The sequence below is a fragment of the Salmo salar genome, chromosome ssa04 (genome assembly GCF_905237065.1).
Source record: "Salmo salar chromosome ssa04, Ssal_v3.1, whole genome shotgun sequence".
NCBI classification, from domain to species: domain Eukaryota; kingdom Metazoa; phylum Chordata; class Actinopteri; order Salmoniformes; family Salmonidae; genus Salmo; species Salmo salar.
Genome location: NC_059445.1, coordinates 36411364 through 36544827, shown reverse-complemented (window position 1 = coordinate 36544827; position 133464 = coordinate 36411364). Strand labels below are relative to the sequence as shown.

At 42.9% G+C, this 133464-nt stretch overlaps 2 protein-coding genes across 3 annotated transcripts; one reads left to right on the top strand and one right to left on the bottom strand.

The window, feature by feature from the left end:
* Positions 1–47037: 47037 nt before the first annotated feature.
* On the bottom strand, positions 47038–55988 carry LOC106602908 (stromal cell-derived factor 2). The gene is made up of 3 exons (XM_014195897.2): positions 55756–55988; positions 55285–55481; positions 47038–50707 (listed from the first exon to the last, which is right to left on the bottom strand). Exons 1-3 carry the CDS (start codon positions 55928–55930, stop codon positions 50405–50407), a joined length of 675 nt encoding a protein of 224 aa, XP_014051372.1. The 5' UTR covers positions 55931–55988; the 3' UTR covers positions 47038–50404.
* LOC106602907 (SPT6 homolog, histone chaperone and transcription elongation factor) lies at positions 53210–123360 on the top strand. Of its 2 annotated transcripts, none has more exons than XM_045716870.1 (38): positions 53210–53436; positions 57371–57478; positions 57671–57841; positions 59218–59291; positions 59576–59777; positions 59942–60023; positions 61894–62152; positions 62281–62382; positions 64910–65023; positions 65312–65401; positions 65612–65754; positions 69032–69183; positions 69429–69536; positions 71186–71315; positions 71434–71584; positions 77348–77502; positions 77710–77905; positions 78256–78396; positions 78571–78690; positions 79019–79095; positions 79250–79385; positions 79577–79714; positions 79963–80130; positions 80367–80494; positions 80696–80903; positions 85507–85654; positions 87215–87357; positions 87673–87813; positions 88020–88215; positions 88782–88927; positions 89061–89153; positions 92018–92131; positions 92394–92518; positions 103317–103429; positions 113946–114023; positions 115663–115850; positions 116124–116377; positions 122409–123360. In XM_045716870.1, the coding sequence occupies exons 2-38, from the start codon at positions 57382–57384 to the stop codon at positions 122596–122598; spliced, it is 5271 nt and encodes a 1756-aa protein (XP_045572826.1). In that variant the 5' UTR covers positions 53210–53436; positions 57371–57381; the 3' UTR covers positions 122599–123360. The 2 variants fall into 2 exon arrangements, with proteins under 2 accessions (XP_045572826.1, XP_045572825.1); XM_045716869.1 differs by lacking the exon at positions 53210–53436 and adding an exon at positions 56275–56413.
* The last annotated feature ends 10104 nt before the right edge of the window (positions 123361–133464 follow it).

Genomic DNA, 133464 nt, shown 5'->3' with positions numbered 1-133464 from the left:
ATAGAGACATTTCAAGTGTCATATTATGTATACATTAAATATAGTGTTGTAACGATGTGCAAATGGTTAAAGTACAAAAGGGAAAATAAATAAACATAAATATGGGTTGTATTTACAATGGTGTTTGTTCTTCACTTGTTGCCCTTTTCTTGTGGCAACAGGTCACAAATCTTGCTGCTGTGATGGCACATTGTGGTATTTCACCCAGTAGATATGGGAGTTTATTAAAATCGGGTTTGTTTTCGAATTCTTTGTGAATCTGTGTAATCTGAGGGAAATACGTGCCTCTAATATGGACATACATTTGGCAGGAGGTTAGGAAGTGTAGCTCGGTTTCCACTTAATTTTGTGGGCAGTGTGCACATAGCCTGTCTTCTCTTGAGAGCCATGTCTGTCTACAGCGGCCTTTCTCAATAGCAAGGCTATGCTCACTGAGTCTGTACATAGTCAAAGCTTTCCTTAAGTTTGGGTCAGTCACAGTGGTGAGGTATTCTGCCACTGTGTACTCTCTGTTTAGGGTCAAATAGCATTCTAGTTTGCTGTGTTTTTTTGTTAATTCTTTCCAATTTGTCAAGTAACTATTTTTTGGTTAGGTCTAATTGTGTTGCTGTCCTGGGGCTCTGTGGGGTCTGTTTGTGTTTGTGAACAGAGCCCCAGGACCAGCTTCCTTAGGAGACTCTTCTCCAGGTTCATCTCTCTGTAGGTGACTACTTTTTTATGGAAGGTTTGGGAATCGCTTCCTTTTAGGTGGTTGTAGAATTTAACAGCTCTTTTCTGGATTTTGATAATTAGCGGGTATCGGCCAAATTCTGCTCTGCATGCATTATTTGGTGTTTTACATTGTATACGGAGGATATTTTTGCAGAATTCTGCATGCAGAGTCTCAATTTGGTGTTGGTCCCATTTTGTGAATTCTTGGTTGGTGAGCGGACCCCAGACCTCACAACCATAAAAGGGCAATGGGTTCTACAACTGATTAAAATATTTTTAGCCAGATCCTAATTGGTATGTTGAATTTTATGTTCCTTTTGATGGCATAGAAGGCCTTTCTTGCCTTGTCTCTCAGATCGTTCACAGCTTTGTGGAAGTTACCTGTGGCGCTGATGTTTAGGCCAAGGCATGTATAATTTTTTGTGTACTCTATGGCGGTGTCTAGATGAAACTTGTATTTGTGGTCCTGGTGACTGGACCTTTTTTGGAACAACATTATTTCGGTCTTACTGAGATTTACTGTCAGGTCACAGGTCTGGCAGAATCTGTGCAGAAGATCTAGGTGCTGCAGTAGTCCCTCCTTGTTTGGTGGCAGAAGCACCAGATCTTCAGCAAAGAGTAGACATTTGACTTCAGATTCTTGTAGGGTGAGGCCGGGTGTTGCAGACTGTTCTAGTGCCCTTGCCAATTCGTTGATATATATGTTGAAGAGGGTGGGGCTTAAGCTGCATCGCTGTCTCACCCCACGGCCCTGTGGAAAGAAATGTGTGTTTTTTTGCCAATTGTAACCACAGACTTATTTGTGTACATGGATTTTATAATGTCATATGCTTTTCCCTCAACACCACTTTCCATTAATATGTATAGCAAATCTGGTCTGTCGTACAATAATTTGGTAAAAAGCCAATTTGACATTTGCTTAGTACATTTTTTTCACTGAGGAAATGTACGAGTCTGCTGTTAATGATAATGCAGAGGATTTTCCCATGGTTACTGTTGATGCATATCCCACAGTAGTTATTGGGGTCAAATTTGTCTCCACTTTTGTGGATTGGGGTGATCAGTCCTTGGTTCCAAATATTGAGGAAGATGCCAGAGCTAAGGATGATGTTAAAGAGTTTAAGTATTGCCAATTGGAATTTGTTGTCTGTATATTTTATCATTTCATTGAGGATACCGTCAACACCACAGACCTTTTTTGGGTTGGAGGGTTTATTTTGTCCTGTAGTTCATTCAAGGTAATTAGATAATCCAGTGGGTTCTGGTTGTCTTTAATCGTTTTTTCTAAGATTTGTATTTCATCATGTATATGTTTTTGCTGTTTGTTCTTCGTTATAGAGCCAAAAAGATTGGAGAAGGGGTTTACCCACACATCTCCATTTTGGATAGATAATTCTTCGTGTTGTTGTTTGTTTAGTGTTTTTCAATTTTCCCAGAGGTGGTTAGAGTCTATGGATTTTTCAATTACATTGAGCTGATTTCTGACGTGCTGGTCCTTCTTTTTCCGTGGTGTATTTCCGTATTGTTTTAGTGACTCACCATAGTGAAGGCGTAGGTTTTCTGTGTCTCTATGTTTTTGGTTGGACAGGTTTCTCAGTTTCTTTCTTAGGTTTTGCATTCTTCATCAAACCATTTGTCATTGTTGTTCATTGTCTTTGGTTTTCTGTTTGACATTTTTAGATTTGATAGTGAAGCTGAGAGGTGAAATAGAGTTGAAGTAGGAAATTTACATACACCTTAGCCAAATACATTTTAACTCAGTTTTTGGCAATTCCTGACATTTAATCCTAATAACAATTCCCTATCTTAGGTCAGTTAGGATCACCAATTTATTTTAAGGCTGTGAAATGTCAGAATAATAGTAGAGAGAATGATTTATTTCAGCTTTTATTTCTTTCATCACATTCCCAGTGGGTCAGAAGTTGTTTAAATTGTTTAACTTGGGTCCAAAAATTTTGCGTACAAAACAATTGAACCTTTCTATTCTCATAGCTTCTACAGATTGTAAATTAAAAATAAACATTTTTGCTAAAATAATTATTATATTATTGATTGATTGACTATGGCTTTTCAAATCACCCAGTATTGCTATCTGCAGCGTTATTTCTAGGCAAATGTTGCAATTCTTCAGCCATTCCTGGACCTGTGACCAAAAACGAGCTACATATGGACAGTACCCAAAATAAATGATCTAATGACTGCCTCCTCACAGCAGAATCTGCAGAGCTGGGAAGATTGTATCCCCCATATATATAACATTCTATTAGTTGCAAGAATTTTGTATAGTAATTTAAATTGAAAAATTCTAAGTTTTGAATCCGGCGTTGTTTTGCGTATCAATTCATAAACCATGTGCCATGGAATGGGCACATCGCAAATCTCTTCCCAACTATTTTGCTATTTATATATCACAGCTATCAGTTTTTTGGTCCTTAAATGAAATTGGTATATGTTTTTATTTATCACACTTTTCTTTAACCATTTATGTTCTTTAATACAGGGCCGAGATACAAGTTCCTTACTTTTTTCCCCTTCTACTTGCCTCTTCCATTTTTGTGGTAATGCTGCAATTAATTGGTTGTAATTTTGGGTAGAGCAGACATTTCCATATGTCTGTGTTAGCTGCATGTGTGACATCACTCCACCAGTCCTATTTATAATATAATTCACTAAAATTATACCTTTTTTAAACATTTCTTCGAAAAAATGTTATTTTTATCAATTAGTATATTTGAATTTAACCACAATATTTGTTCTGTCTTTTCTGAAATTGCAACCAACTTTCTAAGGCTTGTTTAAAAAATAAAGGTATTTTGGAGATTATTTCCTTTTCAAACAACTGGAAGTGGGCAGGTGTAATCTGACTAAAGGGAAAACAGCCCTTCTTGAACATAGGATGAGACATTTGTACCAATTTACTAGAAAACCAGTTTGGATTTAAATATAACTTTGGTATGACTGATGCCTTTAGTGAGAGGTCTAATGCTTTAATATTTAATCATTTCTGCCCTCCGAATTCATATTTGTTATATAAATAGGCCCTTTTAATTTTATCTGGCTTGCCGTTCCAAATAAAATTCAATATTTTTTGTTCATATTTAAAAAGCAGGTCACTAGGTGTAGGCAAAGCCATAAGCAAATAGGTGAACTGTTATATGATTAAAGAGTTAATGAGGGTGATTTTTCCACAAATAGACAGGTATTTTCCTTTCCATGGTAGCAAGATCTTATCTATTTTTGCTAACTTTCTATAAAAATGTATTGTATTGAGATCATTTCTTTGTTTTGGGATTTGTATACCGAGTATGTCCACATCTCCGTCAGATACTTTAATTGGTAAACTACATGGTAATGTAAAATTTGCATTTTTTTGTGATCCAATACGTAATATAGTACACTTATCATAATTTGGTTTTAATCCAGCGAGGATAGCAAAAGTATCTAGATCCTCTATGAGACCGTGGAGAGACTCTAATTGTGGTTTTAAAGGAAAACATGAATCATCGGCGTATAATGACACCTTGGTTTTTAAGCCACGGATTTCTAATCCCTTAATATTGTTTGATCTAATCTTAACAGCTAACATTTCAATGGCAATAATAAATAAATATGCCGATAGTGGACAACCTTGTTTTACTCCTCTAGATAGTTTAAAACTTTCTGAGATGTAGCCATTATTTACTATTTTACACCTAGGGTTACTATACATAACTTTAACCCATTTTATAAGAGATTCCCCAAAATTGAAATATTCTAGGCATTTATATATAAACTCCAGTCGTACTTTATCAAAAGCCTTTTCAAAATCAGCTATGAAAACCAGGCCTGATGTCCCCGATATTTCATAGTATTTTATTGTTTCCAGTACTTGTCTTATATTATCTCCAATGTATCGTCCATGTAAAAAACCTGTCTGATTAGGATGAATAATATCTGACAATCCATTCAATTAGTTTCAGATAGTGGAGATGGAGGAACCTGAAACGAAAACATATTCTTAAAGTACTTTACTTCCTCTTTCAAAATATCATTTTGTGAATCATGCGTGACTCCATTATTTGTAACAAGTTTTAATATTTTGTTTTGGTAGCATTTCTATATTGAAGATTGAAAAAGAATTTGGTGCATTTTTCCCCATATTCCATCCAGTTCGCTTTATTTTTATAATATATTACACTGGATCTTTCTTGAATAAGTTCCTCCATTTCTTGTTGTTTTTCCTCTAACTTATTCTGTGCCTCTATGTTACCATTTTTATTGCTATCTAACTGTACTGTTAGTCCTTCAATTTCCTTTGTTAATATGGACTCTTTTGATCTAAATTGCTTTTGTTTTATAGATGAGTACTGAATTGCATGGCCTCTAAAGGCACACTTAAAAGTGTCCTATACAATAAGGGGATCTGCTGTACCTTATGTTATGTCTGAAAAAGTCAGTTATAAATTCTTCTGTTCTAGTTCTAAACAATTTATCATCTAGTAGGCTTTGATTAAATTTCCAATATCCTCGCCCACGTGGAAATTCTGTAAGAGTAATATATATGCCAATTATGTGATGATCCGACCGAGTGTCTATATAGCTGTTCCATGATATTTGCATTGCTACTAAGTAAACCTCCAATTGGTCCCTACTATTCAAAAAGCCTTCCTCATCCCTAGTTGGGTTGTCATCCCAATGCCCGGCAGACCACCCCTGATCCCCCGTATCCCATAGCCCTGAACAGACTGGGATCCATCCTTCAAAAAGAGCACACTGTGCCATTTACCGAATTTAAGTAAATCAATTGCCAAATGCATTTCCATCGCCCTCACCTCGATTTGTATTATATTTGGTTGTGGATCATCCTCTATTGTATATAACATATTTTACTCCTTCGCAACAGTTGTGGGATACACACATACACCCACACACACACACTCAACCCTTTCCCCCACACAACCATAAGCTCACATTCTCAACAGTTGCACCACCCAGAGCCCAACTCAAGAAAGGTCTTGATTTACAAATGCATTTACAGTTGCAGCTGCATTAGAAGGCCTGCAAGACCGTGCAAAAAATGGGCAGAAATTGAGAGATTTTATTAACCATTGTCACATCCTAGATGATGGAGGTCAAATGTACACCTCTTCCCTGAAACCCCACAATACGGTCCCCCGTATTGACCATATTCCCAAGCATCTCCATGCAGTCAGACTTGCCACCAGGGTCACAATAATATACCCCCTCTCTGAATGTCTGAGTGTGACCCCCTCCCCATGGGTTACTGCTGCTAGTGTTGCCAGCACTGCCACTGCCTGGGTGGGGGCACCCCACCGGAATCCCCACCGGCTAGGTACAAGGTCGTCAAGGTTCTCATTAGCAGCTTTGAGAATTCCTTGTGTAGTATGCTCTCCCTTTAGGGGGCTTTGGCTTTGCAGGACCAACCCTGCCAAGCGGGCTCAGAATCTTGAGGGGGCAGTGCTGCTCTTGGTCTCTGACCGCATTTTGGCTGCATAGAGACCGCTTACAGCAGGCACATAAAACAGTTAGGGACTTCTCCTTAGTATCTGGGTCATTCAGGTGGGTGTCCAGGGTATAGGGTTGTTGACCGTACCATTAAATTAGGATCATAAATAAATAGATATAATTTATTTAAAAAATTTAGATCCCCATGATAGGACAATAAATAAATTAAAATGTCTAATTTATTTTAAAACTGTTCCACCATGATAGGACAATAAGTAAATAAATAGGACATAATTCATTATAAAAGTTTATCCATCATCTGAGCAACATTGAAAGCCCTCTCATACCCTGGCTCACAGCAATACATTGGTTCTGGGATATGCAACCATTTCATTACTCACTCACTCAACTTTCCCAATCATAACAAATAAAATAAAAAGATAAACACACACCGACCATCCACACATACTGTGCCTTCTGTTTACTTAGTTTTTATCTTCACCATGTTGAATTAGTGCTTGTGTGTTCCAATTAGTTATATGTGAAAATATATACTAAAGCTATTTTTTTATTGTATTGTTACAATCCATAACCAGGCTAGAATTGTGTTTCATTATTTTCCTCATCTATGAGAACGTTGTAATTTTTTTAAATAACCACGGAGTAGACTTTGTGTTTCTGAACAACTGGTTATCAATATATAGTTTATCAACGACGAGAGCTACTCGTTTCCCCTTTAATCTATTTTCTTTGAAAATTGGATACAGAACTTTACGCCGTTCTGCAATTTCCTTTGGAAACTGATCATTCATGCCAATTTTGCTCCCAGCAAGTCTTTTACCCAGGCTTTTAACCATTATTTTATCTTTAAATAAAGCAAATTTGGCAATGATTGGGCGTTCATACCTTTGGCCTCTCTGTCTGAAGCGGTGTACACGGTCAAGTTGGATTTTGTCGATAGCTTCGCGTGGGATTTGAAGCGCTGTAAGGAGGAACTCTCTAACTACAGATTCAGGAACTTCCCCTTCTTTCTGCTGGATACCTGTAAGTACCAAATTCTCTCTCATGGTTCTAGTTTGTATGTCCAGTAAGGCTTCTCTCAGAACGGTGTTCTCCTTTTTAATTTCATTCACTTCGGTTTCAATCTTGTTGACTGTCCCTCTTAGCTTGTGTGTTTCCTTCTCCAATGTCACAGCTTTTTCATCACTCATCTCAAGGCTTGCCTTCAACTCTTTTATATCCTTACTAACTAATTCAGGTATACCCAGTTTGTCATTTATTGATTTTAACAGATCGGTTTCGACCTTTACCATTCCCGGCGGTGAAAATATTAAATTGTCTGTGTGTGTAGAAGAGTCACGTTTTCGTTTTGAAATCGGCTCTCCTGTCTTACACTCCGTCATGTTTGGGTGTTGCTTGTTTTTGTAATATTTGTCGATAAATGTCTCTAGTCTTAAGATTTGTTTTGTGTTATTATCCAGATTGAAGGTTATCACCCACCAGATTGTGAAGTGCTAATATTTTAGTCTAACTTACCGATATTGAATATTATGTTTTTATCTTGAGGTGCTCTACATAACTTCGTTCAGTCCGCCATCTTCCTTCGATAGTGAAGGCTTTGTGTTCCATAAAGTGTCCAATGTTGTTGGTCGTGTGGTTTGGCCTCAGGCCAGTAAGTGTGAGCAGTGCCTGCTGAGCATCTTGTACATTCTATTGGTTTGGGCTAGTGTAAGAGTGGGGGTTGGGCCTGTTTGCCCGCTCACGGCCTGGGCGTATGTGTGACTTCCATGTTGAGGCTCTCTTTGTGGGGGTGTGGGGCATGGGGTGGGCAGGAGTGGCATAGGTCTGATCTGAGGGGGCCTAAATAGGGTGTGGGCATGGTTGACCTGGGGGGGTGTTGATTGGTTGGGGTGGGGGTGTGGATGTGGCTGGTGTTGTGGTCTGGATGTAGGCCCTCTAGGCCCTCCTATATGTGTAGGTCTGGGGTGGGGGGGTCAGGCAGGTCTGGGAGAGTGTCTCACTAGTCTGGGCAGGGTGTCTATTGATCTGTTGCTTCCTGTTTGAAGTGTTGGGGCTGCGTTTGAGAGCGATGTCGTTTAGGGTCCGGGGCGAAGGTGGGCACTGCTGCCTTGTATAGAATCTGGACCCCTACAAATCAGCCGGGCTAGACAATCTGGACCCTTTCTTTCTAAAATGATCTGCCGAAATTGTTGCAACCCGTATTGCTAGCCTGTTCAACCTCTCTTTCGTGTCGTCTGAGATTCCCAATGATTGGAAAGCAGCTGCGGTCCACCCCCTCTTCAAAGGGGGGGACACTCTTGACCCAAACTGCTACAGACCTATATCTATCCTACCCTGCCTCTCTAAAGTCTTCAAAGCCAAGTCAACAAACAGATTACCGACCATTTCGAATCCCACTGCAACTTCTCCACTATGCAATCTGGTTTCAGAGCTGGTCATGGGTGCACCTCAGCCACGCTCAAGGTCCTAAACGATATCTTAACCGCCATTGATAAGAAAGAATACTGTGCAGCCGTATTCATTGACATGGCCAAGGCTTTCGACTCTGTCAATCACCACATCCTCATCGGCGGACTCAACAGCCTTGGTTTCTCAAATGATTGCCTCACCTGGATCACCAACTACTTCTCTGATAGAGTTCAGTGTGTCAAATCGGAGGGCCTGTAGTCCGGGCCTCTGGCAGTCTCTATGGGGGTGCCCCAGGGTTCAATTCTTGGGCCGTCTCTTTTCTCTGTATACATCAATGATGTCGCTCTTGCTGCTTGTGAGTCTCTGATCCACCTCTATGCAGGCGACACCATTCTGTATACTTCTGGCCCTTCTTTGGACGTTCCGCTAGCGGAACGCCTCACCAATATCCAATGGTATATAGTGGCGCAAATTACAAATACCTCAAAAATGCAAAAACTTCAATTTTTCAAACATATGACTATTTTACACCATTTTAAAGACAAGGCTCTCCTTTATCTAACCACATTGTCCGATTTCAAAAAGGCTTTACAACGAAAGCAAAACATTAGATTATGTCAGGAGAGTACCCTCCCAAAAATAATCACACCGCCATTTTCAAAGCAAGCATATATGTCACAAAAACCAAAACCACAGCTAAATGCAGCACTAACCTTTGATGATCTTCATCAGATGACACTCCTAGGACATTATGTTATACAATACATGCATGTTTTGTTCAATCAAGTTCATATTTCTATCAAAAACCAGCTTTTTACATTAGCATGTGACGTTCAGAACTAGCATACCCACCGAAAACCTCCGGTGAATTTACTAAATTACTCACGATAAACGTTGACAAAAAACATAATTATAGATACAGAACTCCTTTATGCAATCGCGGTGTCCGATTTTAAAATAGCTTTTCGGTGAAAGCACATTTTGCAATATTCTGAGTAGATAGCCCGGCCATCATGGCTAGCTGTTTTGACACCCACCAAGTTTGGCACTCACCAAACTCAGATTTACTATAAGAAAAATTGGATTACCTTTGCTGTTCATCGTCAGAATGCACTCCCAGGACTTCTACTTCAACAACCAATGTTGTTGTTTTGGTTCCAAATAATCCATAGTTATATCCAAATAGCTCCGTTTTGTTCGTGCGTTCAAGACACTATCCGAAGGGTGACGCGCCGGCGCATTTCGTGACAAAAATATTCAAAATATTCCATTACCGTACTTCAAAGCATGTCAAACGCTGTTTAAAATCCATTTTTATGCGATTTTTTCGTAGAATAGCGATAATATTCCAACCGGGAGACGTTGTATCCGTTCAAACACTGAAAGTAAAACATGGAGTCATCACATGCACGCGCACGCCAGTGCCATTGTTCTCAGAAGGACCACTCTCCAAAACCTCTGCTGTTTTTCGCCCAGAGACTGCAGCGCTATCATTCAACGTTCTGGCGCCTTCCTAGAGCCAATGAAAGCCTTAGAAAATGTCACGTTACAGCAGAGATCCTGTATTTTCGATAAAGAGGCTATAGAAGCACAAGAAATGGTCAGACAGGGCACTTCCCATATAGAATCTTCTCAGGTTTTGGCCTGCCATATGAGTTCTGTTATACTCACAGACACCATTCAAACAGTTTTAGAAACCTTAGGGTGTTTTCTATCCAAATCTACTAATTATATGCATATTCTAGTTTCTGGGCAGTAGTAATAACCAGATTAAATCGGGTACGTTTTTTATCTGGCTGTGAAAATACTGCCCCCTATCCCTAACAGGTTGACTACCCTCCAGAGGAGCTTCAATGCCATACAACTCTCCTTCCGTGGCCTCCAACTGCTCTTAAATACAAGTAAAACTAAATGCATGCTCTTCAACCGATCGCTGCCTGCACCTGCCCGCCCATCCAGCATCACTACTCTGGACGGTTCTGACTTAGAAAATGTGGATAACTACAAATACCTAGGTGTCTGGTTAGACTGTAAACTCTCCTTCCAGACTCACATCAAACATCTCCAATCCAAAGTTAAATCTAGAATTGGCTTCCTATTTCGCAACAAGGGATCTTTCACTCATGCTGCCAAACATACCCTCGTAAAACTGACCATCCTACCGATCCTCGACTTTGGCGATGTAATTTACATAATAGCCTCCAATACCCTACTCAATAAATTGGATGCAGTCTATCACAGTGTCATCCGTTTTGTCACCAAATCCCCATATACTACCCACCACTGCGACCTGTACCCTCTCGTTGGCTGGCCCTCACTTCATACTCGTCGCCAAACCCACTGGCTCCAGGTCATCTACAAGACCCTGCTAGGTAAAGTTCCCCCTTATCTCAGCTCACTGGTCACCATAGCAGCACCCACCTGTAGCACGCGCTCCAGCAGGTATATCTCTCTGGTCACCCCCAAAGCCAATTCCTCCTTCGGCTGCCTCTCCTTCCAGTTCTCTGCTGCCAATGACTGGAACGAACTACAAAAATCTTTAAAACTGGAAACACTTATCTCTCTCACTAGCTTTAAGCACCAGCTGTCAGAGCAGCTCACAGATTACTGCACCTGTACATAGCCCATCTATAATTTAGCCCAAACAACTACCTCTTCCCCTACTGTATTTATTTATTTATTTTGCTCCTTTGCACCCCATTATTTCTATTTCTACTTTGCACTTTCTTCCACTGAAAATCTACCATTCCAGTGTTTTACTTGCTATATTGCATTTACTTCGCCACCATGGCCTTTTTTGCCTTTACCTCCCTTATCTCACCTCATTTGCTCACTTTGTACATAGACTGTATTTTCTACTATACTATTGACTGTATGTTTGTTTTACTCCATGTGTAACTCTGTGTTGTTGTATGTGTCAAACTGCTTGCTTTATCTTGGCCAGGTCGCACTTGTAAATGAGAACTTGTTCTCAACTGGCCTACCTGGTGAAATAAAGGTGAAATAAAAAAATAGGTGGACCCGGTCGTAGAGGCTGTTCAAGTCCAGGGTGGAGTGGTGGGCCAGGAACATATTTGGTTTTAAGGCACAGTCATGGGAAATACTTGCATTTACCCACTGCTTGGTGGAAGTCTTTTTGTGATAGCTGGGTGGAGATAACCACTTATGCGTTGGGGAAAGTAGAAGAAGCTTTTTCAATCAATCCCTTGAGTGCTGTGGCCACCCTTTCCTGCTGTGCTCTCAGGTCGTTTGTTCCTGTGTGTATTATTATATGGCTGGGTGACCCTAGTTGGTCCTCAGACAGAAGGTCTAGGGAGCGCTGGGCGTTTGGACACCAGAGTCCGTGTTTGGGAAAAAGTGTTTTTTCCTTTTATATATTTCCCTTTTATATATCTGTGTCTGTGTATATCCTCAGTGGGTGTGGGGGGGGGGGGTTGTCAGGAGGGCTATCAGGGTAGCTGACAGGGGGGGTGTTCAGAGGGGGTGAGATCCCCTGGGCTTGGGATTCTTAATTTGTCTCTCCCGCTGTGATTTCGACGCTATGGTCAGGGTCTGAGACTTTTTTCGGGAGCTGAGGTGGGCTGATCTGCTGGCTTTTCTGTGGGAGTGGCCACCTCTCTAGTAGGTTGTTCTCTGTTACACACCATCCCCCTCACCCTCTCCTCCAGCACTCTGATCCTCTCCTCTAGTGCTCTGTTCTTCTCCTGCTCGTGCTCTTTCTCCTGTTGATGTTGTCTCACTACAGTCCAGAGTGCAGATATGTCTCTCTTCACCTCCAGGGGGCGATAATAGAGGGGAGGTACGTGTTGCGATGTTGGCTCCCTCTGCTGGGAATACACGAGCTGGGCACCCCAACACAGATGGCTCCAAGTGGAGGTAATTAGGGGAATGTGCCAACCAGCCATGGAGATCACATAAAAGGAGCGCTGTGGCATGGACAGGGAGAGACCGACACAGAGCCAAAGCTGAAAAAAAGGACCAAGCCAAACCTACGTGATTTTCTTTGTTATGTTTATTTTATGGCCTAGTAAAGTCGTGTTTGCTGACTAAAACCTCCCAGTCTCTGTGTTAATCTCTGCACGCTCAACCCAACACCCCACGGTTTACCACATATGGTGGAGAATGCAGACAACTCAGTAGCTTTGGGTGCCGTGGGGTCGAGCGTATGGAGATTACCATGGAGGAGCTTGTGGCTCAGTTTATCCACAGCCAGCAGAAGCAACAGGCTCTCCAGGAGCAAGCACTGGAAGATCAGCGCCAACAAAACCTCAGACTGGTAGCGGAGGTAGCCCAGTTGATGGCTGGGATGGCTCAGGAGTCTGGCACGAATCAGTTCCTGGTTAAGTTAAAGGAGGAAGGTGACGTGGAGACATATTTGTGCACCTTCAAGAGGACGGTGCAGAGGGAAGGATGGCCCAAGCCAAAGTGGGCCAGCCTGTTGGCACCCTACCTCTCTGGGAAGGCCTACTTTGACTTGAATGCCGACCAGGCCGTGAATTATGAGGGACTCAAACATGAAATCCTGAGCCGTTATGGGTTCAGCCTCACACGCCATGCACAACTGGTCCACAACTGGGCCTTTGACTCCACCCTGTCAGATGAGTGACCTGGTGCACCTGACCAGGGGCTGGCTACTGACTGATGTACCGTCCTCCCGATGTTTGACAAGGTCATCCTGGATCGCTACCTTCGGGCCCTGCCATACAAGATGAAGAAGACGGTGAGCATGCAGAACCCCTAGAGCCTGGAGGAATTGCTGACCACTGTGCAAACTCACCAGAACACCCAGGACCTGCTGAGAGGGGCCCGGGCGGAGAAAGGGGACCCGGCGAGGGGAAGAACTGCACAGAGAGAAGCGAGGGGCTGAAGGGGGCCCGGACGGAACCAGCCAAGGCCGTGAAGCAGGAGGGTGATCCAAACCGATGACATCGGCCACTGCTGGCCCTAGATCAGAGGTGCTGCTATGAGTACGGTGAGCCCGGACACCTCGCGTGGAGCTGTCCCGGCCGGGAGGAGGCCATGCCATCCACAACCCCAGCTCTGGGATTACCCAGATGGCGAATTATGTCACCTCCTGTTGGGCGCACACCGAGACAGCCCCTCTGACGTTTCCTGTATGAATCGATGGCATAGGCACCAGCGCTCTGCTGGACTCTGGCAGCATGGTGACCCTGGTCCACCCACAGTGGCTCACACAAGAGGGCAAAGATGAACCGGGGGACAAGGAGGTGACAGTGTCCTGTGTTCACGGGGACACAAAGAGGTACCCAACTGTGTCGGTGAGGATAACCACCCCAGATGCGAGTGGGGGCTGTTCTTAACCTGCCCGTGTCCGTTCTCCTCGGTCGAGATTGCCCTCTCTTCCAGGCACTGTGGAGGAGGGACCTGGGGAGGCATGCACGCGAGGTAGGAAGGAGAGGAAAAGGACGGGGGTCTGTGCAACCCACCCCCCACTGCGAGAGGTGTCCACTGGGCCCGAGTTGGACCCGGAGGAGGGAGACGACCCCACTCCGGAAAGCGAGCCACCATGCGAGGAAGACCTCAGGCTCCCCTTTATGGAGGTGGAGGCACCAGACGGACTTCCCAACACGGGAATCCTCATGGGTCAGTTCGGGATGGCCCAGTTAGAAGACCCCAATCTCCAGAATGCGAGGGGCCAGGTGATTACGGTTGATGGCGTGCTGTTACCTGGGGTAAGTGAGTGGCGCTACCCTCACTTCGCCATCAAGAATAATTTATTGTATCAGGTAGTAAAGCACAATGGGGAGACAAAGGACTTGTTACTCATACCCAGCCAGTATGTTAGGACTGTCTTGCAGCTTGCCCACACCCACCTGCTTGGGACACACCTGGGGATGAAGAAAACCAGGGAGCGGATCAGGAACCGGTTCCACTGGCCCGGAGTCAAGTGCACCGTGGTGGACTACCGCCGTAGTTTCCCGGAGTGCCAGATCACAGCTCCGAGGGTACATTATAGAAACCCTTTGATTCCCTTGCCAGTTATAGGTGTGCCCTTTGAGCAGGTGGTGATGGATCTGGTGGGGCTATTGGTGAAGACCACGAGGGGACACCCCAAATACAACCTGGTAATCATGGATTACGCCACCCGGTATCCTGACGCAATCCCGTTACGCATGGCGGCAGTGAAAGGTATCGCACGGGAGCTCTTCCATTTATTCTGCCGGGTGGGTATTCCACGGGAAATCCTGATGGACCAGGGCACCGCATTCATGTCTCGTGTGATGAAAGATGTCTGCAATCTACTACAAATCAAACCAGTGTGTACCATCCACAAACGGACGGGCTAGTCAAACGCTTCAATAAGACCCTAAAGCAGATGCTGAAGAAGGCCATCGAGAGAGACGGGAGGAACTGGGACCAGCTGCTAGCCCACCTGATGTTCTCAGTGCGCGAGGTACCCCAAGCGTCCACTGGGTTCTCCCCCTTTGAGGTCCTGTATGGCCGTCGGCCCCACGGACTGCTGGATCTAGCCAAGGAGGTCTGGGAGGAGCAGCCGACCACCCCCCCATCACAGCGTAGTAGAACATGAGTAGGAGATGAGGGAGAGGATGACGGCGATTTTGCCGGTGGTGAGAGAGTACATGGCCCAGGCGCAACACGCCCAGGAGCGTGTCTACAACCGGGGGACCCAATCACGATAGTTCCACCCAGGTGAGAAGGTCTTGGTGTTGATCCCGACAACGGAGAGTAAATTCCCGACTACGTGGCATGGGCCCTACGACATCGTAGAGGGTAAGCAACGTCAATTACAAGGTCCTCCAACCGGGGCGGAGAAAACCCCTCCAGCTTTACCATGTGAACTTGCTGAAGAAATGGCACACACGAGAGGCGCTGTGCGCAACGTGGACCTGGCCATGTCGAAGTTGCAATGGGGAAAGACCACAGCCCAACCCAATGACAAGAGCTCAGAGTTGGACCAGCAGAATATGGCCGTGCCGGGGCACATGGATCTCGTGGAACATCATATCCACACGTCCGGGAGAAAGTGTGTAAATGGCCATACCGGATATCAGAAGCCCGGAGTGTGGCGGTCCAGCAGGAGGTAATGACAATGCTAGAGATGGGGGTACTAGAGGAGTCCCACAGTGAGTGGTCTTGCCCTATAGTGCTGGTGCAGAAACCTGACGGAACCGTCCGCTTCTGCAATGACTTCCGGGGCCTGAGCGAGGTCAGTAAGTCTGACGCCTACCCCATTCCCTGGGTGGACGAACTGATCGACTGCTTGGGGATGGCGAGATATGTCAGCACCTTTGGACCTGACGAAGGGGTACTGGCAGGTGCCTCTGGCAGCGGCCTCCCGGGAGAAGACGGCCTTCTCCACCCCAGGGGGACTATACCACTACCGGGTTCTTCCTTTCGGGCTCCATGGGGCACCAGCGAGCTTTCAACGAATCATGGACCGCGTCCAGCGGCCACACAGTGAGTACGCGGCTGCTTACTTGAATGACATAATTGTGCACAGTGACAGTTGGGAGTCCCATCTCTGTAGGTTACAGGCAGTGGTGGATGCGCTAAGGGATGCTGGTCTGACCGCGAACCCCCACAAGTGTAAGCTGGGCTACGCCGAGGTGGAGTACCTGATCGGATACTCCACCAGGTGGAGTATCAGATCAGGCGGGGAAATGTGAAGCCCCAAGAGAAAAAAATCTTTGCCATTAGGGAATGGCTGGTCCCCCGAACCAGGAGGCAGGTGAAGTCATTCCTGGGGTTAGCAGGCTACTACAGTTGATTTGTATCTAACTTTGCCGCAATAGCTTCTCCCCTCACAGACCTAATGAAGGCATGACTACCCCAGACGGTGCGATGGACAGAGGACACAGAGGCGGCATTCCAGGCCCTGAAGGATGCAAAATGTTCGCACCCGGTACTCGTCACCCCGGACTTCTCAAAAAACCTCCTGGTCCAGACAGACACGTCTGACACGGGTAGGGGCCGTCTTGTCCCAAGAGCAGGAAGGCGAGGAGCACCCAATCAAGTATGTCCGCAGGAAGCTCCTCCCGAGGGAGAAGTACTCGATTGTCGAGAAGGAGTGCCTCGCCGTAAAGTGGGCACTGGACACCCTCAAGTATTACCTCCTCGGGAGGAAGTTCACCTGACCATGCCCCCCTTGTGTAGATGGCAAGAGGTAAGGACACAAATGACCGTGTCACCCGCTGGTTCCTGTCCTTACAACGATTCTCTTTCTGTCATCCACAGGTCAGGGTCCCAGCACGGCAATGTGGATGCCGTCTCCAGAGGGATGCAAACCTAGCCCTGAGCATACCTCCCTCCCGGTCAGGGCTAAGGGGGGGGGTATCCCGGGATGTCTACCCCGGGGGGCGGTAATAGAGGGGAGGTACATGCTGCAACATTGGCTCCCTCTGCTGGGAGTACACGAGCTGGGCACCCCGACATGGATGGTAATTAGGGGAAAGTGCCAACCAGCCGTGGAGGCCACATAAAAGGAGCACTGTGGCACACCGCGGGAGAGGATCGGGAGAGACCGACACAGAGCCAAAGCTGAGAAGAAGGACCAAGCCAAACCTACGTGATTTTCTTTTATGTTTATTTTATGGCCTAGTAAAGTCGTGTTTGCTGACTAAAACCTCCCGGTCTCTGTATTAATCTCTGCACGCTCAACCCAACACCCCACGGTTTACCACACATTCCAGGTAATTCCATCCAAAATCAGGTTGTAGGTTTGTAGTTTTGATTTTGAGTGAAGGTGTCACGCGGAATGACGCTGGAGAGACAAAGAAGGTACGGGGAGTAAAACATTTAATTATAATGGACAGAGACGAGACAAGCACAGCGTCAGCAAACAGAAACTAAGACAAAAAACAATCAACGCAGCAGCGGGGAACAGAGCTGGGGAACTGACAAATATAGGGGAGGAAATAAACAGGAGATCAGGTGAGTCCAATAACGCTGATGCGAGTGATGAGGGAAGGCAGGTGTGCATGATAGATGGCAGGAGTGTGTGATGCAGGGTAATCTGGCGCACTCAGGCGCCAGGGGAAGGGAAGAGCAGGAGCAGACGTGAGAGTACCCCTCCCTCTTGGGATGCCACCCAGCGAACCGGCCGAGACATGGGCACTAGGCAAGCCAGTTGGGGCGTGAAAGCCCGGCGAACCGGCAGGAGCGTGCGAGCCTGGCGAGCCGGCCGAAGCATGGGAGCCTGACGATCCGGCTGTTTCAAGACGCCTGTCGGTCCCGCTGAGGAAGCCCGAAGATCCAGCGGAGCGTGACGTGGAATGGAAACCTGCCGAGCCAACCGAGGCAACGAAACCTCTCGAGCCAGCCAGGGCGTGAAAGCACGACGGGCTGGCTGAGGTACCCCCGATTCCATCGGCGGCGGAATCCACCCCGACGTCACGAACAAAACAACCAACAAAAAAAACTTTCCTGGACCAGTTTGGCGCACAAAAACTGACGATCCGGCTGAGGCCCGACATGGGATGGGCACCATCCAAGCCAACCGGGCGCAAGGAAACCCCTCGAACCAGCTAGGGCATGGAAGCCCGACGAGCTGGCTAGGCACATCGGTGGCGACCCAGAGCCGCTGCCACCATTCCAACCGGAAGGCCAGTACTCCCCGATGCTTTGTATGTTGGCTGCTGCATTCTGTCACGCGGAATGACGCTGGAGAGACGAAGCAGGTACGGGGAGTAAAACATTTAATTATAACGGACAGAGACGAGACAAGCACAACGTCAGCAAACAGAAACTAAGTCAAAAAACAATCAACGCAGCAACGGGGAACAGAGCTGGGGAACTGACAAATATAGGGGAGGAAATAAAAAGGAGATAAGTGAGTCCAGGTGAGTCCAATCACGCTGATGCGAGTGACGAGGGAAGGCAGGTGTGCATGATAGATGGCATAGTTTTTTTCAAGCATACGGACGTGAGATGAGTTATTAATTGTGCGAATCAATGAGTCCCCTGCCCCAAGTTGTGCGGCCGGGTGCCTATTAGGCTTATGGCTTTAATATTTTTTGTTTAAGTCAAATGATTTCTCACCTTTTCTCATGTTGATTATTATTTCAGCTATGCTACCCATTGTAAATGATCAATACATTTCTGATCAATAGATACAATTCTGAACATAGTCATTTATAATGCTAATGCAGAGGCACTAATAAATTGTCCAGTACACTTATTGTATGCTGTTTGAATGTACATTATTTTATGTCTATGCTTCTAAGGTGACTAAGAGGCTTTACTAATTCTTGTGAAGAAGTGTATCAGTGAACTGGATTCTGTAATTAGTTACTTAACCATAGAAATGCAATTGTGTATTGCTGCTGTTTGTCAGATATCCAACCGTCACCTCTGTTGACCATGAGAGCATTTTGCAGGGAAAATGGGTTGAGGCATACTATTTAGGCTCGGAAGGACGTGGTCCATTGTTTACCTTGTCATCAATGACATGGGGCCCATTGTTACTTGGCAACGACCACAAGGGCGTTTCAAATAGCTGTCAGTCAAGGTGAGCTCATGAATATAAGCTCCCAGCCCACTCAGCCTGTTCTTTCAGGCTTCCTGATAGTTAGAGATGAAAGAAGGTACAGTTTCTTAAATTCTTCTAAATATTATGGGTGATGCTTTGGTCATTCAAATCCTAGTTAGGGAGGGGGCAATGAGGAGAGAGGATAGGAAGGGTTGAGGGAGTGAGCAGGAGGAGATGGGTTCAGGGAGAGAGCAGGAGGAGAGTTCGGGTTGAGGGAGAGAGCATGATGGGTAGGAAGATGGTAACCTCTGGTTAAGCTTCCAATTGTAGTTGTTGTTTCTTCTCTCCCTCCCTTATCCTCTTCACTCTTTCCATGTTTCTCACATCCTCTTATCTCCTCTATTGCTCTTCCCTTTAAAATCTCCTCTCAGACCCTCCCCCTCTGCTCTCCTCCTCTCACTTACTGCAATCTCTTAATCTCTCTCTCTATCCTTTCCCTTGCTCAAACTGTCTGACTGTGGCAGACTAACAGTTCTCCTCTCCTTCATGCATTTCCTTCTGTCCTCCATTCTCTCATTATCTCCTTATTTCCTCTTCTTGCTCTCAAATTCAATATGCTTTAATGGCATGAATAACAAGGTCAATGTTGCCAAAGCAAAGTGATACACACAATTCTGAAAAAAAGTGACAACAATAAAACAGTAGCTATAATACAAAAAATATATATCAAATAAAACAAATACATATCTTACACAAAAATGTTATATATATATATGTTAACGTTCAGAATGTAATTCCTGAAACAATAAATTATTGGTGGAATTTATATTGTTTATATAGCTACTATTGTTATAATACATAATAAATAGTACATTTTATGTTTCCTCCCTTAACTTGTGGCAGGCTGTGAGAAATTGTGCTGCCATGTTTTAAAAATATATATGTAATTACCAATTTTAACACATTTATTTTCATTGTACATTGATTTAATAACATTGTAGGTTTTTCCTCTAATTCCACTTTGGATGAGTTTGATAAAGAGTCCTTTATGCCAGATGGAATCGAAAGCCTTTTTGAAGTCAGTAAAGCAGGCAAATATAAGGGTGTGGAGGGTGTAGATGTGATCAGAGGTTCTTTGTTTTGGTAGGAAGACAATTTGACAAGGACTTAAAACACTGTTTTTGTTAAGGAAGGTCTGTATGCTCTTATTAATTATGCTGTAGAAAACCTTCCCTAGATTACTGGTCACTCAGATCTCCCTGTTAATTATTATGATCAAATTTAGCTCCACTTTTGAATATGGGCATTTTTATGCTTTTATTTCATATTTCTGGAAAGTATCCTACATTCAGCACTAGGTTGAAGAGTATGGCTTCCTGCAGCTTAGGGCTGCTTTTATTTAGCATATCAGTGCAGATACTGGCTGGCCCACAGCCTTTATCGCACTTCAGGGCTTTGATTTTCTGTTTCAGCTCAGTTATAGTGATATAGCCAATGGATCTTGTTGGTCTGTTGTTGTTTCTAAGTTTTGTAATTTATAAACTAATTTGTCTCAGTTAATTTCTGGTATTCTGGATTTTCATACAGTTTTTCAAAGTAGTTTTTCCAGGTGTTGCCATTTCGCATGGGAATGTTTTTCTTGTTATGTGAGGCATTAAGTTTTCCCCATAATTCCGAAAATGAGTTTTGGTTTATTGACTCTTCAATTTCTTCAAGCTTTTTATATTGTTTTTGGGCCTGGTGATATTTTAGATGTCCATCCAGAGGGGTATCCCAGAAAGCTGGATTAGTGACTTAGCGAGATCTGTCAAACCAGAACTTGTGCAAACTCAGACTTTCTGGCTCCAGAAAGAGAGCTTGAAAGACAGCCTGATCAGAATCCATAGCAAAGAATGCTCTGTAGCAAACCTACTACCTTCTAGTTTAACTTGATCTTAGCCTGTCCTGGTGAATAAAAACAGGACTTCTCTGCCAATCAGATTCTTGTTTGTTACTATGGCCTGTCCCTTCTTGGAAAATCCACTTAACATTGGAGCCTGCATTGTTCGCCGTGCTTTACAAAGGGAACAATTTAATGGACCTTGAATACATCTATTAGATAATTCAGAATAATGTGGGGTTTTTTGCACATTCACTCATACAGTGCATTCGGAAAGTATTCAGACCTCTTGACTTTTTTCACATTTTGTTACGTTACAGCCTTATTCAAAAATGGTTTTAAAAATAATAATACATCTCATCCATCTACACACAATATGATGACATGATGACAAAGCAAAAACATATTCTTTTTTGCACATTTTTGCAAAACAGCAACTGAAGTATCACATTTACATAAGTATTCAGACACTTTACTCAGTACTATATTTAAGTTTACAGCCTTGAGTCTTCTTGGGTATGACGCTACAAGCTTGGCACACCTGTATTTGGGAAGTTTCTCCCATTCTTCTCTGCAGATCCTCTCAAGCTTTGTCAGGTTGGATGGGGAGCGTCGGTTCACAGCTATTTTAAGGTCTCTCCAGAGAAGTTCTATCGGGTTCAAGTCCGGGCTCTGCCGGGCCTCTCAAGGACATTCAGAGACTTCTCTCCAAGCCACTCCTGTGTTGTCTTGGCTGTGTGCTTAGGGTCCTTGTCCTGTTGGAATGTGAACCTTTGCACCGGTCTGAGGTCCTGAGCACTCTGGAGCAGGTTTTCATCTCTCTGTACTTTGCTCTGTTAATCTTTTTCTCGATCCTGACTAGTCTCCCAGTCACTGCCGCTGAAAAACAACCCCACAGCATGATGCTGCCACCACCATGCTTCACTGTAGGGATGGTGCCTGGTTTCCTCCAGACGTGACGCTTGGCATTCAGGCCAAAGAGTTCAATCTTGGTTTCATCAAACCAGATAATCTTGTTTCTCATGGTCTGAGAGTCCTTTACGTGCCTTATGGCAAACTCCAAGCAGGCTGACATGTGCCTTTTAATGAGGAGTGGCTTCTGTCTGGCCACTCTACCATAAAGGCCTGATTGGTGGAGTGCTGCAGATGGTTGTCCTTCTGGAAGGTTCTTGGGGACCTTCAATGCTGCATAATCTTTTTGGTACCCTTCCCCAGATCTGTGCCTCGACACAATCCTGTGTCTGAGCTTTACGGACAATTCCTTTAAACTCATGGCTTGGTTTTTGCTTTGACATGCACTGTCAACTGTGGGACCAAAAATAAACAGGTGTGTGCCTTTCCAAATCATGTCCAATCAATTGAATTTACCACAGTTGTAGAAACATCTCAAGGATGATCAATGGAAACAAGATGCTCCTAAGCTCAATTTTGAGTCTCAAAGTAAAGGGTCTGAATACTTATGTAAAAAAGCATTTCTGTTTTTAAATTAGCTAAAAAATCTAAATACCTGTTTTCGCTTTGTCATTATTGGGGTATTGTGTAAAATAATTTAATCCGTTTCAGAATAAGGCTGTAACGTAACATGTGAAAAAGGGGAAGGTGTCTGAATAGTTTCCGAATGCACCGTATGTCCTGATTACATTTACATTGAAAAATGTTGTCATTTAGCAGATGCTCTTATCCAAAGCAACTTACAGTTAGTGCATTCTTCTTAAAAACTTCTTAGTGCTAGGCGTCCCGCTAGCGGGACAACTTCTGGTGAAACTGGAGGGCGCGCAATTCAAATAAATAATCATAAAAATAATGGATATTAAACATTTAGGTAGATACAAGTGTCTTATATCGGTTGAAAGCTTAAATTCTTGTTAATCTAACTGCACTGTCCGATATACAATAGCCCTTATAGCGAAAGCAATTGTTTGAGGACGGCACCGCACATCAAAATATTTTTCCACCAGCACAAGTTTCATAAATTCACAAATAGCGATTAAAAATTCACTTACTTTTTGAAAATCTTCCTCTGATTTGTCATCCAATGGGTCCCAGCTATAACATGTAGTGTCGTTTTGGTAGATTAAATCCTTCTTTATATCCCAAAAAGTCAGTTTAGTTGGCGTCATCTTTTTGAGTAATCCACTCGTTCAAGGTGCAGAGAAAGGAATCCAAAAATCTACCGCTAAACTTTAAAACAAGTCAAAATACATTTCTATTGACTCCTCAGATAACCTAAAATGTAATAAAACTATAATATTTTATACGGAAAGAAGTATGTTCAATAGGAAACCGATATTAGCAGGTGCGTCTTGTCTTCATCGTGCGCCCAAACACGAATTTCCAAGACTGTGTTCTTGTACTAAAACTGTTCTTTCTCATTCGTTTTGGAAGAAACAAGCCTGAAACCTTGAACATAGAGTGCTGACACCCTGTGGAAGCCATAGGAATTGCATACTGGGATCTAGATTTCATTATTTCCCTGTACTTTTCATTGTAAGAGCATGGGCTCTCAAAAAAAAGGATTTTCTCCAACCATATCTTTTGTGTTATAGTCTCCTACATTATTTAAAAATTTCTACAAACGTCAAAGTGTTTTCTTTCCAATGATACCAATTATATGCATATCCTGGCTTCAGGGCCTGAACAACAGGCAGTTTACATTAGGCACGTCAGTCATGCGGAAATTGAGAAAAAAGGACACTAGCCCTAACAAGTTTTAAGATAGCTAGGTGGGACAACCACATATCACAGGCATAGCAAGTACATTTTTCCTCAATAATGCAGCTGTCAGTAGAGTCAGAGCTGGGGGGAGAAGTTCTGGTTCAGGTTTTGTGTTGTATATTTTTTGGGGGGTGGGGGTGTCAAGGTGAGGAAGATAATTATTTAAGACACTGTTTCAAGAGGTAGAAAGCGTTATGTTTGGGGAGAATCCAACAAAATACATTACTGAGTACCACTCTTTATATTTTCAAGCATAGTGGTGGCTACATCATGTTATGGGTATACGTATAATCGGGAAGGACTATAAGTGTTTTAGGATAAAAAATAAACTGTATAGAGCTTAGTACAGGCAATATCCTAGAGGAAAACCAGGTTCAGTCTGCTTTCCATCAGACACTGGGTGATAAATTCACCGTTCAGCAGGACAATAACCTAAAACACAAGGCCAAATCTAGACTGGAGTTGCTTATGAAAATGGCTGTCTAGCAATGATCAACAACCAACTTGACAGAGGTTGAAGAATTTTTAAAAGAATAATGTGCAAATATTGTACAATCCAGGTGTGTTAAGCTCTTATCCAGAAGGACTCACAGCTGTAATCGCTGCCAACGTGTATTGACTCAGGGGTGTGAATACTTATGTAAATGAGATTTCTGTATTTCATTTTCAGAAACATGTTTTGGCTTTGTCATCATGGGGTATTTTGAGTAGATGGGTGAGAAAAAAATATTTTTATACCATTTTGAATTCAGGTTGTAACACAACAAAATGTGGAATAAATCAAGGGGTATGAATACTTTCTGAAGGCAGTGTACATATCAGTGGAGTCTGCTGAGGGGAGGACGGCTCATAATAATGAATTGAACGGTGCAAATGGAATGGCATCAAACACATGGGATATACACTGCTCAAAAAAATAAAGGGAACACTTAAACAACACATCCTAGATCTGAATGAAAGAAATAATCTTATTAAATACTTTTTTCTTTACATAGTTGAATGTGATGACAACAAAATCACACAAAAATAATCAATGGAAATCCAATTTATCAACCCATGGAGGTCTGGATATGGAGTCACACTCAAAATTAAAGTGGAAAACCACACTACAGGCTGATCCAACTTTGATGTAATGTCCTTAAAACAAGTCAAAATGAGGCTCAGTAGTGTGTGTGGCCTCCACGTGCCTGTATGACCTCCCTACAACGCCTGGGCATGCTCCTGATGAGGTGGCGGATGGTCTCCTGAGGGATCTCCTCCCAGACCTGGACTAAAGCATCCGCCAACTCCTGGACAGTCTGTGGTGCAACGTGGCGTTGGTGGATGGAGCGAGACATGATGTCCCAGATGTGCTCAATTGGATTCAGGTCTGGGGAACGGGCGGGCCAGTCCATAGCATCAATGCCTTCCTCTTTCAGGAACTGCTGACACACTCCAGCCACATGAGGTCTAGCATTGTCTTGCATTAGGAGGAACCCAGGGCCAACCGCACCAGCATATGGTCTCACAAGGGGTCTGAGGATCTCATCTCGGTACCTAATGGCAGTCAGGCTACCTCTGGCGAGCACATGGAGGGCTGTGCGGCCCCCCAAAGAAATGCCACCCCACACCATGACTGACCCACCGCCAAACCGGTCATGCTGGAGGATGTTGCAGGTAGCAGAACGTTCTCCACGGCGTCTCCAGACTTTGTCACGTCTGTCACATGTGCTCAGTGTGAACCTGCTTTCATCTGTGAAGAGCACAGGGCGCCAGTGGCGAATTTGCCAATCTTGGTGTTCTCTAGCAAATGCCAAACGTCCTGCACGGTGTTGGGCTGTAAGCACAACCCCCACCTGTGGACGTCGGGCCCTCATACCACCCTCATGGAGTCTGTTTCTGACCGTTTGAGCAGACACATGCACATTTGTGGCCTGCTGGAGGTCATTTTGCAGGTCTCTGGCAGTGCTCCTCCTGCTCCTCCTTGCACAAAGGCGGAGGTAGCGGCCCTGCTGCTGGGTTGTTGCCCTCCTACGGCCTCCTCCACGTCTCCTGATGTACTGGCCTGTCTCCTGGTAGCGCCTCCATGCTCTGGACACTACGCTGACAGACACAGCAAATCTTCTTGCCACAGCTCGCATTGATGTGCCATCCTGGATGAGCTGCACTACCTGAGCCACTTGTGTGGGTTGTAGACTCCGTCTCATGCTACCACTAGAGTGAAAGCACCGCCAGCATTCAAAAGTGACCAAAACATCAGCCAGGAAGCATAGGAACTGAGAAGTGGTCTGTGGTCTCCACCTGCAGAACCACTCCTTTATTGGGGGTGTCTTGCTAATTGCCTATAATTTCCACCTGTTGTCTATTCCATTTACACAACAGCATGTGAAATGTATTGTCAACCAGTGTTGCTTCCTAAGTGGACAGTTTGATTTCACAGAAGTGTGATTGACTTGGAGTTACATTGTGTTGTTTAAGTGTTCCCTTTATTTTTTTGAGCAGTATATTTGATACCATTCCACTTATTCCACTCCAGCCATTACCACAAGCCCATCCTCCCCAATTAAGGTGCCACCAACCTCCTGTGGTACATATAGGTAGGGCTAAAGTGACTAGGCAACAGGATAGATAATAGAGAGAAACAACATTGTATGTGGTGAATGTCAAATTGTGTGAGTGTGCGTATTTAGTGTGTGTATGTGTCTGTGTGTTGGGGAGTCATTGTAAGGCAGATTTCAGTGTGTGCATAGAGTCAGTGCAGGAGAGTTAGTGCAAAAAAGTAGATGTGTGTGTTGGGATGTCAGTGTAAGTATGTATGAGTGTGTGGGTAGAGTCCAGTGTGAATGCATAGAGTCAGTGCAAGATAATTAGTGCAAAAAAGTGTGAATGCAGGTAGTGAGGGTAACCATTTGATTAGGTTTTTAGCTGTCTTGTTTAGCAGTCATATGGCTTGGGGGTAGAAGCTGTTCAGGGTCCTGTTGGTTCCAGACTTGGTAAACTGGTACCGCTTGCCACGTGGTAGCAAAGATAAGTCTATGGCTTGGGTGACTGGAGGCTTTTTTTAAAATTGGGCCTTCCTCTGGAACCGCCTAGTATAGAGGCCCGGGATGGCAGGGAGCGCGGCCCTAGTGATGTACTGGGCAGTACTCATCACCCTCTGTAGTGCCTTGCGGTCGTGTGCCTTGCAGATGCCGTACCAAGCTGTGATGCAGCAAGTCAAGATGCTCTCAATGTTGAAGCCGTTGAACGTTTTCAGGATATGAGGGCCCATGCCAAGGGGAACAGGCCCTGTCGTGCCCTCTTCACAACCGTGTGGGTGTGTGTGGACCATGTTAATTCCTTAGGGATGTGGACACCGAGGAACTTGAAGCACACTGCCAGGTCTCTAACCTCCTCCCTATAGGCTGCCTCATCGTCGTCGGTGATAAGTCCTACCACCATTGTGTCGTCAGCAAACTTAACTATGGTGTTAGAGTAGTGCACGACCACGCAGTCGTGGGTTAACAGGGAGTACGGGAGGTGACTAAGCACACACCCCTGAGGTGCCCGCGTGTTGATGGTTAGCGGGGCGGATGTTTTGTTGCCTACAGATGTCGGCTCTTAACTTGATCACTCTTTTCTCACAGAGAATTTTCCCTTTTGCATCAGGTAATTCAAATGAGTCTCGTGATTCCTTAAAGATTAGCAGATTTCATTTTCTCCATGCATGGACAGTCGAGTCATTGGGATCAGGCTCGCTATCAAATAATATTCTCTCTCGCTCGCTAAAATGCAAGGCCTAAGTCCCATTACCACAACATTAAAATGTACAGAAATCTGAAATGCAGCCCTACACAACAACTACCCTCATTTGATATAGCTTAATAACACAAGATAGATATTGGTCTCCACTAGGCTACGACATTGAAGTGTAAAGTGTATCCTAAGATTACGAATGAGCTGTCAAAATGGAGTGACATTTTTTTTTTGTCAATATGTATTGTGTGTAGATTGATGGAAAAAAAACAATTTCATCCATTTTAGAATACAGCTGTAAAGTAACAAAGTGTGAAAAAAGTAAAGGGGTCTGAATTCTTTCTGAATGCACTGTATATAGTGTATCCTGAAAGACTATGTGTAAGGGCTGTCGTCGGAAGAAGACCAAGGTGCAGCGGAGTTAGTGTTCATCATTAGAATTTGAATAGAACAACGTGAACACTATACAAACATAGAAAAGGGAACATAGAACACCCACCCAATGTAACACCCTGGCCTAACCAAAATAAAGAACAAAAACCCCTCTATGGCCAGGGCATTACAGTACCCCCCCCAAGGTGCGGACTCCGGCCACAAAACCTGACACTGAAGGGGAGGGTCCGGGTGGGCCTTCTTACGGCGGCGGCTCAGGTGCGGGACGTGGCCTCTGTTCCACCCTTGGCGTCGCCCTCTTAGGTGGCGCACCTGGCCTCGCCGAAGGTCTGGCGGGCGACCCTGACTGCGCCCGGCTGGCGGGTGGCGATGGCTGCGCCCGGCTGGCGGGCGGCGATGGCTGCGCCCGGCTGGCGGGCAGTGATGACTGCGCCCGGCTGGCGGGCGGCGATGGCTGCGCCTGGCTGGCGGGCGACCCTGGCGGCTCCGGCGGCACTGACCCAGGATTCACCAGGCTGGGGAGATATGAAGGAGGCCTGGCCCTGGGCGCATGCACAGGACGCACCAGTCTGGCGGGAGGCTCTGGCGGCTCCGGGCTGGCGGGCGGCTCTGGCGGCTCTGGCCCAGGATTCACCAGGCTGGGGAGACATGAAGGAGGCCTGGCCCTGGGCACAGGCACAGGACTCACCAGGCTGGGGAGACATGAAAGAGGCCTGTTCCTAGGCGTAGGCACAGGACTCACCGGGCTGGCGGGCGGCTCTGACTGCTCTGGACAGGCGGGCGGCTCTGGCGGCTCCAGACTGGCGGGCAGCTCTGGCTGCTCCGGACTGGCGGGCAGCTCTGGCGGCTCCGGACTGGTGAGACCCACTGGAGGCCTAGTCCTGGGAGGTGGCACAGGATGGACCAGGATGGGGAGACCCACTGGAGACCTGGTCCGTGGAGCAGGCACAGGACTGACCAGGATGGGGAGACCCACTGGAGGCCTGGTCCTGGGAGGTGGCACAGGATGGACTAGCATGGGGAGACCCACTGGAGGCCTGGTCCAAGGAGGAGGCACAGGATAAACCGGGCTGTGGGGGAGCACTGGAGTTCTGGTACGGACGCTCTTTACCCACACTCCAGGCTGAATGCCCACTTTGGCCCGGCACGGGCGGAGAGCAGGCATTGGGCGAACTGGACCCTCCCAGCGCTCTGGAGACACAGTGCGCAACGCCAGCGCAGGATAACCTGGACCGAGGAGGCGCACTGGAGACCAGACGCGCTGAGCTGGCACCATCCGCCCTGGCTCGATGCCTGCACTCGCATGGCACTTGCGGGGAGCTGGTATGTAGCGCACCGGGCTTTGAACGCGCACTGGGGACACCGTGTGCTCCACAGCATAACACAGTGTCTTACCAGTACCACGCTGCTTCCGGTAAGCACGGGAAGTTGGCTCAGGTCTACCGCCTGACTCCGCCAATCTCCCCGTGTGCCCCCCCAAAACATTTTTGGGGGGCTGCCTCCTGTGTCCGTTGCGCTCCCTTTCCTCATACCAGCGCCTCTCAGCTCTCGCCGCCTCGATCTCCCACTGCGGGCGGCGATAATCCCCAGCTTGAGCCCATGGTCCTTTCCCGTCCAGGATTTCCTCCCAAGTCCACGACTCCAGATAGCTTTTCTCCTGGTGCCTCTCCTTGTGCTGCTCCTTCCTCCGCTGCTTGGTCCGTTGTTGGTGGGTAATTCTGTAAGGGCTGTCGTCGGAAAAAGACCAAGGTGCAGCGGAGTTAGTGTTCATCATTAGAATTTTGAATAGAACAACGTGAACACTATACAAAAATAGGAAAAGGGAACATAGAACACCCACCCAATGTAACACCCTGGCCTAACCAAAATAAAGAACAAAAACCCCTCTATGGCCAGGGCATTACAGTACCCCCCCCCCCAAGGTGCGGACTCCGGCCACAAAACCTGACACTGAAGGGGAGGGTCCGGGTGGGCCTTCTTACGGCGGCGGCTCAGGTGCGGGACGTGGCCTCTGTTCCACCCTTGGCGTCGCCCTCTTAGGTGGCGCACCTGGCCTCGCCCGAAGGTCTGGCGGGCGACCCTGACTGCGCCCGGCTGGCGGGTGGCGATAGCTGCGCCCGGCTGGCGAGGCGGCGATGGCTGCGCCCGGCTGGCGGGCAGTGATGACTGCGCCCGGCTGGCGGGCGGCGATGGCTGCGCCTGGCTGGCGGGCGACCCTGGCGGCTCCGGCGGCACTGACCCAGGATTCACCAGGCTGGGGAGATATGAAGGAGGCCTGGCCCTGGGCGCATGCACAGGACGCACCAGTCTGGCGGGAGGCTCTGGCGGCTCCGGGCTGGCGGGCGGCTCTGGCGGCTCTGGCCCAGGATTCACCAGGCTGGGGAGACATGAAGGAGGCCTGGCCCTGGGCACAGGCACAGGACTCACCAGGCTGGGGAGACATGAAAGAGGCCTGTTCCTAGGCGTAGGCACAGGACTTTCCTCCAGTGTGAATGCTGGCACACATTTTATAGTTAGACTATTTTGTAAGGGCTGTCTGAAGAGAGAGTAGACCAAGGTGCAGCGGAGTTAGTGTTCATCATTGAATATTTAATAAAGAAAGAACACTATACAAACAAAACAAGAAAACCGACAGCCAAACAGTCCTGTCAGGTGCAAAACACTAACAGAAACAATTACCCACAAAACCCAAAGGAAAAACATGCTCCTTATGTGTGACTCCAAATCAGCAACAACGAACTTCAGCTGTGCCTGATTGGGAGCCACACACGGCCCAAAACAAAGAAATACAAAAACATAGAAAAAGGAACATAGAACGCCCACCCAATGTAACACCCTGGCCTAACCAAAATAAAGAACAAAAACCCCTCTCTATGGCCAGGGCGTTACATATTTATAATTTGCAGAGATGGGTAGAGTACTGAAAATCTGTACTTAAGTAAAAGTACTTTTACTTTAAGTTTAATTTACTCCAGAAAAAGTAAAAGCCCTCTTAAGAAACTACTACCGAAAACGACTACCGTAATTTCTGGACGATTAAGCGCACCTGAATATAAGCCGCACCCACTGAATTTAAAAATATATATTATTTTCAACATAAATAAGCTGCACATGTCTATAAGCCGCAGGTGCCTACCGGTACATTGAAACAAATGAACTTTACACAGGCTTTAACGAAACACGGCTTGTAACAAAAATAAATAGGCTTTAACGAAACACGGCTTGTAACAAAAATAAATAGGCTTTAACAAACAGGGCTTGTAACAAAAAAAAATAAAACATTTGCAGTAAGCTTTAGTTGTCTTTTTGCACTGAGTCAATTCCTCACGCTGCTGTTTCCAACGTCTTATCATCGACTCATTAAGACCAAGATCCCGTGCAGCAGCTCTATTTCCTTTTCCAACAGCCAGATCAATCGCCTTCAACTTGAAAGCTGCATCATATGCATTTCTCCATGTCTTTGCCATGATGAGGGTGACAAAATGACTACCGTAATCAGAATGATGGGAAGTTTGAGAGCGCTCGATTTAATCTAAACAGTAAACAAAAAAGTTGTTTGACCTTAACCCGTTCGGCAATTTCATTGGTCTAATGAAAGCTTCATGCCGCCAAAAAACTGAGCACGTCACAGAATGTGTTTTTTTGGAGAGAAAAAAATTGAAAGCGGGAAAAATCCATATATAAGCCGCGTCATTGTTTAAGCCGCGAGGTTCAAAGCCTGGGAAAAAAAGTTGCGGCTTATAGTCCGGAATTTACGGTAGTTACAAATGTAGTTTGGTAATTTTTTACACCTTATGGTCAACAGTGACAGCAAACAAAAGAGACAACAACTTAGTGCAATTGATTTGACATGAATTTATTACTTAAGCCTGCCAGCACCATCTTACTGATGTCCTCCAGCGCAGGTAGTCTCCAATGAAGACTAACATCAAAGTCTGTAGGCTGTACAGTTTCAATTACAGTCTTATTCAAAGTTGACTTAATATCTATCAATGTGCTCAATTTCACAAAAAGATAAATGGGACTCAATTACCTCGACTAACCGGTGTCCCCGCACATTGACTCTGTACCGGTACCCCCTGTATATAGCCTCCACATTGACTCTGTACCGGTACCCCGTGTATATAGCCTCGCTATTGTTATTTTGCTGTTGCTGTTTAATTATTTGTTACTTTTATTTTCTATTTTTTACTTATCTCTTTTTTACTGAACACTTATTTTTCTTTAAACTTCTTAAAGCATTGTTGTTTAAGGGCTTGTAAGTAAGCGTTTCACTGTAAGGTTTACACCTCTTGTATTCGACATGTGACAAATACGATTTGATTTGTATTTGAGACACTGGAATAATTTTACAATTTCAATAGCATTAATGAAAAAAAATCACAACATCATTTCAAGTACATATGGTAAATGCGTACTAAAAAGAAAGGAGAGGTTTGCATACTAGTAACATGATTGATAGTGACATTTCGATATTGATTGCCGTTTGACTGTTGTATCACTTACCTGGTCCTCTATGATATTTCATTCTGAATGAAAAATGAAACAACACACTTGGTATAAAACGTTGAGAGCCAATGAACCTAAGAGTTTTGATGAAAGCTATTTTGAATATATTTTCATTGATCAAGGCTTCATGAAATGTTCATTCAGACATAAAGGGGAACCAAGAGTGTCGAGTACATGTAAAAAAATATTTTTTTTATTAACTGATACGTAAAACGACGCCGGATTCAAATAAAATTATTATACAGAATTCTTGCAACCAACAGAATGGTATTTATATGGGGGATACAACCTTCTCAGCTCTGCAGATTTTGCTGCAAAGAGGCAGAATCATTAGATCATTTGTTTTGGTACTGTCCATATGTAGCTTGTTTTTGTTCTGACCTCGCCTTCCAGATGGTAGCGAGGTGAACAGGCAGTGGCTCGGGTGGTTGTTGTCCTTGATGATCTTTTTGGCCTTCCTGTAACATCAGGTGCTGTAGGTGTCCTGGATGGCAGACAGCACCACCCTCTGGAGAGCCCTACGGTTATGGGCGGTGCAGTTGCCGTACCAGGCGGTGATGCAGCCCGACAGGAAAAGTTTGTGAGGGTTTTAGATGACAAGCCGAAAATTCTTCAGCCTCCTGAGGTTGAAGAGGTGCTGTTGCTCCTTCTTCACCACACTGTCTGTGTGGGTGGACCATTTCAGTTTGTCCGTGATGTGTACGCCGAGGAACTTTACTTTCCAACTTCTCCACTGCTGTCCCATCGATGTGGATAGGGGGTGCTCCTTCTGCTGTTACCTGAAGTCCACGATCATTTCCTTTGTTTTGTTGATGTTGAGTGAGAGGTTGTTTTCCTGACACCACACTCCGAGTGCCCTCACCTCCTCATTATAGGCTGTCTCGTCGTGGTTGGTAATCAAGCTAACTACTGTTGTGTTGTCTGTAAACTTGAGGATTGAGTTGGAGGCATGCATGGCCACACAGTCATGGGTGAGCAAGGAGTACAGGAGGGTCTGAGCACACACCATTGTGGGGCCCCAGTGTTGAGGATCAGCGAAGTGGAGATGTTGTTTCCTACCTTCACCACCTGGGGGCGGCCAGTCAGGATGTCCAGGATCCAATTGCACAGGGCGGGATTGAGACCCAGGGCCTCAAGCTTAATGATGAGCTTGGAAGGTACTATGGTGTTAAATGCTGAGCTGTAACCAATGAACAGAATTCTTACATAGGTATTCCTCTTGTCCAGGTGGGATAGGGCAGTGTGCAGTGTTATGGTAATTGCATCGTCTGTGGACCTATTGGGGTGGAATGCAAATTGAAGTGGGTCTAGGTTGACAGGTAAGGTGAAGGTGATATGATCAGAACTTTTGTGAAACATCACAGCACAGTTGAAAAATATATGGCAAATAGAAATCCAAAATTTATGGTGTTAAGTGTCTCCCCCTCTTCAAAGGGGAGACACTCTAGACCCAAACTGCTACAGACCTATATCTATCCTACCCTGCCTTTCTAAGGTCTTCGAAAGCCAAGTTAACAAACAGATTACCGACCATTTCAAATCCCACCGTACCTTCTCCGCTATGCAATCTGGTTTCAGAGCTGGTCATGGGTGCACCTCAGCCACGCTCAAGGTCCTAAATGATATCATAACCGCCATCGATAAGAGACATTACTGTGCAGCCGTATTCATCGACCTGGCCAAGGCTTTCGACTGTCAATCACCACATTCTTATTGGTAGACTCAACTGCCTTGGTTTCTCAAATGATTGCCTCGCCTGGTTCACCAACTACTTCTCTGATAGAGTTCAGAGTGTCAAATCGGAGGGCCTGTTGTCCGGACCTCTGGCAGTCTCTATGGGGGTGCCACAGGGTTCAATTCTCAGGCCGACTCTCTTCTCTGTATACATCAATGATGTCGCTCTTGCTGCTGGTGATTCTCTGATCCACCTCTGCACAGACGACACCATTCTGTATACTTTTGGCCCTTCTTTAGACACTGTGTTAACTACCCTCCAGACGAGCTTCAATGCCATACAACTCTCCTTCCGTGGCCTCCAACTGCTCTTAAATGCAAGTAAAACTAAACGCATGCTCTTCAATCGTTCGCTGCCCGCACCTGTCCGCCCGTCCAGCATCACTACTCTGGACGGCTCTGACTTAGAAAATGTGGACAACTACAAATACCTAGGTGTCTGGTTAGACTGGAAACTCTCTTTCCAGGCTCACATTAAGCATCTCCAATCCAAAATTAAATCTAGAATCGGCTTCCTATTTCGCAACAAAGGATCCTTCACTCATACTGCCAAACATACCTTCGTAAAACTGACCATCCTACCGATCCTCGACTTCAGCGATGTCATTTATAAAATTGCCTCCAACACTCTACTCAACAAATTGGATGCAGTCTATCACAGTGCCATCCGTTTTGTCACCAAAGCCCCATATACTACCCACCACTGCGACTTATACGCTCTCGTTGGCTGGCCCTCGCTTCATACTCGTCGCCAAACCCACTGACTCCAGGTCATCTACAAGTCTCTGCTAGGTAAAGCCCCGCCTTATCTCAGCTCACTGGTCACCATAGCAGCACCCACTCGTAGCACACGCTCCAGCAGGTATATCTCACTGGTCACCCCCAAAGCCAATTCCTCCTTTGGCTGCCTTTCCTTACAGTTCTCTGCTGCCAATGACTGGAACGAACTGCAAAAATCACTGAAGCTGGAGACTCATATCTCCCTCACTAGCTTTAAGTACCAGCTGTCAGAGCAGCTCACAGATCACTGCACCTGTACATAGCCCATCTGTAAACAGCCCATCCAACTACCTCATCCCCATACTGTATTTATTTATTTATCTTGCTCCTTTGCACCCCAGTATCTCTACTTGCACATTCATCTTCTGTACATCTACTATTCCAGTGTTTAGTTGCTATATTGTAATTACTTCACCACCATGGCCTATTTATTGCCTTAACTGCCTTATCTTACCTCATTTGCACTCACTGTATATAGACTTTTTGTTTTCTTTTTTTCTACTGTATTATTGACTGTATGTTTTGTTTATTCCATATGTAACTCTGCGTTGCTGTATGTGTCGAACTGCTATGCTTTATCTTGGCCAGGTCACAGTTGCAAATGAGATCTTGTTCTCAACTAGCCTACCTGGTTAAATAAAGGTGAAATAAAAAATCCAAATAAAGAGATAGATGGGAGAGGTTGAATGGAGCTGAAGGTTGGGACTAATAACGACTAGATCACTAATGTAAAACGTATTGTGCCTGTAAAACGTATATAGGTGAAGAACTTTTTTGAAAGAGCACAGTTTGAAATATATGGCAAATAGAAATCAAACCGGATGGACATCATAAACATATGGGAGAGGTTGAGGGTAGAGGAAGGACAAGAGTTAAAAACAAACAAAATAAAACTATTGTAAAATAGACTGTGTCCATAAAATGTATATAGTATGTATAAGCTGGAAATAAAGGCCTAAAAAGTATGTGAACCCTTTGGAATTACCTGGATTTCTGCATAAATTGGTCATCAACTTTGATCTGATCTTCACAACAATAGGTCACAACGATGGGCAAACACATTGTGCTTAAACTAATAACACACAAATTATTGTATTTTTCTTGTCTATATTGATTAACATTCACAGTGAAGGTTGGAAAATGACTTCTCCAAAAGCTTATCGGAGTCAGGAGTCAGCTAACCTAGAGTCCAATCAATGAGACGGGATTGGAGATGTTGGTTAGAGCTGCCCTGCCCTATAAAAAACACTCACAACATTTGAGTTTGCTATTCACAAGAAGCATTGCCTGATGTGAACCATGCCTCAAACAAAAGAGATCTCAGAAGACCTAAACTTAAGAATTGTTGACTTGCATAAAGATGGAAAGGGTTACAAAAGTATCTCTAAAGCCAGTCCACGGTACGACAAATTGTCTATAAATGGAGAAAGTTCAGCACTGTTGCTACACTCCCTAGGAGTGGCCGTCCTGAAAAGATGATTGCAAGAGCACAGCGCAGAATGCTCAATGAGGTTAAGAAGAATTCAAGAGTGTCAGTTAAAGACTTACAGAAATCTCTGAAACATGCTAACATCTCTGTTGACAAGTCTACGATACGTAAAACACTAAACAAGAATGGTGTTCATAGGAGGACACCATGGAAGAAGCCACTGCTGTCCAAAAAAAACATTGCTGCACGTCTGAAGTTCGCAAAAGAGCACCTGGATGTTCCACATCGCTACTGACAAAATATTCTGTAGACAGATTAAACTAAAGTTGAGTTGTTTGGAAGGAAGGAACACACAACACTGTGTGGAGAAACAAAGGCACAGCACACCAACATCAAAACTTCATCCCAACTGTAAAGTATGGTGGAGGGATAATCATGGTTTGGGGCTGCTTTGCTGCGTTAGTGCCTGGACAGCTTGCTATCATCGACTGAAAAATGAATTCCCAAGTTTATCAAGACATTTTTCAGGAGAATGTAAGGCTATCTGTCCGTGAATTGAAGCTCAACAGAAGTTGGGTGATGCAACAGGACTTCTGAAACTCGTCAGTCTATTCTTGTTCTGAGAAATGAAGGCTATTCCATGCGAGAAATTGCCAAGAAACTGCAGATCTCATACAATGCTGTGTACTACTCCCTTCACAAAACAGCGCAAACTGGCTCTAATCAAACTAGAAAGAGGAGTGGGTGGCCCCGGTGCACAACTGAGCAAGAGAACAAGTACATTAGAGTGTCTAGTTTGAGAAACAAACACCTCACAAGTCCTCAACTGGCAGCTTCGTTAAATAGCACCCGCAATACACCAGTCTCAACGTCAACAGTGAAGAGGAGACTCCGGGATGCTGGCCTTCTAGGCAGAGTTCCTCTGTCCAGTGTGTATGTTGTTTTGCCCAACTTAATATTTTATTTTTATTGGCCAGTCTGAGATATGGCTTTTTCTTTGCAACTCTGCCTAGAAGGCCAGCATCCCGGAGTCGCCTCTTCACTGTTGACGTTGAGAACATATTCCAGTCTGTCCTGTAGCTTAGCATCCACTTCATCGGACCAATACTGTATTGAGTGTGTCACTGGTACTTCCTGTTTGAGTTTTTGCTTCTAAGCAGGAGGATAGAGTTATGGTCTGATTTGCCAAAGGGAAGGTGAGGGAGGGCCTTGTATACGTTTCTGTAATGGGAGTAAAGGTGATCTAGAGTTTTGTCGCCTCTAGTTGCACAGGTGTCATGCTGCTAAAAATGAGGTAAAACGGATTTCCATTTCCCTGCATTAAAATCACCAGCCACGAGAAACACCGCCTCTGGATGTACATTTTCTTGTTTGCTTATGGCCCTACACAGCTTGTTGAGTGCGGTCTTTGTGCCAGCATCGGATTGTGGTGGTAAATAGATAGCTCCGAAAAATATAGATGAAAACTCTCTTGGTTAATGGTATGGTCTGCAGCTTATTATGAGCTATTCTAACTCAAGCGAGCAAAAACTTGAGACTTCCTTAACATTAGAGATCGTGCACCAGCTGTTGTTAACAAACAGACACAAGCTCCTCCCTTCGTCTTACTTGAGTCTGCCGTCCGGATAGAATAACCAGCGAGATGTATATTATCCATGTCCTCTTTCAGCGACGACTCTGAGAAACATAGAATATTCTAGTTTTCAGTTCCCGTTGAAAGGATAGTCTCGAACGGCGCTCATCCAGTTTGTTCTCCAGTGACTGTATGTTCGGCAATAGAACCAAGGGCAAAGGCAGTTTATTTGCTCATCAACATAGTCTCGTCAAGTACCATTTCTAGACATAATCAAAAATGAGTCTCAACTTACTGTTAATTAGGATAGTACACTACACAACGTGCAATTTTGAAATATGGTAGTGCATTAGCAGTTTCCATATTGTTAAGACAGTCACTCAATTAGCCAATGTCAGCTAATATTTTATAGATTGCTAGGTAAGTTAGTCTAGCCAGCTTTCTAAACCTTGTAGCAGTCATGGCTGAATTATTGACCTGGCACGCAAGGCTAGTGCCCAGGGGCCCTGACCTCCAGGGGGCCCCCATTGATTTTGTTAGTTACTCTCACTCAGATATCATATGAACATGGCATAAGTCATGGCAAAATGTGTAGAATTGCAAAAAAGTAGCATTCAAAATATCTCCATCCTATGGCTAAATGTGTAGAACTTCAGTAAATTAGCTTTAAAACTGCAATATTTTCTCTCCATACCATGGTAAAATATGTATAATTGCAGAATAATTGCTTTAAACTGCAACATTTTATCTACGCCCCATGGAAAAAGATGTAGAATTGCAGGACATTAACTTTAATTAAAGCTGCACATTTCTCTCTCGGCCGCCAAGAGACGGGCCACTAACATGTTTTGTCCACGAGGTGTACAACCAAATCTTGCTTAGGGCCCCAAAAATGATAGAAACTTTATTTGACGAGATTGTGATGTTAGGGGAGGGGGGGCATATTATCCTCCGATGTAGTAAGCGACTTTTCTTATACTTATTTATTCTCTTTTTTCTCCTCTTCTGTACTCTCCTCTTCTGTCCTCTCCTCCTCTCTCGTTCAGTCCATCCTAAGAAGAAGAACAGACAGACGTGCGTGAGGAAGAGTCTGATCTGTGCCTTCGCCATGGCCTTCATTATCAGCGTCATGCTCATCGCGGCCAATCAGATGCTGCGGAACGGCATGGAGTAGCCAATCACAATGTGAGCTTGGAGAGTGGGCGGAACAGTTATATAACCTCACTTCCTCTCTCTGCAGTAAAAAAAAAAAGGAAGACAGACCAGCCAGAACCCAAACACATCTGTGAAGGACAACTATATGTTCTTTTAAATAAAGTTTGTTTTGATTTATATCGTGAACCGTAAACAGACAAGATGGTGCAAGGCCTGAACGACAACAAAGTAAAACGAAAAGCCTTTTTTTTTTCAAGTCACTAGGAGGACCTGATTAACATAGATAGACTGGAAGGGATGCAAAGCAATCGTTTTATATTTTGTGGGGATTATTCCTTTCATTTCTGTATCAGAGAAGGCCAGCAATCTATTCAATATGCAGCAGGTGCTTTGAGACATTCCTGAACTTTCTGGAGTTCATATTATTTCAGGAAGGCAATATCTGAGGATACTGATACTGTACTACTGTTTAATGTTTTAAACTGTATATAAACATGTTAATCTGTTCATTTTTTTAAAATTATTGTACTATCTTATATTGAGATTGTATATCTACTCAGTCACTCACCTGTGGACATTCTACACATTTATTTTTACACTGTAACAGAGGTTGTTTGCAACTTAAGGACAGACTTGTGTTAGCTCCCAGAGCAAACACCTAGGCTTTAGCTCGGCTGACTACCATAGTCTTCAGTAAAATAGTCAACCTTCTACTGTACACCTGACATTCACTCCCTCACAATGTTCTTACAATATTGTCGACTGTCTATTTGTCTGTATACACTGCATGTGACTCTGTGGATATTCAAATGCACTGTATGTATGTACAGCATTTACCATATGTCGTGTCATTCTACGTGTCCATAGGACAGTGTGCTGTGTGTGTGTGCTAGACTGTCTATGCTTGGTCAAGGTTGCTGTCTGGTGGCTAAGGAGAGAACTTCACCCAAATGCTTGGAATTTGAACCACAGATAATACAGTTGTGGTCTAAAATGTCTTTGACCAGGCCAATTAAGATTGCTTTTCATTCCAGAAGGTTTTGGGGTTTTTCCCTTTTGCCCTCGTTCACTCCCCTTCACAAATCTGCTAGGACTAGATGGATGAAAGCATATGGTGGAAACTCCAACACCTATCCAACCTGAAGGCTTGGTGGAGCTTTTTCTTTACACCTACTGTACCAATCCAGGGCCGATTTTCATGAAGCATCTCAGAGTAGGAGTGCTGAACCATTACCACCTAGCGGATTCATGTCATTTACACTGCTGGTCATAAGACTCACAAAGCGTCTGAGTAGTGCTAAGAAGATACATTTTACTCCTACACTTATGGGTGAAAATAAAAGCTATGCGTGAAGCCTCTTTAGTCATTAGAGTCCCGCCTAGTTGACAGATATTTAGGAGACCTCATGAGCTGTCCTAACCAGTTGAGGTACCAGCGGGTGCCTTGAAAAGACAAAATGCAGCGAGTCAGTGGTTCCTGCACCACATGCAATTGCTTTGGAGTTGTTAAATAAATGTTTTGATATTTAATGTATATATGATCAATCCATAAATAATCTAGACCTACATGCAACAGTATTTCTTGCGATTTTGACAATGATTTCTCCTTGGCCTATTTAACATGATATGCCTAAATACTTATGACAGGGGTATTCAACTCTATCCCTACAAGGTCTGGAGCCTACTAGTTTTCTGTTCTACCTGATAATGAATTTTACCCACTAAATCAGTCCCTGATTAGAGGGGAACAATGAAAAAAAGCAGTGGAACTGGCTTTGAGGTCCAGAGTTGAGTTTGAGGGCACTAGGCTATCAAATAAAACATTTTATTTTGATTATTTAATTACCTATATCATGTTACTTCATGTTATCCCTTTGGAGCACAATTTCACATTCTTAAAAAAGATGCCCACATTGGGCATTCCTATAAATTGGGCAATTGAAGGCATCTAGGGCTTATGTTAACTTTGATTGTGTTCAATGAAACTGATAGACATTTTCATTGACATTTGCAACAATGTCAATGAGAGTCATCACTATCGTTCCTTTGCGGTACCTCAAACTGTCGTCAAACTGTGTTGATTTTACTCCCGGCTCAGAGTTTGACTGGGCAGTTTCTTAAAGGTCGACTTTGGGCAAAAACACAAAAATAACAGCTTTAAACTGTATAACTGATCAATGCACCATCATACCAGGTCATTTAATGCTTAAAAACAAAATGATTAATAAAATATTTGGCTACAGAAAGAAGTGCCATTTCTTATCGATCTCTACAGCTTCCGTCCAAAAACAAATCCTTTGAAATTATGTCATCACATACTGGAGGAGTTACTGACTGGCGATAGTGGCAAGCTTAGCTAACGAAGTAACTTCGTCAGTCGCATGACCAGAATGACACATCGATGAACCGCCAAAGGCACACCCCATTTCTGAAAGGGGCGGCGCTGGACTGTAACTCGTGCCCAAAATCGACCTTTAACATTATCGTAAACCCTAAACAGAGCTGGGAGTTTTTGTTGTTGGGTTAAACAGGTTTTAACAAGATTCCTTTGACCTTTTTCTGAGATGCTTTGTGGATACGGGCCCTGGGGACATATGTATCAAGCAGCTCAGAGTAGTGCTGATCAAGAATCAGTTTTGTCTTTTACATCACAATGAATAGAAAGATTACATGGACAGGATGGAGCTAATCCTAGATCAGTACTCATATTCTGCTACGCTTGATACATACAGCCTCTAAAATCCACATACTGTACACACTGTAACGTGTTCAAGAGACAGAGTAGTTTACAGAGGTCGTTCATCGTTAATGTTTTCACTTTCAAAATCACATGTGCAGGCTACTATAATGTATTTATATTCTTGGTCATGTAATGTAGCTCATCACACACAAAAACCCCCTCGCTGTCTCAGATATTTTAATATATATATATGCGATTGGTCCATCAGTTTATTATAAAGCCATTATGGTCCCTGACACCAGCATCTAATCGTAATGTGTATCTAGATTAGTCATAGTTTGTGAGGTTACAGCCTTATTCTATAATGTATTAAATTGTTATTTTTCCTCATCAATCTACACACAAAACCCCATAATGACAAAGCAAAAACAGGTTTTTTTTAAAACCCGCTGAAATATTACATTTACATAAGTATTCAGACCCTTTACTCAGTACTTTGTTGAAGCACCTTTGGCAGCGATTACAGCCTCGAGCCTTCTTGTTTATGACGCTACAACCTTGGCACACCTGCATTTGAGGAGTTTGTCCCCTCTCAAGCTCAGTCAGGTTGGATGGGGAGCTTTGCTGCACAGCTATTTTCTGGACTCTCCAGAGATGTTCTATCAGGTTCAAGTCCGAGGTCTGGCTGGGCCACTCAAGGACATTCAGAGACCTGTCCCGAAGCCACTCCTGCATTGTCTTGACTGTGTGCTTAGGGTTGTTGTCCTATTGGAAGGTGAACCTGTATGTCAACTGTATGTCAATCAAATGTATTTATAAAACCCTTTTTACATCAGCAAATGTCACAAGGTGCTATACAGAAACCCAGCCTAAAACCCCAAACAACAAGCAATGCAGGTGTCTAGGCATCAGGATATATGATAAACAGAGTAGCAGCAGCGTATATGATGATTGTGTGTGTGTGTGTGTGTGTGTGTGTGTGTGTGTGTGTGTGTGTGTGTGTGTGTGTGTGTGTGTGTGTGTGTGTGTGTGTGTGTGTGTGTGTGTGTGTGTGTGTGTGTGTGTGTGTGTGTGTGTGTGTGTGTGTGTGTGTGTGTGTGTGTGTGTGTGTGTGTGTGTGTGTGTTGGAGTTTGAGTGAGTGTGCATAGTGTCAGTGCAAAAAAATACATATAAGGGTAAATGCAATAGTCAGTGTTGCCGTTTTGTTAGCTATTTAGCAGTCTTATCGCTTGGGGATAGAAGCTGGGGACATACTCGAGGTTGTAATCGCGGCCAAGGTGCTTCAACAAAGTACTGAGTAAAGGGTCTGAATACTTATGTAAATGTGATATTTCAGTTCTATTTTTAATACATTTACAAAAATGTCAACAAAAAAAACGGTTTTGCTCTGTCATTATGGGGTATTGTTTGTATTTTAATCAGTTTTAGAATAAGGCTGTAACGTAACAAAATGTGGAAAAAGTCAAGGGGTCTGAATACTTTCCGAATGCACTGTATCTATGCCTACCACTCAAGTATCCCTGCACATTGTAAATATGGTATTGACACTGACCCTGGAACTGACTCTGTATATACAGTAGCTTACTTACTTTCTTGTGTTCTTCTTATTTCTATTTGTTGTGTGTTTTTGTCCTACTTTACTATATTTTATAATACTACTGATATTGATTACTGCATTGTTGGGAAAGAGCTTGCAAGTAAGGCATTTCACTGTACTTGTGCACATGACAAAACTTGTTATAAAGACTACTTAGAGACATTTCTATCTCCAGCACCACCCCAACATCTACAAAAAAAGAAAGATGGAGATAAGTGTTCCTCTATTTATTTATTTTACTACAAAACATAGAAACCTTTTTCACATATGTTGGGGTGTGGCTGGAGATTATGAATATGAAGTAGAAAAATGTTGTCATTTCCCTTTAAGACTGTCATATGCATGACAAAACACAATACCTTAGTTACAAGAGAGATGTATTGAAAAATGCAATACAAATATAACTGTTCAAAATATTCAAGTCGGCCCATGTCATTCTTGAATGGAGTTTGAATGTCTGTCTAATTTAGAAACACCTCGTGGTTAACCTCTAAAAGTGACAACTTTAGGTATAAAAAAAAACCTGCGTTGAATAACACATTCATAAATGGCCAAAAAGACAGTCGAAAATAAATCATGAGGAATTAGGTTTTGCAGTGCTTGTCCTATATCTTTGTCGGTATAATAAAGCTCAGGAAATACTTTCTTTTTTTTATACATATTGAACCCTTATTTTTGTTGGCAGAAAACTTCCTCCTTACTTTCATTCATTTGTATGAGTCCCGTGACTCTTGTGGAGGTCGTAGAGCAAAACGGAGAACAACATTGTGTTCATGAGAGTCTCATCTTTCCATAGGGTGGTGATATTAGTTTGTAGGCCGTTTAGACGTTTTCGTTAGAAGGCCGATTTTTGGGATGTCTCATAGTCTGACAAACACCGCTGTAGCTTGGCCACCTTCCACCGCAGTTGCGGAAGGCCAACATAGGCAGATGCCCATGCAAAAAAAAAACATATCTCTAGCTTAAACTGACATATTAATTGGTGGGCAATTGTGCGCCGCCTCAAGGGTCTCCCGGTCATGGCCGGCTGTGACACAGCCTGGGATCAACCCAGGTCTGTAGTGACGCCTCAAGCACTGAGATGCAGTGACTTAGACTGCTGCGCCACTCGGGAGGCCTAAACTGACATATTTTGATGGGGATTTTTTTATTATGTTACTCTTAAGGATTAAAAAACATGTACAGTGAGGGAAAAAAGTATTTGATCCCCCTGCTGATTTTGTATGTTTGCCCACTGACAAAGAAATGATCAGTCTATAATTTTAATGGTAGGTTTATTTGAACAGTGAGAGACAGAATAACAACAAAAAAATCCAGAAAAACGCATGTCAAAAATGTTATAAATTGATTAGCATTTTAATGAGGGAAATAAGTATTTGACCCCTCTGCAAAACATGACTTAGTACTTGGTGGCAAAACCCTTGTTGGCAATCACAGAGGTCAGACGTTCTTGTAGTTGGCCACCAGGTTTGCACACATTTCAGGAGGGATTGTGTGCCACTCCTCTTTGCAGATCTTCTCTTGAGTACTTCTTTATGTTACTGAGTTCTACAGTACATTATCAAAAGTATGTGGACCCCTCCTCGTCAAACATCTCATACCAAAATCATTGGCATTAATATGGAGTTGGTCCCAGCATTCCAATTCATCCCAAATGTGTTCAATGTGGTTGAGGTCAGGGCTCTGTGCAGGCCAGTCAAGTTCTTCCACACCAATCTCGACAAACCATTTCTTTACGGACCTCGCTTTGTGCATGGGGGCACTGTCATGCTGAAACAGGAAAGGGCCTTCCCCAAATCGTCTGTCATTGTATGCTGTAGCGTTAAGATTTCCATTCACTGGAACTAAGGGGCCTAGCCCAAACCATGAAAAACAGCCCCAGACCATTATTCCTCCTTCACCAAACTTTACAGTTGGCACTATGCATTCGGGCAGGTAGCGTTCAACTGGCATCCGCCAAACTCAGATTCGTCCGTCGAACTGCCAGACGGTGAAGCGTGATTCATCACTCCAGAGAACGCGTTTCTACTGCTCCAGAGTCCAATGGCGCTCGGCATTCCACATGCTGATCTTAGGCTTGTTGATATACATATTATTCTGTTTAAGATAATGACTAAAGTATTCCACCCTGAAACCATATAATTGTATGAAATGTGTTAGAGTCATAATCCAATAATGTGTGTGACTAGGCCATTGTGTTACTATTTTGCAATATGAGCTGGGTATAGTTGAGACATTCAAGGACAACTGAACTGTCAACTTGTGATAACGGTGAAACTAATAACTGGAAAGAGGCCTCCCCACCCTAGGGAGGAGAAAAACTGTTAGAAATGGCTAGGCTTGGAGAAGATGATGAAACATGTTGCAGAAGGGTGATAAATAATGTATGTGAACTTTGGAAAAATACAGCCCACCTAAAGAGAGGTGGAGTTTCTACTGATGTGAGTTCATTTGTGTGTGTGTGTGCTATAAAAAGATTGTGTTCTCATTTTGAAGACAGAGCGCTCTCTGAATAAAGTGTTGATCTATTGCAGACTGGGACTTTGTCTAATTCTTCATTAACCAGAGCCTTACAACCTCTGGGAATTGGTCAAAGCTATAAAATAGTTCAGTTAGAACATTGGGATAAAAATTCTCGTGACGCTTGTGTCCGGCTGCTTGGCCATGGAAACCCATTCATGAAGCTCCTGACGAACAGTTATTGTGCCGACGTTGCTCCCAGAGGCAGATGATTATTATATATTCAAAAGTATGTGGACATAATGGGGGAGGGAGGCACACGGAGGGTTGTCAATATCGCTGGCACAGAATTGGCAATTGCAGTGGTGGAAGGGGGTGAGCACTCGGTGATCCCATTCTGTGAGCTTGTGTGGCCTACCACTTCGTGGCTGAGCTGTTGTTGCTCCTAGATGTTTCCACTTCACAATAACAGCACTTACAGTTGACCGGGGCAGCTCTAGCATGGCAGAAATATGACAAATTGACTCATTGGTAAGGCGGCATCCTATGACGGTGCCATGTTGTCATTCTCCTGCCAATGTTTGTCTATGGAGATTACATGGCTGTGTACTAAATTTTATACACCTGTCAGCAATGGGTGTGGCTGAAATAGCCAAATCCACTAATTTGAAGGGGTGTCCACATACTTTTGTAAATATAGTGCATGTCAAGTTTGAGTTCTGTGTCCCCTGTGCAGTATCAGTGGGCTAAGAAGCACCTCTACCCGTTAGCCAGCCTGTGTGAAGAGAATATTCCACTGGAACGGTGAGGACTACTAGCACTGTCAGTCCGGGACAATAAGTTCTAATCTTTCACTCAAAACTGTATGCACATTCAATACTGCCCTACCGAGCAAAAAGGCAGGAACCGCTCATTTGGTCGAAAATGAGTTAGTCATTTTTGCTAAATTAAATACATGCTTAATCATGTGGACAAGTAACCTGTCTCTATTGTATTGTGTTATGGAGAGAATAGGGGTCATGTTAGCAGTAACTGCATAAAGTTACTGTGAAACCATTTTTCTCAGTTCCAGGCTATGAGCAGTTACTGCCTTTTTGCTTGGTAGGGCAGAATAGTCGGTCACTCTTTATGCCAAGTTGCTCCAATACATTGTTGTTAAACAGTTGTGTAATTATCTGTAGCTACACAGTTACAGCTCTCACAATCTCAATGGAATAGTAGTGTTGTTTATTTTACATGTCTCTATGCAGAGCCATTGATAAAATGGGTCGAAATCTGAAGAGAAACCTTTAAGACCTTTCCTGACTTTTCTTTACAAACGAGTCACATCATCAACCAGAGGCAAGACAGAGGACACACACACACAGAGGACATAACACTGGTTTGCACAAAACATCAATTTAATTGAGGTATCTATTGTGTTTCATCATGTACAAATCTCCTGAAAACAATTGGCTGTTGGGATGAACACTCAGACAGCTGACGGTTCCTACAAAGTTCTCTATGTCAGACAACTCCTTGGACACGGACAGCAGGGCTGGGGTCAATTCCAATACAATTCTTTAAGTTCTAGAAGTTGAATTGAGAAATTCCATTGTAGAATAGGAAAAAGTGCCTTTTGTTTTCACTTTAATTCAGAATTCCAGTTCACATACTGAACTGACAGAATGCAATTGTCCTCAATGGCTGACTGAGATAATACTATAGTGCACACAGAAAGCTGATACACTTTATGTTTCAACTTAGTCAATGGAAGAGAGATGTAATACTGTACTGAATTAAACTGGAATCGAAAGTGCCAACAACAAAAAAATTGCTTGTTTGTCGTAAAGAAGAGAAGGGGTGTTGTAACGGTTGTAACCGTCTGCTATTAAATGTTTTATTTAAAACAGAAAAGTGCTCCTTCCTCTTTAATGATACTCTTATATGAATAGTACGAGAAACTATATCATGTTATAAAGGCACCGTAACAAGCCTGTTTTTCCATCTACAATCAGACTAAAAACAAGGCTTGTTCTTCAAATAAACATGGGCTTTAGTTAGAACTGTTCCATTTATACACAAATAGTTTGGACTTGTAATCAACACAAACCTGCAAATTTTATATGACATTAAATTTGTCAGAGGAGCAATAAAGTAATTTATACTCTATTCCTTTCTACTTTTTAACACATCATGGGAAGCACACAGTCTTTGAGACAGTAGGGTGGTTCCACGTGTGGGAGCGGGAAATATTTTTTTGCATCTCAGATTGTTCTGGCAATTCTCACATAAATTCAGGAAGGAAATACATGTTTAAAATCATTTTGACATGTATCACAAATCATTTTGAGAAAATAATGATGGAAGGGCCATTTTATTCCCTTTTAAAAAAAAGATCCCTCCAGTAAGACCCTATGATCGTGAACTGTACAGACATCTTGGTGTCATACTCCTTATAGTGTGCTCTAAAATATGGAGTATGTCTATAATCTGAACAATAAAAGGACTCGTTTTTGTTCTGGTGGCTTTGGGCAGTATTTCTGGGGTCTGACATTCATTTTGCTGTCTATGTTGAAGTGACATGTTGGGAGGTGTGGGAAGAGAGCCTTCACTACATCCTGTTGCAGCCTTTTGGTTGGTTTAGTGCACGTGTCAAACTCATTCCACGGAGGGCTGATTGTCTGGGTTTTTTCTCCTCCCTTGTACTTGATTGATGAATTAAGCTCCCTAATTAGTAAAGAACTCCCCTCACCTGGTTATCAAGGTCTTAATTGAAAGGAAAAACCAAGAACCCGCTGACACTAGGCCTTCCATAGATTGAGTTTGACACCCCTGGTTTAGTGTATCAGAATAGTCTGTTCCCAGCTGTTGATCTGTGATCGACAGATCAAAGAGCAGGAGAAGTCATGTGACAGATTTGTTTTGATTGGTCAGGAACAGTTTTGATGTTGTCCTGGCGACCCCTAGATCAGATAACATCCACTGTGGCACTTATGCCGGACTGTGTCCTCAAAACAGAGGGAGGAGAAACAGGTAGGCAGACAAGTATAGAGGTGGGTAAAATAGATCCTGGGTGAAGTAGACACTGGTCCTGGGTTAGTTTAGCATTTCCTCAACTAATGGTGAAGGTCAAAATTTAAGGAGGGCAAGCTGATCATAGATCCATACCTAGGGGCAACTTCACCCCAGAGCGGGAAAATAGAAAGGGGGCAAAGAAGGCAGGTAGTGAAAACCTCAAGCGAGTCTGGAGAGGCCAAAGTAGTGTAGATCAGAACTCTGGGTGGGAGAGAGAGTGGGCGAGAGAGAGAGAGAGAAAAGGAAGTAAATGCTATAGAGCAGTGTTTCTTAATCCTGGTCCTATGGACCCTAAGGGGTGAACATTTTTGTTTTGCCCTAGCACTACCAGCACTCTAGACTAACTTTTTCAATTGATGGCACCAGCACATGATTTGGTCAAACCAATTTTTCAAAAAAAGAATTGGTAGCGACCTGACCTGTGTTCCATAATGTACCTGCATTCCATACAGAACCAGGCTAATAATGACTGGTCATCTTTTAAATTAGCATGCCATTGCAGGGCTTGACATTCAGGTAAATTTGCCAGTGGCACACCAGGCCAGTGCCAACTGAAAGCTACTAACCTGAATGGAAAAGAATACTGGCCCGAGAGAGCGGATGATGCGCACATCATTGGAATGTTCTTTAATTTGCGGGCTGAGCAAGTAGCCTATAATGACCTACCCTCCATACACAAATAAGTACATTTTAACTTGACAATATCAAATTACATTGATTGTTTAGAGAGAAAGAAAATCTACCTTTGCGCAATCTCAAAAAGGGTGTTATTGTTCGCTATGTTAAACAGTCACACTACAGTTGTAAGGCCTATAAAAATCTGTTTTATCTTTTGGTAAATTCTGTTTTCCCGATTTTATTTTCCAGGTTTTCGAGTTCTCCTATTTTTTTTTATTATTATTATTTTATTTTTTTCTTCAGGTTCACACTCAAAAATCACACCTTTTTTATTTTATTTTATATGTTGGGATGTTACAAGTCCACAACAATGCTTAAACCCCTTTTGAGGTCTGGGTGTAGTTGCCCTAATTAAACTGCACACCTAGCAAGAGACCCTTGTGTTTGGCTAGCAGTGTTTTTGTACTGTACAGTGTAGGCTACATGTGATGGCAGTCCATTTGCAAAACAAATGCCCCATGATTGAATCAAATCATCATGATATCATTCTGCCAGGTAGGCTTCATTTGCAGTAATTTAATTGGGAAGGTTTTTTGTGAAAGCCTTTAGAAATGTTCATTCAAACTGCGCATCATGACTGAATTGCGCATCGCAAAGATTCAATCAAGACTTCGGACTAAACTTTTTGAATACCTGGTCTGCATACCCATTGTTGCATACACATCGCTGTTTGAATAATTCTTGATAATAATAAAAAAAAGCTAATTGTGAACCAAAAACTAACGTGACCAGACCAAAAAATATATAAAATCACTGGCACCCTAACGATCAATTAAAATTGGTGTCACAGTACCAAGTCAAAGGGTTGCAAATGCGAGTGTTGCGTTTTGAGCCCCAACTACACAGCTGACTCAAATGATCAAGTCATCATCAAGCTTTGATGATTTTAAAAATCAGGTGTGTAGTGCTAAGGCAAAAACATACAGCTTTTGGGTCCCCAGGAACAGGATTAAGAAACACTGACTAGTTCGTTAGCTAAGCGATAGCTGGGTCAGGTAACAGGTTGATTGAGAATTAGAACTCTGTGTGTAGAGGATGGCTGTAGTCCATGTTCCCTAGTGGGCTTTCACTGGGCTTCATAAACACCCCCTCCATGGCCCTCCACAGGCTGTGCTGGCTGGAGCCCGTCATAGCGTGCACCTCCCTCTGCCCGTGGATGGGCCGGCCGTACTGCTCCCCCGTAACAGATAGCAACGTATCAGTGGAGGCATGCTGGAAGCGGACGGCCTCCTCACGCTCCCATACCAACCCTCCGCACTGCACCATCCACTCATCCAGGTGGTCCCCCTCTCCCTCCTCACCAAACGCACTCACCTCCTGAGACGGGAGAGAGCGAGAGAGCGTGTCAGAGAAAGCATTATCAACAACAATCATACAATGTTATCTTCTTGGTATTGTAGTTGGTGATTGAGGGGGGAAGACAGAGCAGGGGCTCAAACCAGTTACAGGTTGAAGACAGTAAACCCACACTAGAGGTCGACCGATTAATCGGAATTGCCGATTAATTAGGGCCGATTTCAAGTTTTCATAACAATCGGTAATTGGTATTTTTGGCCACCTATTTGCAGATTTTTTTTTTTTACACCTTTATTTAACTAGGCAAGTCAGATTAAGAACACATTCTTATTTACAATGACGGCCTAGAAACGGGGGTTAACTGCCTTGTTCAGGGGGGATTTGTTTTTGCAACCTTCGGTTACTAGTCCAACGCTCTAACCACCTGCCTTACATTGCACTCCACAAGGATTAACAGGCTGACTACCTGTAACGCGAGGGTAGCAAGAAGCAAAGGTAAGTTGCTAGCTAGCATTAGACTTATAAAAAACTATCAATCTTAACATAATCACTAGTTAACTACACATGGTTGATGATATTACTAGTTTATCTAACGTGTCCTGCGTTGCATATGATCGATGCGGTGCCTGTTCATTTTCATTGAATCACAGCCTACTTCGACAAACGGGTGTTGATTTAACAAAAGCATTTGCGAAAAAAGTACTGTCGTTGCACCAATGTACCTAACCATAAACATCAACGCCTAACAGGAATATTTAGACTTAGTCACCCGTTAGATAAAATACGGAACGGTTCCGTATGTCACTGAAAGAAAAAAACTTTTGTTTTCGAGATGATAGTTTCCAGATTCGACCATATTAATGACCTAAGGCTCGTATTTCTGTGTGTTTATTATATTATAATTAAGTCTATGATTTGAAAGAGCTGACTGAGCGGTGGTAGGCAGCAGCAGGCTCGTAAGCATTCATTCAAACAGCCCTTCAAGCATTGGGCTGTTTATGACTTCAACCTGGGTGGGTATAATTTGTGGAACGTTCCAACAGGAATCGATTCCAAAAACTTCGTAAATAACAAGGTTTCCAAAAAACAACGCTTACAAAGTTGTATAGCGGCAGAATAAGATACCGGGTAGGGAGTGGTCTATTTCATTGCGTTTTTCACTCATCACGTTTATTCCGAAAAATGTCTGTCCTCACATGTCTGTTTGCCTATGGACAAACATTAAGAATAAGCTACGTGGTGAGTTGATGCCTATTCGGCAGCTAGTTAGCTAGGTTTGTATGCGTTGCTACTTTGTATGCGTTGTTGGTTGGCAACCTTTTACTTTACGTTTTTTGGAACAGATTCCTGTTGGAACGTTCCACAAATTATACCCACCCCTTCAAGCCTATCAACGCCCAAGATGAGGCTGGTGTAACCGATGTGAAATGGCTAGCTAGTTAGCCGGGTGCACGCTAATAGCGTTTCAAACGTCACTCGCTCTGAGACTTGGAGTAGTTTTTTCCCTTCCTCTGCATGGGTAACGCTGCTTCGAGGGTGGCTGTTGTCGATGTGTTCCTGGTTTGAGCCCAGGTAGGAGCGAGGAGAGGGACGGAAACTATACTGTTACACTGGCAATACTAAAGTGCCTATAAGAACATCCAATAGTCAAAGGTATATGAAATACAAATCGTATAGAGAGAAATAGTCCTATAATTCCTATAATAATATAATAACTACAACCTAAAACTTCTTACCTGGGAATATTGAAGACTCATGTTAAAAGGAACCACTAGCTTTCATATGTTCCCATGTTCTGAGCAAGACACTTAAACATTAGCTTTCTTACATGGCACATATTGTACTTTTACTTCCTTCTCCAACACTTTGTTTTGCATTATTTAAACCAAATTGAACATGTTTCATTATTTATTTGAGGCTAAATAGATTTTATTGACGTATTATATTAAGTTAAAATAAGTGTTCATTCAGTATTGTTGTAATTGTCATTATAAAAAAAATAATAATAATTGGCCGATTAATCGGTATCGGGTTTTTGGTCCTCCAATAATCGGTATCGGCGTTGAAAAATCATAATCGGTCGGCCCCTATACCACACCACCTCCTGTGCCATTAAAGGGGAATTTCACAGCTGCTCTATTTCACTATATACAGTATGTCCGTTAATATGTTATGAACATATCATGTACGATAAGACACTGTCTGCAATCTTAAGGTCCTTAACTGAAGTGTCTGTTTTAAAATTAGAATACTGGAAGAGATGAGACCTGCACACTGTCAGAGAATTGAATAAATCATGGGGAACATGACGTTTTAATAAACATCTTTATTTTGCATTCAAGCCTCAGACTGTTACATTATTTTGACAGTGTGCAGGTCTGCATCTCTTCCATGAACATTTCATGTTCCATGAAAATTTAGAATTTCTTCACTACACACATAGGAGCGTTTCTGCATCTCAGCTGTAGAAACGGGCCAGCTACAGTTCCTGGTTGTAAGCAAACCACAATATCCAGAATTCATAGCGATTTCATGGCCGCCCATAGATGTTTACGCAATTGATGTGAGAAATATCAAAATGTCTGTTTTGTAGCCAGCAATTTCGGCCAGGGGATTTCAAAACGGAACTGAAGAATCAACTGATGGGGTTGCCATGTTGTTGAACGTTGAAAATGTTCTTTATTCCATGGATTTTCCCCTTCACTTCAAAGAGGAAGGCATCTGAACAGCGCAGCAGAAGAGAGGACATGGTAACTAACGTTACCTAGCTAACTACATTTGTTTATCTAAACCAAAATCTAGCTAGCTTTCTTAATACACTGGCTAGACATTCCAAAGCATATACATGTAATTAGCTAGCTACTATCTGGCGAAGTGATTTGTAACTTTGCAAGCTAACATTAGCTTCGTTTGGTTACGTTAGCTAGCTAGCTTACTACCGCAGAGGCTAACGTGACAATGTGTTATCTTTAGATTCCTATCCCATCAACATCTTCAGAGGCATCATCAAGCTCAGCAGCAGGAACTAGTGTAACTCGCCTAAAATCATTCTAAAATCGTTCCATGATGAGCAAATAAATATACTGGAGCTAGGCATAATCATGGTCCGTGTCTTGTCATAGTTGGCTCCAACTTCTAGTCTAGTTCTCTCTGTATTACAGAGGCTTAGTTGACTGTTCATGCAAGTCTTGACGTCTACATTGGCGAAGGGAGGTATCAGTAAGGAGGGGATGGTGTGGGTGACTGTTCGGTGTGCGTATTGTGTTTAGGTTAGTATGCATGATCTTTTGAAAAATCCCCAATACACTAAACTGTCTACAAGACAAGTGCTCCTCAAACTTTTCATACCCTTGCAGTCAGTTCTTTCGCATGGGGTAGAGGGGCTGTTAGTGTACTCTTCTAGCCTATTCACTCTATTGGCAGTGCTTGTCTACTCAAGAGCACCACTAAGTGCTCATACACAACAATACAAGACTGTTTGCAAGTCAAACCTCCCTCAAACTTTTCACATCTTTGCTAGCAGCCCATCTCAATGCCCCAATATTGTGTAACAAAACATACATAAGTTTGGGGGTAGATAAGCTTTAATATTGCAGATAGATTGATGGAAGTCAATGTATCTCTCAACTATTAAATAACATATGGAATCATGTAGTAACCAGGCCAGGTAATCTGATGCAGCATTCCATCACTCTACTTCTTGGTCAAATAGCCCTTACATGGCCTGGAGGTGTGTTAGGTCATTGTCCTGTTGAAAAACAAATGATAGTCCCACTAAGCCCAAACCAGATGGGATGGCGTATCGCTGCAGAATGCTGTGGTAGCCAAGCTGGTTATGTGTACCTTGAATTCTAAATAAATCACAGACAGTGTCACCAGCAAAGCATCATCACATCTCCTCCTCCATGCTTCACGGTGGGAACCACACATGTGGAGATCCGTTCACCTAATCTGCATCTCACAAAGACACGGCGGTTGGAACAAAATATCTGGAATTTGGACTCAGACTAAAGGACAGATTTCCACTGGTCTAATGTCCATTGCTCATGTTTCTTGGCCCAAGCCAGTCTAAAATGCAACAAGTTCAATGATTTTACTGATTTACAGTTCATATAAGGAAATCAATAAATTGAAATAAATTCATTAGGCCCAAATCTATGGATTAACACTAGTAGCAATGTAACCCCACTCCAGGGGAAACACTGGTGATCAATTTTGCCATTTCTTTTAGAAACAGTCATAGCCCAGCTCCAATATCTCCAGGCGGGGTTGTAATGCTCGTTCATGAAAACATGTTTATATGTTGCATGTGACAGTTAGATAAATCCCAATAATTTGTTGCGCATACAAATCCTAGAATCTCCACATACGCCAAAATTGAGTGAGAAATATGTGCACGGTTGATAAATGAGGCCCCAGACCTCTTGGCTGAAGCCGTAATACACTTATCTCCATACAGGGAGCCAGGTTTTCAGAACAAAATAAACAAGTATTGACATAGGCTTTGTCCCAAATGACAGCCTATTCCCTGGGCCCTGGTAAAAATGGTGCCCTAAATTGAGAACTATTTAGGACGCAGACATGATGTTTCCCCTGACCTGGTTGGAGGACAGCGGAGAAGTGAAGTAGTGGCTGTGCAGGTTGCGTCCGGTGTTGAGGTGGGTGAGGCGGATGGTCTGACCACACTTAACAGGAGTCCCCCGGTGACATAGGGTTCCGCTGGTGCCCCGTACACTCCAGTAACTGTTGCTGTCCTCCACTGTGGTCACCCCTGTCACTGACTGCTGCCCGCTACCTGGCAGGGGACAGAGAAGTGAATACAGACAGAAATCAATACACAGACCATCATTTATCACTACACACAGACAGACAGACAGACAGAAAACAATACACAAAGTCAGGCAAACAGACACATAAAAAAGTACATTTAAGAACACCAGTCAGTAACCTTAAGTGAACACACTCAAAAACAAGGAGGGACGGAGAGAGATAATCTAATCAAGCCATCCTGATGTTTCCATTTTCTCTGGCCAAGCCAGCTAGCAGCTAGCTGGAATGTATTGACTCACCAGAGCCGTAGCGCACGTCGTGAGAGTGCAGTCTGACATTGTGCTTCACATTTAACAGCTTCACAACCGAGCCGCAAGTCACAAAGCTAAGTTCCGTTGCGAGCGATAGCCCAAATAAACACGATAATAGGAAAAAGCTCAATAAAAAGTGCGTTGGGCCAGTGCGTTTATCCATCACAGCTCTCCGCTGCCACTAAAATCAGCGACTGATATTAGTTTATCCTACGTCATCGAAATGGTACAGTGGGAAAGAAGAGAGAATCTACCTTTGCGCCTGCTGCTGGCGCGGAGTAGTTATTGCAGATTCGCGACATTACTGAGAAGCGATGGGACTTTTGAAGGTTTTGTTAGAGTTGAGTATTTCTCCGTCTTTTTCGTTTCTTATCGTTGGAAACAGTACTTTTAGTTCGTTCTTTTACTTCAATCGCTGCAGAACGTAGTCGCAGGACTTTGACGTTCCACCATTGTCCACCAGAGGGAGGGGGTGAGATCCACGAGCTAAAAACCGCTTCTGTGACACAGCAGCGGGACGTCGGAAGTTTCCTCAACACCGGAACTCATCAGCCATTTGTGTTATTAGAAGCTGCATGAAAAGATAGCATACCAACACATTCTTCTACGTTTCAAGGATTTAAATAAAATCTCGTCGCAGGGAGAAGTAAGTTATTTTAACAAAGGAGTTTGGTGAGCAGTGAAATAATCCCGCGCCAAAAACATTGGAACAATCTAGTCGTGACTCGACTGATTGTCCCCCTGGCTAGTTAGCTAACATATTGCTATTGTTAGCTAGCTTACTGCGAAGTGCAGCTAGCCTATGGGGCCTTGTTGTCTCCCAGTACCGTGATTTATCAACAAAACAGATTTCTAGCTGAAGTCAAGGGTAAATAATTCACAATTCATGGTTCATTATCAACGTGTATTGTGAAAATCGCCACATGGCTAGGGACGTAACAAATGCAGGTTGTGTGCTAGCTAGCCATTTAGGAAGTTCAAAACTAAGAAAAGGCATAGATGGCTATGTCTTTCCAGCAAGAGCATTATATACAACTGTAGGGGAAGTTGGCTAGAAACCCAAGCATCACAGAGCAATAGTGGTTCCCTATCTAACGTTAGTTAGGTAACGTTAGCGAAGTGTACTGTTTGCATTTTCTGTTCATAGCTGTTTTGTTGTCTTTTGTGCGCGACACGTCAATCATCTGTAGTCTAGCGGAACATTATGTTCCAGATTCACGCAACTCGTTCTGTTAAGCAATTCATCCACGAGTCTCTCTTCTGGACATTGTTCCGTGGGATTCAGTGCCATGCAAGTGACCATGTATTCTCGAGTTTTCCTGGTTTGGTGCAACTCTGAGACCAATATTCTCTGATGATACAAATTCTCTCTAGCGCAGTGGTTCCCACCCACTTGGCCTATCCACAGGGAGGTACTTGAGATGAATCATGAGACCATAGGCCTACTGGTAAAATGCACACTAGGTTGTACTCCAGGCAGAGCAAAATTCAGTTGGTGGTACAGCAACCAAAAAAGGTTGCGAGCCACTGCTCTACCACTCGTCTTGTGTTCACCTGTAGTGTGTGTCTTGTGTTAACCTGTAGTGTGTGTGTGTCTGTCCAGGCCTTGCAGACATGTCTGACTTCATCGACAGCGAGGCTGAGGAGTCAGAGGAGGAATTTGAGGAGAAAGACCTGAAGCCCAAAAAGACCCAGGTGTTTATGGATGATGGTGAGCTTGAGCAGATGATTACAATTTACTGATTTCTTATGTAATCATCAGAAGATGTGTAAGTATGACAAGTTAATGTCTGTCAGCCGGGCAATTCTTCTGTCATGTCTTCATCCGTCAGTTCTTGTGTGTGTTTTTATGAGAAAATGTGTTTGCGTGTGTGTTTAACACTTCCTCCTCCTCCCCGAACAGAGGAAGAGGAGGAAGAGTTAAACACAGAGGACCAGGATGAGCACGGGAACCTGAGGGGGCTCATCGATGATGATGTGGATGAAGATGAAGAAGCGGAAGAAAAGAAGAGCGGAGGAGCGGGAAGCGGCAGCGACTCAGAGGATGAAGTCAGACACAGGCGCAAGAAACGCAGTGAGTTTGGGCTTCGGGGGCCTCATTTATAAACGTTGCGTACATTGCACTCTAAATGTCTGCGTGCGCCATTTCTGAAAAGACTGCGCACGTACAAAAAGATTGACATTCATAAACTTGGCGCAAGCCATACAAACGCATGTTTCCAGGTTATAAGTCAGACCCGTCCTGAAACTGCACGGATGAACAAGCATTAAATCTCTGCCTGTAAAACGCCCATCATTCACCTTTTATGGTGACAATAACAGCCTTATTTGCTATACTTTGTATACTTGAATTTTCTTTCAACTACAGTATGCCTACACACAGTGGTAGCCTGAACACTGTATATTATTAACCGTGCTCCCTTTCGGATGCATAGATCAAAATATTTGAAATATTAGCCTATCTAATATGCCCAATTAAATGCGCATGGTAATTTGTTGTAAGCTAAAGCTTCTTTTGCAATATGAACCAATCGTGGCCAGAAATGGTGGTGAGGAATTTATTCTGCAATGGTTAGGAAAATATGTATTATAAATGAAATATTGTTTACTTGATGCATTTGAAATTACAGTAGGCTATTCAGACGTACAGTAGCCTACAAAAACATAAATGGAAAAGCTGGACCGTCTTTTGTACCGTTAAACTGCGCTCAGGGTCAGATTGCATAGAGCAAAATACTTGAAAGAGTTGATCTATTTACTACTGTAAAGTGGGTCCAATTAAATGAGATGGGATGTTATAGGGCCTATAGGCTACTTCGCGAGTACTTAAGCATCACAGTCAGAAAAGGTGAGGAATTTATTCTGCAATGGTTATGAAAATAAGATAAATAGGAATCTTTTCCCTATGTCTAATTATTTGACATTCAAAAAATAAAACGCATACATTTTTTTTTTTTTTGCTCCTCGCAAATGGCTGCATTCTTGTTAAGGTTTTCCTGTGTTTTTTTATGAATAATCTTTTCATCGTATCCCTCATTTGCACAATATATTTACTTGCCAGTTTGCAATTCAGTATTTCAACCACTAGCAGATGTGCGTACATGGTCTAAAGTTTACTGGGTGGTAAGCACATTCTCATGTAATTTTTTATAAATGCCAACTTTTGTGTAAAAACTGGTGCAAGCACATTTTGGGTATATTTTGTACGTATGCACGGTTTATAATTGAGGCCACTGGGCTGTTTAAGAGTTTCATTCCAAAAGGTTGTTCACTCCCTTCCACTTTGTGGATCTGATAGTCTTGTCTCTTGATAAATGGAAGCTAATTTCTGCTCTCTCTTGCCTCCCCCCCCCACCTCCCTCTCCTTTTTTCCCTCCCTCCCTCCCTCCCTCCCTCCCTCCCAACCTTTTTCTGCCCCTCTCCTCCCTCTTTCTCCTTCCCTCCCTCCAGACTATGATGACTACCTGGATGATGATGACCTGGACCTCATTGAGGAGAACTTGGGGGTCAAAGTCAAGAGGAGGGTAAGCAGACACATCCTCTCTGGTGTGCTTTCAATCGGGAATCTAAGCCTATGTTAATAAAGTCGCTGATCTAGGATCATATCCACCCTGTCTATATAGTCATATCATTAGATCATATTAATTATTATCTAGAAGGAAAAACTGATCCTATAGCAGATCTCCTACTCAGAGATGCTTTGTTATTAAAATGACTCACGATTACACATTAGTAGTGGCACACATTCAATTATCATATGAACGCATGTACCCCGGTTAAAAGCTCTCTCCCTCTGTGGCCCTGACAGAAGAAGAAGTATGACCGCGTGAAGCTGATGGATGATGATGAAGATGACGAAAAGGACCAGATAGCAGACGAGATCTTCCACGGAGGAGACGACGACGGAGAGGGGGAGCTGGAGGAAGGAGAGACCGTCGACCCGCCCCTCCGTCGCCATGGTGAACGCCACGATGAAGAAGAGGAGGAAGAGGAAGGAGAGGAGGAGTCAGGTACTTGTGATAATGCTAATAATGTTACAGCTTTAAGTGTTTTTGAGAAACTAAAAGCTCTATATAGGCAAATGTAAACATATTACAGGAAAGGGAATTATACATACTTTTTGCTGAATACTTCCTGGTTCTGTAACTCACACCGATTTCAATAATTTCCTCAGATATTGACGACTTTATTGTGGACGACGATGGCCAGCCCATCACAAAGAAGAGAGGCAAAAAGTTCTCAGGATACACGGACGCGTGAGTGTTCACACACACCTCCTCAGTCAACTAGACAGAACGGTATGATGCCATTTGACCTAGTTCTTTCCTTCCCGCATACAGTGCCTTCGGAAAGTATTCAGACCCCTTGATTTTTTTCCACTTTTGTTACGTTACAGACTTATTTTAAAATGGATTAAATAAATAAAAATCCTCAGCAATCTAAACACAGTACCCCATAATGACAAAGCGAAATAAGGTTTTTTGAAATTTGTTCAAAGTTCTTAAAAATAAAAAAATACAGAAAATCCTTATTTACATAGGTATTCAGACCCTTTGCTGTGAGACTTGATATTGAGCTCTTGATTGAACATTATTTGGAAAGGCACACACCTGTCTATGTAAGGTCCCACAGTTGACAGTGCATGTCAGAGCAAAGACCAAGCCATGAAGTCAAAGGAATTGTCTATAGAGCTCCGAGACAGGATTGTGTCAAGGCACAGATCTGGGGAAGGGTACAAAACATTTCTGCAGCATTGAAGGTCCCCAAGAACCAAGTTGCCTCCATTCTTAAATGGAAGAAGTTTGGAACCACCAAGACTCTTTGTAGAACTGTTCACCCGGCCAAAGTGACCAATCGGGGAAGAAGGGCCTTGGACAGGGAGGTGACCAAGAACCCGATGGTCACTCTGACAGCTCTAGAGTTCCTCTGTGGAGATGGGATAACCTTCCAGAAGGACAGCCATCTCTGCAGCACTCTACAAATCAGGCCTTTGTGGTAGTGGGCAGACTGAAGCCACTCCTCGGCGAAAGGCACTTGACAGCCTGCTTGGAGTTTGCCAAAAGGCACCTGAAGGACTCTCAGACCATGAGAAACAAGATTCTCTGGTCTGGTGAAACCAAGATTGAACTCTTGGCCTGAATGCCAAGCGTCATGTCTGGAGGAAACCTAGCACCATCCCTATGGTGAAGCATGGTGGTAGCAGCATCATGCTGTGGGGATGCGGCAGGGACTGGGAGACTAGTCAGGATCGAGGGAAAGATGAACAAAGCAAAGTACAGAGAGATCATTGATGAAAACCTGCTCCAGAGCGCTCAAGACCTCAGACTGTGGCTAAGGTTTACATTCCAACAGGACAACGACCCTAAGCACACAGCCAAGACAGTGCAGCAGTGGCTTCGGGACAAGTTTCTGAATGTCCTTGAGTGGCCCAGCCAGAGCCCGGACTTGAACCCGATCGAACATCTCTGGACACCTGGAAATAGATGTGCAGCAACACTCCCCATCCAACCTGACAAAGCTTGAGAGGATATGCAGAGAAGAGTGGGAGAAACTCCCTAAATACAAGTGTGCCAAGCTTGTAGTGTCATACCCAAGAAGACTCCAGGCTGGAATCGCTGCCAAAGGTGCTTCAGCAAAGTACTGACTGAAGGAACTGAATACTTATTTAAATGTGATATTTCAGTTTTGTATTTTTTGTACATTTTGCAAGAATTTATAAAAACCTGTTTTTGCTTTGTCATGGGGTTTTGTGTGTAGATTGAGCGAGGGGGGAAAAAAACTATTTAATCCATTTTAGAATAAGGCTGTAACGTAGCAAAATGTGGAAGAAACGTCAAGGGGTCTTTCCGAAGGCGTTGTACATAGAAAGTGCAGAACAAACATTGAGAGTAGAGTCTATTTAAAACTTACCTGTTCAAAGCAACTATGATCCATTTATCTATTTTAATTACGTACATTGGTTTATGAAGCAGCTCTTCAACATGCCTACCAAGATATGCACCTATGTATGAACTTATGTATGAAGTGATCAAATAATACAAAATGGAATCTCACCCCCTCCCTCACTCCTCCACACCCCATCCGTCTCTCTTCCTCATTCCTCTTTCCTCTTCTCCCCGTCTAAAGAGCCCTCCAGGAGGCTCAGGAGATCTTCGGCGGTGACTTTGACTTTGCAGAGTTTGATGCTGACGGAGCATATGACCAGGGTGAGGGAGAGGAGGAGGACCAGGATGAAGAGGGATGGGACCGGCCCAAGAAGCAGACGAAGAGGAGAGTGGGGAGGAAGAGCATCTTCGAGATCTATGAGCCCAGCGAGCTGGAGAGTAGTCACATGACAGACCAGGACAACGAGATCCGCTCCACAGACATGCCAGAGAGGTTCCAGGTAAGGGGGGGGTTTGTGTGTGTGTTTCTTTGTCTGTTTCACCCTCCTTGTGTCCTTGAATATAGTTGTGCCATCTCAATCAAGCTCTGTGTGTGTGTCTCACCCTCTCTCTGTGTTCTGTTTTGTAGCTGCGCTCCATCCCAGTGAAGCCTGCTGAGGATAATGAGTTAGAGGAAGAGGCAGAGTGGATCTACAGAAATGCCTTCTCAACCCCCACCATCTCCATGCAGGTAGGAGCCTCTGACCATACTGCACATTCACTTCATACATACTACATACTGACTACATACTCACACACTATCTTAGCCCACCCCCACCATCTCCATACCGGTAGGAACCTCTGACCTTACTATAAAGCCCTAACTTACGATATGATATATCCAGGGCTCCAGAATAACATTTTCTCCTGGTGGCGCTGGTGCAACTACGTTTTTCAGTTGGTAGCACCAGGCCATGATTTGGTCACACTAGAGCTGTGGCGGTCACACAATTTCGTCAGCCGGTGATTGTCAAGCAAATAACTGTCGGTCTCACGGTAGTTGACCGTTAATTAACATAAACACATTTAGCATCTCCTGTCTTCCACGCATGCTGACCTTTGGAACATCTATATTTAAAAAAAAAATAAAAAAAAAAAACGTTTAATAAATCCATGTAATATAGCCTACATCTTCACAATAAATCCATTATTTATTTTAGACAGGTCTAAAGAAGCATGATATGAAGAAAATGTAGTCTATTTCAGAAGAACAGAATGGCATACTCTTGAGTTGTCCTGATCAGGCTATGCCAAATGACTGTGGGTTACACGAGTTCATTTTAGCAGACAAGATTTGCTTAGAATTCCGTGGCATTATTTTATAGTAATGAACAATACAATTGAACAAAGCTGAATAAAATCAAAAGGATATTTTCTGAAACGATTTGAGGGAGTGCGCACATGGCTATTCTTTGTTTAACAGCGTTTAACAAAGAACTAGGTATTCCTATATGCTTAATTTAGAGTTATTAATGTAACTTTAGTTGTTTTACAAAAGTTGGGCCATATGTTTTGATTTTTAATACATTGTAAGGCTGCATGATGCGAAGCAGTTGCTTTAAAGGCATGAGCTCTGCTTTGTTTATTGCGCAGGCTGTACACACTACATCAGTCACTCATTATCAAGTCAAATTGTGAATGCCAACAATTTCACGGTGGCATATTGTCACCCATCAGACTATTCTTGATTTCATCTTGTCTTTACATATACTAAATAATGTGACATTTTATTTAGAATGGACCTTTATCATGCACCTGTATCGAAACAGAGGCAGCGGGAAAAAATACATGTCATCTATGCACTTAAATAGCGAAAGGAGGATGCTTTTCCCTTTGGTTTATTTTCATGCCAGCCAGGTAGGCTATACTCCTGTTGTAAATATAATCAATGTGCTTCATATTAAGTTGAGAAATAAATATAGTAGGCCTAGCCTGTGGAAAGCTGATCGTCCTCTTTTTAGTCGAGGCCGTCACTCTATTTTCTTGCTCAATTGCATTGCCTGTTGAAATGTTGCATAACATGAGCTCATGAGCTCTCATGAAGTGTTTGATTTAGATTTTTGAAGACATTTGCATTGATGTGATTAGAGGGACAATAGAGTGCTGAGTACCAGGCAGTTATCAAGTTTGGTAGGCTACTAATGACAATCAGCAGCATCAGAGCTTGGAGAAGCCTAATTACCGTGACTAAACGGTTACGTGGAAGTTTAATACCTTCATGACTTGGGACTGCTGGTGTGGCAGTAGTACGGTCACCGCAACAGTCCTAGGTCACACCAATTTCTTTCTGCGGTGTCACGTAATTTACATTTTTTTAAATCTTATAAAGTATTTCACAATGCTTTAAAATTATTATTTTTTTTTTTTCAATTAAGATGAATTGGCCTGCATCTTTATGTGCACTAATATCATAGGCAAATTTATTTGGGACCATCTGAGTAACTCAAAACACATTAGCAAGATAAATATACTACCCAACTGCTAGTAGCCATGTATTAATTTAACAGTAAATGTAATGTCCAAAAGAAAGCGTACCCCGCTCCTCATCTCAAAGCCATCTCAAATCTCAGTTGTAGGTTATAATAGTTGCTATTGAGCTCAAAGTTGACAACATATACCTAAAGAAAGCTGAGAACATCCTCTATTCAACTGTGACAACAGGATAGTTGCGTTCTCCCCGCAATTGGATTTGAAAATATTATACAATCAGAACGCATGTTTTCTCCCGGAGCATTTTTTTGGGGGGGACACCGCAACAGACCCCAGCGAAACAGGTACATGGGTAGGCAGACACTTTCATCACAGAAATCGTGAGGATAATGTACTTTACTGTTTGACCAAATCATGGGTTTAGCCTCCTAAAAAAATAGGACATTTTTAGTGAGGTGACCATGTAGAATGTGCAGCTCGCACCGATGCGACTAATTAAAAATGTAACTCACACAGCTAAGTCAAATGTCACAAAATACGACTAAATGGTCGCAGTCTGAAACTCTGGATATATCCATGTCATTCATCCTACAACCACCACATACCTTACAGACAACTCAGACACCCAACACAGCAATAATTCACTAAATACCCCACTTCATTCTCCTCATCCAATACCCCACTATCTTCATACACATGAACAGCCCAGCCCATTCCTTACTGTCTCGGCCGACTCCATACTCTTCTTTCTTTGTTAAAAAACAATCAACTGTTTTCTGGGTGTTCAGGAGAGTACAGACTACCTGGACAGAGGGACCACCACAAACTTCAGCAGGAAAGGCCCCAGCACCATCGCTAAGATCAAGGAGGCCCTCAACTTCATGAGGAACCAGCACTTTGAGGTACACCACCCGATTACATGTGCGTGAGTGTGTAGTGGCTGAGTGTGTAAGGTGTCCGCATACAAAGGTTTGGTTTGCTCCTAGCAGATCTTGGCTAGGCGACGCAAACGTCTGCTCGCGTATTCCCTTAAAAGACCTTTGCTTGAAAAACAAGCAATATTACTGTTTGTCCCTCTTGAGACGCCGTAGCAACAACATAGCCAATAGTCCGAATTAATCTGTAAATCAAGCTTTACAGTGGTGTCTGTCTCATGTTCTCGCCCACTTTACATTCTTTGTTTCCTCCAGGTTCCGTTCATCGCGTTCTACAGGAAGGAGTACGTGGAACCGGAGCTCAACATCAACGACCTGTGGAAGGTCTGGCAATGGGACGAGAAGGTAAAGGATGACCTCATCACAACCTTTGGCATCTAACATGACTTTGAGGTTCACACCCCAGCCCCACACACTTTTGCGTATACCAGCAGTTGGTCACCTTAGCTTAGATTATGTTACAACTGTAATCCAATAGAAAGAATGTTGTTTGTTATTGACTCACTTCCTGTGTCTTGACCCCTGACCTGTACCCCCTGACCTCTGGGACCCCAGTGGTGCCAGCTGAAGAGCAGGAAACAGAACCTGACACGACTGTTCCGGAGGATGCAGTCACACCAGTATGAACAGATCTCTGCCGACCCTGACAAACCCCTAGCTGATGGCATCAGACCCCTGGACACGGCTGATATGGAGAGGTACGTACAGCCAACCATAGGGTCAGAGGAGGTATGGACTGTGTCTGAATGGGCATCCTATTCCCTATCTTAGGGGTTGGCAACAGGCGGCCCGCAGGCCAGGTCTCAATTAGAGCCCGACTGATATGGGATTTTTGATCCGATTCCTATTTCAGAGTGAAAATATTGACCGATAACTGATATACAGTACCAGTCAAATGTTTGGACACACCTACTCATTCAAGAGTTTTTCTTTATTTTTACTATTTTCTACATTGTAGAATATGAAATAACACATATGGAATCATGTAGTAACCAAAAGGGTTAAACAAATCAAACATATATTTGATATTTGAGATTCTTCGAAGTAGCCACCCTTTGCATTGATGACAGCTTTGCACACTCTTGGCGTTCTCTCAACCAGCTTCATGAGGAATGCTTTTCCAACAATCTTGAAGGAGTTCCCACATATGCTGAGTACTTGTTGGCTGCTTTTCCGTCACTCTGCGGTCCAACTCACCCCAAACCATCTCAATTGGGTTGATGTCAGCTGATTGTGTAGGCCAGGTCATCTGATGCAGCACTCTATCACTCTCCTTGGTCAAATAGCCCTTACACAGCCTGGAGATGTGTTTTGGGTCATTGACCTGATGAAACCAAATAATTGTCCCACTAAGCGTTAACCAGATGGGATGGCGCATCGCTGCAGAATGTAGACAAATAATATATCTGCACATTATGAATGAAAACATATGATTTATGGAAGTGGATAATTCAATAATAACAGTAGGCAAAAACAACAAAATGCAGATTGCAGAATAATTATAAATTGTTAAGCAAGCTTTGAATTTGTGTCCTAAAAGGTTAGGAGCATCACATAAAATCTATGGTAGCACCAGAAAGAGAATATTTTTTTATGGAAAAATTGTTACTTTTGTGAAAGGAGGATAAACTGCATGGATTCCAGCCAAAACAATAGCCTAGGCTTGAGCTGCCTCACTGAGGCTACGCTTTGCCGCTCTGCCTCTCGCTTCAAGTGTATCCTCGGTGAACGATCCTTGCTATCCAGGATCCTTGGGACCTCCCTACCCTCCATTGAAGTTGAAATGTTAAATGGTTATGTTAAGTTTCGGGTTAGGTAAGGGTTATGGGTAGTGGTTAGGGTTTAGGGACATCCCAAGGGTCCCGTATAGCACTAACCCTCAAGTACTCTCACACAGTTAGTTGAGTACTCGTACTGGAAATGAGGGTGGCGAAATGTGAATTTGGACCAGTCCCTGACAAGTAACAACCCATACATTAAAACTACCAAAAACTGCTTTGTAACCTGCTGTTATTTTTTGTGTCTCTGAATACATTGGAATGACCGCTTGAGGAATTCCCTTTGCAAAGAGCAAATATAACACCAGATTTCGCAGGCTTCTCTAAAGGGCTGTAACGTTAACGTTACCACAGAGTTGATCGTTCTTAGCGTGGCACTTGCTTCACATTTGAGCATAGCATCCATTGTTTGTCACGACAACCAAAACCCTACCACGTAACAGTATAGGTCCAGTGTGCATTTTTGGCACTTTATTGAGCTGGCACTCACCGTAGAGGCAGTAACAGTTCACAGTATTTCACTCTCCTCTCTAACTGGTGTAGTTGCTTTGGGTGATTGTGTCCAATCTTGCTGTAGCATGCCAAGGCAAGATAGGCTAATGGAAAGAGCGCCATCTTCAGCACAAATAATGAAATGCCCCCCCATGAAGAACAGCTTTTTTCCCCCCCGGTTTTTTGGTGGATTAAACGCTGATACAAATACATCCGAAAAGGCCAGTATCGTCCGATAATATCAGCCAACCGATAAATCAGTCGGGCTCTATTCTCAATGTAATCAAGGTATGATATTATTGTTATTTTAAAATCAAATCAATTTTTGGGCTTAGATGTGGTCACTTTGCAATGTACAAATGATGATAACGTTTTTCCGGACCGCCGACTATTCACGCCGACCCGCGGCTGGATCTAGTTGCCTACCCCTGCCTTATATAGGGTACTACCTTTGACCAGAATTTGTCTTAACACAGGGCCATAGGGGAACACTGTGGTATGAGGGGGGTCGGTGTGACCTGTGTCAACAGGTCACACTGATATAGTCGATGATTGACAAGCTCTGTCCTGCACATTGTGTAAACTTGAAGCGACAGGTGTAAAAGGACCGATAAGGGATATTGTAGAAATAGAAGTTCAGCAATCAGTGCTTTTAAAAAAAAACAAGATTGTGTGTTGTAATGCACTAGGGGCCAGTTTCCCAGACACACAAAGCCTAGAGAATCCCCCCCCAAAATTCTGTGCCTGGTATTCTGACTTGACATATTAATAACCAGATATTGAAACAGTTTATGAAAATACAGAATAATGTATTGAATATGTTGTGTGTATAATCCCATGTCCTTCGGTGCTGTGATGTAGCCTGTAAAGCGAGGAAGGTGTATGTTAGCACGTGGGCAAATCCTGTTATTTACGCTTTCCATGCATGTATTTTTGTGCGTTTAATTTACCTTACAAAGTGCACATTGTAATGGTATTATTTAGATCACTATTTGTACAGGAGTATATGTCACAAACCTCCCTATTAATCCCCGTTATTGATGAGATAAAATGTTACCTCTGCTGCTTCGGGAGTTTTGGCAAACCAGGTCTGCAGTCTGAAGCTTTTATGTTACCCCAATCTATTATAGGCTTTTTTTCATGGGCTAATTGTTACCTAAAGCTAGTTAGTTGAGTTATATCTTATGGTGCGTTTAATGCCTGTATTTCAACCTGTTAATTGTTGATACAGTCCGAGGTGAGCCCTGATGGAATTTAATTTAATCCATGCCATTCCTTTCTTGGCCGGGTTGCGGCCTGTTGTGTATTGAGTTTAACCTTTATTTGATTTATTTTCAGTTTACCCCAAGTTTGTTTCCTGTTCTGGCCATCGTCATGTTTATTTTGTTTGTACATTGCTGTACATAGTATACAACAGTTTTGGTGCCTCTTCTGCACTAATAAAAGCCACCCCTGGGCACTGCACTGGGTCCATTTGTCTGCCTCCTAACTGAAACCTCCACCACTAGGGCAGTTTCCCATACACCTAGTTTGTGTCCAGGAAGCTGGACCAAGATTTCCCATTACATGATTGTCAAAGTTCAGAAGTCTCATATCCCCATGTCTTCATAAAAGAAAGGACCAATTTAGTAAAGTCCAGCTAGTGTAACTGTTGCCCTCTCCCCTCCTCTTTTCTCATTTCCTCACCTCTTCTCCCCTCCTGTAGACTGAAAGACGTCCAGTCCATAGATGAGCTGAGTGATGTGTACAGCCACTTCCTGCTGTACTACGGCAGAGACATCCCCAAGATGCAAAACACAGCCAAGGCCGCCAATAAGAAGAAGAAGCTGAGGAAGATCAAGGAGGTTAACGAGGACGGTAGGAAAACGTCATTTCTTGGGCTTATTGTTAAATTTTTTACTGAAAGCTGTTATAGTAAATAACTACATTGTTACCCAGAAATGATTTGATAAGGAGATCGAAGCAGCTGCAATGAGGGTGGCATTGTTGCATGTGAAGTAAAATAACGGCACCTTTTGAACAACCATGCTTTGTCTTTTTTTTAAAATATGTTTAGCACCCTCCACACTGTGTGACATCATGTCTCTTCCCTGTCCATTCAGGTGAGGAGGAAGAGGTGGAGGTGGAGGAGGAGGAAGAGCAGAAGGGGCCAGACCTGAAGCTGGCATCTCGTAGAGACATGTACAGCATCTGTCAGAGCGCAGGGCTCGGTAAGTCACCTCTGCTGGTCTCTAATATGGTGTCTTTATCCCTACTTAATGGACATATGCTTGACTTCGTTGTGCGTGTGGTGGATGCAAGGGCCTTGACATGTGAAATGTAAACCAGGTATGTAAACCAGGTATGCGCACATGCAGTACCCTGCTCTGCCTCAAGACATTACTTCTGCCAATCTGTCCTTTTCGTATTCAGCGTAGACTGATGTTTTAAAATTAGGGCTGTCAAAGTTAATGCGTTAATAACGCATTCATGCGTTACATTTTGAATGCCTTTTGAACACATGCCCTGCACCGCGCAGTCTCCAAAGGTCCTTCACAGTGTCCTTACACAACAGCGGGTTCGACAATGCCCTAGCCAAATGGCAATTTTTTTTGGCACTTTCAATAACAGCCCACCGAAACAACAACCACTGAGAGATGCTTTGGCCCAACAGAAAACGAACATCACCATGCCAACCACAGCTGACCTGGAGAAACTGCAGAATCTGGGGGGCAGTACTGGAGCCCTGCAAGTAATCTTCTTTATCACTCTGTTAGTGAGTGTGTGAGAGATCATTTTCTGTACATTTCCTGCTCAATGGTGTTGCATGCTTTGTGTCATCTCCTTTGGGTGATCGAGAGCTCTGATGACGTTCACAGACCTGGAGAAACGCAAGGAAAGCACCAACCTCACGTGGCTGAAGATCGCCACAGCACCCGACCCAAGGTTTAAGGACCTGAAGTGCCTTCCTAGACCTGAGAGGGGTGAGGTGTGTGCTTTGGTCAGCAACTTGCTGAAGGAAGAGAGGCCTGCACATTAACCTGATAAAGCAACAGAGTCAGAGCCACCAAAGAAGAAAGCTGCCCTCTTGTTCAGTCCTTCTGTGTCTGATGAAGAGGAGGAGTCCTTTGAGAAATGTGTGGAGTGTGGGCACACACCAGGCTGGCCTGCGTTGCACGAAGGCTCCTGGCAACGCCTGCCACATCAGTACCTTGTGAGAGGTTGTTTTCACTCTTTGGCCGTATCGTACAGAAGAAGAGAGCAGCTTTTTCATCTGAAAATGTCAATGGGCTTGTTTATCTTAGCAACTTAGTCAGTGAAAAGAAATGGGAGGACGACTGAAGTGTATGGTCACAAGTTTATGTTCAGTGGAATTCATGACATTGTTGGACAGGTTTATGCTATTTGTTCTTTGTATCCATAGAGCCAGTGATTTTTTTTTTTTTCTTATAGCCAACCCTCCAATCGGTAACTGGGAGAACAATCATTTGGAATGGCTGACGCTTTAAGTGTGTGTGTGGGAACTTCATGAACATTTATGAGGGAGTAGGCCTACTGGGAGCATTATTAGGAAGTTACAGGACTTTTGTATTGCTTGTTTATGGTGAATATGCCATTAAAAACATTCTGATACAGAGTATTTGTTGTGTTTCAGTCCCTACATGCCTATAACTCAATACACAGCTTTTTTTTTTTTCAAGTGGATTTTTTTTAATTTAGCACCAAATTTGATCAAATAAACGTTTGAGATTAACCACAGAATTTAATGCGATTAATCGTGACTATTTTAATCATTTGACAGCCCTAGTTAAAATATGAGTGCACTGAGACATGTATAAAGATTGAAGATCCTGTCTTCCTTCCCTTCTCTCTGTCTCAGACGGCCTGGCTAAGAAGTTTGGTCTGACTCCAGAGCAGTTTGGGGAGAATCTGAGAGACAGCTACCAGCGCCACGAGACAGAGCAGTTCCCTGCCGAGCCTGTAGAGCTGGCCAAAGACTACGTCTGCAGGTAACTACACCACACACACAGCAGGTAATAACAAGTAACTCTGTATAGCTTGCCAAAGACTGTCTGCAGATAACGCACACACTGACCCCCTCTACCTCTTTTTGCTCTCTCTCTGTAGCCAGTTTAACAGTCCTGAGGCGGTGTTGGAGGGGACTCGTTACATGGTGGCCATGCAGATTTCCAGGGAGCCTCTGGTCAGACACGTCCTCAGACAGACCTTCCAGGAGAGAGCCAAGATCAACATCAATCCCACCAAGAAAGGAAAGAAGGTACGGGAACCAAGACAATGCATTAACACTAATGTAGAGTTCTTTAGGATATTTGGACTAAATGCCATGATATCTTCCCTATGTATCACCACTCTGCTTTACTATAGTTTAACAAACTGACAAGATACAAACGTGCTACAATGCTGTGCCAAAATATACCAAAGTATGAGTGAGACCTGTCTCTAGACGACAGCAAACGTGCAGACAATAAAACTAGGGCTGACCCCAATTAGTGGGCGCCAGGGTAGCCTAGTGGTTAGAGCGTTGGACTAGTAACTGAAAGGTTGCAAGATCGAATCCCTGAGCTGACATGGTACACATCTGTCGTTCTGCCCCTGAACAAGGCAGTTAACCCACCGTTTCTAGGCCGTCATTGAAAATAAGAATTTGTCCTTAACTGACTTGCCTAGTAAATAAATAAATAAAATAGTCAACTGGTCGATTGTTTGGTCGCTAGGCTGTTGGTTGGCCGAGATCGTTTTAATCGAGCAGTAACAAATATATATATACACTGCCATTCAAAAGTTTGGGGTCACTTGTTTTTGAAAGGAAAGCGCATTTTTTTGTCCATTAAAATAACATCAAATTGATCAGAAATACAGTGTAGACATTGTTAATGTTGTAAATGACTATTGTAGCTGGAAACGGCCGATTTTTAATGGAATATCTACATAGGTGTACGGAGGCTCATTATCAGCAACCATCTCTCCTGTGTTCCAATGGCACGTTGTGTTAGCTAATCAAAGTTTATAGAAGTGAATCGCAAATTCAAAACCGCTGGACAGCAACATAATACGCTAAAGCACTGATCATTGGGAATGAGACTGCTAAGGCTTCATCCATAAATTAAGTAGGTAGTCTATCCTACAAAACTAAAACAATCCCGATGTTCAAATCAAAAGGCCTGATCTAAAATGACATCAATATTGTAGCCACATCCCATGTCCCCGGTGGTGACGCATTCAGAACTCAAAAGATGATTTAGTATTTGTACTGAACAAAAATATAAACACGACATGATTAAAATGTCAACTATTTTACTGAGTTACAGTTCATATTAAGAAAATCAGTCAGTTGAAATAAATTCATTAGGCCCTAATCTATTGATTTCACATGACTGGGCAGGGGCAAAGCCATGGGTCGGCCTGGGAGGGCATAGGCCCACCCACTTGGGAACCAGGCCCAGCCAATCAGACTGAGTTTTTCCCCACAAATGGACTTTAATACAGACAGAAATATTTAATCAGCTGTCTGGGTGGCTGGTCTCAGACGATCCCACAGGTGAAGAAGCCGGATGTGGAGGTCCTGGGCTGGTGTGGTTAAACGTGGTCTGCGATTTGTGAGGCCGACTGGAAGTACAGCTAAATTCTCTAAAACGACGTTGGGAGGCAGCTTATGGTAGATAAAAACATTCAATGCTCTGGTAGCAGCTCTGGTGGACATTCCTGCAGTCAGCATGCCAATTTCATGCTCCTTTGTGTTCTGTGTGTGTGTGTGTGTCCCCAACACAAGATGCACCTGTGTCATGATGTTAATCAGCTTCTTGATATCCCACACCTGTCAAGTGGATGGATTATCTTGTCAAAGGAGAAATGCTCACTAACAGGGATGTAAACACATTTGCGCACAATTTGAGAGAGATAAGGTTTTCGTGCATATGGAAACTTTGATCTTTTATTTCAGCTCATGAAACATGCGACCAACACTTTAAATGTTGCGTTTATTTTTTTCAGTATAAAAGCTCTGACGAAGGCCAAGAGAATAAGAAACACTTAAGTCAGAAACAAAAATATAAAAATACTTCTGTTTTCAATGATGTAGCTGACAATGCAGTACTCGTGGTCATTTTATGGAGAACAAAAACTACTTGCCTACATTTGAACACCAGCGCAGAAGCTTCAGACATCTTCCCAATTAAGTAGCCTAGTTTTGTTTGTCTACTTGAAGAGAACTAGGGCCTATCACTCGCAGCCCACATCTTCCAATGCATTGTGGAAAAGTGTGCATCAAATTCTACTAGGCGAAGAGCTGAAATGAGTAACATCCTGGCATTTAAACCATACTCGATTTAGAATGCTATTGTAACCGATGTGAAATGGCTAGTTAGTTAGCGGTGGTGCGCGCTAATAGCGTTTCAATCAGTGACGTCACTCGCTCTGAGACTTGAAGTAGGGTTTCCCCTTGCGTTGCAAGGGTCGCGGCTTTTGTGGCGCGATGGGTAACGATGCTTCGTGGGGTGTCAGTTGTTGATGTGTGCAAGGGTCCCTGGTTCGAGCCCGGGTTGGGGCGAAGAGAGGGACGGAACCTACACTGTTACACTATTTCACATGCTATTAAACATTATATTTTTGCGTACTGAGATTGCGTGATTGCATTGTTTCCTGTTTTTTCTTTTCGGAAGCGCATCCCCATATCTAATTGTTCAGTTGTTGTCAAAGCTGAAATGAAAGTGACATCCGGTCATTTAAAGTATACTTGATTTACAAAATGTCGCATACTTTATTTAAACTGAATTTTTTTCGCATACTCAAACGGCCTACTGTTTAGAACCCAAGTGTGGGCATTCGGACACAGCCACTGTCAACGTTTATAATCACTATGTTTGACGTACAGCTACATTGCGTCATACCCTGAGTTGTTCGGAACAGAATGAGCCTATGTTTGTCGTATTGTGAATATAATTTGCCGCAGAACATGTATCTCAATGCACTCATGACTCCATTCTATGCGCACCCAATTTACGATCTGCTTCTCTGAATTTCCTGGTAAAAGCCTAACACTTAAAGATGGTATTTTTTTTGTAACTTGGCTAGTCATGTTGGCAATAGAACAAGCTTTCAAATGATGCCCACCTGACCCAGATTGTGATTTAAAATTGATTTGTTTTTTGGATTGCGTAAACAAAAACAGTAATTGTGTGATGGTGGGGATGCAGGGCTGTGTTCGTAACAACTACAAGTGTGCTTTCTCTCGTTGTTCAACGACACAGCTAGGAGAGCTCAAAAAAGCACCTTAATTGAAGTCATAAAAGTGCATTGGATTAACTTGAACTGAGGGGTGTGTGGCCACGTGGAGACACCAGTTAGACCTCTCACTCAAACCCTTGCAATTTTCTCTTTTGTTGCACCTACCCCAACTTTTCTATTAATATTCTAATCAATGTATCCAGAGTGTTTTCAGATTTCGCTATCAACAAATGCGGCGAAAAGCACAGTAAATGTAAAATACTGAACAGCGCCTTCAGAAAGTATTCACACCCCTTGACTTATTCCACATTTTTTATTGTTACAGCCTGAATTCAAAATAGATTAATGATTTTTTTCTCACCCATCTACGCACAATACCCCATAATGACAGTGAAAATGTTTTTGTAAATGTTTTCACATTTCTCGAAAATTAAATGCAGAAATATCTCATTAACATAAGTATTCACACCCCTCACTCAATACTTTGTAGATGGACATTCTGGGTAAATCTCTAAAAGCTTTCCATACCTGGATTGTGCAACATTTGCCCATTTTTACTATTTTCAAAATTGTTCAAGCTCTGTCAAATTGGTTGTTGATCATTGCTTGACAAACATTTTAGGTCCTGCCGTAGATTTAAGTCAAAACTGTAACTCGGCCACTCGGGAACATTTACTGGCAACTCCAGTGTATATTTGGCCTTCAGATTCAGTGTTTAATAGTCACATGTACAGGGTTTCAGGTGTGATTGCAGGGTGCAGTGGAAATCTTGCAGGACTAAGTGAAGTAAAATAATTACAATTGTAATAAAAACAATGGAACTATAAACATAATAACTAAATGTCCATAGTGGGAGTAGCAGAGGGGGAGGAATGTCCATAGGGACAGTAGCAGGGGGAGCAGGTAGCTGACTAGTGGTGGATATTCAGCAGCCTGATGGTCTGAGGGTAGAAACTATTGGCCAGTCATCAGTTTTTGTCATGATGCCCTTGTACTGTCTCTGTCATTGAAGCGGGGAGGACAGGGCATGGCTTGGCTGGCTGATGATCTTCTTGGCCTTCCTGCGACACCCGGTGTTGCAGGGTAGGGATCCTGTAGGGCATGGTGCGTTCGGCTGCACGTATCACCCTCTGAAGAGCCTTGCGGTCTGCGGCGGTGGAGTTGCCGTACCAGGCTGTGATGCAGGCCGAAAGTATGCTCTCGATGGTGCTCCTGTAGAACACTGTGAGGGCCCTCGGGACAGGCCAACCTCAGGATGCTGAAGAAATTTGTAGATTCGCTGTTGTGCCTTCTTCACTACGGTGTTTGTGTAGTTAGACCATTTCAGCTTCACTGAGATGTGTACGATTTGGAAGTAAATGATTGTTTCCACGGCGGCCCCCATTGATGAGGATGGGGTGTGTCCAGCCTGGTTCCTCCTGAAGTCCACAATCGGCTCCTTTGTTTTGCTCACGTTGAGGGAGAGTTTACCTGGCACCACATCATCAGAGGGCCTACCTCCTCCCTGTAGGCTGTCTCATTGTTGTTGGTAATCAGGCTTACTACTGTCATGTCATCAACCAACTTGATGATAGTTGGAACTGTGTAAGGCCATGCAGTCGTGGGTATACAGGGAATACAGGAGGGGGCTGAGGACGCAACCTTGTGGGCCCCCGTGTTGAGAATCAGTGTCGAGGAGGTAATGTTGCCTACCTTGACCACCTGGGAGCGGCCCGTCAGGAAGTTCAGGACCCAGTTCCATAGGGAGGAGTTCTGAGCTGTGAGCTTTGCAATGAGTTTATAGGGCACTATGGTATTGATGAACAGCATCCTCACACATACATTCCTTTTGTCCAGGTGGGTAAAGCCTAGATCACACCGACAGTGTCATAGCATTTTGGTACACCAGAAGTACATTCATTTCCAAAGGAACGCTGCGTTTGCCTTGCAGCGTTGCAGTTGTAGTGCGTTCTGTGTGGTGCATACGTTGGATTTATCGAACGTATACATCAAACTGTATGCATAGAAGGCTTCACATTGTTTCTTATGCTGGGCATCATTCACAAGTGTTAATATATAATTCACAAGTGATAGACTAATATTGTCACCCATCAGATTATTCTTGATTGAATCTTGTCTTTACATATACTAAATAATATGTGACATTTTGTTTTGATTTAAAATGGACCATTATCATGCACCTGTATCGAAGTAGGGGCAGCGGGAAAAAATACATGTCATCTATGCACTTAAATAGCAAATTGAGGACGCTTTTCCCCATGGTGTATTTTAATGGCAGCCAGCTAGGCTATACTCCTGTTGTAAATATGCTTAATATTAGGAAAGTTGAGAAATAAATATAGTAGACCTAGCCTATAGAAAGCTGATGATATCCTCCTCTATTTAGTAGAGGCCATCACTCTGTTTTCTCCCACAATTGCATAGCCTTTAGAAATGTTGCGCAACATGAGCTCATGGGCTCTCATGAAGTGTTAGATTAGATTTTTTAATACATTCGCATTGATGTCAGAGTGATTAGAGGGACAATAGAGTGCTGAGTACCAGGCAGTTAGCAAGTTTGGTAGGCTACTAATGAACAGCTGCAGCATCAGAGCTTGGAGAAGCCTAATTTCCGGACCGATGCGTATTGGTGAATCGTTACATCCCTAATGGTTATACATATGCTTTTCATATTTCTTCTTTAAGAAACATTTAAATGTAGTCCTATCCATCTAGGTTAATTCCCATCAGAATAAAGGGTTAAGCCATTATCTACTTTGTACCATGCCATGTTAATTTACCTCCGGTTTGTTATTAGGATATGGATGAGGCCCATTTTGGCTACTCCTTCAAGTACCTGAAAAACAAGCCAGTGAAGGAGCTGAACGGAGAACAGTTTTTAAAGATGTGCCAGGCTGAGGAGGAGGGCCTTCTCACCATTGACATCTGCATCGACCTCCTAGGAGTCAAAGGGTAAGGCGAAGGGCATCGACCTCATAGGGGTTAAAGGGTATGGGGAAGACGACCTTTGAGTTAACCCTTGTCTCCTGGAATGGTCAATTGTGCAAAATATTTATTTTGTCTGTTCCGCTGGTTTGTTCAGAACAAAGCTAAAGGCTTCTGCTCTGTTATTTCATAATCATTTTTTTCTCTCTCCCTCCCTTCCTATCTCCCCCCCAGGTTTGCAGGTGACCAGACGTACTTTGATGAGATCAAGCAATTCTATTACAGAGATGAGTTCAGCCATCAGGTGCAGGAGTGGAACAGACAGAGGACCCTGGCCATCGAACGCTCCCTCACACAGTTCCTCTACCCTCAGATGGCCAAGGAACTCAAGAACAAACTCATCGCAGAGGCCAAGGACAACATCATCAAGGTATATACTTGATAGTGTTACAGCACACCTAGCTACATCCAGGACTCAGTATCATGTATTCCATATACTGTTGAATACCTCAGAGTTGGTTTAACTTGATCATTGGAGACTTTTTTTTTTAGACTTTTCATGATATTGTGAATTTCGATTTAGAAGAGCCGATGTTCCAGCACATGTTGTGAATAAACATCCATTTCAAGCTTTAGTGTACATTTTGGTCACAGTGGTGTATTATTCCTCTTCTGGTTCACCTTTGACCCTAGTCGTGTTGCAGGAGGCTGTATAACTGGCTGAAGGTGTAGCGGTGTAGTGTAGGTTTGTATACACTGTGATATTGTGTGTCCGACCAGTCGTGTTGCAGGAGGCTGTATAACTGGCTGAAGGTGGCTCCCTACAGACCAGACCAGCAGGCGGAGGAGGAGGATGATGATCTGATGGATGAGAGTCAAGGAAAAGGGATCAGAGTCCTGGGAGTGGCCTTTGCAGACAGCAGTGTGTGTGTGTGTGTGTGTGTGTGTGTGTGTGTGTGTGTGTGTGTGTGTGTGTGTGTTTGCTTAATAGGGAAGGCAGTGTGTGTGGGCGTGTTTTGTTTGTTTGTGGTGTCCTCCAACTTATTGTATACCATATGTATTAATAATAACTGAAAGTTGTAATTCTGTTACCGTAGAGACACGCCAGTGTTCTGTTCTCTGATCAACGGAGAGGGAGAGGTGGTGGACTTCCTCCGTCTGCCTTACTTCCTGAAGAGGAGGAATGCATGGAGAGAGGACGAGAGGGACAAAAAGGTACCACCTATCCTCTCCTCTGTCCACCTCTCATGCCATCTTATCATTTAGCCATGCATTCATAGGAAACATCACTTCGTCAGTGTAGTTGTATCAAAAGATAGTTCACCGAAAGTAAAGAAATACACGTTTTCTCACTTTGGAAGCATCATGTATTCCAGGAGATATTGCAGTCCACACTGGGTTTGTTTATTCAGCTGCTTTCACCAACCTGTTAACCCTTAGATTTTGTCTCGTTTTATTTTGTTCTACTCAGTCTTTTATTTCATACTTTCATTCATATGATTATTATCACGGAGCGTATTATTCTAGTGTTTTGTCTCCTCAGCTCCAGGACATTGTGAACCTAAAGAAGTTCCTGATCAGTAAGAAACCTCACGTGGTGGCTGTTGCCGGGGAGAATAGGTGAGCCTTCTCCAGCTACTGACCACATTTGAGAAGAAAAACATTTCTCTGTATGTGCAGAGAGCGCTTAAGAGTTGGTTCTCGTTGGTTTATTTTTGGATACCTACGGTAAAGGGCTTTTTTTGGCGTGCGTGTTTGGTGCGTGTGTGTGTAGAGATGCCCACATGATAATGGAGGACATTAAGAGGACAGTGAGTGAGTTGGAGCAGGAGTCTTCTCTACCTGCTGTGGGAGTGGAGCTGGTGGACAACGAACTGGCCGTGCTTTACATGAACAGCACGAAGTCTCAGGTACACACACTCTGTATACGCACACACACACACACACACACACACACACACAGTCCACATGAACTGCAAGAAATCAACAAGTCTGCTTTGACACAGCATGAATGCATAGCTACGTATACGCACACATCTGATGACCCATATCTAACCATACTCATGACTCCTCCCTCCCTCCCTATTCTCTCTCGCTCCAGACTGACTTCAGGGACTACCCTCCGCTGCTGCGCCAGGCCGTGTCCATAGCCAGGAAGATCCAGGATCCCATGGTGGAGTACGCGCAGGTCTGCAGCACAGACGAAGACATCCTCTGCCTCAAACTACACCCTCTTCAGGTGAGACACTGAGTGTGTGATTTGTCCTCAGGACCCATATTCATAAAGCCTCGGAGTGGAAGTGCTGATATAGCAACCTTATATGTTGTTTAATTTAGATCATAATGAATAAGATTATATGGGCACGGGGGACCTAATCCTAGATCTGCTTGAAAATTGTCAAAGGTCATCAGTACTGAGTGGCCTTCGCTTTATGTTGATTTTATGGTACCCTTTCTTTCTCCTCTCTCCCTTCTCTACCCTCTCAGGAGCATGTAGTAAAGGAGGACCTGCTGAATGCTCTGTACTGTGAGTTTATTAACCGGGTCAACGAGGTGGGGGTGGATGTGAACAGGGCCATATCTCACCCCTACACACAGAGCCTGGTCCAGTTCGTCTGTGGCCTCGGACAAAGGAAGGGATCGCACCTGCTCAAGGTCTGTCTTTGTCTCTTTGTCTGTCGCTCTCTGTGTCTGCCTGCCTGCAGGTTTTGAGTCAGAGCCGTGTTCGGTATATCTACTTGCTCCATGTCTGTACACGGTCTGTATTGTGTCTCGCCCTCTCCGAATTGAGTCCTGTGTCATGCTAATGTGAATGTAGTCCTTTGTCCTATGTAAAGGAGCAACATTAGACATTTTTACAGTATTAGTATAACAGCGATGTCTCTCCCCAGATCCTAAAACAGAACAACACTCGTTTGGAGAACAGGACTCAGCTGGTCACCATGTGTCACATGGGCCCCAAGGTCTTCATCAACTGTGCCGGCTTCATCAAGATAGACACCGCCTCGCTTGGAGACAGGTACGTCTCTCTCTGTCTCTGTGTGTGAGAAGGGCAAAAAGTTATATTTGGAGAGTTTTTTTTTCAGCCTAGAATGTTCTTCCCCCACTGCGTATTCCTACGAAAAATATGTATTTTACATTTTTATGTCCAATAATTGAGTTGTTTTGTATTCTCTTGGTATAATGTTGGTTCTAACTCAATCCCTTTCCCCTTCTGCAGTTCGGACTCATACATCGAGGTTCTGGACGGGTCCAGGGTGCACCCGGAGACGTATGAGTGGGCCAGGAAGATGGCGGTGGACGCTCTGGAATACGATGAGTCCGCGGAGGATGCCAACCCGGCCGGTGCGCTAGAGGAAATCCTGGAAAACCCGGAGCGACTCAAAGACCTCGATTTGGATGCCTTTGCTGAGGAGCTGGAGAGACAGGTACGGACAGAAGGGTGTGTTGGGGGGGTTGTGTGTGTGTGTGTTCCTGTCTTATATGTTGTTCTTAAATCCCCTGAGAACCTTATTCTCTCCACATATACCTTTTCAATGACCTCTCACCTGTCCAATCCTTGCTGGGTTACGTTTATAAGTACATCATGCCATGTCCTCTCCCCTGCCCCTGTAGGGTTACAAACATTATATGTACGATATGTTCACCTTGTTATCCATCTTACCTCTGTTCTCTCCTGTATGGTTATGGTAACAAGGGCATCACACTGTATGATATACACTCCCCTACATATTTACTTGGACAGTGAAGTTGAAACGTTTAATTTGGCTCTATACTCCGGCATTTTGGATTTGTGATCAAATGTTTTATTTGAGGCGACAGTACAGAATGTCACTTTTTATTTGAGGGCATACATGTATGTCTGTTCTACCATTTAGAAATGAATGCGATTGATCTATCTAGTCCCCCGCATTTTGAAGGTGTCATAAGTATTTGTTTAATTCACGTATGTTAAAGTAGTCGGAAGTGCAGTCTAAGGCACTGCATCGCAGTGCTTGAGGCGTCACTACAGATCTGGGTTCGATCCCGGGCTGTGTTGCAGCTGGCTGCGACCGGGAAACCCATGAGGCGACACACAATTGGCCCAGGGTCGTTCGGGTTAGGGGAAGGTTTGGCCGGCCGAGATGTCCTTGTCCCATCGCGATCTAGTGACTGCTGTGGCAGGCCGGGCGCATGCACACTGACTCGGTCGCCAGTTGTACGGTGTTTCCTCCGACACATTGGTGCGGCTGGCTTCCAGGTTAAGCGGAATGTGGAATGCGTATTTGGAGGACGCATGGCTCTCGACCTTCGCCTCACCCGAGTTCGTATGGGAGTTGCAGCAATGGGACAAGACTGTAACTAACAATTGGATGTCACGAAATTGGGGTGAAAAAGGGGTAAAAAGTACCAAAAATAATAATAAAAACATAAGTTGTCAAGTTTAGTATTTGGTCCCATATTACTAGCCCGAAGTGACTACATCAAGCTTGTGACTCTACAAACTTGTTGGATGCATTTGCAGTTTGTTTTGGTTGTGTTTCAGATTATGTTGTGCCCAATAGAAATGAATGGTAAATAATGTGCCAAAGGCTAGGTAGGAGAAAACTGAGGATGGATGAACAACATTGTAGTTACTCCACAACACTAACCTAAATGACATAGTGAAAAGAAGGAAGCCTGTATAGAATAGAAATATTCCAAAACATGCATCCTGTTTGCGATAAGTCACTAAAGTAATACTGCTACAAATGTGGCAAAGAAATGAACAAATTCACCTTTCAGCAGGACAATAAGTCATAAGGCCAAATATACACTCAAGTTACTTACCAAGATGACATTCTGAATGGCCTAGTTACAGTTTTGACTTAAATCGTCTTGACAAGACTTGAAAATGGCTGTCTATCCAACAAACATGACATAGTTTGAATAATTTTTTCAAGAATAATGTGCAAATATTGCACAATCCAGGAGTGCAAAGATCTTAGAAACTTCCAGAGATTCTAAGGTCTTAGATCTTAGAAAATCCAGAAAGACTAACATGTATTGACTCAGAGGTGTGAATACTTATAAAAATGAGATATTTCTGTATTTCATTTTCAATAACAAATGTAAAGAAATTCTGAAAACATGTTTTCACTTTGTCATTATGGGATGTTGTGTGTAGATGGATGAGGAAAAATATGTATATAATCCATCTTGAATTCATGTTGTAACGCAACAAAATGTAGGTATACGTCAAGCGGTATGAATACTTTCTGAAGGCACTTTATGAAAAAAAATTGGTGTGTTGACAGACAGTAAACACTGGTTAAATCAAAGAGAAACGGGCTGTCGAACTGAGTGACTCATTTAAATGTATTTTGGTTGTGAGCAAACTTTGTCCAACATGTACGTGGGTATACTGTGGGGTCTGAAATTGACACCCTTGATAAAGATGAGCAATAATAACTGCATAAAATAGATCATTCAAATACTGAGCAATATTGTATGCTCAAAATTTGGAAATGATATTGGTTTATACTAATACATCAATTAGCATTAAGGTTAGCATGTCTTGTGGGTATGGTCTTTGACCCTCTTTCTCACTCATCATTATTCACGATTCATTCAGGATTATGCGTAATCATGGTAGCATCCACATTAATGGGCTCCCGACTGGCGCAGTGGTCTAAGGCACTGCATCTCAGTGCAAGAGGCATCACTACAGTCCCTGGTTTGAATCCAGGCTGTATCACATCCGGCCATGATTGGGAGTCCCATAGGTTGGCGTACAATTGGTCCAGCGTCGTCCAAGTTTGGCCGGGGTAGGTCGTCATTGTAAATAAGAATTTGTTCTTAACTTGACTTGCCTTAGAAGTGTTTAGAACCATATTCGTATTTATAATAAATTTGAGACCAAACTGACACACTACATTATTTACCATTCTTATTTACCAACTTTGATGTAGTCATTTGCGTGCTAGGAATATGGGACCAAATACTAAAACTTTGGACTACTTTATTAATAAGAATCTTTAGGGGTGTCAATATTGTTGACCCCAACCTTCCTGAGAAAAAAAATATACTTAAACAAAATCACTTTCTCTGAGCAATTGCATTAGTATAAAATATAATTTCCCAATTTTTTTGAGCATACAATTTAGTTCTGTATTTTAATCTATCAAGGGTGTCAATTTCATAACCCCCTGTATATTTGTTGTCTTAAAGGGAGAATTGTTACGGGTTTTGGTTTCTCTATCCATTTCGAGGTTGATTAGGTGTGGCACACTGATTGGAGTCACCTCATTAGTCAGGATGTGTTTCACCTGTGCTGACCAAGCTGGTTTTTAAGACCTGCTGGCCCAGTGCATCAGTTGGAAAGGAGACGTTGGAAAAGCTACACCTCACCTTAGCCGAGGTACGATTTACAGCTCCACCACTTTAGTTAACCAAAAGAAGCCTGAGTTTTGTGTCTCCCCTCGTTTATTTTTTCTCCATATTGTTTTGCTCCGTTTTACACCCTATCCGAAGTCTGTGTGTTTATTTCCTTTGGTGTCTTTTCTGAGTCCAATCTAGTGGGTTCTAACCCCCCCCCCCTGTTGCTTTTCTAACTTTAAGTGTATGGGTATTTTTCAGAACCCCGTTTGAAAGCCTTTGTTTGTTTTTTTTGTCTGAGTGTCTTTGTTAGTTCCCTTTTCTGTGAGCGACGACATTTTGAGGTTGTCTTTTGGGAACATATAACTGTCAAAATAAATACATAGGGTAGTGAATGTTATTCTCTTATGTAGGGTTATGGTAATAAGCTCTATATCACTGTATGAGATGCATATGTGGGCTGGGAATTGACAGGGACCACACGATACAATATTGTCACGTAATTTAAGGGCCGATATGTATTGTAGGGTGTCCATTCACTCTGCCCAGAGTGGGTGAAAACACGCTTTGGTGGTGATAATTTCACTTCCTTATGTTATAAAATACATTTTACCAAGACAAATGACTATTCATGTTCTGAATTGTTCAGTGGGGGGTCTCTAACATATCATTAGTATTATATCCAAAAAGTCGGATTTCGTAACCTAATAAATCCGATAATAAGCACAGAGCTCTGTTGACATAGCGATGCAGGTTTCTTGTAACAGCTTCTTTTACATTTTGTGCTGTCTTCAAAGTTGTTTCCACGTGTCGCAAAAAAGCTAAATTAGCATGACACAAGCTGAATTAAATGTAAAAGCTTGCGGTACACTCAGTGCACTGTTGACATTTCATAGAGATACACTTGTTTTTGTGTAAAATCTTTGAAAAAGAACAGTAATTTCGAATTAATATGAAAAGCGTATCCTAAAATATGAAAATACTACGTCATGTCTCAATCGATATTCATCTTACCTCTATATATTTTTTTATGTCCTGCAGATTTGAGAAGAAAGATGACGAGTTCAACGGGAAAGTGAGCCTGTCAGGTAGCCAGAAGCCTTAATTTTTGCACAGAATCCAGCCTAGCTGACGCGATGTAATTTGAATGTTTTTCTACCACTTTTCTCTGGCCTCCATTGATTTAGTCACCCTAATTCTGGACATCCTACAAGGGTAAAAACTCTTACATTTCAAGCAGATTATGATAGAGACATGATGTTTTCTTAGATGATTATCTACACAATTAACCAATTGGTCAAAATATTTGTTTTTGATTGGACACCCTATGTATTATGTATTGCGATTCGATACTGCGATTTTGTGATTCGATGTTCCAAACATATTGCTCACCATATTTCTGCTGCAGAGGGACAAGGGAGCCATGACAAAAGTTTTGATCAGTCATGGAAATAAAAGTACTGAAAACAAATTGAGTTTGGTGCAGGTACAGCCGACTAGCGCAAAAAATAATATTGTGATATTGTCCAAAATAATATTGCGATATATCACCAACAATTATATCCCGATATGTAACTGTAATTATTTTTCCACTCATCACTAATGATATATGTTATTCTCCTCTGTACGGTTATGGTAACAAGCTCTATATCGCTGTTCGACATATATAAACCTTTATTCTCCCTTTCCCTGTAGGGTTACGGTAACAAGGGCATAACGCTGTATGATATCCGTGCTGAGTTGAGCTGTAGGTATAAGGACCTGAGAGTTCCCTACAGAGCTCCTAACACCGAGGAGGTGTTTAACCTGCTCACCAAGGAGACACCTGAGACCTTCTACATAGGTAACACACACACATAAACTCAGCAAAAAAAGGACCCTGTCTTTCAAAGATACTTCGTAAAAATCCAAGTAACTTCACAGATCTTCATTGTAAAGGGTTTTAACACTGTTTCCCATGTTTGTTCAGTGAACCATAAACAATTTATGAACATGCACTAGTGGATCGGTCGTTAAGATACTAACAGCTTACGGTAGGCAATTAAGGTCACAGTTACGAAATCTTAGGACACTAAAGAGGCCTTGCTACTGACTCTGAAAAACACCAAAAGAAAGATGCCCAGGGTCCCTGCTCATCTGCGTGAACGTGCCTTAGGCATGCTGCAAGGAGGCATGAGGACTGCAGATCTGGCCAGGGCAATAAATTGCAATGTCCGTACTATGAGATGCCTAAAACAGCGCTACAGGGAGACAGGACGGACAGCTGATCGTCCTCGCAGTGGCAGACCACGTGTAACAACACCTGCACAGGATCAGTACATCTGAACATCGCACCTGCGGGACAGGTACAGGATAGCAACAACTGCCCGAGTTACACCAGAAACGTACAATCTCTCCATCAGTGCTCAGACTGTCCGCAATAGGCTAAGAGAGGCTGGACTGAGGGCTTGTAAGGCCTGTTGTAAAGCAGGTCCTCACCAGACATCACCGGCAACAGTGTCGCCTATGGGCACAAACCCACCGTCGCTGGACCAGACAGGACCAGCAAAAGTGCTCTTACTGACGAGTCGCGGTTTTGTCTCACCAGGGGTGATGGTCGGATTCGCGTTTATTGTTGAAAGAAGGAGCGTTACACCGAGGCTTGTACTCTGGAGCCGGATTGATTTGGAGGTGGAGGGTCCGTCATGGTCTGGGGCGGTGTGTCACAGCATCATCAGACTGAGCTTGTTGTCATTGCAGGCAATCTCAACGCTGTGCATTACAGGCAAGACATCCTCCTCCCTCATGTGGTACCCTTCCTGCAGGCTCATCCTGACATGACCCTCCAGCATGACAATGCCACCAGCCATACTGCTCGTTCTGTGTGTGATTTCCTGCAAGACAGGAATGTCAGTGTTCTGTCATGGCCAGCGAAGAGCCCAGATCTCAATCCAATTGAGCACATCTGGGACCTGTTGGATCGGAGGGTGAGGGCTAGGGCTATTCCCCACGAGAAATGTCTGGGAACTTGCAGGTGCCTTGGTGGAAGAGCAAGCAAGAACTGGCAAATCTGGTGCAGTCCATGAGGAGGAGATGCACTGCAGTACTTAATGCAGCTGGTGGCCACACCAGATACTGAATGTTACTTTTGATTTTGAACCCCCTCTGTTTAGGGACACATTATTCCATTTCTGTTAGTCACATGTCTGTGGAACTTGTTCAGTTTGTCTGTTGTTGAATCTTATGTTCATACAAATATTTACACATGTTAAGTTCACTGAAAATAAATGCAGTTGACAGTGAGAGGACGTTTCTTTTTTTGCCGAGTTTATATACACACGCCTTTACATTCTATGTAGCTAACACAAATACTGCTCACATACTCACGACCTTGTCTCTCCTTTCCCTCCCCGTTCGTCTCCAGGTAAGCTGATCACAAGTGTAGTGACAGGCATTGCTCACCGGCGCCCACAAGGGGAGAGTTATGACCAGGCCATCAGGAACGACTCTACCGGGCTGTGGCAGTGCCCCTTCTGTCAACAGGACAACTTCCCTGAACTCAGCGAGGTGAGATACCCTCACCCCATGGCTTCTGACCTTAAGCCTCTCGCTCATTTCCCTCATTACCCATTGATGACTTTAAATGGTGGTTTTGGAAATAAAACATATGGACACTTTAGAGGAAACTTCTGTTCTATGTTTTGGTTTGTTCCTCTTCTTATTCTTCTTCCCCTCGCTCCCTGCCCCTTCCCCACATCTTCCTATTGCTTTCTGTCTCTCTTTCTTTTCTTTCTCCTCTTTCTCCTCTATCTGTTTTTCTCTCGCTCGCTCCCTTCCTCCTTCTCTCTCCCTTCCCGTCTCCTCTTCCCCTCTCTCTGCTAGGTGTGGAACCATTTTGACAGTGGATCGTGTCCAGGCCAGGCCATCGGTGTGAGGTCTCGAATGGACAACGGTGTCCAGGGCTTTATCCCCACCAAGTTCCTCAGTGACAAGGTGGTCAAGCATCCTGAGGAGAGGGTCAAGGTGAGACACAGCTGCACAATCACACGCTATCTCTCTCTTTCTCACTCACACACACACCGTCCAGCACTAACACATCTGAATCAAGTAATCATGCAGGTCTTGTAGCTCTCTAGGACTTGGGTTAGGGAAATCTTCTACAGTTGTTTCCAGGAGTTAGTTGAGTTCCTGTACAAGTGTTCACCCGTCTCCCCTCCTCCCTCTCCCAGGTGGGTATGACAGTACACTGTCGCATCATGAAGATTGACATTGAGAAGTTCAACGTGGACCTGACGTGTCGTACGTCTGACCTGATGGATAAGAACAACGAGTGGAAGCTTCCTAAGGACACCTACTACGACTTTGACGCAGAGACAGAAGACACTAAGGCAGAGGAGGAACTCAAGAAGAAACAACAGAGAACCAGTAGGTATACATGACGAGTAAACAATAGTATACAGATAATAAACTGTCAGAGCCAGTTAGGGCTGGCACAATTACCGTATAACAGTGTAATCGACGGTTATGGATGAAGACTGTCATGAAAATGACATAAAACACTTTTTGTGGAAAGAACAGCTGACTGAAGATGGGACGGCCAGGCATCCGTTTCTGGTGTAACATGGACTCTACAGTAAAATGGACATTAAACGTTTTTGCGCCTTGCTGAAACAAGCAAGGTTTTGCAGCAAACAAGTCTTTGGTTGCCTAGGCAATGCCCCCCTCCTTGCAGGACTGGAGAAGAGGAGAAAGTGTTCATTAAAAAAACTAAAACTAAATATTATTATTTTTGGGCTATTTCATTGAAGTTTCCATAACCGTCACAGCCTTAGAGCCAGTTATTGTACTGGGGCCGGCTTAGAACTGAAAATGACTTTCTTTTACATTTATTTGAACTTAACCTTACTCTTCCCTTTCTCACTTTCCTCTCCTTCCTCTGTCTGTCTTTCCTCCCTCTATCCACCCTCTGTCCTGCTCCCTTCTCTCCCTAGCCTATATAAAGCGTGTGATCGCCCATCCATCGTTTCACAACATCAACTTCAAGCAGGCTGAGAAGATGATGGAGTCCATGGACCAGGGAGATGTTGTAATCAGGCCCAGCAGCAAGGGAGAAAACCACCTCACTGTCACATGGAAGGTATGGAGGGGGAAAGGGAGGAGTGCTTTCAATGAGTGTATTGACAGAGGCTTGTAATATATGTAATGTTCATTCATGGACCAACAGGTTGCTTAGTTGATTGATTGTTTTGGGATGCTAATTCTTGTTGTAGGTGGCTGATGGTATCTACCAGCATGTGGATGTGAGAGAGGAGGGCAAGGAGAACGCCTTCAGCCTGGGACACACACTCTGGATCTACACAGAGGTACCTCAGTGGCACACGCGCAAAGTGTGTACGTGCGTGCATTATTCACATGCTTAAAGAGATCTGACCAAATTCACATAGAAAAGTGAGTTATAGGTCTGTCATTGAAAGCAAGTTAGATAAGCGGAAGATCCTTTCTTTGTGCGGTATTTCTATGCTTCCTGTCCATACTTTTAGTTTTTTTGCGTCTTTTTACTTTAGGTTTTGTACATCAGCTTCAAACTGCTGAAAATACGATATTTCTAGTTATTTAAAATATATTTCACATTGGATTATAGTAAGATGATTCTCTACTACACTATACATTGCTTTTTGTCATGTAAATGGTAATTAGGCAAACATTTTAAAAGTTTAGCAACCAGGCAATATAGGGGTAAGGAAGTGAATTCACCATGCATTTTCTGTATTCAGGGTTCACACAGATATCGTTTTAAACTTTGTTTTACTATTGACAGTTACAGCTGATTTCGGGATTGTATATCAGTTTGTTCCCCTCAAATATAAGTCATCTGATTTATTCATTTGAGTTTCTGAGTTGTTTAATATAACTTTTCGCTGCCAGCTCCTGATATCAGGGCATAAAAACTACAATCTGTCTCCTGAATTAGCCTAGTGCCCATGTGCCCCCAGCTGGTGCCAAACTTCATATATACTGCACTTTAAAACTCCGTTGTTAGTTATACAATCATGTAACTTAGAAATTAGCCGGAAAGAAACTAGTCTTGGAACTGTGACAATGGGCAGCCTCTCCCCGCTTGGCACGATGAGATACAGTACCTTCAGAAAGTATTCATACCCTTTGACTTATTCCACATGTTGTTGTGTTACAGCCCGAATTCCAAACGGATTAAATAAAACAAAATCTCACTGATCTACACACAATACTCCATAATGATAAAGTAAAACATGTTTTTTTTTAAGTTGTTGCAAATTTATTGAACTTTGAGAGACCCACACCCCTAAGTCAATACTTTGTAGAAGCACTTTTGGCATCGAGTCATTCTGGGTATGTCTCTCAAAGCTTTCCACACCTGGATTGTGCAACATTTGCCCATTTATTATTTTCAAACATTTTCCAGCTCTGTCAAATTGGTTGTTAATCATTGCTAGACAGCCATTTGCAGGTTTTGCCATAGATTTTCAAAACTGTAAATCGGCCACTCAGGAACATTCAGTCTTCTTGGTAACCAGTATAGATTTGGCCTTGTGTTTTAGGTTATTGTCCTGCTGAAAGGTGAATTAATCTCCCGGTGTCTGGTGGAAGGCAGACTGAACCAGGTTTTCCTCTTGGATCTTGCCTGTGCTTAACTCCTTTCCGTTTCTTTTTTATCCTGAGAAACTCCCCAGTACTTAACGATTACAAGCAAATCCATAACATGATGCAGCCACCGCTATGCTTGAAAATATGGAGTGGTACTCTGTGGATTTTCCCCAAACATAACACTTTGTAGTCAGGACAAAATGTGAATTGCGTTGCCACATTTTTTTCAGTATTTCTTTAGTGCCTTGTTGCAAACAGGATGCATGTTTTGGAGTACTTTTATTCTGTACAGGCTTCTTCCTTTTCACTCTGTCAATTAGGTTAGTATTGTAGAGTAACTACAATGTTGTTGATCCATCCTCAGTTTTCTCCTATCAATTGCACAAAATGAATGCATTCAACCAAAATGAATGCATTCAGAGGCCTCCCGAGTGGCACGGCGGTCTAGCGCACTGCATCACTACAGACCCGGGTTCGATCCCAGGCTCTGTCACACCCGGCCATGATCGGGAGTCCCATAGGGCTTCGCACAATTGGCCCAGCATCGTCGGGGGGGGGGCTTAACTTGGCTCATCGCACTCTCGTGGCGGGCCGGGCGCCTGCAGGCTGACTCCGGTCATCAGTTGAATTGTGTTTCCTCTGACACATTGGTGCGGCTGGGTGCGGGGTTAAGCAGGCGGGTGTTAAGAAGCACAGTTTGGCGGGTTATGTTTCGGAGGATACATGACTCGATTTTCGCCTCCCGAGCCCATTGGGGAGTTCCAGCAATGAGAAGATTTAAAAAGGGGGTAAAACATTTTTTTTTAAATGAATGCATTCAAACTGAAGAAATGCTCAACCGAAATGAATCAGAGAGGTGCGGGAGGCTGCCTTAATCAATATCCACGTCATCAACGCAAGGGGAGCAGTTGCTGTTGGGGGTTAACTGCCTTGCTCTCTCAAATTTGTTGATAAAATCGGACTTTATTAATATAACGTGTAATCCAGGAATGTTATGACCAGCGAAAACAAGCAAAAATAGCAACTCTACAGATCACAATGGCTAAATTAATTCCAGACACTAGGGGTCCGCGGAGCTCCTCCTCACCACTCTATGGCAGAATGTTTTCTGTATATTTCGCCTTTAAAGGGATAGTTCACCCAAAATGCAAAATTACATATTGGTTTCCTTACCCTGTAAGCAGTCTATGGACAAGGGGACAGCAATCCATAAATGCTTCCACATGCTAACGTTTTAGCATTTGTGGCACAAATCACATTCAAGTCATGGGACCGAGATTAGCATTTTTAGCGCATCATGTTCAAATAAGTGACTTTGCTGAGCTTCACAGTAAATTTTAGGCCATACAAAGTTGATTTACTGTTTAACGGATTATATATTTTTTTATGCAAGGCAAGCGAGCAAAAAAAATGTATGTATGAAAAAAGTCTAAGCAATTTAGACATTTTGGAAACTACTAAACAACCTCAGTACAACACCTAGAGACCTTAGACTTTAGATATGTGTTGGAATGACAGTCACAGGGCCATTTGGGTCAACTGTACATTTAATTGTGTTTTGAATCTCAAACAAATATTTCTTTCTTTTTCTCCCTTTCTGTAGGAGTTTGAGGATCTTGATGAGATCACAGCTCGTTATATTCAGCCAATGGCAGCGTTTGCGCGTGACCTCCTGGGACATAAGTACTTCCAGGACTGTAACGGAGGGGACAAGAAGGTATGGTGGTGTGAATATTATCATAACCACAGGAAGTGGCACAGAGTATTCGTGTTTATTTTGATCAACCTCAAGTATCTGAGTATTTGCTTTACAAAGACTTACAAAGAAACTAACCTTTCTGTCTATAAAACATGTTTAATCTCTCCAGTGACAATTGTTTGGTTCTATTATTCTCTATTTATAGAGCTACATATCTTTTTATTCATCCACTCATCTTTTCTGACCCTCTTTCTTTCTCTCCCTCCCTTGGTCTGTGTAGAAAATGGAGGAGTTGTTGATTAGGTGTAAAAAGGAAAAGCCTGCGTTCATCCCCTATTTTGTCTCAGCCTGTAAAGACCGGCCAGGGAAGTTCATACTGGGGTACCAACCTCGTGGAAAACCACGGTGAGTTACCATGACTACAGCTAACTAACCCTAACCATGCTGGGTTACCATGACTACACTTAACTAACCCAAACCACGGTGAGTAACCATGGCTACAGCTAACCTAACCCAAACCACTGTGAGTAAGCATGACTACAGCTAACTAACCCTAACCCAAACCACAGTGAGTTACCATGACTACAGCTAACTAACCCTAAACCCTGTCCCCTTATCCAGCCATTATCCTGAACCCTTCATCCAAACCATGATGAGTTCACCTAACTACTGAAAAGAATTTGCACACAGCTTTGAGTCTTCTTGGGTATGACGATACAAGCTTGTCACACCTGTATTTGGGGAGTTTCTCCCATTCTTCTCTGCAGATCCTCTCAACCTCTGTCAGGTTGGATGGGGAGCATTGCTGCACAGCTATTTTCAAGTCTCTCCAGAGATGTTAGATCAGTTTCAAGTCTAGGCTCTGGCTGGGCCACTCAAGGACATTCAGAGACATCAAATTGTATTGGTCACATACACATGTTTAGCAGATATTATTACGGGTGAAGCGAATTGCTTGCATTTCTAGCTCCAATGCAGTAATATCTAACAATTTCACAACAATACACACCTAAAATAAAGGAATGGAATTAAGAATATATACACTGTCGTTTAAAAGTTTGGGGTCACTTAGAAATGTCCTTGTTTTTGAAAGAAACATTTTTTTTTGGTCCACTAAAATAACATTCAATTGATCAGAAATACTGTGTAGACCTTGTTAATGTTGTAAATGACTATTGTAGCTGGAAACAGCTGATTTTGTAAAAAAATATTTATTTTTATTTTTTTAATAATGGAATATCTACATAGGCGTACAGAGGCCCCTTATCAGCAACCATCACTCCTGTGTTCCAATGGCACGTTGTGTTAGCTAATCAAAGTGTATCATTTTAAAAGGCTAATTGATCATTAGAAAACCCTTTTGCAATTATGTTAGCACAGCTGAAACCGGTGTGTTGATTAAAGAAGCAATTAAACTGTCCGCCTTCAGACTAGTTGAGTATCTGAAGCATCAGCATTTGTGGGTTCGATTACAGGATCAAAATGTCCAGAAACGAACTTTCTTCTGAAACTCGTCAGTCTATTCTTGTTCTGAGAAATTAAGGCTATTCCATGCAAGAAATTGAAGATCTCATACAACGCTGTGTACTACTCCCTTCACAAAACAGCGCAAACTGGTTCTAAACAGAATAGAAAGAAGAGTGGGAGGCCCCAGTGCACAACTGAGCAAGAGAACAAGTACATTAGAGTGTCTAGTTTGAGAAACAGACACCTCACAAGTCCTCAACTGGCAGCTTCATTCAATTATACCCGCAGAACACCAGTCTCAACATCAACAGTGAAGAGGCGACTCTGGGATGCTGGCCTTCTAGGCAGAGTTCCTCTGTCCAGTGTCTGTTCTTTTTCCCATCTTAATCGTTTATTTTTATTGGCCAGTCTGAGGTATGGCTTTTTCTTTACAACTCTGGGGTTCAGACCCAGGGCCTCGAGCTTAATGATGAGCTTGGAGGGTACTATGGCGTTGAATGCTGAGCTATAGTCAATGAACAGCGTTCTTACTAGTGATGCACCGATATGACATTTTTGGACGATACCTATATCTGATATTTCCTTGCCAAAAAAAACTGTTACCGATAACCAATATTTAAAATTATAGCGGCCTTTTAAGCGTTCTAGTACAGTTAAATAGTTAACACACACATGGACGCAGCGGTCTAAGGCACTGCATCTCAGTGCAAGAGGCATCACTACAGTCCCTGGTTCGAATCCAGGCTGTATCACATCCGGCCATGATTGGGAGTCCCATAGGGTGGCGTACAATTGGTCCAGCGTAGGCCGTCATTGTAAATAAGAATTTGTTCTTAACGGACTTGCCTAGTTAAATAAAGGTTACACACCACACTGACCAAAAAGTTATTTTGTTGGCATTTATGTATGTCCTCATTACCAGTAAAACATAATCAAAACCTATTTCTTTAACTTTCTGTTCTGCTTCGTTGTTAATTTGTTCAGTCGTTTCGTTCTCAACCAGGATTTCTTAATACATGTCAAACAGTGAGGTTTCAGCTCTGTCTGTCAGTGGCCTCTCTTCCTCGGTGCGCACTGTCACTGTGTCTGTTTCCATCTTGTCCAGCTGTGTATGTAACATTTCACGTAAACCCTGTTTCTTGTCTGCATCGAAGTAGCGGTCCTTGTACCTAGCATCGAGCATGGTGGCGACACAGTAAAGAGAGAGTGCCACCGAATCGCTTGTTCACAGCCTGTGTCGCCAGTTTTTTGTTGAGCTGGCGTTTCAATGCGATGACAGGGTATCACGTCTGCTGCAGGCACAGTTGATGAGCTTATTTCTTGAGTCAGTTGTTAGAATGGAGCGAGCTCATGTTTCAAACATGTTCGCAAATGCCATTGAAATGGCAGCAGCGGTATGACAACCAGCACATTCATGAGCATGAAATACGACTTTCCTCAGTACGAAATCCTCGACCACCCACTGTGCTGTCAGACTCCGCATGCTCATGGGGCTGATATCGCTGGTCCAAATGTCAGTCGTGAAGCTAATAGCAGTGACGCTATTACTGTGTAACTCCGGTAGGGCAACATCTGAAAAATAGCGCACTTGGTAGCTTACTGTGTACCGGTGCTCAACCAGTGGGTGAAAGCCAACACCACCCATGACAGAGAATGGGTGATTGTCAAGGGCAATGAATTCCATTATTTTGGTGTTAACCTGTTATGGCTAGGGGGCAGTATTTTCACGGCTGGATAAAAAACATACCCGATTTAATCTGGTTACCACTCCTACCCAGTAACTAGAATATGCATATACTTATTACATATGGATAGAAAACACCCTAAAGTTTCTAAAACTGTTTGAATGGTGTCTGTGAGTATAACAGAACTCAAATGGCAGGTCAAAACCTGAGAGATTCCTTTACAGGAAGTGGCCTGTCTGACCATTTCTTGAACTTCTTTTCCATCTCTATCTTTTACTAAGGATCTCTGCTCTAACGTGACACTTCCTACGTCGTCCATAGGCGCTCAGAGCCCGGGAAAAAACAGAATGTCGTCATCCCAGCCCGAAAACACATTATCGCCTTTCTCAAGTGGCCGATCAAGGGACTCTGGGCTTAGGCGCATGACCCGACCGCCCCCGCCTTTGTGATTTTTTTTTCCCTCTGTTTGCCGAAAAGGAGATTCCCTGTCGGAATATTATCGCTTTTCTACGAGAAAAATGGCGTAAAAATTGATTTTAAACAGCGGTTGACATGCTTCGAAGTACGGTAATGGAATATTTAGATTTTTTTTTGTCACGAATTGCGCCATGCGCACGAACCTTCTTTACCATTTCGGATAGTGTCTGGAACGCACGAACAAAACGCCGCTATTCGGATATAACGATGGATTATTTTGGACCAAACCAACATTTGTTATTGAAGTAGCAGTCCTGGGAGTGCATTCTGACGAAGACAACAAAAGGTAATGAAACTTTTATAATAGTAAAGCTGATATTGGTGAGTGCTAAACTTGCCGGGTGTCTAAATAGCTAGCCCGTGATGCCTGGGCTATGTACTTAGAATATTGCAAAATGTGCTTTCACCAAAAAGCTATTTTAAAATCGGACATATCGAGTGCATAGAGGTCTGTATCTATAATTCTTAAAATAATTGTTATGCTTTTTGTGAACGTTTATCGTGAGTAATTTAGTAAAATGTTAGCAAATTCCTCCGGAAGTTTGCGGGGGGTATGCTAGTTCTGAACGTCACATGCTAATGTAAAAAGCTGTTTTTTGATATAAATATGAACTTGATTGAACAAAACATGCATGTATTGTATAACATAATGTCCTAGGGTTGTCATCTGATGAAGATCATAAAAGGTTAGTGCTGCATTTAGCTGTCTTCTGGGTTTTTGTGACATTATATGCTAGCTTGAAAAATGGGTGTCTGATTATTTCTGGCTTGGTACTCTGCTGACATAATCTAATGTTTTTCTTTCGTTGTAAAGCCTTTTTGAAATCGGACAGTGTGGTTAGATAAAGGAGAGTCTTATCTTTAAAATGCTGTGAAATAGTCATATGTTTGAAAAATTGAAGTTTTTGTATTTTAGAGGAGTTTGTATTTCGCGCCACGCCCATCATTGGATATTGGAGCAGGTGTTCCGCTAGCGGAACGTCTAGATGTAAGAGGTTGATGGATTTCGACCTTTGAGTTTTCTCGCAAAATTTTTCTTACTCTTTCAAATGACTGCTCGACTTGTTGACTGCTCGATCCACACAGCAGACATTGTGTGCTAGGGTAGGAATGCTGTGTTGCACATGTAGCGCAACATTTTATGTGTCGTCATTACGTCATGTACCTACGTTATGTAGGTATGCACGTCAGCTTTGACATCGGTTTTGCACATCGGCGTTAAACTAGACATCGGGCCAGTGTCGATGTTGGCATTTTTAGCTAATATTGTCCGATTCCGATATCTTCACCGATATATTGTGCATACCTAATTCTTACATAGGTATTCCTCTTGTCCAGATGGGGCAGTGCGATGGCGATTTCATCGTCCGTGGAGCTATTGGGGCCCTAAGCAAATTGAAGTGGGTCTAGGGTGTCAGGTAAGGTAGAGATGATATGGTCCTGAAGTAGCCTCAAAGCACTTCATGATGACCGACGTGAGTGCTATGGGGCGATAGTAATTTAGTTCAGTTACCTTTGCTTTCTTGGTTACAGGAACAATCGTGGCCATCTTGAAGCATGTGGGGACAGCAGGGAGAGATTGAATATGTCCGCTGGTCTGCGCATGCTCTGATGACATGGCTAGGGATGCCGTCTGGGCCGGCAGCCTTGCAAGGGTTAACAGGCTTAAATGTCTTACTCACGTCGGCCATGGAGAAGGAGAGCCCACAGTCCTTGGTAGCGGGACGCGTCGGTGGCACCCTCAGAGGGCGAAGGTGTTTAGCTTGTCTTCGGTAGCGTTTCCTCTAATTTGCTTTGTTAAAATCCCCAGCTACAATAAATGCTGCCTCGAGATATGTGGTTTCCAGTTTGCATAAATTCCAGTGACGTTCTTTGAGTGCTGTTGTGGTATCGGCTTGCGGGGGAATATACACGGCTGTGACTAACCGAAAAATTATCTTGTGAGGTAATACGGTCGGCATTTGATTGAGGTATTCTAGGTCGGGTTAACAAAAGGACTTGAGTTCCTGTATGTTATCACAATCACACCATGAGTAGTTAATCATGAAACATACAACCCCGCCCTTCTTCTTCCCGGAGAGATATTTATTCCTGTCTGTGCGATGAACTGAGAACCCAACTGGCTGTACGGACTCAGGCAGTGTATCCCCAAAGGAGCCATGTTTCCGTGAAACAGAGTATATTAGAATCCCTGATGTTTCCCTGGAAGGAAATCCTTGCCCTGAGATTTTCCACTTTATTATCCAGAGACTGAACAATAGCGAGTAATATACTCGGAAGCGGTGGGTGGTGTGCGCGCCTCCTGAGTTGGACTAGAAGTCCACTCCGAATACCTCTTCTCCGCCGGTTGGGTTTTGGATCAGTCTCTGGAATCAGTTCAATTGCCCTGGGGGGTACGAACAAAGGATCCAATTCGGGAAAGTGATATACCTGATGGTAATGCTGGTGAGTTACCGCCGCTCTGATATCCAAAAGTAGTTCCCAGCTGTATGTAATAACACACAAAAAAAATTGGGCTAATAATAACACACCCCAAAAAAGTATTAAGTAATCACTCCTGCGTTGTCTTGGCTGTCTGCTTAGGGTCGTTGTTCTCTTGGAAGGTGTACCTTCACCCCAGTCAGGTCCTGAGCGCTCTGGAGAAGGTTTTCATCAAGGATCTCTCTGTACTTTGCTCTCGTCATCTTTCCTCGATCCTGACTAGTCTCCCAGCCTTTTACAGAGGAGTGGCTTCCGTCTCGCCACTCTACCGTAAAGGCCTGATTGGTGGAGTGCTGCAGAGATGTCCTTTCCTTCTGGAAAGTACAACCATCAACACTATGAAATATCACATTATGGAATCATGTAGTAACCAAAAAACTGTTAAACAAATAAAAAAAGAAACGTCCCTTTTTCAGGACCCTGTCTTTCAAAGATAATTCGTAAAAACCTAAATAACTTCACAGATCTTCACTGTAAAGGGTTTAAATACTGTTTCCCATGCTTGTTCAATGAACCATAAACAATTAATGAACATGCACCTGTGGAACGGTTGTTAAGACACTAACAGCTTACAGACGGTAGGCAATTAAGGTCACAGTTATGAAAACTTAGGACACTAAAGAGGCCTTTCTACTGACTCTGAGAAACACCAATAGAAAGATGCCCAGGATCCCTGCTCATCTGCGTGAACGTGCCTTAGGCATGCTGCAAGGAGGCATGAGGACTGCAGATGTGGCCAGGGCAATAAATTGCAATGTCCGTACTGTGAGACGCCTAAGACAGCGCTACAGTTAGACAGGACGGACAGCTGATCGTCCTCACAGTGGCAGACCACGTGTAACAACACCTGCACAGGATCAGTACATCTGAACATCACACCTGCGGGACAGGTACAGGATGGCAACAACTGCCCGAGTTTCATCAGGAACACACAATCCCTCCATCAGTGCTCAGACTGTCCGCAATAGGCTGAGAGAGGTTGGACTGAGGGCTTGTAGGCCTGTTGTAAGGCAGGTCCTCACCAGACATCACCGGCAACAACGTCGCCTATGGGCACAAACCCACCGTCGCTGGACCAGACAGGACTGGCAAAAAGTGCTTTTCACTGACGTGTCGTGGTTTTGTCTCACCAGGGGTGATGGTCGGATTCGCGTTTATCGTCGAAGGAATGAGCGTTACACCAAGGCCTGTACTCTGGAGCGGGATCGATTTGGAGGTGGAGGGTCTGTCATGGTCTGGGGCGGTGTGTCACAGCATCATCGGACTGAGCTTGTTGTCATTGCAGGCAATCTCAACGCTGTGCGTTACAGGGAAGACATCCTCCTCCCTCATGTGGTACCCTTCCTGCAGGCTCGTCCCTCCAGCTATACTGCTCGATCTTTGTGTGATTTCCTGCAAGACAGGAATGTGTCTGTCATGGCCAGCGAAGAGCCCGGATCTCAATCCCATTGAGTACGTCTGGGACCTGTTGGATTGGAGGGTGAGGGCTAGGGCCATTTCCCCCAGAAATGTCCGGGAACTTGCAGGTGCCTTGGTGGAAGAGTGGGGTAACATCACACAGCAAGAGCTGGCATATTTGGTGCAGTCCATGAGGAGGAGATGCACTGCGGTATTTAATGCAGCTGGTGGCCACACCAGATAGACTGTTGTTCAGGGACACGTTATTCCATTTCTGTTAGTCACATGTCTGTGGAACTTGTTCAGTTTAAGTCTCAGTTGTTGAATCTTATGTTCATACAAATATTTACACGTTAAGTTTGCTGAAAATAAACGCAGTTGACAGTGAGAGGACGTTTCTTTTTTTGCTGAGTTTATTGTCAGGGCCTAAAATTAACTTTTGGATCCACCAGCCACTATGTCAAGTAGATTCAAAAATCTACCAGCCCAGATCTTGGGCTGGTAGATTGTTAACAACCAAATCTTTTTTTATGATGCTGCCACCCCCGTACTTCACGGTTTAAGATGGTGATCTTTGGCTTGCAAGCCTCCCCCTTTTTCCTCCAAACATAACAATGGTCATTATGGCCAAACAGTTCTATTTTTGTTTCATCAGACCAGAGGACATTTCTCAAAAAAGTACGATCTTTGTCCCCATGTGCAGTTGTAAACCGTAGTCTGTCTTTTTTATGGTGGTTTTGGAGCAGTGGCTTCTTCCTTGCCAAGCGGCCTTTCAGGTTATGTCGATATAGGACTCGTTTTACTGTGGATATATATACTTTTGTACCTGTTTCCTCCAGCATCTTCACAAGGTCCTTTGCTGTTGTTCTGGGATTGATTTGCACCTTTCGCACCAAAGTACGTTAATCTCTAGGAGACAGAACGCGTCTCCTTCCTGAGCAGTATGATGGCTGTGTCGTCCGATGGTGTTTATACTTGCGTACTATTGTTTGTACAGATTAACGTGGTACCTTCAGGCGTTTTGGAAATTGCTCCCAAGGATGAACCAGACTTGTGGAGGTCTACAATTTTTTTTCCTGAGGTCTTGGCTGATTTCTTTTGATTTTTCCCATGATGTCAAGCAAAGAGGCACTGAGTTTGAAGGTAGGCTTTGAAATACATCCACAGGTACACCTCCTATTGACTCAAATGATGTCAATTAGCCCATCAGAAGCTTCTAAAGCCATAATTTTCTGGAATTTTCCAAGCCGTTTAAAGGCACAGTCAACTTAGTGTATGTAAACTTCTGACCCACTGGATTTGTGATAGTGAAATAATCTGTCTGTAAACAATTGTTGGAAAAATTACTTCTGTCGTGCACAAAGTAGATGTCCTAACCGACTTGCCACAATATATTTGTGGAGTGGTTGAACAACGAGATTTAATGACTCCAACATAGGTGTATGTAAACTTCTGACTTCAACTGTATGTACCCATTTGGGGATGTCTGATACTATTTCTGATTGTCTTAACTCGCCACCACTAATGAGCAGTGGAGCTTCCCAAAGTACTTTTTCTTCACCTCAAACAGCAAGTGAAGTAAGTCTGTTTTCAGAATCAATTGAGAATAATAGTTCCTCAAATTCTTTTACCAATATTTCCAGCTCTTTCCCTTTCGATTACCACTTCATACAAAAGGGAAAAATGTAATGCTCTGATTTTGAGGAAACGTCATAAAATACCTGATTACTTCTTATCCCATGTACAAATAGCTGTGTCTGTCCCGAGTTCACTGGTCAGGCGAACTGAGAGCCCAGAATATTTTACACGATGTTTCAAGTTTGCTAGCGCGAGTTTCGGCGACCCAGTTGATAGTTGATGCAATATATCAAGTTTGTGGCTACGAATGGCCTGCCAGCAAATGTGTTTTATAGGATATTTTCTACCTGCAGGCTGCAATGCTTTAATGTTTTGGCTTTATGTAGGCTATTTTTACATAGTTGGCAATGGCATTATGTTACATTTTGATTTAGATTGAATGTAGATTAACCAAAGACTATTATAAATGAAATTTAACTGTTCCACGAAAACGTGCATATGAAAATCCTAACTGTCACTCAGATGGGTAGAAATGGTAAGATAAATTGGCACTCCAAATTGAAAAGGTTGCTGCTGGTGTAGCCTATTACTGGCAAATTCAGAAGCATAATGGCAGAATCTGTGAAGGCCAGCAGCAGCAAGAGGATGGTCGGGAACAGGTTATTCTTCTGGTTAGTCACTCTCGATCTCTGGCTCATTTGTGTGTCTTAATTATTTCATCAAAAGTTCAGTACGTATAGCCTAGTTGATTTGATTAATACTCATAGGGTGTGTCTATATATGTAAAAATACGCATTTTAAAATTATGACCAACCGATTGGAAAAGACTATTCTTGGTCAACCAATATTTTTTTTGGGGGGGGTGGGACAGCCCTAGTAGAAATGCAGGAAATTAGCTTTAGATGTCCCAATGCCTCTCTTATTTTTGGACAGCGTCCACCCCCCAGTAAATTTGAAACGGTCCCTTATGTTAAATTAATGTCAATAGAAAATGGAGCTTTCAATAGATTTTATCTTTTTAAATTAGGAACTAAATAGGGTGTCCACCCGGTCTGCCCAGAGTGGGTGATGAAATTTAATTTCCTTATAAAATCGATTTTACCAAGACAAATATTATTGTTCATGTTCTGAATTGTTCAGTGTGGTCTTTCTCTAACATGTCATTAACATTATATCCAAAAAGTCCGATTTTGTAACCTAATACATCCGATAATAAGCACTGAGCTCTGTTGACAGAGCGGTGTGCTTTTTCACAATTACTTTTGATGATGTGGTCATCTGCAACGTTGTTTCTGTGGGTCACAAAAAGCTGAATTAACATGACACAAACTGAATTAAATGTAAAAGACTGAAAATAAAAAAGCTTGCGGTACGCTCCGTTGACGTTTCAGAGATGCGTGTTTTGTGAGAAATCTTGAAAAAATAGCAGGGATTTTGCATTAATATGAAAAGCATTTATAAAAATACTACTTGTCTTAACATCTATCTTAACTCTATATTGTTTTATGTCCTGTGGATTCGACAAAGATGACAAGTTCAACTCGGAAAGTGGGCCTGTCACGTAGCCTTCATTCGGCCTGTCACGTAGCCTTCATTCGGCCTGTCACGTAGCCTTCATTCGGCCTGTCACGTAGCCTTCATTCGGCCTGTCACGTAGCCTTCATTCGGCCTGTCACGTAGCCTTCATTCGGCCTGTCACGTAGCCTTCATTCGGCCTGTCACGTAGCCTTCATTCGGCCTGTCACGTAGCCTTCATTCGGCCTGTCACGTAGCCTTCATTCAGCCTGTCACGTAGCCTTGATGCTGTGTGCAATTTTTCTTATGTTTGTCCAATTTTCTTTCTCTGGCCTCTCATTTTGGCCGTTGTGCAAGGGTAAAAACTCAAACTTTTAACGGATTATGATAGAGACATGAAGTTTGGACCATTGGTTTTCTTAGGGGATTATCCACACAATTAACATTATTTTACTCATTGGTCAAAATATCCGTTTTGATTGGACACCCTCAACTAAACTCTCAACCTTTTAACCATTACAGTTTGGAGTAGCTGACTGTTCTGAGTGAGGTGATGTGTTGCATCTGAATCTGTCTTGTTGTCCTCTGCTCTGTCTCTACAGTGTTGAGTTTGTGACCATCAGTCCTGACGGGTTCCGCTACCGCTCCCAGATGTTCCCCACAGTTAACGGACTGTTCCGCTGGTTCAAAGACCATTTCCAGGAACCGGTACCAGGTAAGATGGTTGTTCTACGAGTAGAGTACATTTTGGGTAGTGTAACTTGATAAAAAAACAAAAAAAACCACTTAATTTCACCTAATGTTAACATTCTGTCATGTTTTAAATGAAATAAAATACTATAGAAAGTGCTAGCGTTGGGCCGTATCCAGATTTTCATATTGTCATAGCGTTTTAGTATACCAGGGGCAGTAAACCGCAAAAAAATGAAATATTACCAGAATGCTAACAAAATTAGCACAAGTAATAGCGCATTTCCATGGAGGCTGCTAGCTAAATATGCTAACAAGTGCAAACAAAATAAACTAATTGCAAAGACAGGCAATCTGGCTAATAAAGTTATAGAAGTATAGGGAGTAGCTACCGAAATGTCATTTTTGGTGAATTTGGACATTTACATGCGAATGAGAGACAATGTGCAAATGACAAAGTTTTGATGCATGGAAGAAGAGCACTGGCTCTGGAGCAGCATGTGTACACACTATCTGTGTTGAGTCGCTAGGGCAACGGGCCTGCCAGCTCTGCTTGGAGAAGAGGAGGGAGGAGCAGACTGAGGGTCTGAGAATGGAAAGGAGATACATCTAAAATAGCAGTGGCAGCTGTACAGATTACTCATTCAAAGCGCTTTGACTTCTCAAACACACAGAAAGCTAAAACGATATGATGCTCCATCTCATTAATTCAGCCACTTACTTAGCCAACTAGTTAAAGTTAAACCAAATACACAGCTGGACTCACCAGCTCCTGCTTTCTCCCATTGTTCTATTTATAAACAAACACATGACTGGCTCAACTGTTCTGGGGAACTACGGTTAGCCTCATAATGTAAAATAATGTGACCGGTGAAATGAAGAACGCAGTCTGCTTTATCTCCTAACTTATAGCACAAGTTGACTGCAGGTATTAACTTAAGTACCTACTGTTAGGTTCTAAATATCAGAGTAAGAACTCGACGGACACTATGAAAGTTTAAACAAATTTTATTACATTTACATTTAAGTCATTTAGCAGACGCTCTTATCCAGAGCGACATACATTTCATACATTTATTTTACTTTTTCGTACTGGCCCCCCGTGGGAATCGAACCCACAACCCTGGCGTTGCAAACACCATGCGTTGCAAACACCATGCTCAACCAACTGAGCCACAGGATCGATCCCAAAGGATCGAACAGCTGAACCAACAAAATCATGGTTCCACCAGTGGTGGTATACATACTCCAATTTGGGTGGAGTCTCCTCCTTGCTAAACATTGCATCTTTATTGCCAGGCAGGAAACAAACTAAGTGATACGGGCAATGAACTGTTCCTTCTCCTTTAACGTGACCTGACCTCGACCCCCTGAGCTGATGTGTTTTTAGTGCTCTCCTGCCAATTTCATCTAAACTTCTTTTAATCTCTTATTTTAAATCCTCGTAACATGGACAGCAATTTTCTTTGACAATTTCAGGCGTATCTACATCCATTATGAATCTACTTAAACGTAGTCCTCCTTAAACAAGAAGAACATCGACAACGTGGTCCAGGCTAGGCCAGTTAGCCCTGCTAATTCAGCCAGCTCCACTAACCCAGATGGCCCTGGAAGCTCCTCTCACCACGAGTCCGACATGACAAACAACGATGTAGACGACCTAAACCAGAACCAAGGGGTCTTTTCCACCAAACTCGAAGGTGTCCTAACGGGGATTAGTGATTTTAAACGTGACCTTCAAGCCTACTCCACGCACTTGGACGAAGCAGAGAAACCCATGGTGGAAGATATTGTTGTCACTGTCGAAACAACGACCGAAAAGTTGGAAAAACAGGTGGCGGACCATACTTCAAAATTAAGCTCGCTTCGAGAACCACCACAGGGGGTTTAATTTGAGACTGGTTAATCTACCCGAAAAAGTGGAATATTGTGACGCAGGTGCATTTCTTGGAAGATGGCTTTCCATCAGCATTCTGGCTCCTACAGGCCTGAGAAACCACCCCTCTCCTCTAGTCCTTAACATGAAGTTTCTCAACTTTCAAGATGGGCAAGGTGATGTACGGGGACCAAGAGATGATGTTCTTCCCTGACTTATCCGCAGACCTGCACCGAAAAAGAAAAGGCGGCGTCGGGGTCAAGCGCCAGCTCAGGTCCCTCAACATTGCCTATGGAATAGCCTTCCCAGCTGAACTACGTCTGACTTACAATAGACGGTCACACAAGTTTGAATCTCTCTCTCAAGCAGAGGTGTTTATCCGTGGCATACGTGAATCTTTTTCCTAGGCATGTTGGCGCTGTGAAGTTTACCACCGCTCTGGACTACGGAGAATTAAACCACCTTGGATTACGTGACTGTTGGCAAGCTAACTGACATAAACTAATTTATTAGCTGCTACTTTAGAATTGTAGCTAGCATAACAGTTAAGTTAATAATATGGCAAGCTAGCCCACTCAAAGTTTGCTCATATTATTTGTGACCTGTATGTGCTCATCAGTTAGCTCAGTTTCTTCTATATGACAGGTGAGATAGCTGTCCGTTGGATGTCATGTTTAAGTTTATTTTTGTTACGTTAAATAATTATCTTCCATTGGATTACATAAAACACTGTAAAATGCCGGCGAAGATGTTTAGCTCCATGTCAACGGACACATTGGGATCTTTATTCATTCGTCCTGCACCACTGAGAAGACTCAGGACTACATTCTATGAAGACTTAAGTTTCCATTATATCCTTGGACTAAAATGATTGACACTCACGTGCAAGCCTGATATCAACATCATGTGCAAGGGCCTTTGAATAAGTGCTATGTTACCCAATGGTATCTCTTTTTCTCATTTCTGATCTTTGATACTTTTTGTGGTTTATAATACTTAACATGGTATACTATGTTAATGCTATATGTATGGGCCATTTTGTTACTTGGTACAGTGGCTTGCGAAAGTATTCACACCGCCTTGGCATTTTTCCTATTTTGTTGCATTACGACCTGGAATTAAAATAGATTTTTGCCTACCACTTTGAAGATCCAAAATATGTTTTTATTGTGAAACAAAGAAGAAATAAGATTGTTTATTTTTTTTAAACAGAACTTGATCGTGCTTAACTATTCACCCCGCCCCCCCAAAGTCAATACTTTGTAGAGCCACCTTTTGCAGCAATTACAGCTGTAAGTCTCTTGGGGTTTGTCTCTATAAGCTTGGCACATCTAGCCACTAGGATTTTTGCCCATTCTTCAAGGCAAAACTGCTCCAGCTCCTTCAAGTTGAATGGGTTCCGCTGGTGTACAGCAATCTTTAAGTCATACTACAGATTCTCAATTGAATTGAAGTCTGGGCTTTGACTAGGCTATTCCAAGACATTTAAATGTTTCCCCTTAACCTCTATGGGCTATGTGGGACGCAAGCGTCCCACCCCTGGTACACCCAATCAACAACAGGTGAAATATCAAGACCGCCAAATTTGAAAACAATTAAATGTCATAATTCAAATTTCTCAAACATACAACTATCTTACACCCTTTGAAAGATAAACATCTCCTTAATCTAACCACGTTGTCCGATTTCAAAAAGGCTTTACGGCAAAAGCATAAAGTTAGATTATGTTAGGAGAGTACATTGACAATAGCTGTGTGTAATGTTTAGTCAATTCAAAGACAGGCGTCACCAGAAGCAGAAAACCAGCTAAAATGATGCACTAACCTTTGACAATCTCCATCAGATGACACTCCTAGGACATTATGTTAGACAATGCATGCATTTTTTGTTCTATCAAGTTCATATTTATATCCAAAAACAGCGTTTTACTATGGCGTTGATGTTGAGGAAATCGTTTCCCTCCAATAACCGCTAGTCAAGCAGCACAACAAATGAAATAATTACTATTCGAAAACATTGGTAAAATATTACATTGTCATTGAAAGAATTATACATTTACATCTCTTGAACGCAACCGGATTGCCAGATTTAAAAATAACCTTACTGGGAAATCACACTTTGCAATAATCTGAGCACTGCGCCCAGAAAAATACGCTTTGCGATACAGACTAACCGCCATGTTGGAGAGATCTAAAATCGAAAATACTATGTAAATAATCCATTACCTTTGATTCTCTTCATCAGATGTCACTTCCAGGAATCCCAGGTCCATAACAAATGTAGTTTTGTTCGAAGAAGCTCATAATTTATGTCCAAAAAGCTCTGTGTTGTTAGCCCGTGATCTATGCCAGCCGGACTTCTCGTCATGAACGAGGGGGAAAAAAATATTTACGTTCGTTCAAATGTTGTATAGCATAAATCATTAGTGCCTTTTTTAACCAGAACATGAATAATATTCAAGGCGGACGTTTGCATTCTCTTTTAAAACGTTTTGGAACGAGAGTACCAAACATGAACTCGCGCGCCAGAGCCTAATCGGCCACCACCGTTCCAAGGCTCTTGTTCGTTCAGTTCTCACAGTATAAGACTCAAAACACTTTCTAAAGACTGGTGACATCTAGTGGAAGCCATAGGAAGTGCTCAAAAATTAATAAGCCCCTGTGTGTTTCAATGGAATAGGCTTAAAGGTAATTCAACACATCAGGTATCCACTTCCTGTCAGAATTTGTCTCAGGGTTTTGACTGCCATATGAGTTCTGTTATACTTAGACACCATTCAAACAGTTTTAGAAAATTCAGTGTTTTCTATCCAAACCTGAACAATAATATGCATATTCTAGCTTCTGAGTTGGTGTAGGAGGCAGTTAAAAATGGGCACATATTTTTTTCAAAATTCTCAATACTGCCCCCATAGCACCAAGAGGTTTTAAACCACTCAAGTGTTGCTTTAGCAGTATGCTTAGGGTCAATGGCATGCTGGAAGGTGAACCTCCGTCCCGGTCTCAAATTTCTGGAAGACGGAAACAGGTTTCCCTCAAGAATTTCCCTGTATTTCGCACCATCCATCATTCCTTCAATTCTGACCGGTTTCCCAGTCCCTGTCGATGAAAAGCATCCCCACAGCATGATGCTGCCACCACCATGCTTCGCTGTGGGTGTGGCATTCTCGGGATGATGAGAGGTGTTGGGTTTGCGCCAAACATTGCGTTTTCCTTGATGGCCAAAAAGCTCAATTTTAGTCTCATCTGACCAGAGTACCTTCTTCCAAATGTTTGTGGAGTCTCCCACATGCCTTTTGGCAAACACCAAACGTGTTTGCTTATTTTTTCTCTTTAAGCAATGGCTTTTTTCTGGCCACTCTTCCATACAGCCCAGTTCTGTGGAGTGTATGGCTTAAAGTGGTCCTATGGACAGATAAACAGGTGGACTTTATTTAACTAATTATGTGACTTCTGAAGGTAATTGGTTGCACCAGATCTTATTTAGGGGCTTCATAGCAAAGGGGGTGAATACATATGCACGCACCACTTTTCAGTTTTTTTATATTTTTTTATTTATTGAAACAAGTAATTTTTTTCACTTCACGAAATTGGAATATTTTGTGTATGTCCATTACATGAAATCCAAATAAAATTCTATTTAAATTACAGGTTGTAATGCAACAAAATAGGAAAAACACAGAGGGGGATAAATACTTTTGCAAGGCACTGTAGCTACTAGCAGCAGTCCCTATTTTGTGAATCAACATATCTTCTTGCTAGATATGCCTTTTGTTGTGATATTTCACATAACATCTTGCAAGATATGCCTTTTTGTTTTGTTCGTGAGTAGTAATTGCTGAGAGAAGGCATGGTTACTCTTTGTTTTGTTTAGCGTCGCTTAGGTTAGACTGCTCCCTTTAATGGATCAGTCCTCCACCAGGCCACACTCTACGATTAGGGGGAAGTGGGAGAGGAAGTGTTGGGTTTCTCGGTTAGGGAGACAAGGGAATGGGGTGCAGTGTTTTACTCTTAGGGTAGATGTATGTTTGTTCGTTCCAACATATCTTTACATACAGTTGAAGTCAAGTTTACATACACCTTTGCCAAATACATTTAAACTCAGTTTTTCAAAATTCCTGACATTTAATCCTAGTAAAAATTCCCTGTTTAGGTCAGGATCAACACTTTATTTTAAGAAGGTAAAATGTCAGAATAATAGGATAGAGAGATTTATTTCAGCTTTTATTTCTTTCATCACATTCCCAGTGGGTCAGCAGTTTACATATACTCAATTAGTATTTGGTAGCATTGCCTTTTAAATTATTTAACTTGGGTCAAACGTTTCAGGTAGGCTTACACAAGCTTCCCACAATAAGTTGGGTGAGTTTTGACCCATTCCTCCTGACAGAGCTGGTGTAACTGAGTCAGGTTTGTAGGCCTCCTTGCTCGCACACACTTTTTCAGTTCTGCCAACAAATGTTCTATATGATTGAGGTCAGGGCCTTGTAATGGCCACTCCAATACCTTGACTTTGTTGTCCTTAAGCCATTTTGCCACAACTTTGGAAGTATGCTTGGGGTCATTGTCCATTTGGAAGACCGATTTGCGACCAAGCTTTAACTTCCTGACTGGATGTCTTGCTGTGTGTTGCTTCAATATATCCACATAATTTTCCTCCCTCATGATGCCATCTATTTTGTGAAGTACACCAGTCTCTCCTGCAGCAACGCACCCCCACAACATGATGCTGCCACCCCCGTGCTTCACGGTTGGGATGGTGTTCTTCGGCTTGCAAGCCTCCCCCTCTTTCCTCCAAACATAACGATGGTCATCATGGCCAAACAGTTCTATTTTTGTTTCATCAGACCAGAGGACATTTCTCCAAAAAGTACGATCTTGGTCCCCATGTGCAGTTGCAAACTATAGTCTGGCTTTTTTATGGCGGTTTTGGAGCAGTGGCTTCTTCCTTGCTGAGCGGCCTTTCAGGTTATGTCGATATAGGACTCGTTTTACTGTGGATATAGATACTTTTTACCTGTTTCCTCCAGCATCTTCACAAGGTCCTTTACTGTTCTGGGATTGATTTGCACTTTTCTCACCAAAGTACGTTCATCTCTAAGAGACGGAACGCTTCTCCTTCCTGAACGGTATGACGGCTGCGTGGTCCCATGGTGTTTATACTTGCGTACTATTGTTTGTACAGATGAACGTGGTACCTTCAGGCGTTTGGAAATTGCTCCCAAGGATGAACCAGACTTGTGGAGGTCTAAAATAAATATTCTGAGGTCTTGGCTGATTTCTTTTGATTTTCCCATGATGTCAAGCAAAGAGGCACTGAGTTTGAAGGTAGGCCTTGAAGTACATCCGTGGGTACACCTCCAGTTGACTCAAATTATGTCAAAGGATGTCAATTAGCCTATCAGAAGCTTCTAAAGCCAAGACATCATTTTCTGGAATTTTCCAAGCTGTTTAAAGGCACAGTCAACTTAGTTTATGTAAGCTTCTGACTAACTGGAATTGTGATACAGTGAATTATAAGTGAAATAATCTGTCTGTAAACAATTGTTGGAAAAATTACATGTCATGCACAAAGTAGATGTCCTAACCAACTTGCCAACACTATAGTTTGTTAACAAGAAATTAGTGGAGTGGTTGAAAAACAAGTTTTAATGACTCTAACCTAAGTGTATGTAAACTTCCGACTTCAACTGTATTTTCCTCACCGCAAAATAGTCATGCGGTCCTTGTGGTTACTAAACACATTTTAGATATGCCTTTATGCTATTGCTTATTCCGTGTTCACGTCTTTTGTTAAATGACTTTAAATGTAAAACTGGAGTTTGTAAACTATCCAAGCTTAAACAGGTTATTACTAGGCTTAAACAACTTCATTAATATATTGTGTTCCTACAAGAAGTACGCAGGAGATGGAAAGGGCAAGTAATAGCATCCCGTTTCTCCTCTCATTCTCGTGGTGTTTTGGTTTTAATTCACAAAACTGTTCCATTTCACGTGGATAATATTGTAACTGATACATCTGGTAGATGCGTTTTGATACAGGGAACTCTTTTGAATTAGTGTATTAATCTGGTTAATGTTTATGGTCCTAATGATGATAATCCCAAATTCTTTGATAATGTATTTCCTGGTAAAGTCCTAATGGCAGGGGATTTTAATTATGCTCTTGATCCTCATCTCAATCACTTCTCTGGTTTAAACGCTTTCCACTTGCAGAGTGGAAAGAAATTACAGCATTTCACTAAGGACTTAAATCTATGTGAACCTTGGAGGACTCAGAACTCGAGTGAAAGGGAGTTTTCATGTTACTTGTTGACATTTAAATCATATTCTCGTATAGACTACTTTTTAGTTTCTTGCTTATTGCTTCCCAATGTAGCAGGAAGTTGATATGATAGTATTGTTCTGAGTGACCATTCCCCTGTGTCATTATTCTATAGGGATACAGAACTAGTAAAAGGATCCTCTAGATGGCGTTTGCATCCCAGATGGTTACAGGACCCAGACTTTTTACATTACGTTTGAGTGCGTATAGATGTTTATTTTCCATTGAAAACTGACCAAATGTCAGCGAGTACCATATGGGAGGATTTCAAAGCATAGTTTATAGAATAAAACTAAAATGTCCAGACCTGAACCCCATTGAAAACCTCTGGAATGTGATCAAGAGGAAGATGGATGGTCACAAGCCAATCAACAAAGCTGCTTGAATTTTTGCGCCAGGAGTGGCATAAAGTCACCCAATATCAATGTGAAAGACTGGTGGAGAGCATGCCAAGACACATGAAAGCTGTGATTTGAAAATCAGGGTTATTCCACCAAATATCGATTTCTGAACTCTTCCTAAGTTAAAACATTAGTATTGTGTTGTTTAAAAATGAATATGAACTTATTTTCGTTGCATTATTCGAGGTCTGGCAACACTGCATCTTTTTTGTTATCTTGACCAGTTGTCATTTTCTGCAAATAAATGCTCTAAATGACAATATTTTTATTTGGAATTTATAGAATAAAACAAAAATGGTAATTTTACCCAAACACATACCAAAAATAGTAAAACAAGAGAAACTGATAATTTTGCAGTGGTCTTTTTAATTTTTTCCGGAGCTGTATTAAGAGGCAAATGATACATTTTACCAGTTTCAAATCAATTAAATCTGGAAATGAGAGAGTTGGACAGCAAAATCAGAGAAATGGATAGGGAAGCTTTTTTGGATAACTCAGAAGTAAACAAGGAATTATTAAAAGCTCAGTATGAAGAACTTTCCAGCTCAAAGGCTGCAAACAGCTTACCGAGGCTGAAACAGTCTATGATCAAGGTGAAAAACCTGGTAAATTGCTGGCCTGGCACATTAAGTTAAATGCAGACAGAGCCATTAATGCAATTCATGATTTACAAGGACAATTATCAATGGATCCTGTAGAAATAAACCAAACATTTGTGGATATGATAGTATCCACAAATAGGGCGGCAGGTAGGCTAGTGGTTAGAGCGTTGGGCCAGTAACCAAAAGGTTGCAGGATCGAATCCCTGAGTTGACATGGTAAAAATATGTCGTTCTGCCCCTGAACAAGGCAGTTAACCCACTGTTCCCCAGTTGGCCGTCATTGTAATAAGAATTTGTTCTTAACTGACTTGCCTAGTTAAATAAAGGTTAAATTAAAAATAATAATAATAATTGCTTCCTGCGACAACACACTTTACAACTCAATTTTTACAATGAGATGCTGCACATTGACAACTCAAGTCGCTCTGAAAAAAGGGCCTTCTGATTAGTCTTCTTACCTAATGAAAGCCTATAGCCGACATGACTTAAAACAATACCTTTACATTCAATATTGTTTAGATGATCAACTAGTTGAATTGAATCTTAAATAATTCCCAGAATCGAATATAGGTGGCAAAATGTATTAATTTAGTAGGCTACTCAAACTTGACATGGCCTGTGTATGGTCTAAATGAACGAAATTCTGAATTAATGTAATTATTAACTGATAGTAAACCGAATTAGCCTATCATAAACAAATACCTGTTTGCACTTTAAGCTGACTGTGTATCAATCTACTGGGTTGTTGTCCTTGTCCACAATGACTCTGAAATCCTTCCAAACCAAACAGGGATTTCACCTTGTTTCCACGATGGTGTATTTCATAACATTTATTTTTATTTCTACAGTTAGGCCTATGTTAGACATTTTTGCGTGAGCTATGCTAGACAGGAAAAGTACACTTGGGGGGGGGGAACAAGTTTCAGCGCCACATACAAAATGGACAGTTCCTTGATCCACTGCTTGCGTGGCTGGTAGATGTATGTCTGGAATTCGCATCAAAACAAGCTCCTGGGTTTGTAAAAAAAATTTGATTTTAAAACTTTTCAGACCCGCAATATAATTGTTCTGAATTGTGAGCCGACCCGCAGGTTGAAAGAATATTTTCATTTGAGGGTCAACAGTGTGGCATAGTGGGTATCCGACCCGATGCAGGGCGCTCTCACATACACCGCCCCTCTCCCGCTGCAGCGTCTCTACCTCGCACAGGCTAGGCACAGGTTAAAAACACACGTATTTCGAATCATTTCATGATACTATTCGAATAGTGTCATTATTTCAAACGCCCATCTCTACTTGTGCTCTTTTTGATTTTATTGGTTGTATTTTTGTCTTCAGGCATCACCCCCAGCAGTAGTAGTCGAACACGGACACCTGCCTCTGTCAACGCTACACCAGCTAACATCAACATCGCAGGTCAGTCACACACACACACACACACACACACACACACACACACACACACACACCAGAAATGTGGAATTTGAACGTCTAAATTTTTTTTGGTGTTCTATCCAAACAAAGATAACCTATAGAGTAGAGGTCGACCGATTAATCAGAATGGCCGATTTAATTAGGGCCAATTTTCACGTTTTCATAACAATCGGCATTTTTGGACACCGATCATGGCCGATTACATTGCACTCCATGAGGAGACTGTGTGGCAGGCTGACTACCTGTTATGCGAGTGCAGCAAGGAGCCAAGGTAAGGTGCTAGCTAGCATTAAACGTATCTTATAAAAACAATCAATCTTAACATAATCACTAGTTAACTACACATGGTTGATGATATTACTAGTTTATCTAGCTTGTCCTGCGTTGCATATAATCGATGCGGTACCTGTTAATTTATCATTGAATCATGGGCTACTTCGCCAAACGGGTGATTTAACAAGCGCATTCGCGAAAAAAGCACTGTCGTTGCACCAATGTGTACCTAACCATAAACATCAACGCCTTTCTTAAAATCAATACACAAGTATATATTTTTAAACCTGCATATTTAGTTAATATTGCCTGCTAACATGAATTTCTTTTAACCAGGGAAATTGTGTCACTTCTCTTGCATTCTATGCAACAGATTCAGGGTATATGCAGCCGTTTGGGCCGCCTGGCTCGTTACAAACTAATTTGCCAGAATTGTACGTAATTATGACATAACATTGAAGGTTGTGCAATCTAACAGCAATATTTAGACTTATGGATGCCACCCGTTAGATAAAATATGGAACGGTTCCGTATTTCACTGAAAGAATAAACGTTTTGTTTTCGAAATGGTAGTTTACAGATTTGACCATATTAATGACCTAAGGCTCGTATTTCTGTGTGTTATTATATTATAATTAAGTCTATGATTTGATAGAGCAGTCTGACTGAGCGGTGGTAGGCAGCAGCAGGCTCGTAAGCATTCATTCAAACAGCACTTTACCAGCAGCTTTTCTCAATGCTTCAAGCATTCCGCTGTTTATGACTTCAAGCCTATCAACTCCCGAGATTAAGCTGGCAATACTAAAGTACCTATTAGAACATCCAATAGTCAAAGTTATATGAAATACAAATGGTATAGAGAGAATTAGTCCTATAATAACTACAACCTAAAACGTCTTACCTGGGAATATTGAAGACTCATGCTAAAAGGAACCACCAGCTTTCATATGTTCTCATGTTCTGAGCAAGGAACTTAAACATTAGCTTTTTTACATGGCACATATTGCACTTTTACTTTCTTCTCCAACACTTTGTTTTTGCATTATTTAAACCAAATTTAACATATTTCATTATTTATTTGAGACTAAATAGATTTTATTGATGTATTATAGTAAGTTAAAATAAGTGTTCATTGTTCATTCACTATTGTTGTAATATTGTCATTATTACATATATATCTATCGGTATCCGTTCTTTTTTGGTCCTCCAATAATCGGTCGACCTCTACTATAGAGTTACAGTATTTCTGGCTGTTCTCTCTCTCTCTCCATCCCTCCTTCCTGCCCTCCCCCTACATATCTCTCTCTTTCTTTCTCTCTCTCTCTCTCGGTCTCTCTCTGTCTTTCAGACCTGACGCGAGCTGTCAACGCTCTCCCGCGGAACATGACCTCTCAGATGTTCAGTGCCATTGCCGCGGTGACAGGGCAGGGCCAGGGCCAGAATGCCAACACCACGCCCGCCCAGTGGGGCTCCAGCCAATATGGTTACACTGGGGGCAGCAGCGGGGATGGGGGAGGCAACTCCTCAGCCTATCACGTGAGTTCTTTTTTGTTTTGGGTTTATAGCACTAAACATTTTCCTAATGATCCAATAGCTTTGTATTATATTAGGGTATAATTAAAGTACCTCGCCTCATCCACTGCCAGTGTGTAGCAGCCACCTGAGTGACACTAAAGAAGCTTGTTGTCGCAGAAAGATCATCAAACATGGACCGTAATCACATTGGAGAGATGAAAACCGAAATAGTGATGTTTGCCACATATCAGTTGATTGATGGACTGACTGATTTACCGATTGATTCATTTGCAGGTATTTGCAACACCCCAGCAGCCGATGGCGACGCCCATGATGACCCCCAGCTACTCGTACACCACCCCCAGCCAGCAGACCATGGGTACGCCCCAGTACCCCTCCTCCACCCCCTTGTCCTCCCACGGACACACACAGAGCAGCCAAGGGCACGCCCACCAGGGCCACAGCAGCAGCAACAGTCACCATGGACACTCGTCCAACACACCTTCCTCCTCCACCTCTTCCAGAGGACGCACGCCGCAGCAGCCTAAGTAAGTAGAGATAGGGAGTGTGGTTTAGTTGGATGTGTGGTCATGTGTGTATAAGATGGAGTTTAAATTGTGTTCTAAGCCAAATTCCAAATGATGTGCCCCCAGCCTCAAGGTTTGGAGTTTTGCACCCCATTCTCTTGATAGAGAGCTAGATAGCACGGATAGCACTGCACCGTCGAAGCTGCCGTGTACCTAACCTAGCCCTCTAAAAGACTACAACATCAAAACTGGAAAGCCTACAACATCCAGACTGCCCTGTACTTAACCCAGCCCTCTATAATACTTTTTACCCCTCTTGTTTATCTTTATTTAAACGTTTCTCATTGAGACCAAGGCCAAAGGGAGCCCTGCATGTACAGAATCATGCAATTTTACATTTCCAACGGACTAAAAACATGCAATTAAGAAAATAACTTACAAAACACAATCATGAAAAACAAACATTCCTCAGTAAAAAGGCCATTATGATCTGCCCTAGCAGCACCAAAACATCCAACTTTAGAGAGTTCTGGAGATCATTCCACAAGTAAGGTGTAAAAAAATAAAAATAAACAAAGATCTACCCAACTCAGTGGAAACCAAAAGGATCTCTAGAGTTAGCCATTATTTTTATATTTTATTCATTTAGCAGACGCTTGTTTGTCTGAGACTGGGTCTGGTAACTCGGACTTCTCTGGGTTAACAATGAAGTAAGGTATGGCAGAAGTTTGTGCAAGAGGGTCCCCACAATTGTCCCCATGTTGGGGAATAAGAGATTTGGTGACATAAAATATGGTGGCGTTCTAAACAATTCCCATAGGAATTTCAAAAGCGCAGGTCTTGTGCAACGTGCCATGCCTTCATTTTCTGTCTTAGATAAATGATATACATATGAGAGAACTGAAGTCTCTACCTATCCATTAATGTACATACAGTGGAAACGGCATGTGATCTTCAGACCCCTTGACTTTTTCCATATTTTGTTACTTTACAGCCTTATTCTAAAATGGATTGAATTGTTTTTCCCCTCATCAATCTACACATAATACCCCATAATGACAAAGCAAAAACTGTTTTTGATATTTTGGCAAATTTATAAATAATAAAAAACTGATGACATTTACATAAGTATTCAGACCCTTTACTCAGTACTTTGTTGAAGCACCTTTGGCAGCGATTACAGCCTCGAGTCGTCTTTGGTATGACTCTACAAGCTTGGCACGCCTGCTTTTGGGGAGTTTCTCTACGATTCTTCTTTGCTGATCCTCTCAACTTCTCTTCACTGACACTCCCGCGTTGTCTTGGCTGTGGACTTAGGGTCGTTGTCCTGTTGGAAGGTGAACCTTTGGAGCAGGTTTTCATCAAGGATCTCTCTGTACTTTGCTCTTTATCTTTCCCTCAATCCCGACTAGTCTCCCAGTCCCTGCTGCTGAAAAACATCCCCACAGCATGATGCTGCCACCACCATGCTTCACCGTAGGGATGGTGCCAGGTTTCCTCCAGACATGACAAGAGTTCAATCTTGGTTTTCATCAGACCAGTCCTTTGTGCCTTTTTGGCAAACTCCAAGCGGGTTGTCATGTGCCTTTTACTGAGGAGTGGCTTCCTTCTGGCCACTCTAACATTAAGGCCTGATTGGTGGAGTGCTGCAGAGATGGTTGTCTTTCTGGAAGGTTTTCCCATCTCCAAGGAGGAACTCTGGAGCTCTGTCAGAGTGACCATCAGGTTCTTGGTAACCTCACTGACCATGGCCCTTCTCCCCCGATTTCTCAGTTTGTATGGGTGGAATGCACTAGGAAAGAGTCTTGGTGGTTCAAAACTTCTTCCATTTAAGAATGATGGAGGCCACTGTGTTCATGGAGACCTTCAATGCTACAGAAATGTTTTGGTACCCTTCCCTAGATCTGTGCCTCCACGCAATCCTGCTTCGGATCTCTATTCCTTCGACCTCGGGGCCGGGTTTTTGCTCTGACATACACTGTCAACTGTGGGACCTTTTTATGTAGGTCGAAGGAAAACATTTTGAATCTCATAGCAAAGGGTCTGAATACATTTTCAGTCACCCTGTCTGAAGGACAAGTGGATAAACAGGTTAATGTCAAGCCCTACATGTTTATTTTCAAAATTCTCATGGAATGTAGGCCTACATTTGAACACCACACATTTGCTGCCTGAATGATAGAACCGCTATTAACATGTTAAAATGTTATGGGATTTGTCGCCATTGTTTTTGATGGTAGGCCACTCTGGTAGGCCTACATTATTATCAAGTAGCCTACTTGGCCACTGTTAGAACTGTAACTTAAAGCGTGTACAGTCTGTGTTCACAGTAAACGCGCGCCTGAAGTTGCACAGAATTTTCTCTATGTTCAAGTTTGCGCTTAGCAGACCTGAAATGTGCTCAGTGCCGGATTTTTTGTTGTTGAGGGAACATTGGTTGGGGGTACTCGAGGACCAGGGTTGAGAAACACTGAGCTAGATCAACAGTGCATGTGGAGGATGCATACAAGGTAATGTACAGTGAGGGGAAAAAAGTATTTGATCCCCTGATGATTTTGTACATTTGCCCACTGACAAAGAAATGATCAGTCTATAATTTTAATGGTAGGTTTATTTGAACAGTGAGAGACAGAATAACAACAAAAAAATCCAGAAAAACGCATGTCAAAAATGTTATAAAATGATTTGCATTTTAATGAGGGAAATAAGTATTTGACCCCTCTGCAAAACATGACTTAGTACTTGGTGGTAAAACCCTTGTTGGTAATCACAGAGGTCAGACGTTTCTTGTAGTTGGCCACCAGGTTTGCACACATCTCAGGAGGGATTTTGTCCCACTCCTCTTTGCAGATCTTTAAGTCATTAAGGTTTCGAGGCTGACGTTTGGTAACTCAAACCTTCAGCTCCCTCCACAGATTTTCTATGGGATTAAGGTCTGGAGACTGGCTAGGCCACTCCAGGACCTTAATGTGTTTCTTCTTGAGCCACTCCTTTGTTGCCTTGGCTGTGTGTTTTGGGTCATTGTCATGCTGGAATACCCATCCACGACTCATTTTCAGTGCCCTGGCTGAGGGAGGAGGTTCTCACCCAAGATTTGACGGTACATGGCCCCGTCCATCGTCCCTTTGATGCGGTGAAGTTGTCCTGTCCCTTTAGCAGAAAAACACCCCCAAAGCATAATGTTTCCACCTCCATGTTTGATGGTGTTCTTGGGGTCATAGGCAGCATTCCTCCTCCAAACACGGCGAGTTGAGTTGATGCCAAAGAGCTCCATTTTGGTCTCATCTGACAACAACACTTTCACCCAGTTGTCCTCTGAGTCATTCAGATGTTTTACAAACTTCAGACGGGCATGTATATGTGCTTTCTTGAGCAGGGGGACCTTGCGGGCGCTGCAGGTTTTCAGTCCATCTCGGCGTAGTGTGTTACCAATTGTTTTCTTGGTGACTATGGTCCCAGCTGGCTTGAGAACATTGACAAGATCCTCCCGTGTAGTTCTGGGCTGATTCCTCACCGTTCTCATAATCATTGCAACTCCACGAGGTGAGATCTTGCAGACCGAGAGAGATTGACAGTTCTTTTGTGTTTCTTCCATTTGCGAATAATCGCAGCAACTGTTGTCACTTTCTCACCAAGCTGCTTGGCGATGGTCTTGTAGCCCATTCCAGCCTTGTGTAGGTCTACAATCTTGTCCCTGACATCCTTGGAGAGCTCTTTGATTAGGAGCACTGCCTTTAAGAGTGTGTTCCTAATCTCAGCTCGTTACCTGTATAAAAGACACCTGTCCACAGAAGCAATCAGATTCCAAACTCTCCACCATGGCCAAGACCAAAGAGCTCTCCAAGGATGTCAGGGACAAGATAGTAGACCTACACAAGGCTAGAATGGGCTACAAGACCATCGCCAAGCAGCCAGAAATCTTTCTGATTGAGAGGGGGTCAAATACTAATTTCCCTCATTGAAATGCAAAAAAAAATTATACAATTTTTGACATATGTTTTTCTGGATTTTTGTTGTTATTCTGTCTCTCACTGTTCAAATAAACCTACCATTAAAATTATAGACTGATCATTTCTTTGTCAGTGGGCAAATGTACAAAATCAGCAGGGGATCAAATACTTTTTTCCCTCACTGTAGATGGAGAAAGAAATGCATTGCTTTACAATGACCATTTCCATGCCTATTTTGCCATACTCTATGAATATGACCACAGGACATGATTTATGGCCTTTGTATGACATTGCCAGCAGTAAGATTTGAGTTCGATTTCCAAAAAAACATGGAAGGTAGCTTTCAAATGATATGTCCCTTTCTCTTTTTTGGACCAAAGAATTGTGTGGGGGGGTGTCCCCAAAGTCGCTGGACCCGGTACTTGATTTAACAACCACTCGAGTTTAACAGGTTAACTAACTCATCAATTTACTTTTTGAAAGATGGCTTTTTGTCATCCCAGACACCCAGATATTTAGAAGCGGGGACACAATCAGTGTGGGCACCATCCAATGTACTTATTCATAAATCGTCAGATACATTTTTAAGTGTTTTTGGAAAATAATATATGCTTAGTTTTACATGTATTAAGTACCAATTTCGGTTCAACAAAGTCTTTCTGCAAGGCAAAAAGGGCAGATTGTAGTTCTGAAAGAGCCTTGTCAACGAAAGGGGCAACAGAATACACAACCGTATCGTCTGCATACAATTGGAGGCTACAATTTCTTACAGATGAACCAATGTTGTTTATATAGATAGTAAAAAGTACAGGGCCCAAATTCTGCCCTTGGGGGACATCTGACAACACCATCAGAATAAACACATTGTCTTGCATGTCAGGTAGTTTTCAAACCAATTGCAGGTAGCCTGACCCAGGCCAATTTCAGACAGTCTACGAATTAATAAGGAATGGTCAACAGTGTCGAAAGCCATCAACAGGTCTATGAAAAGGGCAGCACAATGCTGCCTTTTGTCCATGCAATTTACTATGTCATTTATCACCAAGAAGCAGCAGATATAGTGACTTGGCCTGAAACCAGACCGATGGACACATTTGAAGCTAGAAAGGATGGACACATTTGAAGCTAGAAAATATCTAATCTGAGTGAGATCGGGCAGTAAATATTCATGTCAGAGCGGTCACCACCTTTGTGGAGAGGGGGCACATGCTTCCAGACCCTACAGATGGCACCCGAGATAATTGTCAGCTTAAAAATGTGTCAATGATTCCACAATTAGAGGAGCAGAAAGCTGCAGCAAGAAAGGATCAAGCAAATCAGCCCCACCACAGAAAAATGCTCATTTTTGCTTATGATGACATCTATAACCAAAAGCAAAAAAAACACTTGGGGATAGGTATATTTAGAGAACATGATGCCACGAGTTGATCTCAAATATATAGCCCTGTTTGGTCTGTCACACCTGAAGATGTTGTAATTAGCACTGTCAATATCCTTATGCGGGATCGAGACATTTTAGTTCTCTGAGAACCAAAATATCCCGACTCATGTCATGCACCCAGATATCAAGAAGGTCCAAACTTTGCATGCTGAAATGTAACCAGGGTTCTAAAGTGCGACAAAAATATTTGGCTGTGTGACCAGGAGTTTTATTTTGGGGAGTGCTGTGCGACTATGAAAAATATCTTGCATATAATAGTTGTACTAATGATAAGGCTTCACTGTACCATTGTTTCCAAGTGCCCTAGAGAAACAAGCCTGTGCAGATTCATTAGCGTCATGGTTGCACCATTACTACAGCGAAACCGGCTTGTTTCTAGCTCAACCAGGTCATAAGATCTAACTCATATTACCGGCACTATATTTGTATCTTCCTATATCGCATCGCCGGGACCACCTTTTACATTCGTACGCCATGTCGTAAACTGTTCTAAAACTACTTGCACATTGACGTCGTAAACCATCTGCCCTGTACCTAACCCAGCCTTATAGAACACTACATCATCCAAGCTGCTTTATAACTAACCCAGCCCTCTAAAACACTACAACCATCCAAGCTGCCCTGTACTTAACCCCACCTTCTACTCTGTCTCCCCCTGCAGGTCGAGCGGCAGCACGGCGGTGGACTGGGCCAAGATGGCGGAGCAGTGGCTCCAGGACAAGGAGGCGGAGAGGAAGAAGCAGAAGACCCCCAGGATGACCCCACGGCCTTCCCCCAGCCCCATGATCGAGAGCACCCCAATGTCCATCGCTGGAGACGCAACACCCCTTCTGGACGAGATGGACCGATAGAACGGGTTGGGGGGGGCACTGTATCCCCCCTTATCCCACTCCTTCCGAAGATACCACTCGCTCTCATCAACTCATCCATCCATCCATCCGCACGCCTGCCTGCCCTCTCAAAATGGACCCATGCCTTTCAGATTCCTCTCCTCCTTAGCTTCCTCTCCTCCTAGCCCACTAGCTAACCCTCCTTACCCACTTCTTGTGTCCCATTGGAATCTGTTTCTAGCTACTGTGTATCTAGCCATGATTTTCTCCCGGCACATCTCTTCTTCAGTCTATCACTCACTCTTTCCCCAGTCTTTTTTTTGTTTGCCAGCCACATCATCCAGTATTTTATTTAGTAAGGATATTAACACTGTCAGGCAGGTAGAGAGTTGACACCAAACACTTGAAACAAACCGCTGACAGACGGAGTTATAGGACATGGACCTAATGGAGAAATTGTTTGTCAGACAACCTTTCTCCTTTTCTTTTCCTTTGAATAACATGCGATAGGGTATGCTGTACTTAATTTTTTCGCTTTGATTTTTAAAGGAAAATATTTTAGAAAGATTAGGAGATGCTGACGAAAGGGTCCGATCGGTTGGCGGGTTGTTATGTAACGTTCCTTTGGCTGTGCAGACCCGCCCCTTGCCACCCTGGTGATCAGTGGGTTGTGGCGAGAGGCAGCCGAACTAGCATTTCGCAGAGCCAGTCAGGAAGCTTGTCTGCGTTTTTGTATTGCTGCATCGGAACTAATAAAGATGCTGTTTTCAGTATGAACCCTAACTCTGGACTGTTCACATTGTCTGTCAAACCTATGTTTATGCATATGAGTCTGGTATTGATCCCCAAAAAATGTCTATTGAATATTAAGAGCTCTGTCCTTATTTCAACTAATATGTGGTGAATGAAACCTTGGGGAAATGTGATGATGGGAATGATTGAAACATTTAGATTTACCCTTGTCCTCTTCCATCCAAACCCTACTGGTTAGTCATTGTTGCATTCATTGTATCAACCCAGACTTGAATGGTTTGTTTTAACACAGACAGACAGACACAGGGATATGTGGATGTAACATGGTTTACTAGTATGTCTTTTGATCTGTCTCTTTGGGAGACCAGAGAGAGAGCTACTAGGCTTTGTTCTTGTTTCGTATTCTAACCATGAAAATAGTACTAATGGTAACCATGGTAACCGATGACGACGCCACAAACGAAAGGAAGTAATGATTGACAGGAGCTGACAAGACGGTAGACTGTTGAGTAGGGACTAGGTTTTACAATTGAACTTTTCGTTTTGCTGTGAACTTTTTTAGACTGCGGATTGCTTCGAATACCTTATCGTTGTCTTTAAATCATCATATGAGCATTTAAGCCTCTTTTGGGTATTCGGGCGTTTACATCTATCCCGTTTTCATATAGTCCCTAGCCACTTCCCCCAACTCCTGCACCCTTAAAATCCACTCTTTGAAGCATGTCTACAATTTATCTTCTTAAAATCAGAACTTAAACCTAACCTTAACCACACTGCTAACCTTATTACCAAGCCTAACCTTAAATTAAGACCCCAAATATTTGTTTTTAAGACATAGCCAATGTTGACTTTGTAGCTGTGGTAACTAGTGACAACCTACGTGTTGTTGCTTTCATCTTCGCCGTCATTGTTTTGGTCATTGGACTATTGGCTGTAGTCATTATCCAATCGCGTCGTAGCACTGCTCATACTACAAGATGCACGTCTAAAATGATCATGACATCCGACGGGTCTGGAGAACGGAATAGCCATCAACTGGGCCTCCTTCATTGATCTGGGACGACAAAAACGAGGCGCAATTGTTTCGTGTATGCCTTGCATAAGTGACACTACCTAGTGTCACACAAAAACACATCTATTGCCGTCTGGGATGTTTTTTGTTGACTATTTGCTCTGTATACAGTTGATTGAGTCGCTGATATACTGTACAGTTGTGGGCTTCATTTGTGGATGTGCGATGTTATACAAGGATTACTCCTAGGGATCAAAGCATGTTCCACGGAGAATCCTCATTTATAAATGCTCAGGCTAATAATTGCAAATGAGGACTAGTTCTCAATCAAACTGACAGGTAAACAATGGCTTAGTCCAGGAGTATAGGTTTTATCTATAGGGCTGGGAAACTGGTCCCATGTTTATTTGCAATATTAGTTGCTGTACCATCAGTAAGCCTGTGGTTGTTGACAGTGGGAGGAGAGAAAGGAGGTATTTTGTCTCTGGTATTAATTACACTGCTGATAACCTTTTCTACCTTTTCAAACCCTTTAATAAAGTATTTGTATTAACACTGGGAGTCCCTCCCCCCAGTGTGTGTGTGTGTGTGTGTGTGTGTGTGTATGTTATGTACACACAGTGTTGTTCAACACACACACACACATTTATTTGCCTCTGTTTGTACAGTGGCGACCTGTCATTCAGGGCAGGTAGGGGAGCCCCACATTTTTACCAAAACATTTTGGGGGGGGTTGTCTGTTTTGTCTGTGATTTTGGCATTAATATGTCACACATCAGTTTGCAAACAATGTAAAAAAAAAAAATTTGTAAATGAGTTAAAGCTGCATACAAATATGGTCTCTTTTTTTTGCTTTCTTGAGTAAGGCAGCTCCAAAATGCAGGTGTTTCAGCCTAGCTCAGTGCTTTCTGTGGCGGTTGGGCAGCCAGCGGAAAATACGGAGCATAGGGGTTGGTAATGCTCTCTAGTTGCACCATGATTGGCTCAGTGTTCTGTCACTCATGGGGACACTACGTCACCGCCAAATCTAAGGGTAGAGCTCGAAAATTCAAGCACCTTGGGTGCTGCCATAGAGTTACAGAAGTGCCCATCCAAGAAAACTGAAGGTCATTGGATCACTGCATATTGGCTATGCTTGAATTGCCCTGCCAATGTTCTTCTCAGACCATTATGAAATTATATTTTACAATGTTAGGTATTTGATCACACTGGTAGTAGATCATTTGTTTTGTGGATAGGACGTCAAATCACGTTATGTCTACAGTAGCTTTCATTGGACTGATCATGTCAACATCATACTTTCAAAATCTTAGCTAGCAGTCATCATGAATCAAGTTGACAATCTACTAGCAAATCCTTTTTAATTCATGCCATATGAAGAGAAATAATGAAGAGAAATGATAGATAAAACGTATCGGTGCTCATCAGTCGTTGGACATAAACATTACACAAGTTGAAAATTGCAAATTCAACAATGAGTGGTTTCGAATGAATCGGTGGCTAACTGCAAGAATTGCATAGCAATCACTAGCCTGCTATTCAGTGGAGTGGCTGTGTGGTCCCAAATCTGGGTTTAAGGGTCTCTTTTCCAAGCTTAAAAATGAAAAACATTAAACATCGGCCATGCTGTCAATCCAGCATGATTTCTGTCGCGCTCAGAACTGGGAAATCTGACTTCGGTGAGTTCAAGATAACTGGGAACCGAGGAAAAAATGACCTCTGACTGGGAAAATACGTTTTGAAGTCGGGAGCTCTGGCCTCTTTCTAGAACTACGACCTGAAGATCACTGACGTCATCATGATTCGACCTTGGGGGAAAAAAAGTTCCTAGTTGTCTTGAAAACACCATAAATCCAGAAAACGCCAGACTTTGATGACAAAATTTGCCCACGAGGGACCGCCGCACCACCTTCCTGTTCAAGTGAGCACAGCACAACAAGGTGAGTCCAAAAATGTCTTGTATGCTGCTGCATAAATTAAGTAATATGCCAGGGAGAGATGTATACTGTAGCTAAGAAAGTAATACTAAGTGTATGTTGTGAAGTAAGCTGTTAGTAGCCCATGTGCTTCACCCTAATAATTTGGTATATTTTCCCTTCTTAATTTCGCCTACTGTTCTGACTGTGCACATGTAGCCTATAACCTGTTTAGGGAAATACATTCACTGAATATTGTAAGAGCTTTCATTGTCTGCTTATATGACCCCTTCATTTATCCTACTGTTCTGACTTGATGTACAGAGCAGCAGGTGGTTAGAGCGTTGGGCCAGTAAACGAAAGGTTGCTGGATCGAATCCCCGAGCTGGCAAGGTAAAATCTGTCGTTAACCCACTGTTCCCTGGTAGGCTGTCATTGTAAATAAGAATTTGTTCTTAACTGACTTGCCTAGTTAAATAAAGGTTCAATTTACACTAAGAATGGACAATGTTCTGAATTCTGTCACTGTACATAGCTAAAAATGTGGGGCTCAAAACAGGTGCTGTTGGGACAGCTTTATGTAGGCCCTAACAGTTTGTCACCATTATAGTGCAATTAATGTATTGTTTAGTGTTGTGTTGTGTAGTGGCTTTGCTGGCATGCACCCCCCCCAAAAATGTGGTTTGCCCCACCAACTTTTACATACTCTTACATAGTCACCTTCATTGATTTTATATTAAGATCACTTTCTGAGTCAAAATGTAAGCCGAGATCTTCCGCTCAGATTTTCTTTTTGGAAACGTGACTTAAAAAATGTAAGCCTATGCAAAATTAAAAAGTTAAAACAGCTCTGTAGCAATGAGGTTTGTGCAGTAGGCTATACACCAAATACATGATCACTGCATATGCTTGAATTGCCCTACCAATGTTCTTTGCAGACCATTATGAAATTATATTTCACAATGTTAGGTATATGATCATACTGGTAGTAGATTATTTGTTTTGTTACTTGTGAGGCACAGCTTAGTGAGCATAATAATGAGCTTTTTTACTGGACTGATGGCCTGCATCTGATGGTCAGTCTGACTCTAACCCTGAAGCCTATAAGAAATCCTGCTATGCCCTCCGACGAACCATCAAACAGGCATAGTGTCAATACAGGACTAAGATTGAATCGTACTACACCAGCTCCGACGCTCGTTGGATGTGGCAGGGCTTGCAAACTATTACAGACTACAAAGGGAAGCACAGCCGCGAGCTGCCCAGTGACACGAACCTATCAGATGAGCTAAATTACTTATATGCTTGCTTCGAGGAAAGTAACACTGAATCATGCATGAGAGCACCAGCTGTTCCGGATGACTGTGTGATCACGCTCTGTGTAGCCGATGTGAGACCTTTAGACAGGTTAACATTCACAAGGCCGCAGGGCCAGACGGATTAACAGGACGTGTACTCCGAGCATGCGCTGACCAACTGGCAAGTGTCTTCACTGACATTTTCAACCTCTCCCTGACTGAGTCTGTAATACCAACATGTTTCAAGCAGACCACCATAGTCCCTGTGCAAAAGAACACAAAGGTAACCTGCCTAAATGGCTACTGACCCGTAGCACTCACGTCTGTAGCCATGAAGTGCTTGAAAGGCTGGTCATGGCTCACAACACCATTATCCCAGGAACTCTAGACCCACTCCAATTTGCATACCGCCCCTACAGATTCACAGACGATGCAATCTCTATTGCACTCCACACTGCCCTTTCCCACCTAGACAAAAGGAACACCTATGTGAGAATGCTATTCATTGACTCAGCGTTCAACACCATAGTGCCCTCCAAGCTAATCACTAAGCTAAGGACCCTGGGACTAAATGCCTCCCTCTGCAACTGGATCCTGGACTTCCTCACGGGCCGCCCCAACTGGATCCTGGACTTCCTGACGGGCCGCCCCCAGGTGGTAAGGGGTAGGGAACAACACATCAGCCACGCTGATCCTCAACATGGGGGCCCTTCGGGTGCGTGCTCAATCCCCTCCTGTACTCCCTGTTCACTCATGACTGAATGGCCAGGCACGACTCCAACACCATCATCAAGTTTGCCGATGACACAACAGTGGTAAGCCTGATCACCGACAAACGATGAGACAGCCTATAGGAATGAGGTCAGAGACCTGATTGTGTGGTGCCAGGGCAACAACCTATCCCTCAACCTGATCAAGACACAGGAGATGATTGTGGACTACAGGAAAAGGAGGACCGAGCACTCCCCCATTCTCATCGACGGGGTTGTAGTGGAATAGGTTGAGAGCTTCAGGTTTGTTGGTGTCCACATCACTAACAAACTATCATGGTCCAAACACACTAAGACAGTCATGAAGAGGGCACGACAAAGCCTATTCCCTCTCTCAGGAGACTGAAAAGATTTGGCATGGGTCCTCAGATCCTCAAAAGTTTCTACAGCTGCACCATCTAGAGCATCCTGACTGGTTGCATCACTGCCTTGTATGGCAACTGCTTGGCCTCCGACCGCAAGCCACTCCAGAGGGTGTTATTTCATAGTTTTGATGTCTTCACTATTATTCTACAATGTAGAAAATAGTAAAAATAAGAAACCCTGGAATGAGTAGGTGTGTCAACTTTTGACTGGTACTGTATGCATTATTTGAATCGAGCATCGAAGACCAATTTGTTTTTTTCCAAATCAAAAATGCTTGACTCTGGGGGTGACTGCCTTTTGACGTTTGTCTAGCGTTATGTAGCTAGTAAACTTGTCATCATGCAATATTGGCACCCTACACTTGTTACAGACCAAGACAAGCAGTTTTAAATGATCCCTTGGTGGCCAAGTTGGTCTACATTATTTCAAGAAGTGCTATTTGTTGGTGAATATAAAGTCTAAGATCTTTGATAGGCTGATGCATAATTTGTTCATGAAAGCAATCACTGACAGCTGGTAAGGTTAGCATACAGTACATTCGGAAAGTATTCAGACCGCTTGACTTTTTCCACACTTTTTATTCCAGCCTTATTCTAAAATTGATTAAATTGTTTTTTCCCTAATCAATCTCCAGTACACACAATACCCCATGATGACCAAGCAAAAACAGTTTTTTTAGATTTTTTTGGGCAAATGTATAAACATATTTACATAAGTATTCAAACCCTTTTCTCAGTACTTTGTTGAAGCACCTTTGTCAGCGATTACAGCCTCGAGTCTTCTTGGGTATGACGCTACAAGCTCGGCACACCTGTATTTGGGGAGTGTTTCCCATTCTTCTCTGCAGATCCTCTCAGGCTTTGTCAGGTTGAATGGGGAGCGTCTCTGCACAGCTATTTTCAAGTATTTCCAGAGATGTTCGATCGGGTTCAAGTCTGGGCTCTGGCTGGGCCACTCAAGGACATTGAGATTTGTCCTGAAGCCACTCCTGTGTTGTCTTGGCTGTGTGCTTAGGGTCGTTGTCCTGTTGGAGTGTGAACCTTCACCCCAGTCTGAGGTCCTGAGCGACCTGGAGCAGGTTTTCATCAAGGATCTCTCTGTACTTTGCTCCGTTCATCTTTCCCTCGATTCTGACCAGTCTCCCAGTCCCTGCCGCTGAAAAACATCCCCACAGCATGATGCTGCTACCACCATGATTCACTGTAGGGATGGTGCCAGGTTTCCTCCAGATGTGACGCTTGGCATTCAGGGCAAATAGTTCATTCTTGGTGGTGCTGCAGAGATGGTTGTCCTTCTGGAAGGTTCTCCCATCTCCACAGAGGAATTCTGGAGCTCTGTCAGAGTGACCATCGGGTTCTTGGTCCCCTCCCTGACCAAGGCCCTTCTCCCCCGATTGCTTAGTTTGGCCGGGCGGCCAGCTCTAGGAAGAGTCTTGGTGGTTCCAAACTTCTTACATATAAGAATGATGGAGGACACTGTGTTCTTGAGGACCTTTAATGCTGCAAAACATTTTTAGTATCCTTCCCCAGATCTGTGCCTTGACAAAATCCTGTCTCGGATTTCATGGCTTGGTTTTTTTCTGTGACATGCACTGTCAACTGTGGGACCTTAAATAGACAGGTGTGTGCCTTTCCAAATCATGTCAAATCAATTTCATTTACCACAGGTGGACTCTAATCAAGTTGTAGAAACAAACCTCAAGGATGATCAATGGAAACAGGATGCACCTGAGCTCAATTTCGAATCTCATAGCAAAGGGTTTGAATACGTATGTAAATAAGGTATTTCTGTTTTTTTATTTTTAATACATTTGCTGACATTTCTAAAATCCTGTTTTTGCTTTGTCATTATGGATTATTGTATGTAGACTGATGAGGAAAAACATTTATTTAATCATTTAATAAGGCTGTAAAATAACTAAATGTGGGTAAAGGGAAGGGGTCTGAATACTTTCCGAATGCACTGCATATGAACTGGAATTACGCACCTCGTTCAAACCATGATAATTGTGGTGCAGCACATGCGGCCTACAAAGTTATAGTATTCAAGTATTCATTAGCAAAGTATAAGGCTAATACTGCATTGAATTTATTATACGAAAGAGGAGCTCTGTGTATCAATCTTGAACAGGATGATCTATTTTGGATGCAATTTGAATGGAATTGATAGAAAGACTGAGTGCTCGCGCGTGCACTGATTTAAAGCAACGATATTGGAGTGAAAGGCTGTTTTAAAACTCTGCAGCTGCATTTAAAAAAAAGATCATATTTTCTAATAATCAAGATCATACAATAAAAAAATAAGGCCAGATGGAGATGTGTGAATTAAACGCACATTAGTCCTTTTATTACTGTAGCATAGGCTGTACTGCTGCAAATGTAGGCTTACCTGTCACAAGAAAAAAAGTTGCCATGATGAAATGATAGGTCTGCATGCATTGTGAACTGTGCTCCTACTGAGATGGGCTGTCTGTCCCCACCCTGAGCGTTGATGATTGATCATGCAGAGAGCAGAAATAAGGCCGTAGAGAAGCCAGATTTAGACATTGCATATAATTTAAAAGTTCCGTTTAACGTCATACTGTTCATATTAATTATTTATTTAGAATTGACCGGTTTCTCTCATTTATCCTGGGAAAAGGAAATGGTTTTGGGCGGTAAATCTCAGTAAATTTTGGTAACCGGGTTCCCGCCATTCAACCCTAAAAGGAATACACTTTTTGGCCTAAATGCAAAGCCTTATGTTTGGGGAAAATCCAACACATCACTGAGTAACTGCCTCCTTATTTTCAAGCATGGTCGTGGCTGCATCATGGGTATGCTTGATTCCGGCAAATACTGGGGACTTTTTCAGGATAAAATGAAACTGGATGAAGCTAAGCACTAGCAAAATCGTAGAGTAAAACCTGCTTCAGTCTGCTTTACACCAGACACTGGGAGAGGAATCCTACAATATTCTACAATGACCTACTAGACAAATCTAGTCCAAATCTACACAGGACTTGTTTACCAAGAAGACAGTCAATGCTCCTGTGGCCAAGTTACAGTTTTGACTTAAATCTGCTTGAAAATGTATGGCAAGACTTGACTGAGCTTGAACAATCCAGGTGTGCAAAGCTCTTATAGACATACCCAAGAAGACTCACAGCTGTAATCGATGCCAAAGGTGTTTCTAACATGTATTGACTCAGGGAGCTGAATACTTATACAATGACTATATATTTTAGTTATTCCATTTTTATTAAGCTTGAAAAAAATATTTCAAAAATCTTCCACTTTGACATTAGAGAATTTTGTGTAGATTGTTGACAAAAAATGACAATTAAATACATTTTTATCCCACTTTGTAAGACAATAAAATGTGAAGAAATCAAAGGGTCTGAACACTTTTGCAAGGCACTATATATGTTTTACTAGACTATTGATAAAGAAAGTTAAACACTATGATCCTTATGATTCATACTTGGTTACATAAATTAGCAACCAGTTACTGATATATGGATCCAAGTAACGTGATTCAAATGGCTAAGTATTCGTTCCTGTATTAAGTCACTTTGTGTGCCCTATAGTAAAGTGACCACTTTTCTCCCTTCCCTAATGGCTTATTATGGTTTATTATGTGTTACTTATTTAAAATTAAGCATTATATAATCAACTTTGTGGGACATAGTGTAAAGTAAAGACTTGTCATGCTGTACAAAAATATAATCAAATGAACTGTTCATTACTGGTTGATGGTCTCACATTTTCTGGAGAGCACCAAGGGTAATTTCAGGATTGTAATACTTGGACTGCATTTTCCACTTAAGTGGCCTATTGTATATGGGTCTGGACAGTACATTTGAAATGCATAACAAGGTTATTTAGAGACTGACAGCAGCTCTGGCTAGCCTCGGCTGGTTATAATGGAAAAGGTGGAGGAAATTGAGCAGCCTGCTTTAAAAGCACAAAAACATATTTTTTTGACATTTACCTCTTGAAATTCGTAGACCACACTATTACTACACTTGATTACAGCTAGCTAAAACGTTTTTGTGATCAAAGACGCAATATTTACTTAGCTTGGTAGTTGTAGATGTAGTTTATGTAGCATTAGTTTCTGCCCATCTCTGCATGAAATTCCTGAATGCTTCCCCCCCTGAATGTAAGCTGGGAGGCAGCCATTCTGTATGCAAGGCAGATATTTCTATAAATACTGTGCTACATACCTGATTGATCGATGAAGAAATTGCCTCCCAGTCTACATTGAGGTCAATACAATTTATTCTTCCCAACTGTTCAGTAAGCCCTGCTCTAACGTGTTTTCAAAACACTGAGCCATGTCTGACTTTGAGACAATCAAGCTAGCCGCTTTGGGCAGACCATTCCAGCTGGGGACGCTGTATGACTGCCTTAGTGATACCCTCATTCCAGGCTGAATAACCACCAGGCTTAGGTTCCACTGGAAAGAGGGTAGAAGCTGGATCAGTAATGTGATGGAACATGTAATGTTTGTGCTTTTCTAATAACCAATTTCTGTGTTCTATTCATGTGCTTTTCTAATAATCTATTTCTGTGTTCATGCAAGTGACTGATTGAACGAATCCTCACTATCAGTATCTGCAATTTTGCAGTATGCCCAGAACCTTGTTTTGAGAAAGAGATATCTCAGTTTCAAGGTCTCAGCTTAGAGAGAAGAAGCCTCGTGAGGTATTGATCTGTCACCTGCATGAGCCAGTATTGGTCAGTCACATGAATGAAGCAAACGTTAATGATGAATGAATTACGCATGAT

Coding starts and splice junctions, on each gene's coding strand:
- LOC106602908 (XM_014195897.2), bottom strand. CDS start 55,930: ATGGATAAACGCACTGGCCCAACGCACTTTTTATTGAGCTTTTTCCTA. Junction 55,482..55,755: donor CGACGTGCGCTACGGCTCTG/GTGAGTCAATAC, acceptor GTCCCCTGCCAG/GTAGCGGGCAGCAGTCAGTG. Junction 50,708..55,284: donor CTCCGCTGTCCTCCAACCAG/GTCAGGGGAAAC, acceptor CTCCCGTCTCAG/GAGGTGAGTGCGTTTGGTGA.
- LOC106602907 (XM_045716870.1), top strand. CDS start 57,382: ATGTCTGACTTCATCGACAGCGAGGCTGAGGAGTCAGAGGAGGAATTT. Junction 59,292..59,575: donor GGGTCAAAGTCAAGAGGAGG/GTAAGCAGACAC, acceptor TGGCCCTGACAG/AAGAAGAAGTATGACCGCGT. Junction 77,503..77,709: donor GACCTCCTAGGAGTCAAAGG/GTAAGGCGAAGG, acceptor TCTCCCCCCCAG/GTTTGCAGGTGACCAGACGT.